The sequence below is a fragment of the Pteropus medius genome, unplaced genomic scaffold (genome assembly GCF_902729225.1).
Source record: "Pteropus medius unplaced genomic scaffold, Ma_sr-lr_union100, whole genome shotgun sequence".
Taxonomy (NCBI): Eukaryota; Metazoa; Chordata; class Mammalia; order Chiroptera; family Pteropodidae; genus Pteropus; species Pteropus medius.
The window spans coordinates 17,519,279-17,663,457 of NW_024352786.1; the positions used below are offsets into that span (position 1 = coordinate 17,519,279).

Sequence of the window (144,179 nt, forward strand, 5' to 3'; positions counted from 1 at the left end):
GCTCTGAAGCTGAAACAAAGACACAGTCAGGTCTGTTTCTTCTAAATACACTCCTCAGCCTCCCTGTGATGACGTTTCTGATACTCTAAGACCACCTGAAATGTTGCCTTCAACCAGGTCTCATTTGGTTTGGGTAGAGAGAGCCCAGTGTCCTTTTGCTCAAGATCAGGGACTTCAGCCCAGAACCATCTCAGCAACAGCTCCACCTGCAGACCACTGGGGAGACAGACTCTGGCGGTTTAGAATAATGACTTTATTAGTGACAGCTGCTGTATGTAACAAAGCACCGCAAACTTGGAGGCTTAACCAATAGAAATTTGTTTTCTTACAGTTCTGGAGGCTGGAAGTCCAAGTGAAGGTGTCAGCAAGGATGGTTCCTTCCGAGGACAGTGAGGGAGAATCTGCTCCATGCCTCTCTCCTGGCTCCTGAGGTTGCTGGCAATCTCTGCCTTCTAGATGCATCAATCACTCCATCTCTGCCTTCATCATCATGAGGCATTCTCCCCATGTTCGTGTCTCTGTGTCCAAATTTCTCCTTTTTATAGACACTAGTCCTCTTGGATTATGGCCCACCCTAATGACCTCGTTCTAATTGATTACATCAGCAATGAACCCTTTCAAAATAAGGTCACATTGTGAGGTACTAAGGCGTTAGGATTTCAACATATGAATTTGAGTGTGGGGGAGGGGGACACAATTCAACCCATAACAGCGATGTAGGAATTTCAAGTCTCCTAATTTTACAGCTCTCTGGGAAATGGGCCCAAATAACCGTGCCCATGAAGTATTCACCCATCTCAGTGTTTTCATAAAATGCATGATCCCTCGTGCCTCAGCTCACGTCAGAATGCAGTTTCAGATGCGCGTGCCCCTTCCCTATTCTCATGGCCCCTTGAGGCAGGTTTTATTAATCTCATTTTATAGTCGAGACTAAAAGAGATTGAGAGACCCGCCCAGAGCCACATCACTGACGAGGGAAGAGGAGGAAGTTCCACTTGGGACACATGTATCCACTGTATTCAGGAGGGGGACATGTGAGCAAGGCTCAGGAATAAGACCAATCAAGGGATGTCCCTGCAGGAAACCGAGCAGGTGCCTGAGTCTGTACTCTCAGGCAATTTCTCTTAGGTGCAAGAAGTGCTACCAGCCAGGGAACAATTCGCCGTGGACTGGGACATGGGAAGCGGGAGCGCATCAGGAAGCCAGCTTCCAGCGACAAAAGGGCCTACATCTGTCCTTAGAGAAGGAAAACATGGTCTCAGGTCACGGTCACATGGACACAAGGGCTTGGCATTTGCCATTCGAAGCTCCCAGATATCATTCCATCCTGCCCTTTGAAAGTGTAGGTCCTTATGACTAGATAAATAGGGCAACTTCCCCAACCCAAAGCAGGGATTTCCTAGTAAAAAAATAAAAGGAAGAGAAACAGTATTCTCACACGTGAGTTTGCAGGAGCGCAAGGGAAGGGTTTAACACAAATTCAGGTTCCTGGGCCTCATCCCTGGGGTCTGGCATGGGGCTCAGCAATGTGCATGATTAACAAATTCCCCAGGTGGCATGTATAAAGGTGGTTTATGGGGTGCACTTTCAGAATCTCTGTTCTGGAACTTTCCGCTCTTCAAAAGGTTTGACTCCGTGTTTCCCAAGAAAAGGATTTATGGGGTAACAGATCTCACCACAGCCTCCTGCCTGTGAGCCACTGGCGGGGATGGGGTGACTGAGACACAGGCTAGGAGCAAAGTGGTCCAGGACAGGGGAAAGAATGTTCCATAGATGTTATGGAACAGAGGAAGGAATCGTGGATTGCGGGCAAGAGCTACACCAGCTAACTCAGCACGGCGTAGGTAACGGAGAGCATTCCCGTGGGAACAGGCAGAAAGGGGGCATGGCGAAGGGCGGCAAGACTACCAGGGTTCTGGATCCTTCCCCTTGCTAGCTGCCAGCCCCTGAGCAAGTTAGCAATCTCTCTGTGCCTCAGTACTCCTGTCTATAAAATGAGAAGTGTCCACCTCTGAAGAAATTGCAGAGAACAAAGGAAGTCATCTTTTTAAAAAACACTTACCATATCAAAGACTCTCAAAGGCGTTAGCTAAAATTATACACCAACGAGTCTCAGTAGGAATTGTTACTTTTGCAGCTGGCAAGCCCATAAAGAGGAAAGCAGCAGCACACACTAGATGCTCAATGAACAGTTGTTAAATGCAATTACGCATGCGCCCACCACCACATGCCCCTTGGCGGGGAGGGCCGGGGACAGCGTCCGGTTGCTTTGTGTTTGTAAACCTGGCTGGAGTGCTGCTTCTGTCTCCGCCCTTAGATCTGAAGCAGGGGGAGGGCAGGCCTAGTGCCCTTTGATCTTCTCCAGGGTCCTCGGCTGGGGGTTTGCCCAAATAGCCATGACACTGACTAGCCCCAGCTCACTTGGACAAAAGCCCAGAGGGAAACGGATCCTATGGGATAGTTATATTATTTCCCTAACTCTTCCCCTCATATTTTAAAAGAAGACTCAACGGGGGCTTTATTGACCATAAAACTAGAAAGTCAGTGTCGCTAATTCTTCGTCCTCAGTCTCCTTCGGTACCCTAATGACGTACAAATAAACACATGTGACACTCACCCTTCTTTGTCACTAAACCCCAAGTGCGACAAGAGTGGATCCAGACAGCACGGGCACTGCTGACCTTGGAGAGGGAAGGTGGGTTGGGGGGGAGCCTCACCCCTGCAGGTACGGGGCAGGACAGGTTTCCCTGGGTGTTTTTTTCTCAGTGTGAACCTAGTCCTGCTGACTCGGTAGGGTCCGGGCCAGCAGCAGGAACGCTGCTCCCGCCTTGCAGGTGGAAACAAGCACCACCAGAGGAAGAAAAACGCTGCTGTCCCTCAGCCCTTGACGTCCCCTTTCCTTTTGTTTACCTAAGTGGGTGCCGAGCTGCCAGCAGATTGTGAGATCAAAGCCGAAGGTGAGAGGCTCTGCGCATGTGCGCTGCAGAGCAAACAGGAAAATGTGTTTAGGTCCGGCGTTGTCAGCTCTGATCTGTCGATTTCTTATTTTTAGCTCGGCAATAACAAAATGCACTTAACTATGGCAATAACTGTTAATATCGAATTTCCTTTGGGAAAGATAATCTCATTAAGGTGAGTCTGAAACTCTAGCTCCTGGCCCCCTTCCCCCTTGTTTTTACAAGGAGAATTTTGAGAAATTCGGGTATACTAGACAATGGCTGTTTTTGTTTTTGTTTTTTTTTACTGGGGGGTGTTGGCCCCCCAGTATCTGAATCGAGAATATAAAGGTCCAAAGAAGGAAGTGGAATATGATCAATTTTGGACCAAAGTAGACTAATGGACCTTGAGCCCTGGAATTTTGGGCGAGGGATGGAAAGTCCTCTGTAGAAATAAATTAGGAGGTATGAGAGGGTAACATGGCCTAAAGCCCCTCATCCTCATATGAGAGTCAATGTCCAAATTCTGTGAGGACCTAATAAAACTGAAAGGGATTCGTGCAATTCGAGCCACCTTGTGAGGTTGGTAAATGTGGCCTTCAATCCCCAGGCTGCCTGTGGAAGAGTAAATTATTGTTTAGCTAATATTCTTTCTCTTGACATCACCACCTCCTCTATGGGAGGCATATACTTCCCTTTCTTATAGATATTGGGATTAACTGTGTGACTTGCTTTAGCCAAAAGGATTTGGGGGGTGAGTATAGGGGAGACGTGAAAGGGAATAAGTGTGAGCCTATATTGAAGCAGTGTTGAGTGCGTCCACAGTTTACAGCTGGTCCAAGAAGGATGAGAGGCACATGGAGCAGATTAGGACCTTATCTGCTCCTTAGAACCAAGACCAGCAGAGCCTAGCATAGACCAGCTGAACCCAAGTTGACCAATATACACTTGAGCAGGAAATAAATGCTTAATATATGTCACTGAGTTTTGGATGACTCGTTACGCAGCATTACTGTAGCATAGCTGACTGATGCACTGCCCTCTCCTTGTTTTCTATTACCCCTCTCTCTGTATCTCCCATCCTTTACTCTCTGCCTTCTCCCTATCAAAACCTTTCAACCTACAAGGTCTGAGGTCAACCTCTTACCTCTTAGACTGAATTTTAATTATAGACTTTCCCCTCCCAAATACACATGCTATTTTCAAGTCATTTGTCTCTTTGCAGAAAGACAAACTTTGCTATTAGGATTTCTGGAATCAGCCAATGAGTGAAAAAGGCATTTACATACTGGGGACATCTTTCTTGGGTCCCCTGATTTCATATTCCTAGCAGCCTAGGGTGAGGCAGACCCCAATATATAGGTGATTTTTCAGGAAGAGGGCTCAGCAAAAGCCATGCATCTGTTTTATTCTATCATTTGCTCTAAGAAAGTTGAAGAATGGTTTGGCAATCCTAGCTGGGTGTATAAGGACCTCCCCTCCTCCCCACCTTCTCTTAAAGTTTGGCCAGATCCTCAGCCCATATCGCAGCATGTGTTCAGGAAGATGATTAATGTTAGCAGAAGGCTCCAAAGAATCTCTCAGGGCCCTTTTGTTTGTTAAATGTAAAAACTCATGTTTAAACATAATGTCAAACGTATGACACAGACCAACACGATCCGAGACAGATTGTTGGCTCTAACCTTCAATAACTAGATGTTCTTCAAGTTTCGACTTCTGGGCTTAAAGCCTCTACAGATTTTCCGGGAAGACTCGACCTACTCAAGGAAGAGGTCAGTGGAGGGCATCAGAGCCCATCTATTTCTTTCCATCATCTGTTCTTAATGGCAGAGGCTCAGGCTTTCGTGTTGGGGTATAGTCTTTATCAGGTCAGAATCATAGTCTATAGAAGGCAGCCGTTCCTGACCGCCTGGCCTGGGCTAGAGAACACAACTACATTCTCCTGTAGAACCGTAGAACCCAGCCTTCTGGTTTATTCATTCGTTCCTTTAATAAAGGGTTATTGAGAACCTGCTGTGTGCCAGGCCCAGCTCCAGGACCTGGGCACACATGAGTACAATGTCCAGGTCTCCTGGTTAGATTCTGGAGGAAGAGAGACAGACAACGTACAAGTAAGCATATGAGTGGTTTGGTAACAAGAACTATAAAGAAAATAAAATGGAGTGCTGTGATACATGTGAATAGATAGGGGTGCATCGCAACTAGATAGGGTGATCAGGAAATAACAAAAGCCGAAGCTTCCATGCTGCTCGTCCTGTGACGGACGCTATTCTAAGTACTTCACGCACGTTAGTTCATTAAATCCTCACAGCAACACCACGGGGCAGGTAGCGTTGCTGCCTTTTCTACACCTGAGAAAATTGAGGCACAGAGAAGGAAAGGAACTTGTCCTGTATCACACAGGTAGAGGAGCTGGAAGGCAGGACCGGGTATTGGCACCACAGTCCACACTCTTATCTAACACGCGACATTGCCTCATGGCGCAGGTCACATTGGAGCTGACTCCTGAGTAATAGGACGGGGCCAGCCACGTAAAGGTCTGAGTAAGAGTGTCCCAGACAAGGGGACAAGAAGATCATTGCAGTCCTCTAGGCAAGAGATAAGGGAGGTGTGGACCAGAGTGTCAGCAATGGACGCAATGAGAAGTGGCGGCTTTGGGAATCTTTTCACTCCGTGGTGTTATTTCTTTTTTATATGTCACCTTTCCTGCTAAACCCTAAGTTCCATGAGGGCCAATATCTCATCTGTTTATCTCACTGTATGTCCCAGTGCCTCATGCAGGGCTTAATTCATAGACATATTTAATCATTCTTTTTGGATTAATGAATCAGTGAACTGATTAATTAACATACATTGAACCAGTCTGATGTTGGTTTGAATCCCAAATCCTTCACTTGTTAATTGTTTAACCTCCTCGGGCAAGTTACTTAACCTCTCTGATCCTCACTCATTTTCTGTACAATGGGAATTATATGCCAATCACAGACTTGGGTGTTGAATGAGTTAAATTCTTTTTGTAAAGAGTAAGGGCACGATAGGTCCTACAGAAATGTTGATGCCCAAATTCCTTTCCCCACTACTGACAAACCAGAGTTGTTCCAGTGACAGGAAACACTGTAGAATCTAAAGGGATTCTGAGCACTTGTTATGGGAAGTGTGGTCCCAGGACAAGCCCATCAGTGTCCCAAGGGAGCTTGTTAGAAGTAAAGAAACTCAGACCCCACTCCACTGAATCGAAATTTCTGTAGGAGGGCCCTGGTTGTTTCATCAGCATGCCCTCCCATCCCAGCTGATTCGTATCATCAAGGAGAAAATTAGGAAAGGTTGTACGTGCTCGAGTCCAGGGTCCCTTCTCCTTTATACTGTTCCAGACGTATGAACCCCAGACCTCAACCTCTGGTGCTTGCTATCTGGGCCTCCAAACATCACTGCTAACCTGTTTCCTGGGGTCCATGCCTTGGACACCTGCCACTCCTAGCTGAGCCCCCAGTGAATTGACAGCTACCCCACTCGATGTCCATGCTGGACCAATCATCTGAGCTTGGGCGGGTCCAGTAGCATCACACACAACAGGAGCCTGAGCCTGGCTTGGCTGGCCAACCCGTGCCACAGCTCCCTGTGAGAGGTGACTTCTCTCCTAGGCAATCCTCCTGCCTCATGTCCTGACCTGAGGAAATCTAAAGGAACAGAACTCTGATTGTGGAAGGCGGCCTCATTTCTGAATCACCTACCACATAAACCAACAAGTTAGAGGTCCAGGAGGGGGCAAATTCTTACTAGCCTAACATTTTCCAGGTCTGCCTAAGCTCATGGCTCATTATTCAATGTTGAGCCCAGGGTGTCATAACGATTTATTTTTCATTACTAAGATATGATCAAACCTCCCGGAAACTGAACTTTTTCCCTCTTGGTTGCTGCAAACTCACTTTACTGAGATGTGGAACCTGCTTTTCACTCACCGGAGGTTGCTGGGCAAGCTGAAATAGAAATGAGTCGTAGCTCCCTGTAACACCTTTGCTTTGCACCTCCATACACTTGCTTTTAAATATGACTTAGACACCAACCAAAGGAACTGCTAAAACATAACTTCCTAAGGGTAGAGACCCTGCCAGCCACGACCGGCCGCCTGGCACAAAGTAGGCATTCTATTTATATTTCTTTAAAAATGCCACAAAGCATAGAGAGATGAATGGATTTTACAAAGATGCTCATCAAGGTGAGGACTTCATGCTTTGGTCCAGAGCTGTTTGCCTTTAAGCTTTTGCTGTATTAAGGCTGATTTTCATGATCTGTCATTGAACTATTTCCCTAACCAAGTTCAAACTTGCTGCCATCTACTGGCCAAAACTTAACATTGTCTTTACTTCCGAATATTTAAATTTTAACCAAGCCCACGTGAAACTTAAAACATTTGCAGAAAATTACAGAAACATAATCTGTAATAAAGACTAGGCAGTAATATTCTATTTTCAAAAAATAAATATAAACTGTTCAAATTAAGTGTTTTAAAAGCTTAGATTATGAAGGAGAACTCAATAAAATTTCCAATCAATAAATTTTGTTATACCCTCATTTGATAAATGTGCTATTTCTGCTAAATTGTATGTCTGCTCCTTTATAGTCTATGGGTTTGGAAAAAAGAAAAGTGGATCTGAAAGTTGGAAAATGTCTCCCGAATACACTCAGGCCCGAAGCGTAAAGATTCAGGAAAGTCTGGTAGGTGCAGCTGCCCACTCCGTAGGATGTACCAGGACGTCCATCTTCCCCGCTCCCCACCCAGTGTGTGTGTGTGTGTGTGTGTGTGTGTGTGTGTGTGTGTGTGTGTGTGCTATACTTTTTTTTTATATCTGAACCCTAATGGAGGGGGGCTAGCAGAGAAGACTAGACCTTTCACACTAATCCTAGTGTGACACACTCTAAGCCTGGCTGCTGACTCTTCACTAATCGGAGCTGCCACCGCCTCACGGAAACACAGAAGCCCACTCTGGCTGGGGGCAGGTAGGCAGAACATGCTGCAGTCCAGGAAATGTTCCCCTGCCTCGCAGATTCTCAGAGTTAGCATCTCTGAGAATTAGTGTTCGTCCTGGAGAAAGGGTATGTGTGTACATATGTGTGCATGTGTTCACATGCATGTGTGTGTGTGTGTGGCGCGCGCGCACGTGCACACGTTTGATTTCAGAATTGCCTCTTAGACAATTTCTCACTGGCAGGATTACCAAAGTCCCCACCTGCCCAGTGACCTGCCGGACACCCCTCACAGAGCTCATTCATTCTACTTCGGATCTGATAAATATTCGTGGAACCTCTACAGACACTGTCCGAGGCTCTGGGGATACAGGCCTGAACAAGACAGACACTATTTACCTTCTGGTGAGAGAAAAAGGCAATATACAGGTACACAAATGCAAGAGCAGTAAGTGCTACACAGAAGAAACAGGGAAGAAGATAGGGGGCCACTGGAGATTCAGGTCGCCTTGAGAGACGCTATTCGAGCAGACACCTGCATGAAGTGAGGGAGATAGCCAAGCAAATACCTGGGAAGAGCAACCGGGCAGAAGGAACAGCGGGTGCAAAAGCCCAGACCGGGCAACTTCTTGGCATGTTCAAGGAGCCAAAGGAATGCACGTCACATACATAACCTCGAGAAGTAAGCGCTATTATTTCCACCCGTTTTACAGATGAAGAAACTGAGGCTCAGAGAGGTTAAGTAACTTGCCCAGAGTCATCCAGCTGGCAAATGGTGGAACCAGACAAAGAATCCGGGCAGTCTGGCTGTGGAGTCCAGACTCTTAAAGAATTCGAACGAATATGAGAAGAAATAAGTGCCCTGTATTACCTGGAAGAGTTGGTTGGGGGTGGGGAGGGTAAGAAAGGATGGAAGGTGGATCCCAGGACCAAACTAGTCTTCGTGGATAAAGGGCGGCTCTTCCGTCCTTCCTATTGTAGAGACTTATAGAAGAGAATCTTCTAGAAGAGGGCAGGCCAGCTGACATGAAAGAAAACCAAGGACCCAGAGTGTGTCTATATGGGTCCCCAGTGAAGTGTGTGCATGTTTTCTTGTATGACTATGGGGACACTTAGCTTAGCATTTTAAATTCCTGTCATCTACCCATGTGTCCTGTGTAGAGCCTGAGGGCGCTGTGCGGCCCTATGGGGCATTGTCACAGGGAAGTGGAATCCGCCCCCCCTCCCCAATCCTTGTCTCCCCTGAGCAGGCGAGAACGTAGCAGCATAGATCCAGAGAAGCGTGGTTCTGGGGTTCGAGAGAGTGAACAGACAGAGCCCCCATGGCTTTCTTTCCCAAATGCCCCGAGAGAGTAGCCCTTCCGGGGAGGGTGGGGCTGGCAGACAGACGGTGCCGGATTTCTTACTATCTGTCTCACCCTAGAGCTCAAGGTTCCTGAGAACAGTGGCATGGTCTGTCCTAGCACCCAGCGGCATGGTCTGTCCCAGCACCCAGCACAGGTCCTGATGGGGAGCAGGCACACAATAAATGGGTGCTACGTCGATATGTTATATGTCTATTAGGATCTTCTGCTGCAAGAAGAAAATTTCTGGTTTAAACCAGAAGAAAATTTCTTGACCTGGTAACGAAAGAGCTGGGAACTAGATCTGGCTTTTCACCCAATGGCCACGAGACTCCCACGGTGAACCCCAAACTCCTGTGTTCTTCATGTCTGAGCTCAGGCTTTCACTGTATTTGTTTCAGTCTCAGGTAAGAGGGTTGCGGCAATCCACGCCCCACCCAACCTTTCAAGTTCACACAGATTTGGGAGGAAAAAGGCGACTGGGCTGTTGCAGGTTCCTGGGAACCACTGTGGTTGGACCAGCTTACCTCGCATTACACGCCCTGAGCCAATCCCTGTAGGCGGAACAATGCAGTGTTTTGATTGGCTTAGATCTGGGTCATGTGCTCCACCCCAGATGGCTGAAATGCTTTCCCACACTGACCGCAAGGATGAGGAGAGAGGGAGGGGAAGACCGCCTAGAAAAATCTGCTATGCTATGGAAAAGAAGTGGGAAAGGATATTGGGGAGGAAATACAAATGGTCAAACATAACAAAGATGTGTGGAGGGCTAACTTCTACTAGGTACCATTCTAAGCACTTAACAAGTATTAATGCAAACCCGGTGACAATCCTATGGCTCGCTGGTGGTGCTCTTAGTCCCCACTTCACAGATGAAGAAGCACAGAGGGGCTAAATAACTCACCCAAGTTTACACAGCCAAAAAATGGCAGAACTTGGGATCAGACCCAGGCATCCAGCTGTAAAGTCCATGCTTTTAATTACAGCATATGTAAAAACTGCTGAGAAAGCCCAGAAAGGTGACAAATTCGGGGGCAGCATTGCAGCCAAGCAGAGCCCTGACACATAGTAGGTGTTCCCTGTCAAATGACTAAATGGTGCACTGGTTTCACTCACATGCATTTAATATCCTCAGAATGCAAGTGACTTAATTCCTGGGAAAATATACTACTTCTAGATCCTCCCGGAATGGAGGCTCAAAGTGGATACTGACATTTTTATTTTTAGGGGAAAATGAATAAGTGATCATAATTGAAAGAAAAATCCTCTCTTCCCCACCTCAGAGAGGATTCTCATTCTTTAACCCATCTTAAAGTTTTACCCTGGGCAGCAATTCTGGAAAACTACTTTTCTGGGTGTTCTTGATAACATTTCCCATCTCTGCTCTTCTAGGAAAGCTTTCTTCAAAGACCGTATCTATGCCTCTTGCCAAACAGTGGACAGAAGCTCTCAGGTCCCACATGCTGTAGACACTGGGATCTAAGCAGCCACCTACCCAGCAGAGTACAGGTGAGGGGTGTGGGCAGAGGGAAAGCCACTGGTCCAGAGCCAGTGTCCCCCACCCCACCCTGCCTCCACCGGCCAGGGCATTTCCGAAGCTTAGAATTAGCATCTCTGCTGGGTGGTGTTTCTCCTCTAAGTAAGCTTTGTCTTGGGTCTGGGCTGGACCTCCAGGACTGAGAGTAACACACACAACGTTCATTCATTCATTCATTCATTTGTTCATTCATTTTCTTTCTTTTTCTTTCTTTCTCTCTCCTTCCTTCCTTCCTCCTCCCTCCCTCCCTCCTCCCACTCCTTCCTTCCTTCCTTCCTTCCTTCCTTCCTTCCTTCCTTCCTCTCACTCATTCCCTTAACCATCATTTCACTAACACTTATTTGAGCACTTACCAAGCGCTAGTCACTCTTTCAAGTGCCTGGGGTTTGAAAAGCGGACAGAGATTTTCCGCCTTGCTTACCCTTCTTCCATAAGACACCTGCTCATTCTCCTATGAAGCTGAGACTTTCTTGGGGGATCAGGCATTAACCAAATGATCACACACATAGCTGACAGGACAGGAAGCTAAGAGAACATGGAATGAGGGAGCTGGTAAGGGTAGGGCTGGCAGTGGGGGTGGCAGTGACAGCAAATGGCTCCCAGAGGAAGTGATATTCGGGATGAGCTCAGTAGAGTAGGTGGGGTTTCAGCTGAAGTAGATTCAGGGGAAAGGCATTCGGACAGAAGCAAGAGACAGGGCAAAGGTGGTGAAGAGGGATTGACAGGCAGTGTGGGTGGTGCAGAGTTTGGGGGAGGAAGGAGAGAGAAGGCCAGACAGAGAAGCAGGGGCCCGACCCTGCAGGATTTTGTTTGGTTTGTTGGGAATTCTGTCTGTCGCCCTAGGACATTGACAATCTGATAATGGCTGATGGGTTTAAGAGAAAGAGAGGTGATCCAATTTCTATTTTACAAGTTCCTAGTGGGTGTGGTGTGGAAGATCAGAGTGGATAAGAAGAAAACCATTAAGAGGCTACTGGAGAAGTCTACACAAGAGATGATGGAGGTGCAGGCAAGAGTGTTAGCCTGGAAAAGGGTAGCAACAGAGTGAAGAAATGTCTCAGATGCAAAAACAAGACAGCTATGTGACCAGAGCAGATTCAGAAACGTGTTTTCTACTCCCCACTCCTTCCCCGCCCACCCAGGACAATTGCAAGACTTCATAGGCCCTAGGCACTTGTTTTTCTTGGAGGCCACTCTCCCTATTCATATAAAATACCCAAATCCCACATCAAACATGGCTTTGCGGTTATAAAAAAAAAAAAAAAAAACCTAAAGATTTTTATAATTTTGCCTTTCAAATTATTTAGCTACTACGTGTATATTTAATACACTTAATTTGCAAATGGTCACAGTTCTTGGCCGTCATCAGGAATATCGAAAATCTTGGCCAAGCGAGAAAGTCTACCCCACGACGTGTTTCTAAGCATGGCTCGCGGCTGCGACCCTCCGCTCTCTGCCTCCCCTCACCCCGCTCACGGCCTTTCCCTCTTCTCTTACAAGGACGCTTGTCAGTGGACTTGGGGGCCCACTTAGATAATCCGAGATGATCTCCACTCGAGATCCTTAACTTAATCACATCTACAAAGACCGTTTTTCCAAGAAAGGTCACTCTCAAAAGTTTTGAGGGTTAGCACATGAACAAAATTGGGCAGGGGCCACCGTTCAACTCATTACATATGGATAGACCACAGTTCGTTTATTCTTCAACCAGTCAACGGATATCCAAGTTGTTTTCAGTTTAGGGAAATCATTAATACAGCTGCTCTAAACACCCCTAGGACTTTGCACAGACCTATGCTTCCATTTCTCTTGAGTGTGAGATTAGGGCCATTCCTTCACTTTGTAACATACCAGGTGCTTCAAAAAATGGAAGCGGCCTGTCCCCTTCTGTCCACCTCTGAGTGGCTGGGCCCTGGCACCTCTGCCCCCAGCTCTCATCATGTCTGTTCTGCCCTGGCTTCAGGCAAGTTCAGGTCCTATCCTTCTGCCTTGTGGCTCATGCCCTCTTCCCCACACCCCTGCACTTGGAAGTCAAAGACATTTATGTAAATGGGCTTTTAGAGAGGAAGCACCTGGGCAGGGAATGGGGACTGAATCTCATTTCCCAGGGCCCACTTCCTTGTGTGCCAGGCTCCAGGCTCAGACAGGGCAGTTACTCTGTCACGGGCCCCAGCTCAGGAGGCCACAGTGGCCTCAGGAAGCCACAGATAGATGGGTCTGCTGTAGTACGCGCCTTTGCCAGCCCACTCTAGGATAACCCATGGGCGGGCCCAGACAGGCTGATGGGAGACCCGCTGAGATGCAATTTTATAATCAACCTGTAATTTGGTTATCTCCAAAAATAAACGAACAATCAATACTGCTACTCTCCCATGGACTCCCCCACCGAGATGGGAACTCAAGCTGAGCCTGATTTGTGTTTGGCTATCCATGTTCTGTTGGTTTAAAGGAGTCCTCTGTTTAATGTCAACATTTGCTTTTGAATACTTCTTGTTTTTCTTTGTCTTTATTTGTTTCTGCTTGTCCTTGCCTGGTGAGAACACCCGGATACCGGGGCCCTTATATTCGAGCTGTTCCGCATCTGTGAGATCCTGCACACCTGTGTGACCCTCAAACACCAGCTTATCTCACTCTAGTGAGGACACCTTCAAATTCCCAGAGATCAAAGAGCCAATGAAGTCGTTTAGAACAATGGCTGGCTGGTGACCTCACCTGTTCCCCAGGGAAGGCTGCCTTCCACTCTGCAGGTGAGATGGCTCTCACTGGGTCCAAAGAACCTGGGTTCAGTCTCCACCTCCTGGTCCCACGATTGACTCAGGATTGACTCAGAGGCTCTTTGAATTCACTGCCCTTGACCTTCTGGCTATATTGCCAGCACTAACTCAGCCTGTCACAACTGTGCAGAGTATAGTAGAAGCTCATTTCCCCTCCAGGATTCATTTCCTCCATTAAAAAGCCCCTCTCTAGCCATCTGTGGGTTGAAATGCCTCTGTATTTTGCAGAAATTCAAAATCCTAGCAGAGGGTCTGCTTCTATGGCAGAGATGGAGAAGTCTGCCTAACGTCCTCCAAGCTCAACTTTTATAATCTCTGCTATTCCAGGGGCATCCTCAATTTTTGCAGTTTAATTCACAATGACAAACGTGGTGTCTGGGAGCTTGGGAACAGGGAGCATTCACTCTTCTTACTACAGAATTCAGGTGGCTGTTCATACACAGGTGAGATGCCTCTCACCTCCTCTGCCAGGTGATAATTGTCAGTGCCATGAAAATCCAGTTGGCTTCAAACATAACACAGGTCTGCCCTTTCTCCTCCAAGCAGCTGCCTTCTCCCTAAAAGTGTAGGTGAGTTTCCACATGACCCGACTCAAACGTAGCCTTACATGAATGCCTACTGTACGCCAACCACTTTACCTAGTCAACTGCATTTTTATCTTTACCTCACGAGGCAGATATCATTACCCTCATATTACAGATGAGGAATATTATTTAAACATTGACCAATAATTTAAATGGAAATTATATTTGGAGGAAAGGAAGAGAGGGATGGGAATAAGGGTACAGGCGAGGAAAATTCTCATTAACCACAGCAAGAGGCTGGCAGATAATGTATAAATTAACAAGTCAAGAAACACAGTATGTACATATTATTTAGAAACACGAAGATAAACGCCAGAAGCGATAACCGAGTTTTACATAGTTAGATCTGGGGAAGTGGAAAGGGATCAAGAAAGGCAGTGTAATTTTCATTCATGCTTTTCAGTACTGTGATTTTCTTTAACATTATGTTTGTATTACTTGGCTATATTTTTTTAAAAAAACTTTTAAAGTTGGAGAGAAGCATGGATTTAACTAAGATGTTCTTAAGCCAAAGAAATAAATTCTTAATCACCAGCGCAGAGGTTCCTGAACTTTATTCACTCGTGGCATCTTTAGCATCTCGTTAATTTTTTCCATAGCTTCCCTAGGGCAAAAGAAATACCTGACAGTTCTGTTTATTAAGTAATTACTTGAAAACAACTTAATAGTAGTAGTTGACATGGTGTTTGACAAATGTCACCATGTGTCCCACAGATTTAAAGCTTCTTGTGGTGGCTGTTGGGAAGACTTTCAACTCGTGGCTTTCCTATTTATTGTCCGGGCACTAAGCCCATTTCTCATCTGAAAAGCAGGAGTAATAGTATCTTTCTCTTTGTGTTGTGGTGAAGATTCCAGATGATTATAAACATTTAGCTGGTACAAACAGTACCATTAGGTATACAAGAAAATTCTGAATTCTGTCACACAAAATGAATCTGTATGATCATCTTCTCTGAAAATATTTACAAATTCCATTCCCCCTATTAATTAGAGATTACTAATTATCCTAACAAATTATCCCCAAGTTAGTAGGAAGACCCACCCACTTCCTTTTACCTAATAACAGAAATCTTCGTTTAAAAAAACCCACCAAATTGTTTTTTCTATAATCCCATATTCTTGGCTGCCAGGAACCCCTTCACTCTCAATGTTTATATTCTTGTCTCTGCATTGTCTCACTAGTCTCGAGTGGTTCGTCACTTCCAGATACTTCTATCACTGCAGTGTTCCATTCTTTATCAAGCTTCTGAATTCAAGCAGGGATCTGGGTTGTCAAGGTAGATTGGACACACCACCCAACACTGTGACTAAGAAACACTTAGTCATCCCTTCGGTAATATTTATTGAGTACCTACTATGTGCCAGGGTCTGCACTTGTGATTAATTGTTTCTTTGGTTTAAGAATTTCTTAGTTAAATCCAAGCCTGCCCCCACTTTAAAAAGTTTCTTTTTATGTTTAGCAAAGTCATGCAACCATAATGTTAAAATGAACAAAACGAAGTCCCCGGGCTCAAAGAGCTTTCATTCTGGTTGGAGGAGACAGAAATAAACAAGTGGACAAGTAAACGCACGAAATGTCAGGTGGTGGTAAGTGCTATGGAGAAGCACAAAGCAGGTCAAGGGGACAGAGAGTGATGGGAGTAGAAACACAATGTTGCACAAAGGCGTTGAGAGCCAGCAACCTACAGGAAGTGAGCGCAGCATGGATCTTGGGGACATCCGAGGAAGAGTGTTCCAGACATAGCGAACTGCCAACGCAAAGGCCCTGTGCGTGGTGGTGAAATCAAGGAAAGACAAAGAAGCCAGTGTGTCTGGAACACCGTGAACCCAGGAGAGGGGCGGGGAGGAGGACTGAGTGGTGGCAAGGCACGTGGGTGCATGACGAGCACTCTGGAGTTTTACCCCAAGCAAGATGGGTTCGGCGGAAGGCTTTCGGCAGCAGACACACATGTCAAAGACTTGCTCTAGGTGCTGTGGATCACGGCTCTAAGACGGTAAGGGAAGAAGCTGGAGGAGTTAGCAAGTGGCCGTCATAACCCACACGACGGCTGATGGCTGCATGGCTCACGGGGGCTGCGGTGGATGTGGTGTGAACGCATTTCGAAGAGGCATTGACTGGCTTCACTGATGGACTAGATGTGGGTGGGATGTGAGAGCAAGAAATGAATCAAGGTTGTTTTTGAGGATTTTCCCGAAGCAACTGTAAGAATGGAGGCACCATTTACGGGAGGGGAAGACTGGCTAGGTGAGGGAGAGGAGGGGGCAGGGAGGAAATCGTTAGTTTTAGATCTAAGTTTGTGAGGCCTAGTCCTAGCTCTGAATCTGGAGTTCAAGTGAGAAGTCAGGGCAGGAAATGTGAACTGGGGAGTCAACCCTATAGAGACATGAGATGGGGAGAGGTCGCCGTGGGAGGAGTGTGGTTGGGGAAGAGGCGGGGCGTGACTTTGCTCTGGGGCTGTCCAAGTTTTATAAGTTGGGGAGGTGAGAAGGAACCAGCTTTCTGACTGAGAAAGCAAGTTTGGTGTCCTGGAAACCAATTGAAAAGTTTCAAAAATGGGGGCGTAATCAGCCATGTCAAGTAAATGAGTAAAAGGGATGCAGTATTTTGAAGCAACACTATAAAAAAGCACTTGGCATCTAGCTATCAAAATACGGGTTTGCCAGTATTTTAACAGCTCAGAAAACAAATATTTCATGACTTAATATGCTGCTTTCAATCTTTCAAAATATTTCCACATTCATTACAAAGGTTAAGACGGAAAAATATGACAGCAAAGCTTCCTGTTGCCTTGGGCGCCAGCACCTATGTATAAAGCCTTGCTCTCTGCTCATCCTGATGACCCAAATTCCAGTCAATGTGCTCAGAGCTTTGGTCTTTACACACATTTGGCTAGTGTTCAAATCACATGACAGATTTTAAACATCACGTTCCAAAGAGGGATTCCTTGGTTTTGTTAAAATATTTTCAGAGCAGGAGTGTGGTAGTGCGTTGGCATGTGTGTGTGTCTTTGGACCTGGGTCATTCTCAGGCTCTCTCCATTTGCCTCTCTGCTCACCTTGCATCTACAATCCCACTCACTAACTTGTGTATTGTTTCATTTAGATCTAAAATCCCAGTGAGAAGAAAATATGGCCTTCCTAGAGCCAGGCTAAGCCAGGCCACTTTGAGTGAAGTCTGGCTTTTACACAGCTCCGAGGGCTGTGTCTGTGAAATCTCAATAGTACGGATGCCACTCATTTAGGTTGTGATAATATAGTCTCTCTGAATTTGCGGAATTGTTCTCATGAGTAAGGGAACCCCCCAAAAAACGTTCCCCGCCACCCGCCCGCCAAAACCTAAGCGTTTTAAAACTTGGAAGTTATTCAATATTCCTCTAACTTCTGGGTACAGAAATTTTGTCTTGGATGCCAAAAGCCTCTGGAGTTTGACACATTGTTACACAACGCAGGCCTCTGTGCATCATGACTATAATTACGCACTGACGTTTGTTTTCAGACAGGCCACATTATCAGTCTGTAACGGGAATCTGACTAGTCCATTGAGATTTGGTATATAAAGCCTTCTCAAGTGTAACGAGAAATTTTTACCCTGGGCTTAAAAATTAGTGAGACTGATTCTAAAATCATCCAATGATGTTTACTTAAAAATAATCACTTTTATGGAGTGAAGACGCATTCTTTTTGTCAATTCTGTCTGGGGATGCATGAGGCTCTCACTACTCAAAGTGGGTTCTCTAGACCCACAGTATTAAAATAAGTTTCTAAATCCGTGGCCATCAGTGTCACCTGGGAAGCTTGTTAGAAATGCAAGACATCGAGACCCACACTTGCAGACCTACAGTTAGACTCAAATTTTAACACCCTCGCCTGGGAGGAGTGCTGTTTTAAGCAGGGACTGCCCAGGGCTGACTTGGACCTCTTTTCTACCTTTTTGCCTCCCTCCATGATCTCATCAGGCTTACGGCTTTTAACCAGATGCCAGCACTGTGCCTTTAAGAGACAGAGCGCTCTTTGTGCCATATGAGTACACAGCCAGGTGGCCATCTGCAATCCATCCAGAGTCCTCATCAGAACCTGACCGTGCTGGCACCCTGACTTTAGACTTCCAGCTTTCAGAACTGTGAGAAAATCAATTCCTGTTGTTTAAGCCTGTCTATTGTATTTTCTTATGGTAGCCCAAGCTGACCAAGACAAGCCTAGTTGAAATTCTCAGGAAATGGCCACACCGATGGAGCTGAGGGCCTCAAATGTTACTGGCCATTTAAAAACCCATTGTGTTTTAACTAATTCTAACGGAACTCTGGCACTACCCAGAAATAATAGGTGTGGATATTCATGCTTCTAAACAAATAGCTGCACATTCCACTCTCCTGTTGAAGTTCTTCCCGAAGATCACACCGTTTGCACACTCAGTATCTTACCAGCTGCTGGGAAATCCAGCAGACAACTTAGAGCCTCTCTCTCTAGGACCATAGGTGACTAAAATCACAATTATTGTCTTTAAAGTCATCATTGGTTCCCCTGCCCCAACTTTTCACTGTACATCCAAATACCTAAATGCCATTTTAAGAACTTAGCTGTGAAGGTTTAAGCAGCAGAAAACCAGAATCACTGGCTTTGTGTTGTGTTGGGGGCAAGTGCAGCTGTCAGAGAACTAGAGAAGCCCCTTGTGGAAATGACCTAGTCAACGCTCTACTCCTTTATTATGAAGAAGGTCGGGGGTGTTTGTAGATAGTTTGGGGTTTAAATAAGTACTAGTGACCCTACTTGTCTAGCACCTGTAGACATTATCAAACAAGTAAAGGTGCCAGCAATGACTGACCTACATGTTCAACTGCACTGGCCGAGGGGAGTGGGACATAAGGAGCTGAAGGGCTGGGACTACAACCATTATGCCAGTGAGAACTTTATACACATCTCATCTTCATATTTACCTTCAAATTTCTGCATAGAATACATTTAAAGTGCCACCTCTCCAAAGCCAAACATCCTGTAAGTTCCAAATTGTAAAATAACCTATTCGTGTTTCGTATAAATGTTTCTTGTAGTTAAAACCTGTCCCTTTTCTGTATTACAGCACATTTGCCTGCCTTTTCTATAAACCAGGATGTCATGATTTCTATACATGTGCATAACATTTTTAACTAAACTATGTGTTGAATACCTATGTGCCAAGCATACGAAGGACCCACCCCTAACACAAAGAACCAAGTGTGTAACTGTCCAGTCTTACAGATCCTGATGGCCTGTGGCACACAGGTCTATCTCTTGGCCTTAAACTTATTAAGTCAAGATGAATCACCTCATTTATACTTTGTGCATCAACTTAACCTGTTTCCATCAGTGTTTTCTAGCACTAAACTTTTTTAGGGTTTCTACTTAATGTTATCTTTCTAGATTGTTTTTGTAGAGGACGAGACTGCTTTCTGTGATCACTCACCACTAGACCCTTGTGTAGCCTATCCTCTCCATCTTTATCACCGACAATGATCTAGGGGTTTGAAGAGAGAGACACACACACACTCTCTCTCCCTCACTCACAGAGTTAATGGATCTTTCATAAGACTGCTCTCTCTCAGATTAGGACCCCCCCACCACCAAATAGCACAAACCATTATATGTTCTTTTGTATACCAGACCAAATGACCACCTTATATGGGAAAAGCAAGCTGTCACCTAGTAATATTCTCCATTTTCGTCAAGATTAGCTTGAAATGTTCCTGAATTGGGAAATTTTGCCCCTTAAGTGACAAAGCCCATTTTTCCATTCATAAGGCAGGTAAAAAAAAAAACCCCTCCCATTAAAGCACTACTTAGTTAAAACACATTGAAAAGAGAGATCACAGCTTCACTTTGATGTGAGGTAGACAGCAAGGTAATGCTATAAATACACAAACTGTAATATGAAACTGAATTTCATTTTTATGAAGTATTCTGAAATCAAAGATGATACACCTGTATCGGGCACATCCAACAGAAGACTTTGCAATGGTTTGCATTTCCTTTTTATTTATTCCTTGAAACTGCCCCTACTGCAGGTTTCTCACGGATGAAATATGGAACTGAGCAGATTCATTTTTTTCTACAAAATATGGTATAAACTTGCTCAATTTTCTATCTTATTGCTAACAAACCTTACAGGCGCACAGTCTGTAAAATAAACCCCTTAAGGACTGAATGTGTAGAGCATGCTGCAAGGTACAAGAAATAAGCTAAAAATGAGCATATTAACCTACATCTGGACCAACACATTACTGAATGTTGGCAAACATTTATCACAACACAGGGAAAAATTAACAAAAGGAGATACAGTTCAGTCCTGAAAGGGTTAAATAGAAACCCTAATATATTATCGTTTCTAACCATCCATCCCACATTACAGTGCTTGAAAACAAAGTCAAAAGTCTGGCACAGAAAATTACACACATTTGTTCAGTACTCATCAGAAACAGCTGCTTTTGAAATCAAAAGTAAGTAACTTGGTTAATAATTGAATAGCATTTTGTTTCAAAACGGAACTCCACCCCCACCCCAAGGATTATCTGGTTAAACAGGACTACTTAATTTAGTTCTCAAAAACTGCATTGGAAAATTTGTGAGGGCACAGATGGTACCAGTTTCCCTAGAAAAACAGAAAGAAAAAAAAAAAAAAAACCAAAAAACTAACCACTTATGATTGTAAATAAGTCTGTGCAGTAAGAGTGACAAACATTTCACTAATCAATATATATATATGAGGATGCCTTTAAGTTGCCACAGTTTAAGAAAAGTCAGCAGCAGGTTAAATATTATACTAGTGTTCAATTCTGAAGCCATTCAAAGTAAAAAGGGCATTTTACATTTAAAGCCTTTAGCTTGCCTTTCCAATCTATGTGACCAATTCAATGCATTCAATGCAACTAAAAATCATCACAGACTCAGCTTCTATGCATATTTTTAGAAATTGCATAGAATCTTTAGAGCATAAGATATATTTCTAAAACAGAACTTAAAAAAAGAAAAAACACCTTAAATGCACTATACTTGAACTGAAATAGTTATCATTCTAAGAGAGTTTAGGAGGGAAAATGACCAGCATCTCTAAAAACTCTCCCACTGGGGGAGGGCTGTCCTCTACTATAACCGGAGGACAAGGCTCCTATAAATTATAGGCTGAAGATGACTTATAGATTCATGAAAAAGATTTTTTTTTAAAGCAGCTGACAAAACTGATAAAACAATAAGTGACAACAGACAGCATTTCAGTCTTTAGTTTGTGGTACGCAGATGGCAAAAAATAGCTGGAGAAAATGCCTATATAAGTACATTCTTGGACTTTTAAGAAAAACAAACAGGAAAAGAGTTTATAGTCTAATATCTCAATTACTAAAAGAAATAAAGAGCCCAAATACGATATATTTAAACAGTAAAAAAGCAAAAGTTCATTTTAACAAAGCCATAAACTTGAAAAATTATTTTGTGCTGCAAAACTGGGTGAAGAATAGTTTGTTCCTCGAAAGCATCTCATCTGTTATCAATTAATTTAATATAATTTTGTAACTAAATACCAAGCCTCGGAAGTGGAGGAAACTTGTGGCCCATTAAAAATACAGCAGCACTGAAAACATTTCCACACTGAACAAAAAGCACTGTGTAAAGGCTGCTTGCACGACTCAACAGAGAGGAGAATAAATACTACTCAGAAATAAGCAAGTTTGTAAGAAAAAGCCAGTAAACAGTTGAAACAAAGAAAAGATAAGGCCACAATGAATTCTGCCCTAGATCACTGAAACAGGTTAAGTGTGAGGCAGGATTAGCTTACCAGAGAAGCTAGTGACTGGAGCAGATTTGGAGAGAGAAGGCTCTGTATAGTATAGTGCAGCCTGCGAGTAATTAAAAAGGCTTGCAGTAAGAGAAAACCACAATAACTTCAATTTAACCACAAACGTGTTAGTTTTACAAATGACTTTCCCCTTGGAAACTGAGGAAAAAGTGATTTAAAGATGTTAGGAAGTGTATTTACAATGGTATAGTCTGAGCAAAAAAATGAGTGATGAGATAGCAAAGCTGAAAAAAAAATGCTACCAAGGATGATGTTTAAAAGTCCACCAATGGAAACTTTCAAAATAGCACGGGACACAAGACAGACAATGTTCTGTATGGAAACACCGCAGGACGGGAAACTTTTGCATTCGTAAGGTACTTGTGGCTCCTGTTTTATGGGACAGTAAAAGCTTACCACGATCTAGAGGTAGTTTTTACTCTGAGAAGGACAACTGTTACTCCACTGTGTCCTGTAACATTACACATGTGGTTCTTGTACTAAATGCAGCTCAAGGAATCTGCTGTAATTTCTAAGAAACTGAACAAAGAAAGGCATAACCAAAGTGCAGGAATGGAGGCGACGTAAAACTCGTGAGCTTAGCATGCAAGACCCACACACAACCCTGAATGCAACCAAATCTAACTGAATGAAAACAAATGTTTTCTGAGTAGCAGACATTTATGGAGACACTCAATAATGGGGAAGAGAAGACAAAAAAAGGGGGACAGGGAAATGAAAAGATAAGTTAGTTACATTTGCATTTTTATAATCTCACAACTATCTGTTTCTAAAGTACTGTCTTCCAGCTATTTTAGTTGACCATCTAATAAGAGCATCTTGTTTTAAAGTTATAATGATGTCTTGGCCTAGGCTACCAAAAAAAAAAGTAAACAAAAACATGCTTTTGCTGAGATTTTCCTCATTATACAATAAGGGCACCATCTACCAATTGGTAGCAAATACTTCTATGATCTTATTGTCATATGCCAACAAGGCAGAAAACACCCTACTGAATGAAATCACTGGGAACATTACAAGTTAAAAATAAAAATGTTTAACTTACACATAATACAAGTTATGTACAAGATTAGGAGGGGGAAAAAAACCTGAACAAATCCTGGAACATGTAGATACACTTAAGCACGGGGAAAGGGAGCAAACACTTCAAACAACAATATGTTCTGTGCCATTAACTCATTAATGACTAAATGGCCACATTTAATTCCATGTAAATGTTAGAACTGATTGGATCGCCACTATAAAATACATAAAAAAAAAAAAAAAAGAAGAAGAAGAAGAAAAAAGAACTGCCAAGTGTCTGAGAACAGAGACTAAGTTAACATACATACTGCATGTATTGCAGGCAAGGCAGAGGCATTTTTTAAAGCTTTTGCACAGACTTCATATAATCTTAAAAAAAATATGCAGGCCTTTACAAGATTTGACTTGCTGAAATCAAAAAAATTTCAACTCATGAAAAGTCCTAAGACTTCAGCTTAAAAAAAAAAAAATAAAAACAGTTCCAGCCTTAGACCAAAAGAACCTGGAAGAGTATGGTATTTAGATTAAACAAGCATGGTCTGGCTTGGAGCCTGAAAGTATTTAAGAGCAGAAGCTCGAAGAGAGGCAGGGAGAAAACAACCTATTTGATAACAAAGGTGTACTATATACGGTGATACAAAAAAGGTCTGGTGAAAATGTACCTTTTACTAAAGCTTATACAAGTTTCTTGGTCCATAAAAACTATGTTAGATTTGTGTCTTCTAGTTTGATTAACTTTTATTCCAGCCACATCTCTATTTCTTGCCCATTTAAACAAAACCAAACAAAAACCAACCAACCGAAAATAACAGCTGAAAAAAATCAATTTCCAATAGTTTGTACATTTTGATGTTTGTTTGTTTGTTTGTTTTGTTTTACTGTGGCTTCTGTACTTCAAATCAGCACTTGCAGGTAATGGGGTTTTTGAATAATATCACCTGGTATGAAAAGTTTTCCCAAGAAACCACAAAAGATTGTTCACTTTTTCTTTTTTTGTCAACATTTTGCTGCATTCAAGTCAGTTTAAGTCCTAGCAGTGAGACGGTAGTTAGGACACCACTGTTGCTGTAGATGTGACATTGGTTGAATTTGTGCTGACATTTGTGTAGCTCCCCTCGCTGTTTGTGTTTGATTCATTGGGGGGCACTTGGCTTGAGTTGGCTCGAAGGATTGCTCCTGCTGCACTGCAGTGTGGCCGTGGCCCCGGTTCTGGTGTGTAGGTAAAGGTAAGGCTGGTGGAATAAATGATTCCATCATTTCGGACCAAAGTTACTGGAACCTGAACTGGCTGCCGGACCCATCTCCAACCTTCTCGGAATGCAGAAATGTCTGGGACAACACAGAGCATACTCTCTCCACATCTGAGGAGGAAATATATATCACTTAAAAGCGAGGCAAATTTTAGAAGTGAAACTTAGAAACTAGGTTGTTTAATATATTACAATTGGAATCAGGAAAGAATCTCATTTACCCACCCCCGCCACAAACTGTGGATAATGTAAAGTTTTGTCAAATACCTGTACATAGTTTCCGCTTCTACATCCCCAAACCACACTCGTAAATTTGGAGTGAAATTCTGTCCTGTAAGTTCAAGCATTGCTACGTCCCCACCGCCATTCAACTGCAATTCACAAAAAATCAAAACAATTTCATTACTCATTACAGCGCGCAGATTAGTTTTTCATTCAATTATCATTTGCAAAAAATGAATAATTAAAATGCTTCTTTTAAATGACATATATAAAGACAGAGTGAGCTAAAAACATCAAGAGAATATACAAGTTGGTTTTAAGTTTATTATTTCCATTTTTTTAAAACAAATGATGTAACTAAATCCCCAAATCACAGGATTTAGAGAAATATCAAAATTATTCTGAAATAAAATTTGCCAAGTCATAGCTAAGAGAAATTGCAAATAAATAAAAGGCAACTTGTGAGTAAGTGGTCTCACCTGAAGACTTTCTACGACAGGCACAGGTGTGACAGGGGCAAGGACAGGGCCCATCCCCTCGTAAAAGGTATACTCTGCCTTATCCGTACTAATGATTGTCCAGGAAGCTCCATCATTTATCATCTCTTTATTTGGTTCTTTTGGGCATGGAGTGGCCTTATGAAGAAAGAATGTTTAGAAACTGAGTTTTACATGCATTATAGTATAAGACAATTTTAACAAGTAACACTCACAGACTAGAGTTAACATGGCGAGAATTTAGTACAAATTTATAAACTTCCCAAGCATGGTCCTTTGCCAATTCTTAAATAAACATAAATAGAATATTAACAAGAAAACCTTACATGGAGTAGTTATTATAATATGAAATATTTCAGTGACATATTAACTTATAATACCTTTCAGAATAACCATTTAAGAGTGCACCAGCACCTGTATAATTTCTTAAATAAAAGATCAGTATCTGTGATGTGAATAGCTGCTTAAAACTCTTTAGGGATCCCTAAGAAAGAGAGAGAATAGGTGCCTCTACTGCTCAGAAAACAGCTAGAAACTTATGCATTTTCTAAAGGAGTGACCCAGACATGAACTAAAAATCCCCAACTGCTACCTTAAGACACGTAGACCAGTCCATCAGTGCTGGGCTGAAACGGCTGTGTGGCCGTCTCCCTGGAACAGATCTCCAGATGTTTACAAAGAAGTTTCACATCAAAGTATAACTCTCCTATTAAATCATTTGCCCATGTCGTAAATGTCCTGATGAAAGCCTTCTGAGTAAATGTAGTTAAAAATAGCTTTTGAAATATGTCATCATTGCTATCTTGGAAGACCTCAATATAAATGTGATGAGAATTCTGAATCCTCTCCCAAAATATGCATGCATCTACACACAATGTGTGCACAGAGCTCTCGTGGACTCTCTGAACACCCAACACCGATTTTTGAATAATCTGAAGGGCTTTCCCCCAAAACTAGATGCTAATTGTTTCTGAGAATGTTTTTGCATTGAGTTCTTCCCTGAGGTAGGATGCCTGCCATGTCTGAGGGCCGTGTGGGTTAAGGATCCTGGAACTTGAGATAAATATCCAAACACAGTTTCATGTATCTGGATACAATTAATACTGAACAAGAGGTTCATGTTTCTGTGTAGTCTACACATTTTAGATTTCACAAGTAATTTAAAAACATACCTGAAACTGAATTATTCTTTCTTGTGAAAGGCACAAGTACATTCTTTCTGTATCCTTAAGGTAAAATGCACATTTATGGAGTTGTGACACAGGATCATCTGCATCCAGTAATGCGGTCTGCTTATCAACTTTCCTAATTATCTATATTTCAACAATTAAAAAAAAAAGTCATCATATATGGAGAATTCTTGTTATATATAATGTCAAGAGTACACAAGAAGCTATATAATACATCTGTTATTTGTCATATACCTACATATACAAAAACATTTACAAACAATAAGACTAAGTTAAAAATACTTTTAGATTGCAAGCATGTTAGAATGTGGAAATAGTTAATTTGTTCCATGAACATCTGAAAGATAGGGCAAGTAAACACTTGTTTTCTAGATCAGTCCATTTCAAACTTTAATGTGCTTATAAATCATCTAGGGTTCTTGTTAAAAATACATCTGTTCTGACCCTACAGATCTTGTGTGTGGCCTCCCAATCTGTATTTTCAACAAATATCCAGCAGTTAATCCTGTTGGTCTATATGAGTAGCAAGTTCAGATGACTTTTCCAATAAAATACAATGGCAAATAATCCAACATCAAAGGAAAAACCATCTCTAAAGGCTAACGTGGGTGTAGCAGTCAGTGCAGTCCATTATCCAACATCCACTAGCTATCATTTTGCAGATTAGAAATGGGCTCAGAGAGGTCAGTTAAGTTCCTCGAAATCACCTAGTTGGTAGCTGAGGGACTGAGTCCAGAGCTGGCTGCCTGCCCAGCCTGAACTCTTTCCATCACATTACAAGCTTATAATCCAAATATTCCACAAAACATACATGGATATCTGAAAGATAATCCTACCAAACCTTAGATGTCACTTGTCACATAGAATGTAATCACTAAGTGTTTGATGATTATGAAGATCACTCCCAACAGCATACAAACATGTTATAACTATCTAAAATCAAAAGAAAACCCTTCCTTGTCTACTGTCTCTGTGCCTCCCCCTTACCACCCCATTTACCTTTCTCCCTTTATAGAAAACTCCTCTTCCTTACCATCCAATCTCCTCAACTCTCCAGCCTTTTGTCTCAAAGCATCCATATCATTGCTTGTCAAGGCCACCAAGACTTCCAGACAGATGAATCCCATGGGCATTTCTCTGTCCCCATCTTAGCAGCTTTCTCAGATGCATCTGACACAATCTCCTTTCAAGGAGACCCTCGCTCTAAACGGCCTTTACAGGCCCTAGAGCCAAGTCCTCAAACGTCTTCTGCTCTCTCCATACCCCATACTTTCCAGACTAGAGGCTGCCAACTCCCAAATTTAAATCTGCAGCCCTACCTACTCTCCTGCACTCAACTTGGATATTTAACTACTTAGTCAATAGTTCCACTTAAGATGTTCGCTTTCTCAATCTTAATCAAAAACAGAATTTATTTCCTCCTAAATGTGAACATTCCCCAACTCCCAGCTCAATCAATGGCACCATCGTTCACTCAATTCAAAAATCTTGCTGCCATCCTTGACTCCTTGCTTTCTCTTATACCCCATCATCCAATCTTTCGACAAATTCTGATGGGCCTACTTTCATATCAGTCAGTCACTTCTCATGCCCTTACTACTATAATGCCAGTCTAAGATAATATATATCATCAACTCTTGCCTGAATTGTGGCAAAAGCCCAACCACCTGTCTCTCTATTTCCACTGATACACCCTCATGTTCCCTTCTCCACAGAGCAACCAGAATTATCCTTCTAAATAAATATCAGACATTTCCTGTTTAAAACCCTCTAGTGGCCTCCTATCATACACAGGTAATATAAAGTCTTTACTCTAGATTAGCGGTCTCCAACCTTTTTGGCACCAGGGACCGGTGCTCCTATGAGAATCTAATGCCTGATGATCTGAGGTGGAGCTGAGGCGGTGATGCTAGTGCTGGGGAGTGGCTGCAAATACAGATGAAGCTTCACTCACTCACCCGTCGCTAACCTCCTGCTGTGCGGCCTGGTTCCTAACAGGCCATGGGACCGGTACCAATCCACGGCTCAGACGTCTGCTCTAGACACAGAGGAACTTTACAAGATAACTTCTCTGATTACTCCAAAACACTTTCCAAATTCTCTATCCATCCTTTTCTAACCTGCCTTTTTGATCATTTGTATTAACCTTTTAATATATTATATGGGTATTTCTTTAGCTGATTTTTGATTATCTCCCTATCAAAATGTAAGCTCCATGAGGACAGGAAGTCTGTCTTGCTCACCTGGCACACCGAAGGTTCATGACAATTTGCATAATCCATGTGTGCATGTAGGACTGTAATACTTTGCTCAGAGTTCTGTGAGGATTGATTAATATATATGTAAAAGTACTTAGAACAGTGCTGTTAATATTATGCACTACTGCTGACTTTTATCACTTGATTCACATCTCACTTATGTCCAAAGGTTTTTCTTCAGCTAAGCCACAGCTATAAAAAGTCTCAATCTTTAAGTTAACATTCTTCATATTTACACATTTTTAGCTCTGTAGTTTAATAGAATTTGTCATTCTACTTATACTGCCATGAATTTTTGAGTTTAAAGGGAGCCAGTACACTTTAGCAATTTTAGCTTCTAAGCTAGTCTATAAGACTAATTAAGCTTGAGCAAAATGTTTCAATTTAATGCTTAAATCTTAAAGCTGTATTTAAATTTAACAAGGATTTTAGAGAAATTATTAATTTTTGAATGGTGTAAGTCTAAAGCTTCCTGTAAGTGCACAAGCACTCACTCGTGCTTCTCCCATCACGTAAGAGGCAAGACTTGTCTACGGCACCACTGCCTGCGTACCCGCTGCTTCCCCACAGCAAGTAATAACAACCATATCAAGGACAGTGGCCACGCTGGGTTCAGTTTTATTCCCCACAATTAATTCTCTGCAGGAAGACACTGCTGAACGTCCTAGCTCTCACCACTAAAACCAAAAATGTCCACTACTATTTGGCATCAAAAACTTGCTTTGATCCTTTCTAACTACTAAGAGGAAAGAAATCTGAGAAACCAGGTAGTATGAATGTCATAACTTAAGCTATGTGTGTAGTAAATTCTACATTCATTAAATATGAAGGGTTACTCCAACCAGCTCTCTCTCCTCTATGCTGACTTTGTAAATTGTTGGTACAGTATTTACCATATTTCTGAGGTAAACTAGATACAGCCCTTAAGGACAATAAACATATCTTATCTGTATTCCTAGCACTGTGCCTGGTAAGTACCCAGTAAATGTTGACTGAGTTTATCTTACTGATTAGCTTATCTAACAGATTTTTAAATGTCCCCACACCTCTGGAGTGTCTGACAGCCTTGTGGATGTGGGGTAGATGACTGACTGGTATTTCTGGTTAGTGGCTAGACCTACATAGAATGCACCTTTTTTGACAGGATTTCTCACTAGAACATTTATCACATTGAAACTTGGTCTTAGAGAGATACTGTTTTCCAAGAAAAAATCTCCAATAAAGCTCACTTTCTAGAAAGCATTTAAAGCACCTTTTAGGTATTAAGGCAGTATTAGACTTCTCAAAAGCATATGAAAGCTACAAACGCCTCCTGTGAAAAATATGCCTTCACTGAAAACTGTAAATGGAGGTGCAGGGGCACGGGAAGTGGTGCAGACTGTCTAAAGCCTATCTATGACTTTGAGGAAACTAATTCCTCACTCACAGAACTTCCAGAAAGACGTATTTACCAGTATGTTAGAAAAGCACTGCAGCTTTTTGTAAGGCAGCCTTTTAAGGGCAACATTTTTATAATTAGAGCCACGCAGTTTTGAGTGCTGAAAATATTCAATTAAAGATGACTTTCAAACAATGCAGACCACTGGTCTTTACATGAAACTGTAAACGAAACACTATTTTTAACATCTGAGTCTAACTCCTACAAGTAGTTCATATATAAGCCATTACTGATCAGAGGCATAAGCCTCTGAATTGTGCTTCTGTGGTACAAGCATTTAATGCCAGAGTAGATAAGCGTTATCCTCAGAACAGAGTGACACATAATGAATAAGAGTAGAACTCAAATAAATGTTGATTTGGTTTGGTTTGTTTGTGTTTTTCCCTTTTTTATACTCTTTTTTCCCTACCTTTACCCTTTTTATTATAATGTCTCAGTTTCAAGGTTTTATAAATTAATATTACTACACATATTTTATATTAAGTTGAAATGAAAAAAAAAATCACCTTGTACAATCATGACATAGAAAAAAAAGAGAAAGAAATGATATTTACTTAGATAATAACAGATCAACCTAGTCCCTGCTGAAATAGTCCCAGAAAACATAAGCCAATGAATATTTCACCAAAGGAATAAATATAAAGCCATATTAAGGAACAGTAATACTAAACGTTCTCCCATTCACCCAACCCTCTCAATCTGACCTTGAATTAAACTTACTCATAAAGTCTCCTCCATCTTTAACATAACTAAATTGTATTAATTTTTAGAAAAAGAGGGGAATTATGGGGGAAGGAATAGAAGGGGCTTTTGCTTTCATTTTGCTAAGAAAAGTAGTTTTTAAAGTTTTGTGATCTTCCTAGTGAAAAAAAGAAGCCCAAAATGCATACTGCCTCTTCCAGAGTAAGAAATATCAATTTAATTTTTAATAAATCTATCTTCTTATGAGAAAGTAAAGTAGTAAAAATTATGCTTTTATTTCTAAAGAAATACAAATGTCAATGCATTTGAAAACTTGGTCCTATGTTGGGATGCAGCAGGTACTACAAAAAATGAATAGAGTGGATCTGCATTAAGAAATCATAATGTAATTTTATAGTGCCCTCTATTGAACATGTTCAGATATACAACCAAAAAAGGAAAAGAGCACCAAAACTTATTAGAAATAACACAACAGGAAGTTGTTAAGAATGCAATCATAAAGACTGGCTAATTGTCTTGAAGTATTTTTTTAAATAAGGCGGGGAACCACTGTCAATTATAAATAGCAGTGATCACTGATACCACTTTTTAAATTAAAAAGCATGAAACTGAGGTATATTTTTACATTTGAATGTTGTGGTTTTTCTGTTTTCTTAATTTTTACTACACATATTACTAAAGCAAAAGTAGGACCCATACCAGTCTCGGGAGTGCCATGCCAGTAACCGAACATACAAGTTTGACCGTTTGTCCATAATGGATATAGCCATCACGAACCGTGAATTCTTCTCCTTCTGATTCATCATCATCCACTGCAGTGGAGCAGAAAGAAAGATCAAATTATTGTCTTTTAGAATTCATTAATCTGCTAAGGAGAACAACAAAACAATAAATCCCTATGTCTTATTATCAAAAGGAATTTAACAATTTCACACTAAAAACATTAAATGCACATTTTTATACTCACAGAGATGAATGTAAAATGCTCCCCACTGCTGAGAACTGGCATGGAAATTACCTCCTTCGACATGTAAGTACCTGGTGCTAACTGTCTGGGATCGAAGTCGATTAAACAGAGCCACCTTTGTTCCAGAGGCAATGCATACTGCGGAGGAAAAAACAGCTCTTGTTTACATGAAAATATGAGACAGAGGAACATTTAATAGGAAAAATGACCCAGTTTCTTCAAAGAATAAATGATAAGGAAAAAAGGCTGGATGGATGGGGAGAGAAGAAACTATTACAGATTAAAATGTATAAATGTTGTTTGGATCCAGTTTTGAATAAGTCAAATGTTAAAATAACCACAAAAACACAACTATAAAATGATATTTCTGAGACAATGAGATAAATATGCACATGGATTGGCTTTTAGATGGCATCAAAGAGCTGTCAAAGTTGTTACATATAATGATGTTTAAAAAGAAAGTTATCTGTTAGAGAACTACTATTGAAAAATGGTGGTTGAAAGAAAGGATAGGATGTCTGAAATTTACATTAAAATATCTCGGCAGGTGGAAGAGGAAGAGGAGTTAGTGGTTGAGGTGATAATGAAACAGTTGGTAAAAACCTGGTGAGGCCCGGTGGATGGTCACCTTACGTTATTGTCTCCATTTTACAAGTTTGAAAGTTTTCATAATAAAAAATCAAAATTAAAAAAAAAAAAACGGGTGTAGGGGTTGCGATATTTAATTCAAATAAACAGCATCTGTCTTTGGTAATTTAAAAATGTGCTGATGAGGCAGCAGTTTCTGTCAGAGTAATCATTTTAAGAATTTTGTTTACATTCTCAGGACCACCTTCCAAAGCCCAAGTGATACAAGTGTTTCTCAGAGGTGCTTTTAACACTCTTGGTAGATCAATTCTTTGTGGAAAGGGAAGTACCTTCACCCAACCGAGACATTCAATGCTAATATCACTCCCTCCGTCACTTTAACTAACAGCAAGAAGTAAAAGAGCTTCCATTTTTCCAAATGCCTCTGGGGAGCAGTGAAGAACTCTGAAAACGACTTCCTTAGAGCAGAAGGTATTGTCCATTTTTTCTCTATTGCAATAGTACTGAATCTATCTTTACTACTTTTAACTAGTGTCAAGATGTTTCTCTTTAACACCTCCAATTTACAGAAAATACATTATACTACACCAAGGAAATGAACTTAGCAAAATCCGGCATGTGAAAATCTCTTATGTACAACCCCCTTCTCACCCCAAAGACAATAAAGCAGCAATAATAAATGATCTTGACATTTTCAGATAAAGTGAGGGACACAAAAATATTAGTAAAGAATGAATTGGCTATCAAAAAGTAATTTTTAATTAAAAAAAAACCAGTTCAATTTATCTTATTAATTTGCGGTAAAAGTTAGGGACAAAAAAAAGAAACCTGAAGTAAACATACAGTCAGCATTTTTCAACGACTGCTTCTTTTTGGAAGGTTTGGAGATGACTTTTATCCGCTTGCTGAGGAACACACCGATGTCATCACTGTTGCCATAGAACATCTTCACAGACAACATGAAGTGCTTTCTCTTGTCGGAATCAGATATGTACAACGTTTTGGCCGTGCAATAGTTCTGTGAAAGGAAAGTTTTAATAGCACCAAAACCTTGCTGGTTATGTACCTATAACTCAGTATGGCCGTGACTTGGTTTGATCAAACTTAAATGCAATAATTTCAATGAAGAGCTGATAAAACCTACTATAACAATTGCTGAAATTAATCTCTGAAGACAGTACGGTCTCTCTTATCAAGTCTATAAAATACTAACAATGTGATCCATTTTACCCTCTAAAAGACTTTTTAAAAACAATCTTTCCTTGTTTTATATAGTTCTACATCTATATCACAGAATTATCAATACTACAGTGTTAATTTAAACAAAAAGAATTTTACTGTAAAGAAAACATATAAATAATGCTATCGGAATTTAATCGAATTACAGATTAAATGATTAATCGAATTACAGATTAAATGTAGAAAATTTTAGGAGTGGTCCTTCCCAAAACAGTTCACATACTGCGGACACTAGAGTAACCACCTGTATGTCTGAGGAAAACAATGTCAGTGCCAACTGGACACGTATAAAACATCTTATGCTGGAAATGGTTTATATGATTATACTTTAAAGGACTCATTTGCCCAGTGAGATCATTCATACTGTATTACCAAAAGAACTGAATTTAAAGGTACTAGAAAAACTAAACACAGCAAGATATGATGTCAGTTTCCTGGAAAATAAATGCTGATACATATATGATAATTATAAAATATTTCCTATTCCCTTGATCTCTGTGAGTTAGGGAAGGGACTAAATTATTGATCTCTTTTTCTAGATTGGATAAATGATGCTTAAATACAGCTTAAGAATTTAAAATATCTGAATTATATTTTTTAAAAGATCAATACTTTAAAATTGGGCTAAATCAGTCTCTTTCACTTCTTCTGCTGTGTATTTCTTTTAAAAAGCAGGGCAAGTGCCACTCATTTAAGAAATAAGCTAATGTGTTCTAGGTTTTTAATCTTTAAGTTTTACTTACAGGCAATTTTAGTAGAACAAAAATAATGCCATAGTTTATTTCATTTCTCAAAAGCAAAGATATATAAGAAAATTTAGGTGCCATCTTAAATAATTTATACTCAATTTTAAGTTTTTATAAACCCAAAAGTGTGGTAAAAGCCATGAGACTTTGCTCTATAGAAGACAGAATTAAGATAAAACTAATCATAGTACATAGTAATAAGAAAAATAAAAACAACAGCACTTTGCATTCACACAGATCCTTTCACCCAAAGATCTCCAAGCGCTTCAGGGATGCTGTGGTGGGAGCCATGAGTAAATACTTTAAAAAGCACTGAAGGTCAAATTAAGCCTAAACTATGAAATTGTTCTGCAACGTAAGACAAAGCCTAGGAAAATGGGTTATCAATATTCTAAAGCAGACAGTCAGATGAACAAAAATGAAATATGTATCTAAATGAAGGCAATTACATTCTAATGGGAAGATTTTAAAATGTTAAGATCACTAATTTGAGTGTTAACATTAAGGGATATGATCAATATCAGAAAAAATAATGAAACAGCAAAAATAACAAGAAAGATTTGCAAAAAGCAAAGGAAAAAAGAGCAGAGAAGGTTGGATCTGCACACAATGGGCTTTATTTTGTTTGGAAAAAGTGAACACACATATATGTCCTTGGAAAAAAGGGAAATATATGCCTAATTACAAAAAAGATCATACCTGAGATAATTTTATTAGAACTGTCAAAAAAAGAAATACAAGGCCACTGACCACGAACTAATCAATTTTCATAAGAAAAAAGAAGTCGCTGACTCAAAAAGAAGTATTGTGGTTTTAATAAAGTAAATAAAAACTAAAGTTACACTGGGCTAAATTAGCTAACAAAATCCTAGAAAATGGCATATAAGTCTTTTTATAAATAATGAAAAACAACTCAAACATTTGCCTTGAAATGAAAAATACCAGATCTAATACTGCAAAAGTACTGTAGAAATATTTAAATAGTAAAATCTGAATTATAGAAACAAAATAAAGCTAGCAAGAGAGGTATAAGGGATGTAATTTTTTAAAATAAGAAAAGCACAAGTGTTCTAATTAGGTAAATAATTCACACGTTGTACAGCTTACCTAGCTCCAACTATGTAAGATGTAAAATTGAGAAAGTAAATATTTAACAAATTAATAACACCATTAATGAAATCTCAGATCTAAAATATGGTCAAATGTCATAACCTTTATAAAAATAAGGGCTACATATACTAGAGCTCTGCTGTAGTGAATATTAAAATAAAAATACGCAATAATGTAAAATAAATATTCCTTCTTTTTCAGTAATGATGAATTGTACCATTCAGTAACAGACTGTTAAAAGAAAATACGATTGCCTTAAATGAATAGAGGTTCTTTGAGACAGGAGCAAAGTGTTCTTTCTGAAACTAAGCATCCCCACGGCTTGGGCCACCTTTGCCTACCTGGCCCCAACCATAACCATCTTCTTATGCCTTTATGCCCCAAGCACATGATGATGTTGTTCTTACTGCCTGGAACGCCTTCTGTTGACTCTGAACAAATCTTATTTTACACAGACTTCTCTAATAGCATTTTTCATTTCAGCTAAATATTAACATATGATTCTGGCTTATAAGCACTGTACTATCTTATGAGTAGGTTTTTAATATAATATTAATGCTTGAGCTCTCTCTCAAGTATTCCTTTCCTCTTCTGTGAATTTCTAGGGCTTGGGGAAAGGATATAATGGTAAAGTTGAAGCTATACTCAGCTGTGACGCTGGGAAAGGCAAGTGGGGATGCTGTTTGGTATTACTCCCCTTAAAACTGTTGAGAGCTAGAATTGGTTAAAGAGAGCAATGAAGTTCAATTAACATAGTTAAATACATTGGTTGCTAGAATCCCTGGCTTCTAATTACATCTAATAATTATTCATAATACCAAATGTCGAGATGTAAGCTTGGAGATACATAACTCTGAGACTTTCTACATAAGAGGAAAATAGATGAGATATAGCTAAGGCCTACTGGATCAACTCACCACTTAAATATATCCTTTGGCCCAAAGGTCATAATTTAGAAATACTTTTTACTGCTTTTTTAAGATGAAACAACTTTTATTGTAATGTTTTATCACAAACCTAATTTGAAATGCATAGTTGACAAGCCTTACTGTTAAAAATTATAAAGATACAAATGACATAAAATATTCAAATTTGGAGAAGGTTGATATTAAGGCTTCTAAGTGCTCATTATCTGTAAAATGACTAAACTCAAATCTGAGAGTACAAATCCCCAGCTCACTACCCTCAGCGTTACCCTCCAACCCCCTTTTCCCAGTGCTAACTACTAACACAGCAAACACTAAAATAGTCAATAAAGACTTACTGAATAAGGAAATAGTTTTTAATGCACTGTTTCAAAAGGCATTCATGTGGTCATCAAGACCAGTACTAACCATTTTCCAAATTTTAACAACAAGGGAAAACAAAATAGTTAAATGCTAAGTCAATAAAGAACTATTTTTGAATACTATAAAGGTACGGATTGAAATGATTGTTTCTAAATTTGTAAGTTATAATTAACAAAACTAATTCATAAATTTCATTCCCTAGCAAATTAAAGAAAATCCCTAAAAGTTTGAGTCAAGCCAATTTTGCAGCTGTTCTTGTCTATAGTGTAGCTCTACTCCACAGGTTAGGTAAAACATGTGTGTATGATCTTTATAATCCAGGTAAATGCTTCTAAAATATTTCAAATCTGTATCACTTTGCTTCCAATATAAGATTAAGATTAAGAGAGTCGAGTAAAATATTACTGAATTACGTATTTTCATTGTTATTTGAGCATAATGCTCCTATCAGATTGATGAGCGATTGGCCTCCTAAACTTATTAATGCCAACAGAAAGCTTATTCACAGCCTGCTAAAACTGCCAGCAAGTTGAGGAAGCTTACTGTGTGCTACCATTAGGTGTCAACAGCTCAAGCTCTATGCATCATCATTAGACCACAGCTATTCAAGAAGTTTGTTTCTGGTTCTGATCTATATATTTTAAAAACTGCTACCAACAGCCATGGGTGGGGGTGGAGGTGTGGGTGTGCAGATCACACCAAAAACAAGGAAGAAAACTACATTCTGGTACCATGGTGCCCTTTATGGGGAACCAATACAACCTTATCTCACCTTTCCTTCCAAGTTCAGCTGCTGCATTTCTTGGTCACTATTTCCTATTCCAATAAATGCACATGGTTGAGACTCTTGTTCGGAACAACCATCACGCTCCATTTGTTCTTTTTTTTTCTTCCATCCACTGCCCATAAGATACACACAAGGAGGAGGGCAAAAAAACCTGAAGCAAAACAAAAACAAAAACATGCAATTAGATTCAAGAAAGCTCTTCCTTGTCTTGAATATAAGAATATAAAATCATATCGAATTGCACAAAGTTCCTAAAGGAACTGCTCCTAAGGAAACATTTTGAGTGAAGCCTTTTATAATGCAAACCAAGAAATCAAGACTTCCATAAAGACTACATTTGTTCAGGTTAAGGTTCATCTGTATTGGAGTTATGCTTTTGGTTAGACTAGATACTTTTTAGGAACTTCTCTTTAAATTTCCAATAACTCAGAGTTCTGAACTTTTAGAATTCAGCAAATCCGATATACTCTAACATGTTACAAAACATGATATACCACTACAGAATGTGCAATTACTGAATAAAGTCTACTCAAAATGATGTATTATTAATTGACATTATTGGTATAGATATTACTAACTTTATTTGGTAATTAATCTAGAAAATAGGATTAGAGCAATGCCCAAAATAGAAACTTTCAAAATAGTAATAAAACTAAACAGAATTAAAAGCAAAATGGATTAATGAATTACTATGCTTTATATATCTTACACCCTGAACACCTGATACATGTGGATAACTGAAAGAATAACTGTATCCTTTCAACTCATAGACTATGCAGATTTGTTTCGTTAATTTCCAAAAAAAAAAAAAAAACCTCCCCTCACAAATTCTTCCCACCTAGATAGAATGACATCCTTATAATCTCTTTAGCAATTAAAAAATATCTATTTCAAAGCCTAGTACAAGCCCCATATTTTACATATAGGTTAGACCATTAATCCAGTCCTTACGTAGGGTGTAATTTGTTTTGCTCAGTTACACACGCTGATTTGTACTTACTTTAAAACATTTACGCCAAGTCACATAAAGGGAACTGAAAGCTCAAATACCTACTCAAATGGTAGCCAAGTAAAATCATATAGTAGCCAGGTAAGCAATATAAATGGGTGAACCACATGTACAATACATACATGGGAATATCTTTTAATTATCCAAAGAAGTAAGTTCCCTCCCTTCCTTCAAAACACACAGCCCTCATGGTAAATACAACTTCTGTATAGTTATGAGTATGGGAAATTTTTTCTTAATTCTTTTAAGCCCACTGTAAGATAAACAAGAGCTTCAAGAGCTTAAATGCAATGATAATTGGCCACTGGTGTGTGACTCTGATGGTAAGCAAACAACAGGAGATGGCCAGCCCAAGGGTACACACCCACTCATTCCCACTGCTGAACTACGAGCATGTGGGCCGGGTGTTCATCACATCCTCCAACTGGTCAATAGATGCCTGAAGTCAAATTTTATACGTAGTTCCTAATTTTAAAATACGGTCACTAATTTATGCTTTTTAACACTTTGTAAACCAAAAATGTGCAGACTTAAAAAAAAAAAAAAGCACTGCATGTGTGCATAAATGTATATGTGCGCGCACAGACACCCTGGGCTGGAATGGGCGCTCAGGCCTTCCTAAATGTAGTAATACCTACTTTTTATTTGCTTCCCACTCAGCGCCTACTACAATATTGATTGAATTGAATCAAACTACATGATACCACCTGCTTTTTGTTCAACTTTTAAAGTCTACTTTAGAGGCAATTTACATATAATTTACAAGAAGTGGGCTGGGTTTATTTAATATTCATTAATTCACTAAATAATTTATTACATTCCTAGTCTGTACCAGGCGCTAGAAATATAGTTTAAAAAAGACAAAAATTCCTGTCCTGATGCAAGTTACACTCTAATAGGTTTAAAAAAAAGATAAATGAGTAAAATGATGCATATATCCTCTTAGCTGGTGATAAATTCTGAAGGGAAAAAAATAAAGGAAAGAAGGGAGTACTAAAATGTTGAAGAACCCTGGCCAGGGAAAGCTTCCTTAGAAAGGTGATCTTGAATCATAACCTAAAGCCATGGGTGTCTGGAAGGAAGAGCATTGCAGCAGAGGGAAGAGCAAGTGCAAAAGCTCTAAAGTAAGCAGGACTACCATGAAGAGGGGGAAAACAAACAGACCAGGGTGGCCAGTGGAGAGGAGGAGAGAACAGATGAAGCCAGAGATAACGGGAAAGTGAGCCAAGGAGGCCCTTGGGGGTCAAGCTGAGTGAGGAGGGAAGCCTCTGGGGTCTTCTCATATTTATCCAAACCATCGGAGCAGCTTTCATGCTTACACACTCTCACTGTGGCCACGGACACAGAGGTCACAGCCAAGGCAGTAGGCTCTGTTCCAGGTCACTCCAAGTTTGGAGGGATGCCTGAATTAGCTGGGCTAGTTCTGGAGCAGGCTCAATTCAGGTTACACCAAGGATCTTTCTGGCTGGCCTCTAATGCTGGGAGCTATCCAAGGTTTGCCATGGCACAGACTCAAATACCTAGCTGACATATTCTCAGGAGATTGAGATGACATCAATTTGGGGAGCTTGTTTCCTATTAGTATTTTACTGAACACTGATATTAAGACTCCTTAGTAAGTTAGTATACCAGCTATAAAATTCAAAGAGCTATGCTTTAGCATAATGTACCAAATAGAGCAGTCAAATCTCCACACACTGTCGTAAAAGGATACTTTTATTTCACATCTGAAAAATATAAGGACAGTGAAAACTGTAAAAGACAGGGTAGTGCTGATTCTCTCAAAAGTACTATGATAAAATGACATGAAAAGGCTGGCAAAAAATTCTTTATCACTAAACACTGACTATCAACTTTCTATACTGAAAGTGCTTTTCCAATCATGTAGTAAATAATAAAAATGAAGACTCTTCAACTGCTTCTGAGCTAGCCTTGTTTTTTTAATCAATTCTAACACTATTCTAAAGTCATGATGCGAGAAAGCAGCAAGTCCAATATAATCTAAACACCGAGATTATTTCCATAATGTGATGAAGTCATATTTTTAAAATCCCAATATTGCTATCCCCCGAAAAACATCTAAAGAATCAAATTTTTATTTCCATAGACTTCGGTAGTAATATAACAAAAAAGAAGATAAGCACACGTACAAAAAAAGAGGAAGAACACAGGCAAAATAAATTAAAGGGAGTGGAGATAAGAAAAAACCCACCTAATTAATAAAAGAAAAATTAAAATATACCTTTACAATGAGGTGTGAAATAGATTTTTTGGACAGTTGGTTGGTTAATATGTACCAAGCACTTAGTGAATGAAAAGTCTGCCCATCAAGTGGCCAGCTTACAGAGTTTAACAGCTGCTATAAAAGGATATCCTTTCAAACAATGTGCCTTTATTTTCTAATCTTTCCCAGTAGCTATAGCTAGGCAACTATAACAAACAATGCCTTTTTCTGCCACTTGGTGGCAATATGCACACATTTATGATTTTATTCGTTTCCTAGTTCAATCAGTCTTTATTTTCAGAGAATGATTCAACAACTTTTTCCTCAAATCCTGAGGTCAAATCTTGAAAATACCTTATAGATTCAAAGAAGCCTTTTTATTCAGTCCAATATATAAAACAAGATAGGTTAGATGAAACTCAAACACAACATTTACATTATCTATCTTTGCAGACTCATTACCCTTTAATGATTAGTCAATTCAAAAGCAAAAAAATAGGAACTGCTTGTACACACACCAGTTAACACACATTCTCAGTACTTCGGAACCATAGTTCAATTGTCCAAATGGTGTTACTGTTGTCTCAACAGTGTCACCCTCACTTTCACTACTGCTTAATTACTTCCCTTGAAAAAGTGTCAAATAGCATTTCCATTTCTTTAATGGAAATTTTCCTCTAGACAAAATCTTTTTAGATGTTTATTTTTCAACCTTGAAAGATCTTTAATGAAAAAGCAAAACTAATTAAGCATTAATATAAATGAGATGGCAGATGTGCCAAGCAAATATTTGTTATTAGGCATAAAAGTTAGTATAAAGAATTAGTTTATTGTTTCTACCTAGCAGTACATGTCCGCTTTAGAAACTTTAATAACTCAAACATGTAAAAATGTAGGCAAGTAGTTACTCTATTTTTCAATCATTTTTTCTTCATTCTTTGGGTTAGAAGCTTAGATTCTCCCAGCTTTCTTTTGACTGATGTTTTAGACTGGCCAGGCCATACCCAAATAATATAAAGATACTGAAAATACAGGCAACCACAATAAAAGATAACCCTTAAAACACCTATTTTAACTTGATAAGCTACTATAGCTTCTTACTCATGTATTTTTAACAGGGAGTAAGAAATAGGAACCTTATCTGTACTTAGATGTAATTTTTTGAGTAGCTCTTCCTTCTGTTATCTCCACTGGGCCTGTTATCTGCCAATACTAGTCGATGACATAATGACTTCTAAAATTCCCAGTAAAAATCCTTTTGCATATATCTGGCACCTAACTGGTCACCAGAAATAAAGAATAAATGAGTTAATGAATGAATCCAACTGTACTAAAGGCATCTTTAAAAATCCAGAGAAGAAAAGCAGCCCAAGTTGGCAGCAATACAATAAATACACATGTAATCGTATTTCCATTAGATCCATCCCAGTCACACTCACCTAGGGGATAATCCTAGGCAAAGTTTAAAAAGTTTGTGTTCTTTTGGCATCTTAACATCCTCATCCTCAAGCCCTGATTTAAATAACCAACACTCAGACATAAAAAATGGAAGGCTATGAAAATTTAGGACAATCAAAAGAATGTGAAATTTGGAATTATAGACCCAGGAGTTCTAATCCTGGATACAATGATTCCTAACTAAGGTGAATCTGGGCATGTGTAAAATCTCTGTCTCTAGTGTCCCCACTCACAGAATGGGGATTATAACATGCCTATTTTCAAGATTATTCTGAAGATTAAAATTTAAAAACGTGTGTAAAAGCATTTCCAGAACAATGCCTCACTCTTGACTGAGAAACTGTTCCTTATTCAAATTAACTGTGAGGTGCAAGGGTGGCCTAATTTGAGAGTGTCTCAAGTAATGACTCTCAACAATAACAACAACAAACAGATGATTTGCTATGCACACACAGTCAACTTCATTATTAAAAACACAAACACACACACGCGAGTATTTCCAGAATCATCTTTGGAAAAAAGAGGCCACCATCTCAATTTGGTTTCTATGTCCCAAACTGCAGATACCAACTTCTTCCAATATTTAACTACAAATCAGATGATTAATTTCTATTAGAGAAGTTAGATAAAATAATCGGAAATTTAGTAAACTTGAATGATGATAAAAAACAACACCTGGCAGTATGAGTCCTAACTGATGTTTTCACTCGTTCACCTTCTTTGAAGATAAAATTATCAATTAAATATCTTCACCTTCTTTTCGGCTGAGATTTAGAGAACTTTTAATTAATTATATACTTAACATTTCCCTTCTCTTATACATATGCTAAAGATAAAGGTTTCCTTTATCTCACAAACTCTAAGATTCCACTCATTCCTTTCAACCCAACACCCAAACACGAGTTTTCATTCCTTTTCTCACTTTAGTTTGGTACCTTTCTTCTAGCCAATCCAAAAAAATCTTTCATCTTTCCCCACAAACAAGCCTTTGTCCATGAAATGCTCAACAGAAAAATGCTGTCTGCAAGACAAAGACTAGAAAAATTATTAACGAGGAAATTCTAGGAATTAAGTGAAAAAAACAAACAAGATAAGTCTACAACCATACAACAAAAATGCTGACATTTATAAGATACTGTGACAAATTCTAAACATGAAGATTACTTTGTTATATTTTTGGCTTATCTGATTTGTAAGTCTTTTGTGTAGTACCCACATTCATGCAGTATGAGAGTTCCAAATCAGTTTTGCCTTTTTTCCCTTAATCTGAATAGGCACAGGGTCAAGGTTGGAAGAGGGCTGGGAGCCCTTTTCTTTACAATCACTCCATAGTTCAATTCAGGCATTTGTTTAGTCTTTTCCTTTTTGATATGGTACTTTTGGGGTCACATTTGTTTATAAAACTACATTTTCCACCAAAAAGAAAGCTACTTTTGAATGAGCTAATGTATTATAGAAATACTTACAGAACATCATGTAGCCCAAAAGAAAAATTATGATTACATTTTGTGATAGGGACTCAGATAGATGATCTTTACTAAATCTGCCATAATTTGCTTTCTTTCTCCTCTTCAACAGAGACAAACCCCCTATTTTTCATTTTGGACTTGCAAATAACCCAACAGAAACCATCCTCTTCCTTGCATATTAACATATCATTTGCAAATTCACGTGATAGCTACAATGAACAATCCACAAGAAAAACAATAATCTTACCTTTTTTCATTTCCATATGACTTCTGAGCAACTTTTGCATGAAGAATAAGTACTGTTTGATCCCCTCGCTCTTTTAAATAATTCCGCATAGCTTCCCTAAAATAAAATATAAACATTACTATTACAGAGGTGAGATTTAGAATATTTCTCATGCTTATAGTAATATTTAGAATATTACTATAAGCATGAGAAAAATGCTTATAAGTATTTTTTTATACAAGCAAACCTAAAAATGAAAGCAACACAAACCGATGAACTAAATTTAAGGAATATTATACAATGAGGCAATAAATAATGTTCATATGCAACTCTAAACTTTGTTCCTTAAAAAAAGAAACTGTCCCTCATTCTTGGGATTTATGCTGTAACTGAATTAAACCACAATTACAACTTCTAGAATCACTATATGCACTGCTAATCTGGCTTTAAACTGTTTACAAAATTAATGACATGCAATACTTTATATTTAAAAATCTAATCCCACCACCACTAACCCCTCTTCTCCAGCTATTAGAATGAGTGTTTTTCATTGAATACAAACCCATAACAAATCATTAGGTCATACGAATATATTATTACATGTTCTTAAAATAACAACCCTACATAATGACTGAGAAAGAACTATTATGTATATACAAACACATAATTATTCATAAGGGTGTTACTAAATATATAACAAAATTTAAGAAAGCCTAATTGGAATTAGTGAAAAACTGAATTAAATTTTGGAAAAAATTACAATGTTAATTCTTTCAAGTAAAAGTACTCCGACTACCTATTACTGTGTATACATTATATGAAAAGTTCAAAGTGTTGAATATATTTATTCACCCAATATTTTGCTAACCAATACTACAAAGAACACAAGGTCTACGCAGATCAAACTTAAATAACTGAATCGGCAGACTCTCAATTCTGAAGGTTTCTCTTTTTTTTCGCATTGCAAAATTAAAGCAAAGATGTTTCAAAGACGATCAAGAAACACTTTTAATAAGTTAAATGCTGTTTTATTTATATCATAAATAAATGACACAGGTATAAGAGGACAGCTACACAGCAGATGTGGAGAATTCTAAACTTGTAGTACTTAGAGAAACTAAGTAGCCTGGGGCAAATCATTCAACCTCAGTTTCTTTTCTGATAATAGGTAATAATGCTGACCTAACACAGTGGTTGTGGGGATCAAATAAGATAATCTAGATGACAGCACTTATGTTTATTGACTGAAAACCTGTTAGCTGCAATGAGGACAGGTAACACTGGGATCCAACAGATTAAATAAATCCCTATCCAAGTACTGTGAAGACAACAGTTAGTAAAACAAATTGTAATGCAATAACATCATCCAAATAGAAGTATGAGCAGAAGTACCAATAAGGGGATATCTATGTATGGGGGTGGGGGGAGGGCAATAAAGGGCTAAATGCCAGGAAAAATTTCTTAGAAGAAGTGTTCTAAAGGAAAAGGAGCAGACAGGAGTGAGAGGAATGAATAAGGCATTCTGGGATATGCACGTAGTATGGACAAAGTCATGAATGACCCTGCACCTTTGGGTATGTGAGATGTTGGGACTGAGGAGTAAGGCAGCTACAACAACAAAACAGCAGCAGCTAATATTTCTTGAGTATTTACTGTGTGCCAGGTCTCAAACTAAGCATTTTAAATGCATCATTTCATTTAATCCTCAGAATCCAGATAGGTAAGTATTGTTAATATCATTTTTAATGTCTTGCCCAATATCTTGCAATTAATAAGTGGCAGTCAGAAACTGAAACAAATTCTCTTAAGATTTTAAAGTAAGCCACGGCAGTGAATAAAGCTCATAGCTGGGTAGAGTGGAAGTGTAAAGGCCTGCCAAATTGACAACCTGACATTTGTAAACTTAAATGTTAAGTATGAAAGTTTAAGCTAATTCATGTATTATCACTCCGATAGATGATAAAAATGGCAGCAACTAATAAAAATTTTAAGAAATCTAGAGAAAAACTTAAAGTGTTTTAAAAAATCTATCTTTGAAGATTGAGAAAAGATTTAATTTTTTCTTAACCCATTATAGAAAATCACCATGCTGTGGAACCTGGATTTTCAATCTACACAAAAGGCAGTAACAGATCTTGAGGTTTTTAAAACATAAATTAATTTTCCTTTTTAGTTAATTCTAGTGGTGGAATAGAGAAAGGATTAGAAAGCAGAGAGACAAGACAGACTTGGAAAAAGGCTGATAAATTAAGAAAGAGGCAAGAGAAGATACTAGAGGAAATGAAAAAGACTTAAGAATGACTCATATCTTTTGTTTTGGGAGAAGTGGGTATACACATTAATAGGCTCTGTTTGACAAATGTCAACACCCTGGATTGACTACTCCATGCTGGAAGTATTCAATAAGTTGTTGGAAATACCCATCTGTAGTTCCAGACAGGGGTCTGGGCTGCAAAAGTGGAGTTCGCTGGCATACAGTTGGCAAACGAAGCCATGTAAGTGAATGAAATCTCTGAAAGGAAATGCAGTGACAGGAGAGTCAAGAAGAAAATGTATAAACTGGTAAGGAGTAGAACTAGGAATACTTATTAGATGCTATGGAAGGAGACAACCTCGAAAAAAAGAGGGGAACAATCAAAAAATGAGATGCTACAGAGGTCGAAGTCACTTTAATTTTAGTAAGAAGTCTAACAAATGCCAGCAAACAGAAAACCTTACAAGTTATTTCAAAAATGAGAGAGGTCATTATAATGTCCATTTGGAAACACCCTCTAGGTAATGAAAGAAGCTGACTATGGACAAGTAAAACAACTAAAGATCAGTTATCAAAGGACCAACTAATGCTGGGATCCATAAATGATGGTGCCAATTCCCACTAACATCCCAAAGTGGGAACAGAGAGAGCGTATTCTCAAACCTGCTGGGTACTAGACAAGAAGTGCAGCCGAGGAAGGATAAAGATGATGAGGGATTTGAGGTGTTCCTAAGTCAGTGACTGACCTAAGAGTTCAGGGTGAATAAGAAAACAAAAGAAAACCCAAGACAAGGCCGTTACTTTGACAAAAATGGCACAGATGTCTAGTCTCTGGCATAAAACCTGAAAAGCTGTGATACATTTGAAAAGAAAAATTTTAAGTGGCAAGTGTATTTTCTCCACACTAAATTCTATCTTCATTTATAGTCTGTTATATCATTTAGCAATTACTTGCCATGTTTGTCAGATTTCATGTCTTTTTTTCTTGTCTTCCCAGACTATAAAGTCTTTTAAGATGTACTATTAGGCACATTTTAGAAATGGGAGAGAGATTAAATAACTTTCTCAAGGTGATACTGAAGACCCAGGATTCAAACTGAGGCAGTCTGGCTCTCAAGGACAAAATTATACTATCAGATATTTTGCAATGGTTAGGGGTACAGTTTTGGTGTGAAGCAAACAGGGGTCTGAATCTTTTAACTCCTGTCACTTACTAAACCTGAGTTTTCTCAACCTGTAAAAAAAATAGTAATACCTCATATAGTGAGAAAAAAAATTAAAGTAAGTTAGCCTTACTGACAAATACCAAGTGTCAGTAAACTCTACCTATTATTATTATTTTCTTAGAAAGGGTGCAGAAGAAACAGGTGACTGCAATTGAAGTTTAAGAGCAGAGATGAAAAGGACCTGGAGGTGAAGTATCAGACTTGTTTGTAAGGCACCCGTTTTGCAAGCACATCAAGTAAGCTGGACATTTACCCAATTTCCCATTAAAGATTTACCAAAAGCCTATTACGTCCCAGGCACTGGTATCATGCTAGTTGCCTGTATTGGAAGTAACTCTCCACAATTATGATCGTGACAAATGATTTCAGATCTCAAGGTGTTTGATGAATGCAAGATGACAATTGCAGTTTTTCTGTCTTTCCCTTCATATTTACAATACAAATTCCTGGGAAAAAAACTAGAACCTTAAGGTAATCACTAACAATAGCTGCCTCGTATTATAACTTGCCATATAACTTCATTAGAAAAAAAAAACAACTTTGCTTTCTTAATAGCAATTCTCTAGCAATTAAAGGTTGATAATTTATTTCTGGGAACTTAAGGAGCCATAAAAAAAAAAAAGTAAACTCTAAAGAAATACAATTAAACAGTAAAGCCCATGGAATGATAGCCCATGTGCTTTTCATCCACATAGAATAAGGTTTCATCGACTGAAGAGGTTTCAATTTCACCACTGTTGGCATCTTGGGCAAAATAATTCTTTGTTGTGAGGGGAATGGCCTGTGCACTGCAGAATATTTAGCAGTATCTCTAGCTTCTCCCCATTAGAAAGCTAATAGTGCCCTTCCTCAAACTGTGACAATCGAAAATGACTCCAGATATTGCTAAATGTCAAGGGGTAGAGAAGGAGGTCACCTGAGTTGAAAACCACTGGACTAAAGAAAACCAATAACATTCCAACAAAATGTCAAAGTCATCCATTGTTTTAAGAAAGAAGGAAGGAAATTTTATCACTAGAAAACATAAGGTAGGTGCTGTAAGATTACTAGTAGAGTTACTACTTTGTATTACTGAATTGTTAAAAACAACAAAGTTAAAACTCATAATTTGTTGGAAGTTACTATTCTAATAAGTTTTTAAGTGTATTCTGTTAATTTCAATTAATAAATCCCTATAATAAAAATATTCATTCTGAATAAAAAACAATTAAAAATTATTTGAAGAACACCATGGAGCAACTACTTTTGAAAAAAGTAACATGGAAGCTTAACTATTTAGAAAAGCAAAAACTTTTACTTTTATCAATATTTTTAAACATAAAATCATGGTAAATGCCATTCTAATCTGACATGTTTAAACCATCTATCATTATTTCTTGTCAATTTTTTTGGCTGTGTTTTCCTTAATAAAATTCAAACTTTTTAATCAGCAAACAAAATTCACAAAAAGAATATCTTTATGGTGCTAACCCCCATTCTGAAAACAGACCCCTTACTTCCTCACCACATTCATATAAACCTCCATGATTGGGGCAAGGGGTAAATAAGTGATTTAAACTAGACCTCTGCATGTGTATGGGGGTCGGTGGAGTGAGTTGGGAGGTAACCAGAGCCAACACCAACTAAAGGTTGGATGTCCAGACAGTCATCCTTACCAAGAGGCTGAGTCCCTATACTTCTCAAACCGGATTTTTGTCACTTGTGAAATCCAAATTTAACATTCCAACATAAACTGTCATCTAGTAAAGAAACCTATTAGTAATTACACACACAAACACCCCCTCCAACCTGCAAACATTTTAGAGAGCTGCAGAGTACACTTTTAGGTAGAGTACTATAGACCAGTGGTCAGCAAACCTAGCAGTCCGTTTTTTTACTCTCTAGAAGCTAAGAATGCCATCTATTTTTTTTTTTTTAAGGGTTGTTAAAAAAGAAAGGAAGTCTATGCAATGGAGATAGTATATGGACCTAGACGCCTAAAATGTGTAGTACTAGCTCCTTACAGAAAACATTTGCTTGAAAAGGACAAACAGAGACTCAGGGACATGAACACTGGACTAGTTAGTGGTTACCAGAGGTAGGGGTGGGGGGAGGAGAGAAGAGGTAGACAGGGTAAAGGGTCAAATAACGGGGATAGGGAGGGTGAAGTGGGTAAAGGGGATCAAATATATGGTAGCTGAAGGAAACTGGACTCTGGGTGGTAATCACACAATAGAATATATAGATGTCAAATTATAATGTACATCCGAAAATTATATAATTGTATTAACCAATGTTACCCCAATAAACTTAAAAAAAAAAAATTGCTGACCTCTGCAGAGGCAATAAAAAAATAAAAGGATTGTAAAAGAAAAAGTTGCAAAACAGAATGAATAATGACATGCTACATTTTTTGACCAATTAAGTTTATTCCTGGTTGACATTTAACAAAGGTTTTCTTTTTAAAAACTCTTCCTCAAATTTGAACTCTTCTCACTTTTATTTCGGAATGTTCCCCCCACCCTCGCAATAAAAAAAACCATGGAGCTGCCCCATTTCTGTCAGATTCCAGCAGTTACAAGTCTTTCACACCATCTCAGACAACACTTTTCAAAGTGAGTTCCACAACAGTTATGATGTGCAACGAAGAGGACCCAACTCAAAGAAGTTTAAGAGAAACTAGATCAAATACAGTGAAACCAATTCTTTTACCACAGGACTGAAAACGATAATCTGGAGACATTGCCAACAAACTCTCTCCTAACACTAATGAAACATTAAGGCAGCTACACTAGGTTTCTACAACGATGGTACAGGTCACGTCCCTAGGAGAACGCCAGCAAATCTCATTTCATTTCCTCCTTATAATAAAAGTAAAAGTAAACTCGCATAAATCTGTGGAAGTAAATATATAGACAAACTGCTTCAAATCCTGTCACACAGCCAAGAGATAAATCCTTTCAAGTTCTGATAAACTCTTCATGGTTTTTATTCCCCCTCCCAAATAGACAGGTGGTTACACTGTAAGGATTGGGTCACCAGCACTTCTGTGTTTTATTATTTTAAAAGTTTACTTGGGACATAAACCGTTTTACAACTTACTTAAGGCTTTATAGTCTGTAGAGAAAAATCTGAGACTTGAGGATTTTGAGAACATGTAACAGTAGCGGTACTAACATTCAAAGAGAGGTCATCATCTTGGTTAAGATTTTTTGCCTAGTTTATCCGAACTTGGCTCCGTGAATCTCAGGGACCACGCAGACACTTTCGATTCTATCCCGTTATCTTCTTCCCCCAAATTGCCCTACAAACATATGACTGGCCTAAGAAAAGTTGACTATTAGTTGTAATCACTTTTATATAAATTATTTACTGTACATGAACTAATTACTAGACTAATACTATATAAAGCAAAAGTCACACATTACTATTAATGTAGATTAACATTATGGTTTTATTTTACTATAAATCTAAATTCATTTCATGTCTACTTAGTATACATGGTGTTTGTTACTTCATGGTTGTCTCATGATAAAGTAAAAGGAGAATCCATGACTAGGTTAAAGTGACTACTAGAAAAGGGCCAAAACAGACATTAATCTGACCTAAGTCAATAATATAAAAAGTGAATGGTTCGATTCTCTTGTCACAAACGAAGGGGCTAAATCATAAACAGGCATAGTAAACAGTAACGTTAGCTTTATAATCCAGGGTAGACAAGGAGAATACATTGTTTTAAGAGTCTCATTAGGCACTGGTAAAATATTTCAAAATTGCATGCTATGGAAGAAAAAGAGATTCAAAAAGAAAAAAATGGGGGCTTGCTTAAAGTCAATGGAATCCCAAAATTAATATACAGTACTTATAAAATAAATATAACCAAAAGTGATGTGAACAGATACGGAGGCTATTTCTTAACTATCACCTTAGGATGTTATTACTTACTCCAGGGTAACCTTCAAATGAAGCCAATAAGGAACTTCAGAAACTGAGTTTTTTCATAGTCTGACCAAAGCAGTAATGGAGGTATGTACAAGTACAGTGAGAACAAAGAGGGGTGGCAGTGAAACCGACAGGGGTGGGGCTTCCAAAAAAAGTGTTAGTTCAAGTGACCGATAAAAGGTTTTTCAGCAGAGAAAACAAAATAGTTCAAAGGATTACAGAGAATCTTAAAGAAATTTACCTGATAAAGGAAATCCTGATACTAAATGAATTCAAGCAAAAGCATGAGATACTAATTTGCAGTGTTGTAGAGGGGAAGAAAGTTAAGACTATATGCCTGTGAAGGCTGCTTATAACACAAGAGTCTTCAAGATTCCAGTTCTAACCCTTTGGTTATTGACAACAGGGCAAAGTCGCTTAGTAAATACATGGGGTATTAAGCTGAATAACATCTATGTATTTCTAAAGAATGTAGTACAGTCCTGCTGTAGTCATGACTTCAGAACTCAGAACTACTCTTATACAGGGACAGGCACACTCATTGTGATCCCTTCAGCATTCTGGAAATTGCCTAACTGCACTGCAACTAATGTTTTCATTGATGATAACAGGCTCAAAATTACAAAAGAAGAAGTCCCCACAATAAAAGAACAATTATTTTCATACGTTAGTATAAGATCTGGTTATTCTCTTTTGTTTTTGAATCCAGTCAGTTATACCTGTGAGCCAAATTAAAGGGACTATTTCAAGACAGTGGAACATCCTTAAGAGTTAACACTCAATTTCTATCATAAATATTTCTGAAAGAATACAGTATTTTTTTTAAAAAAGTGAATCCATAGTAATGCTGAATAGTATATAATGTTAATTATTCTTAATCAAAAATTTAAACTCTGTGTATGTATAATTGTGCTTAGAACACTATCCCCAAAATATCAATCTCTAAATAACAAGATATTTTTTCAATATTGGTTAATTTGGAAGATGGAGGTAAAAACAGAATAGGGTAGGTTTAAAAGATTTTTTTTTTTACAGGGAAAGAAACCCTCTCTGAATTAAACTCTCCACCCCTGCCCATACACATACCACAATGCAAAGAGACAAAATTCCTTTGAAAATATTTTTGATCAAATAAAAGACACTAAAATTTTCCTAATAGGAAAAACTCTTTAAAGGAGAAATAAAAAAACATGGTTAAAAAGAGCCAGAAGGGACTTAAATGTGCTATACTATCACAAGGGAAAATATCCTGATTTTTAACTTTGCATTCAAAATTAAATTATCACAGAATTGGTCACTGATTTTACATTAAAATTTTGTTTTATACAAACTGTTTTTGCTAAATTTGGTTTATTCTAGCATTGATAATAAAGAATAAAAATTTGTAAGTTTGCCCTCCTGAAGAAACTTTAAAAGAAAGTTCACCCAAACTCTCCCCAGAAGATACACTAATTTTTTTAAAGGTATTTTTAAAGAATAAAAGCTACTAAAATTTTTTACAGCTTTACTGAGATTTAATTGAAATAAAACACATTTATTTTCAAGTGTACAATCTGGTAGGTTTTGGCATATGTATACATTATCACCAAAATCCACGTAAAGATAGTCATCATTCTCAAATTTCTCTTCTGCCTCTTTATAATCCTTCCTCCTGTCTCTCCCCACTCCCATAAAACCACTGATCTGGTTTTGTCATTATTGATTACTCTGCGTTGTCCAGAATTTTACAGAAGTGGAACCATACAGCATGTACTCTTCTTTTACTATTTTTTTAGAATATTAAGCATAATCATCATAAGATTCACCTGTGTTGTGTGTATCAATAGTTTATTCCTCTTTATTGAATAGAAATGCATGTAGGATAGACTGAAAATTGTTGATCCACTTATGTGTTGGCAGGTATTTGGGTTATGCCTGTATGGCTACTACAACTAACACTACCACTAACAACTGTATTCAAATCTTTGTATACACGTTTTTATTTTTCTTGACTAAATATGTAAGAATAAAATAAATGGCTGGGCCATATGGCGGGGGTCTTTAACTTAAGAAAGTGCCAAATTATTTTCCAAAGTTATACTATTTTGTATACTCACTCCAGTGTAGGAGAGTATGTTGTTCCTAATAGGTATATAGTGGTATCTCACTGTGATCTTAATTTACATTTCTCTAATGGTTATTTGCCATATGTATATATTGCTTAGAGAAGTACCTATTAAATCATTTTCCTATTTAATAAATGAGTAATTTCCTTATTATTGACTTTGAGAGTTCCTTTCATAATCTGAATGAATGCCTTATTCCTAATTTTGATGAGGTAAATCAAAGTCTTCCATAGATAATGCTTTTGATGTTATATCTAAGAAATCTTTGATTAACCCAAGGTCACAAAGATTTTCTCCTTTAATGCTGTATAATTTAAAGTTTTAGTTTTAGGTTTATTTCCAGCTAATTTTTATGTATGGTTTTAGGTATGAATCATAGTTATTTTGTGTATATAAATAGCAAGAGCATATGGATATCCAATTGCTCCAGAATTCTTTGTTAAAAACCCTTTAACTATAAATTGCCTTTCCACACCTTGATTGAAAAATATGTATCTCAAGGATAATTTCCATTCACTGCTCTATTACAGTGATCTACTTGGCTATCTTTACACCAATAATCTTGATTACTGTAGCTTTATATCAAGTTTTGCAATCAGGTAGTATTAGTTCTTGCTGCTTTTTTTCAAGTTTGTTTTGACTATTCTAGGTCATCTGCATTTCCACTTAAATTTTAGAAACAGCTTTCAACTGCTACAAAAAGCCTAATGGGATTTTCACTGAAATTATACTGAATCCACAGATGATTTTGGAAAGAAGTGACCTTTAAACAATGTTGAGTCTTCTGCTCAAAGAATATTTATTTAGGATTTCGAGTTCTCTTCAGGAATGTTTGGTAGTTTTCAGTGTATAGTTTTAGTACAGTAGAGTTTTAGAAAATCTGTTAGATTTTTCTCCGAAAAATTACATATTTTTGATGCTACTGTAAATAGAATTATTTTTTCAATTTTAATTTCCCACTATTCATGACTAGTATGGAAAATAGTATATTTTATATATTGATCATGTATATCCTACAACCTTGTTAAACTCACTTATTAGTTCTAGTAGTTTTGAAGACTCTGTAGAAGTTCCTATATAGATAATCTTGACGTCTGCAAATAAAAAGTTTTACTTCTTTCTTTCCAATCTGGTCGCCTTCCATTTCTTTTTCTGGCCTTATTGTACTATACAGAAACTTTACTATAATGCTACGAAAGTGCTGAGAGTGGACACCCTTGCATTGTTCCTGATCTTGAGAGAAAACATTCAGTCTTTCACAATTAAGTATGCTGCTAAATATATTCTTTTTCATGTGTATCTTTTATCAAAATAAGGAAATTCCATTCTATTCCTAGTTGGATGAAATCCCTTGAGATGACTATATGATTTTCCTTTTTTGTTCTGTTAATATATTGAATAACACTGACTGATTTCTATTTCTGAGATAAATCTCATTAGGTCATAATGTATTATCCCTTCCACATATTGTTATTTATTTTGAAAATTTGTTAAGACTTTTTACTCTATGTTCACAAGGAATATTGGTCTATAGTTTTATTTTCTTGTATGTCTTTGCTTTTAATAACACGGCAATGCTGTCCTCACAGAATGAATTGGGAAGTATGTCCTGCTCTTCGATTTTCGGGAAGAGTATATATAGATGACATGATTTATTTCTTAAATGTATGGTAGAGTTCAACAGTAAAATCATCTGAGCCTGTAGTTTTCTTTATGGGAAGACATATAATTACAAATTCAATTTCTTTAGCTATAAGGGCTGTTTCTTATTGAGTAAGCTTGGGCAGTTTGCTAGTTTCAAGAAATTTGTACATTTCTTCAAAAGTTGTAAAATTTATTAGCAGAAAGTTATTTATAATATTTGCTTGTTATTCTTTAAATATCTGTAAAATCTGTAGTGATGTCACCTTCCTCATTTTTGACAGTAATCTGTACAGAATCAGATTTCCATTGGATATGACTGTCCTGCTTTGAAGGAGTTCTTTAACATTTATTGTAGCTCATGCCTGTTTGTGATTATTTTTTAGTTTTTTATGTCTAAAAAGGTCTTAATTTTGCCTCCACTGAGAATAAAATTTTAGGTTGCTATATTTCTCTCCTTGGGTACTTTAAAGCTCTTGCTCTACTGTCTTCTACCTAGCAAGGTTTCAGATGAAAAACCTCCTGTCATCCTTATTTTTGCTCCTCTGTATATAATTTATCTTTCTTCTCTTTTGCTTTTAACATTTTCTCTTTATCACTGACTTTAAGCAATTTGATTATCATGTGCTTCAGTGTAGGTTTTGCACTTGGGGTTCACTGAGTTTCTTGGAACAGTTTTCATCAAATTTAAAAAATGTTCAGCTGTTATTTCTTCACATATTCTTTTAGTTATAACCTCTCCTCCTTTAATGACTCCAATTACATGTATCTTAATCCTCTTGAATAAAAAACACAGCTCACTAAGCATATTTTTTTTCAGACTTTTCTCTATGGGATTCATTTTGGATAGTTTCTATTGCCATGTCTTCAAGTTCACTAATCTTTCATTAGTGGTGTATTTCTGCAATTAATCCCATCGAGTGTATTTTTCTCATCTTAAGTACTGTATGTTTTTCATCTCTAGAAATATGATCTGTATCTTCCCTTTTTTTTATCTTCCATGTTCTCTCTTTAACTTGTTTAATCTCTCCTCTAGCTCAGGGATATGCAATTAAAGCCTGAAGACCAAATCCAAACTATCACTTATTTTAGAAATAAAGTTGTATTCTAGTATACAGACTCATCCATTGGTTTACATATTGTCTACATTTGGTTTTAGGCTACAACGGAGTAGTTCCAACAGAGGGTGTATGGACTACAAAAAACTAAACTTCACCACCTGACCCTTTAAAGAAAATTTCTGTAAACTCCTGATCTTAGCATCTTGAACATATATAAGATAAATATAACTGTTTTAATGCCTTTGTCTATCACCTGTGTCATTTCTGGGTTAGCTTTAATTGACTGGTTTTTCTCCTCATATGAATTCATATTTTCCTGCTTCTTAGTATGACTAGGATATTTTGATTGAATATTAAGACACAATGAATTTTACCTTTTTGAGTGCTGGATATTTGTCTATTCCTATAAATATTTTTAGCTTTGCTCCGGTACAGTTATTTGGGAAGAGTTTGATCCTTTCAATCTTGCTTTTAAGTTGTTAGATGAAACCAGAGCAACATTTAATCTAGGCCTAATTTTGTACCACTACTGAAGCAAAACTCTTCTGAATACTGAATACTCTAGTCCATGTGCTGTGAATTATGAGATTTTTCCACACTGGCTATTGAGAACAGGTACAATTTGTAGTCCTGAGTGAACTTTAGAAATTCTTGCCTCTAATTCTTTGGGTTGGTTCTCCTCCACGTCCCCAATCTTGGGTAGTTTCCTCACACACATGTGCTGATCAATACTCAGCTGAAGACTGAGGGAACCTCTGTAGATCTCTGGAACTCTGTGTAGCACTTTCCTCTCTACTTCTCTGCCCTGGAAACTCTAGCCACCTTGGCCTCTCTCGATTCCCAACTCCATCACGTCAAGGTGCTTACTAGGCTCCACCTGGATTTCCCTCCTTATATCACATCCTGGAAACTCTCTCCAGACACTAAGCTGGAGCAATCGCAGGGCTCACCTCATTTGTCTCCTGTCTCTCAAGGATCACTGTCCTTTCTTGCCTGCCGTCCAATATCTTGAAAACCGCTGTTTCATATATTTTTGTCCAGGTTTTTAGTTGTTTCAGGCCGAAGAGTAATTCCAGTCCCTGTTACTCCATCTTGGCCAGAAGCAGGCAGTCCTAAAAGCTACTAAAATTTTCCAAACAGGGATAACTGCTTAAAGGGTAAATGGAAAATCATAATAAAGTAGATGGGGCCTAACTATATTATTGTATATATTTATGGAAAGGAATTTTTCCTCATATTTATTATCATTGTCTTGATTGCTATTTTTATAGAGGTATCCATTAAAGTAACTAATTTATTCATCAAAATATATTTTAATGTTAGGAGTCACTCCAACATACTGCTGTTGGTAATGAAATAAAAATATTTATCTATTAAATTTTAAATTTCAAAATGTCTATATATGTGAATTAAGCAATTCCACTAGAATTCTTTCAAGACATATAAAAATAAGTAATTAAAAATATTATTTACACGGACTTGTAAGACAAGTTATATTTTCTAAGCCCACTTGATCTGGAATATTTATGTAATATCTTTTTTAAAAAGTTTTTAAAAAAAATATTGAAGCTAATTTCAAACTTAAGGAAAAGTTGCAAAAGTAATATAAAGAATTCCTAGTCCCTTTCCCCAGACTCTTCAAATTTGTTAACGTTACCATATTTGTATACTACATTTTAAAACTATTTAATAGCACACTATAGACATAAAGCCCCTTTACTCAAAATACTTCAGTGTTTATTTCTTAAAACAAAGACACTCTCTTATATAATCACAATGCGATTACCACTGATACAGTATTTGTATCCGCAGGTTTTACTCAACATGTTGCTATTTCCCACTAATGTTCTTTATTGGGAAGAGGGGAAGGAGCAGTGTTGAGAAACTACCACCATCAAGCCAAATCAGGATAGCCATCAGTTTTTCAAAATTCAGTTGAGCTGCAAAAGATGTGCAGATGTTCATTTATATGTTTTCTATGGCTGATTTGGGGATAAACGAAGAGTTGAAAAGTCACAAAAGACTCAGTATAACTCAAAAAGCCCAACGTTTCTTAACTGGCCCATTACAGAAAATGTTTTCCAACTCCAGCTTTAGAGCAAAAGAAACTTTTCTCCTGGTCTAGGATTTAGTTGAACTTAGTTGTCATGTCTTGTTGGTCTCCTTTAATCTGGAATTCCTATCTTTGTTTTTCATGATCTTGAAAATTCTAAAGAGTAAATGCCATTAATTTTATAGAATGTCCCTCATTTATGCCTGTTGGATGTTTACGCATTGTAGCAACAACCCTATAAAAGTGATATGTGTCCCTCTCAGGATGCACATAATATTTATTTGTCCATTACTGGTGGCGTTAATTTTGATCACTTAGTTAAGGTGGTATCTGCTAGGTTTCTCCACTGTCATGTTATTATTTTTTGCTTTATAATTAATACATGCTTTGTGAGGGCACACTTAGAGACTATGTAAATATTTTGTTTCTCATTAGATTTTAAACCAATAGTTTAAGCACTCATTAATGATTTTTTGCCTGAAACAATTAACATTGTAGTGGTTACCAAAGTATGATTTTCTGGTTCCATCATTCCTTCTACATTAGGTAGATTTCTTCTGTACGGAAAAGCTATCTCCTCTCTTCTATTTACTGAATCATTTTTTAACTTGCTGTAGACTTCTAAATTGTCATTATATGGGTTTGAATCCATTACTATCATTATTAATTTTGATGATCAAAGTGCCTATGATTTGGCTACAGGGAGCCTCTTCAAGCTGGCTCCCTTTGAGTCCTTCTGGCATGTTCCCATCATTCTCTGAGTACGACAGCCTTTTAAAAGTGGAAATAACCCAAATGGCTATCAATATGAAATGTAAAATAAAAGCAGTGTGAAGACAATGTAGAGAACGAGGCAAAAGATATACAATTAAGAGGTATTAAAAGATATAGAACAATGGTCAAGTATGATGTCAGACTTTAAAAAGAAAAAAAAAATGACAGGCGTGTTTTATATGTATACAATTTTCTTAAAAGATACTAACAATTCAGTGCTAGCATTAACTAAAACTGTGAAACTGAGTGTCTTACTTTTTATTTTACAACCACTGACTGTCAGAACTTTTTAAAATCATTTTCAATACTTTTAAATTTAATATTTCTAACTAAAATATTTATAGACTCATTAAAAATGGGTAAAATCTTTGGTTTCCTATAGAATTCTTTTCTAAAAGCAATTATTAAGTGTCTTCAAGCGCCACTTAAAAATCAACAAATTGTGATAAGCTAAATGCCGCTAAATATAGCAAGCTATCTTTACATAGCAGCCTGTGTTATACTAACTACATAATATCCAAGATTAATTGTTCAAAGGTTTCAATTTCCCCTTTGAACTCCATCCTCTTATCCTGTTTTCTTGTTTTGTTTTGTTTTTTGGTGAGGGGGGAATGTGGGATAGGGAAGATGGTAATAAGCTTATAATGTAGATACCAATATTTCATAAACTTATTTTCAAGAGGACCTAATACAGTTTCTAAAATGGTAGGATCTAATACTTTTATGAAATGTTTGGGTGAAAGGCTAATATAATGCTTACCTAGTGAGCCGTTTAGGTGGAGGTCGCTCACCAAATTTTCTGGAAAAAATAAGAAAAAAAAATTAAATAGGCTGTATGTAATCCTCCTCAGCCAGCGTTTTAGGAACCATGAAATCTCCCCTAAAATGTATACTTCACCCCTACTGAACACCAGTGTGAAGAGAAATCCTCTAGTAAACATCTATACCCAGAAATAACAAAATACTTTAAAATGGTTCCTAACCAAACACAACACACCCTAAGTAGACCTTACACATCCACTATGAGTATGCAGCACACTGATTAGATGTGTGCTAGGTACCTTTCAGACATCCTGCAAAAAAAACCACTAACCAAAGACTTTCATCTCACACAATCTGCAGCACCCAGGAAAATCCTCACAGCTCAAGAGGTAGTGCAGAGTTCACAAGGGTTTATCAGGTGCTGGCACTATGCTATACATTTTTTATACATTATACTCTTTAATCATTATAAACTAATTCCATAAGGAACATACTGGCCCATTTCTAAAGATGTAGAAAGTGACATGCACAATGTCACAAAGCAAATTAAATGGCAGGCAGAGTCAAAATTTAAACCTAGATGTCGACTACTTCACTAGCTTATGATTCAGCACCCTTCAAAAAGAAATTGGCTAAATGAACTAACAGAACTGGTTGGGAAAGGGGCAAAGAGAAATGCACGCGCAGAGACAAGAAAGCATAATTTAGGCTGGAATTAGAATGCAGCATTGATGTTAAAAGAAAGGCTCTAGAGTAAGATTGGCTGAGTTCAAATCCATGATTTGGTATTTACTTGCTGTGTAACCCTAAAGTTACCCGACTTTCTAGACCTCAGATTCCTCATCTGTAAAAAGGGAACTAGGGTTATACTTACATGAAGAGTTGCTAAAAGGATTTAATGTGTTAATATACAGAAAACACACAGAATAGTGCTTGAAATGCAGTAAGTGCTCAATAAATGTTAGTGATTACAGTTGACCCTTGGACAACATGGGTTTGAACTGCACATGTCCACTTATACATCGGTTTTGTTTTGTTTTTTTTCCCAATAAATAACGTAAATGTATTTTCTTATGATTTTCTTAACAACATTTTCTTTTCCCTAGCTTACTTTATTCTAAGAATACAGTAAATAATACACAGAACATACAAACATGTGTTAATCGAATGTTTGTTATTGGTAAGGGATCTGGTCAACAGCTGGCTATTAGTAAAGAGTTTAGAATATCAAAAGTTATACTCAGATTTTTGACTGTGCAGGGGAAATGGCACCCCTAACCCCCATGTTGTTAAAGGGTGAACTGTATTACTCCTTTTTAGTTACAAATAGTTAAGCTAAAATAACAAAAGAAGTCAACTGTGATGTTAAGAAAGACAGGTTTAAGAAGAAATTAATTCTTAAGTGATGACCTATTTCCTTCAAAATAGGAAGTGAGGTCTTCTGAAACAGATGATGGAGGTATAGCACTTGAAGAAACAAAACCAAGAGAATTTTTTTAATTTTCTTTTTAAATCAAGGTTGTGGTTATTAAACAGGTTAAGTAGCTTGTCCATAATCAGTTATAGGCTGTAGACCCTAATTTGACTTAAGATTTCTCTATATTTGTGATGTTCCATAAAATTATTAACTTTGATGATAAAAGTCTTAGAATCCCATGCAGTTCATTTCATAGAGTAATTTAATGCTATGTGACATTGTTTACGATCTCATAATTTTCAAGCAACGGGTGTCTGTGACTTTGAATACTTTGGTGTTTTCATTAACTCTGAAATATTGAAAAGTGGCTTTAACTGAAGCAACACCAAAAAATGAGTAAATAACCCACATTTTTGTCAAAATTATTTATTATTAATTTTCTTTGATTCCATCCTATAAGATATTCCAATTGTGAAAAATCAAAAAACAAAACGCAATGTTTTACTAGTAACATTAGCAAGGCTGCTGAAGACTATAGGTTTAATAACACTAAACTGTTGGCTAATCCATGAATTACAATTATGGAATCAAAGGTAAAAATCTACTCTTGAATCTTTTTTTACAGGAGTTTTCTGACCCTTTGAAACTGATTAAATGTAGCATTATAGTATATGATTAAAATAAAACTGTCTTGCTAGATTAGATATAAAACAAACATGTTTAAACCAGTTCACCAAAAAAACCAAGTTTAAAACACTTCTTTGCATAAATATTTTAAAAGCAGAATAATATTTTATAAAGAGAAACAAAGTGGGGTGTGGCCAGAATCTACCTAAGGGCTTAAAATGGTGGAAATTTCAGAGAGAGACAGTCAACAAATGAGATTAAAACTTCTACTAACACCCCAACCATCAAGCACGCTCTGGGATCTAACACTGGATTAACACAGTGTTATTACGTGTCTAGTAGGAGACCCACTGCACTCAAAATTCAAGTGTCAACTGTTTTTTAGTGCTTTCAAAATTAGATTCACAACTTAATGTTAACTGTGGTCTTCTTTGGACATACCTAGTAGATAAAGTCAACAATTAAATTACATAGCATGCTTGTACAACTTCCCTCCTGCTCCCTTAGGAAACATGAGCAAGAGAACTCAACAGTTTGCCTGCTGAGCATTTCAAAATGATACATCATTCCATTTAGGTGTCATCCTCAGGCTAGGAATCTTTTAAATCTTAATAAGATCAAGTTGCTTCTTCAGTACATAATGAAGCAGCTAATAATTTTTGTGTGCAACTCAATCCTCTCTTTAATGCATATGCCATCATATGTCTATTTATCTCATTAAAACTAAACGGTTACTGCATCTATTGGAATGGGAAAATAGGTTTTCTGAGAAAATTCATGAAAGCCTTTAGTAGGTTTACAATGAATAATTCTTAGGGTCACAATTGAACTAAATTCTAATTATTTAATAAAATTCATAGGTCTACACATTAACAATTTGGTACTATATGCATCCTGCATATATCAAGATGTATTTTCCACTATGCATCTTATGTGCAACCAACAAATAAACTTCAAGAATTATCTACTATAAAAAGAACGTCCATCTTTAATCACAAACGACATAAGAAAATTCATAATTTAGTATTTATATTAGACAATTAAAATAACCTATTTTTCAGCAGAAACGAAAACAGCTATCAATCACTCAGAGACTGATTATCATTTAAAGATTAAGTTCTGTCTCCCTCTTGCAACAGGCAATAGTGAAATAGGCAGGTACAAATTTTTATCTTTATTTGAATTATACTTTAAAAACAAGTGTCTATCAACATGATCTGGGTTGACAACTGAACCAGAAATAAGCTGGACCAAGTTTAGACCACTTCTATGTAAGATTCTTTTCATAATAGGTCTATGGTATATGTAACATTGCAAAAAAAATCTAAATCCTTAAGTACCATAAAAACACTCAATATTATGAAATACTGAGTTAATTCCTCACACTAAGAGTCACTGCTATCCAATTTATCTTTTTATATTATAGGCTGTCCAATCTCATTTGCATGAGGTTTCTCAAATTTTATGCATACTAATAAAACATAGTTCTGATTAAATGTAATGATCAAAACAGTTATATATTTAAAGGAAAAAAGTTAGGAATCTGGTCTGTTTTTTTAAGTAACAAGCAAAAGTTAACAATATAAAGTTGATTATATTCCAACCCATGTCCATTCCTTCTTTTTCTGTTCTATAAACTTTTCCCTCAGATTGGGCCAGGCAAACAAAACACGAAAATCTATATGTCATCATTACCTAGTAATGATCATATAATACTATGGTTCAAGAAAATTTACATTATCCAAAATATCTATCGTAAGTATAATTTGAAGCTAGCAAATTCATTTTACTTTATCTTCACTAGCTTTCCTTTTCTAAAATAACAATGATCTTTTATTCAAAATAAGAGCTGGGGAAATATTAATTATTGTAGTTAAATCTATTTTCATATACCTGGAAGTATGAAAAATTTTTAAAAAGTTGTCATTAATCATTAAACATAGTAATTCCTACCTGTAAACATTATTGAAATTCCCACTTATCCTCTAACCATTAAAATTTTCAAATAAGTTAAAAACTTGTATACACATTACACTTATATTCACACTTCCTTTTTGCTCACCATGGAGATGTAATATTGTTTTCTCCCATAACAGATACATTTCCATCTACACTTACCAATCTGTTAAGGAAGTATATGACCACAAACATATTGAAAACAAACATGATAAAACTTATCAAAACTTCACCATCTTAACACCTTTTTTCTCTCCACATTAGAAAATCAAGTCAAAAATCAAAAGGGGGGGAAACAAGAAAAAACTTTTTTGAATATACAACAATTTAGCAATTGTACTCCTACAAAACAGAAATCTGATATTATCTAGAATATTGTCTAGTAACATTAGAACTTCGATTTTAAAAACAGCTCCCTGGAAAAGGCAGCTCAAGTTATGCAGGAAACTCTTCTGCCCTTGCATTGTGGAACTAAAAGTAATTTCTGTATTTTACAAGTTTCCCGCTTAATGCAGAAATGAGATTAAAATAAGATTAAAATAAATTAAGGTAATAAACTGGTGCAGTATTTGCAGGAAAAAAGTAGAAAAGAAAGCATAAACAATCTACACTCATAATTAAACCAAATTTTACACCAAATCTACTATAAACAGAACATAAATTTTATACAGTTTGAAAGTACTGGGATTTTTGAACCATGATTTAAGAAAGTGAAACAAAACAGCACTTAATTGGGGAAAATTTAGAAAACTGGTTCATAATCTCAAGGATGTATACATGATCATTCCACGAGTAGAAGGAAACAAATAGGTGATTTACATTATTACTATACTCTGTGAAAACATTTAACATGAAAAGCAAAACAATGGTATTAGGAAGCTGTTTAGTAATTTGCTCACAAAAAAAATACAAGAGGCCAATTAGAAAAGAATTGTCTCCAGATTCATTCAATCACCTAGTAGGGACCAAGTATAGGTACTTGGCATTCATCAGTGAACAAGAGACACAAAACCATGCCCTAATGGAACTTATATGCTATTAAGAAAAGTGGGACATTGACATATGTTCAAGATGTTCATCTACATGATTTATAAAAGTAAACAACCTAAATAATCTACCTACAGAATATGACTGAAGAAGTTAATATCTGATTGATTGAAAAAATATTTTTAAAGTAAATATGTAATTTATCTTTACTTTAAAAAGCTTATTCATTCTCTATCCATGGCATAAAACAGCCCATTAAGCTGCACAACTTTGAGCAAGGCATGTTGACTTTTCTCCTACTTCAATTACTACTTTTAAACCTGCTCTAACCTTAAGAACCAGGTGTAATGGTCCTTGGCTACTGTAACAAAGATGATCAAGGCATGATGTGTTCTCCTAGACTCTCATATTTATGTAATGTGTTTCTAATAGAACAAATATCCTATGGGGTAGATTTCAAAGACAAGCCATGCTTACAACTGGCCCTATCAGGCAGAGCAACATGTTCCCTTTCTTATTACAGATACTGTGTAGAACATTTGAAAAGCACTGTTGCCTTAATTTTTAAAGTCCCTTTCTTCTTTTTTTTATATTTAGCACTGATATATTTATTAACATTTTTTATTTTATCCTTTTTTTCTAGTATTTGAAGGAAAACAGGTAATAGTTAAATAAGTGTGAACATGAACTCACGTATTCCTTATCTTTATTCATGTATATTACCCTTTATAAATGATTAGCCAATCATTTTCTTATTTATTTTTTAAATTTAAGAAATGATTTTCCCCGTCCCTCGTGCTGTCTACCTCCCCCCTCCCCAGGTAATCATTAGTCTATTGTCCATGTCCATGAGTCTGTTTGTCCTGTTCATTTGTTATAAAATCCCTTTATTCTACCTTTTCTTTTTCATTTAAAAAAACTTTATAACAGTCTACAAGCAGTTTGTGTAAAGAAGCAGGAAGAGTGGAAAGCTATAAACGCAGGGTGTCTAAGACTACCATCTCCAGCTATTCTTAGCATCTAGTTTTTTAGGTATCTCCAATATTATTACCAGATTAAAAGTGCCTTTCCAAAAATCCATACCTGGGAAAAGATTTTCCCATGTTAAGTCAGCAATAAACCTCATTTCCAGATAGCACAGCTCAGATGTGATAACGCTAACATCCATTAATATCACATATAAAGATCTTGTGTGAAAATTATGCATCTTAAAATCTGTGGCCTCAACAAGAAGAGGCAGACGATGGGCAAACTACTCCAATTTCACGTATCAAGAGACTAAACTGGAATAAACTGACATCAAATGCCTCCCAATATGATGTGAATACAGTCAGTAATATTGTAATAACTAGGTATGGTGTCTCCAATGGGTCCTAGAGTTATCGAGGCAATCACTTTGCAAGTTATATAAATGTGTAATCGCTATGCTGTACACCTTAAACTAATATAATATTGTATGTCAATCAACTATAACTGAAAAACAAGAAAATTATTTAAAAAAACAAATGCCTCCTAATATGATGCATTAAAAAGAGCACAACACCACTTCTGTGATATTATACTGCCAAAAACAGCAGAGCCTGAATCTAAACATGAGGAAACATAAACCTAAACTGTGGAATAGTCAACAAAATAAATTATACTTTTAAAAGCAATCAAAGTTATGAAAGACAAACGAAAAACCAAGGAACTGGCCCAGATTAAAAGAAACTGAAGACACATGATAACTGACTACAACATACTATCCAGAATTTACTTCTGCTATAAAAAACACTATTTAGACAACTGACAAAATCTGAATAAACCCAGATGATTAGAGAACAGAATTATATCAATTTTAATTTTCTGATTTTGATAACTATACAGGGGTTATGTAAGAGAATGTCCTTATTTTTAGAAACACTAGCTTTAGTATTTAGGGCACAATGTCTACTTCTTACCTTCAAACGGTCCAATTAAAATAAGGGGTGGCGTGGAGGGGGGATGGGGTAGAGTGTGTGTGTGTGTGTGTGTGTGTGTGCGTATGAGGGGATGTTAACACTTGTGGTATCTGGCATGAACGCTTCTTTGTATTATTCTTGCAATTTTTCTGCAAAGTGACTTATATCAGAATAAAAAGGTTTAATTGATCTCAGAAGCTGCTGTAAGGCAGAGCCTGGTTAGTACTTGAATGGGAGACCACCTAGGAAGACCAGGTGCTGTAGGCATTAAAAAAAAGAAAAGTTGCCCTAAGAAAGGCACTAATCTGATTAAGTTGCTGGCCACAGAAACTGGTGATGGTGACAAACCTATCAAAAAACATTAATGAGAGGTGACACGTAGAGACTCTATGGCTAGCTTTTATGTTCTTAAAAATATTTAAGAATTACTTGCTGTACATTTAAAGTCCGATAATACCCAGTGTTGGTTTACAGTGGAGAAACCAGGAACTCTCAAGTACTACTGAGAATTTAAATTTGTACAATCTTTTTGGAAAGCATTTTGACAATATTTATTATAATTCAAGATACACATTCCTTAGAATCCCTAACCACTGTAATTCTAGAAATTTATTATATAGGTAGACAATTTGTGACTGTGCAAAACTATGCATACAAAGATATTCAATAAAGCATTATCTGTATTAACAATTAAAAATTCATGTGTGCAGCACCTCCCAAAAAAGCTAGCCAATTAATAGCATTAATTTTAAATGAGGAAATAAGATGTACATTTTCACCCCCTTCTCCAAAGTGCATATAAAAAACACATGCATACACCCTACACACAATTATCAGTGATAATGGCAGGCAACAGAAAAAATTCTATTTTGTTCTAAAATGCATTATATGGCAGATGTTTTATTCTTTACTAATTAAGTTTGGCTTAGGTAAATAGCAAAATGAAACTGCACTCCCTAGACATCAACTGAAGGCCACGCACACACAAATCTAGAATACAGGTAAGCTTAAAATAAAAATGGAAAAGACATATTAAGATTTTACCCTTAAAACTGACTTGAAATTGTTACTGCTAAGGTTCGAAACTATTAAAAATTGCAATATCAACAAATATGTACAAATGGTTACCAAAAGGCATGAAAAAGAATGTCCACAGCATCATCAGGCTTCATAACTCAAAACTAGAAACAACCCAAATGACCATTGTCAAAGGATTAGATAAATTACCAAATAATCATACAAAAGAGGGCTATTCAGCAATAACAGTGAAAAAACTACTGCTACATTTGTAATGACGATCATTACTAGCAAAAGCCAATGCAAAAAGGTACAGAACTGTATGAGTCTATGTATGTGAAATGCAAAAACAGGCAAAACTAATCTATAGTGTTTAACAGAATATGGGTTACCTTTGATAAGGAGGTACAGAGACTAGGATGGACTAACAAGAACAGTTTCTGGGGAGCTGGTAATATTTTTTTTCTTCATTTGTATAATGATCACAACTGTCTGTTCACTTTGTGAAAACATCACTTTACTGTACATTTATGATTTCTGTGCTCTGCTTTTCTTTAGGTATATTATTTTAATTTAGAAATATATTTATATTTATTTATATATAAGTTTTTGGAATGAATGGCAGGTTTTGAAAAAAAGCTCTTTCCTGGACTTTATTCCTACTATCTTCGAATTCTACTTTAACACCAAAATTTTAGAAGGCAGTGATTTCCAGTCCTTGCCTGCACCATTCTAGGATATATGTATTTCACATTTTAAAAAATTAAATATTAAGTCAATGAGGCTGTAAGTCCTGACAAAACTGGTTCTCTTTACTCTCCATCCAATCCAAATTGCAGATCAGCTATTCCAATAATCTTCTCTCCTACTTAATAGGCAAAAAATTAGGATCGCTATGGTCCTCTGTGACAAATCATCTATTAAAAAAAAATCACTAATTATGAAGTGTCATGGTAAAATACTGAGTATGTACTAGGATTAGAATGTTATTGTTAATTTTAAAAGTGGCTTTCCTTTGTCTATCTCAACTAAAACTGAGATGAATAAGGAGAAAATGGTATAATTGTTTTCCTAGACTCTCGTTGCTTTTTCTTTCATTAACCATCTAAACGCACATTTAAGTGCCTATTGTGTGTCAGACACTGTACTAGACACTTGGAACACATAGCAGCAAATAAGAAACATGGTCCCTATCCGTACTGAACACACTGTAGTGGCACTACTGGAGGGCTGGCATCAGGCTACATACTGTGCATGCATATCAACTTCATATATATATCAATCTTATAAGGTAGATACTATTATCCTCATTATACAGATCAGAAAATCAGCTTAGAAACTATCTTGCTCAAGCTCACATTAAGCTCACATAATGGTGAATTTAGTTCAAAATATAACTGGAGTATAATGTTCATGGTTCCCCATATACTCTGCATTGAGATAGAATTTAATTGCAGTCCACTTCTGGATACTAACATGTGAAGAGGGTACCTAGGGTATAAATTTTTATGACAGAATTGTAAAGTGCCCTAATTGATCCTAAAACTTTCTATGATGTTCCATAGATTTGGTTTGCTTCAGTGAGGGGTCAACAAAAAACCTGAAAGGAAACCTTTTGTTACCTTCCCAATATTTCAGCTACTGACTAAATTTTATGAGTAAAGGGTAAATTTTTCTTTGATTACTAGAAAGTGAGAAAAATGTTTTCTAAAGCTATAAATACATAAAATTCAGGAAATCTAAAGACATCTGCTGCTTTGGGAGCCACACCTTTGCTACTGCATACAAATAAATATAGACACATGTGTGGGCACATATGTGTATGTCATAAATTTGACAATTACTCTTGCATTTTTCCCTGCACAAGGGGAATATGCTACAATTGCAGTGGGAACTATGAAAGTCTAATGACTTCAGTGTTTACACTATCAATCATTTTCTACAAAGTACATTTTTTTCTGAGTTGAAAAGGACCAAGAAACTACACAGACATCTTCAGTTTAACAAAGAGGTTTTGCATTCTTTTTTTCTGTTGGTAGAAATTACAGACATAGTACCAGCTAACTACCATCAAACCATGTTTGGCCAATCTCCTTGACAGCCAAACCTCTAACACATAGCTTGGTACTCCTCCAGTATTTGAATTTGGCAGTGCATTTGCCTTTTATTTTCCCTTTAAATAATGCAGACCAAAACATTTATGGATGGGAGTAATGCACGAAGGCAAGGCTACGATTCAGGTTGGTAAAGAGTTAAGCTATTTTAAAGAAGCCTGTCCCTAAAGGAAAAAAAATTAAAAATGACAATTACCATTTTAAAACATGTAAAATAGGACACTGAGTTAAAAGGGAAAATATTCAATAAACAAAAATAATGATCAAAATTCATATGTTTGGAATAGAGAAGAGCTTTCCAAAATATTTCTAATAATACCATTTCTGCTTGTGTTAATACTCAAAACAATAAATTTCTTTTGAATTGTAATTTAGCTTTGTTATTACATATTATAATAATCAAACCTACATTTGTGGTAAAGCCAAAAACCACTCTGAAGAAGTGGTCTGAACCACAATTCAAAGCTTAAAGAATGGCTTTCTGCCAAAGTATCTGAGCCATTAACCTGCCACGCTGCCTTCATGCACTGATAGGACCCAGAAAGCAGGCCCAGCAGGCTAGTAGGCACAGGGGCTCTGAAAGAAGAATACACACACCAGGCACAGGGGTTGATGATACAAAATCTGACAGCAAACTGCTTTGCTTTGGGTGGTGCTACAGACAGCATAATACTTCAACTAACATCTGAGGAGGCTCTGCTCAGTACAGGCAAAGGAAAAGTTCTGAATTCAGAATCACCATGAAGTGATTAAAGCATAGATAATGACTAACATGGTGGTGAAACACTAGTACAGGAAAAAAGGCCTTGGGAGCTTGAGGGTAGCAAACAAAATAAAGGTAAAAAGCCTCTAGTAGGTACAGACTTAACTTTCAGTTTGGGTCATTCACACAATGTATTTGATATTTTCCTGTGCTATGAATTTACAATATGCAAACTGCAAAGCTGTTGTGTTACATAGTTAATTTACTAGCTAACTGTCTGGTAGTCAACTGCCCTACATCAAATGTTTAACTAGAAAATAGAATACTTATTCTTTAAAGATGAGCTTAGTTGTAGCAACTTATTTCTTAATGTTCCCTTTTCAACAACTTCTATACATACATATTCCTTTAAGACATGTGGTCTCTCTTCTCTACAGTATCTTGGACTTCCCTCATTCTTGCTTTCCATCACAAGCAATTCATTGACAGATGCCAACTGTATTCCCAAATTATCTCCTATATTTCCATTCCCTGATTCCATAAAGTTAGATGAAGCTCTCATTGCTACTTATAGCCAGTTTCCTAAACTGGCCTCATATACAGGCATACCTTGTTTTATTTTGTGCTACTTTACGGGGCTCCACAAATGTGGCACTTTTTACAAATTGAAAACAAGACCCTCCAGCAGCAAGAAGATTACAACTCACTTTACTGCGGTGGTCGGGAACCAAACCTGCTCTATCTCCCAGGTATGCCTGTAGCAAATGACAAGGAGAGAATTCTGAGATGTCCTAAATTAAATTACAACAGGCCAGAGGGTGGAAGGAAGAGAAAATGGGGTTAATCGGTTACCAATTGCAGTGCAAAACCAACAAAAGACTGTTCACATTCCTTAGTGTATGTTGGAACTGTTAAAGGTGGCTACTTTCTGAGGTTATCTAAAAAAAGACAACAGCCAAGAGCCATGGAACCCCAGAACCCTAGGAGCCTCCACTTCTTGTTTACATATGAGCTTTGCAGACTCCAATGCCCCATCCCCTTGCCCCACTTCACCTTCTCCCATCCTCTGTGTGCACGGTTAATGTAAATTCTTTCAGACCCACTTATATCTTTCTCTCCCCTACTTGATGTATAAAAAGCCTTGAAAAACTTCAGATGAGGGACATGTTTTTCCACCTAGCCATGCTGCTAACAGAGTTAAGACCCACATGCTCAGGCGGACTTTTCTTCCCCCCCCCCCAGCTGGCAATGGCCTAATAAACTCTTTCTTTTAATAAAAAGCCTTTCATCTGTGGAAGTTAAAATTTCCGTTTAACACCAAATAGGCAGATTGCAAAAACAGACTATATCTCCTTATATATGCTCCCATTAATTCTCATTATCTCTAAGAGGTAGGCATCATTTACAACTTAGAAGGGAAAACTGAAGCTCAGAATATCGTAAGGAAGAACTTTCCCCTACTGACCATACTAAGGTTGAAGATAACAAGACCCACATATAAATATACAAGAAAGCCATACTCTGGTCCTTAAGCCACTCTGCCTTCCAAAATAATGACTTTTTTTCTAATTCACTTATAAATCAATGACAATATACCTTTCGCACTAAAACAAACCACCTATCACATGAAAAAATATTTAATGTTTCAGAAAAATCACTTCTTAACCTGTAAACTATTTCTTGGCAAACCAAAACTGTTTAATCCCAAGGAGAAAATGCTGCAGTTATCTAACTAGAGAATATGAAAAATGCCACAAGGTTAAATAAACAGGAAAATCTGAATCTGTTAACAGTTATAGGAAATAATCAAATTCAGCTTTAAAAACTATAAGAATCCCAGAAACGAAGAATATGCCACTGTTTCCGCAATAAACTAGAGATGCACAGTGGAGTTTTTGGATATAATTTGTATGCTGAGCAATCTTTTTTTTAATGACAGAAGTGTACATTAGAGAAATATGGCCAAGGCTCTAAGCTTGTATTATTCACATTAAAGTTGCCTTGGGTGAGTCCAATACTAACATCAAGTTTTCAAACGCAACTCTGTACACAGTATGGACTCACTAAATGAGTGAATCATAATACCATCTATTTAAAAACAAAAAAGTAACAAAAAATCATGGAATTATAGTTCTTAAACTATATTATTTAGATCAACTATTGTGAATTAAACAATGATCATGAGCAAGGTGATCTAAAATGCATAGTAAGTTATTTTCTACAATACAGAAAAAAATTATATATAGCTCCCTAGATGAGTTGATACGAACTTTACAAATTTTACAATGAGGAGAAAAAGGAACTATTTTACCAAGTCCAAAGAGCTAAAATGATGATTAATTTCTTCATCTTAATGAAAGAATCTACTTCCCCCCATGGAGAATGTCCTTCAAAGATACAATGCTATAGGTTACTGCTGTTACTTGCTCAACAGTATTAGTGTTCTTTAATAAGGCATGTTAACACTTCAAAAAGGTGACACTCCAGTATCTGACAAATTCTATGAGAAGTGGTATCAAAATCTAAGTGGGGTTACAAACAATACACCTGAAAAGAGGTTCTTAGAAGTTTACGTTCCTTCATGTAGTTTTGTTGAGTCTAATATGAAAAAAAATTGAGATGTTCTAAATTAACTTACAGTGGCTGGAGAGTAAAAGAGACAGAATTGTACAAAAGACTCACATTCCTGTTTTGCCTGCTGAAATTTCAGATTAACTTCCAGGTAACTATTTCTGCAAATCCTCCACTTGTTTACACATTCACTTTCTGAACTGCTACTCCCACATTTCTTAGGAGAGGTTATTTCTTTATATGGACTTTGCTGGGCCCCTACATTTTTTCCTACCCCTTTGCCTACAGCGCATGCAAATTCAGACTACCTTCTTTCTTCCCCCTTCTCCCTCCTTGATATATAAAAAGGCTTATAAAACTCTGGGACTGCTAATATGCTGTCTTTTCTACCTAGCCATGCTGCTGACAGTTTAGATCCGTCTCTTGGCTACTAGCATTTTCGGCTCAATAAAACCTTACTTACAAAAAGACTTTCTGCCACGGAAGTTAAAATTTTTTAGTTTAAAATTTTGGCAACCAAATGAGCAGCCAAGCTTTGAAGCAGCAGAAAAGGGCACTGCTCTCTCAGTCTGACGTGTGATATCCACAGAACCCCAAAAGACTCATAAGACCCCAGATGCTCCTCTTTTTTTCTGCCCCTAGGAAGCCCTAGATTGTGGGAACACACATCTTGTGGTAGGAGCACATGGTTTTACTGGGGGAGGTATTCTTTCATGACAGCATTCCACCATCGCCTCAGTGTCCGTACTTGGGTAGGTACCACGTTTGCACAACAAATGTAAGGAGAACTCCTAGTTCTTAATTTGACTCATGAGTTTGAGGCGACACCCTCAATGGTCTTTGTAGTTCATCTTTGACATAATTGAGAGGTCACAGTGGCATCTTGTGGCTATATCATGTAATTATTGCTTTTTGTTTGTTTCTTGGGGGTTTTTTTTTTTTTTTTTTGGTCCCAACTGACCAAGGCTATTAGCTTAACATTGTAAAATGAGAATGGGCTTTTCCACTACAGAGATAAGAGTAGTCACCAACCCACTGTGATGGGACACTCATGAAGCAGCATTCTACCAACAGGAAAACAACTCCCTAGCCTGGATCCAATGAATACAATTTAAATTATGGAAAGTCAAAACTCCAAAACTTCTGCCACTACTCCAACACACCTGCTGTGCTTAAATAAAAAGATAAATGGGATTAATTCGTGAACTGAAAAAACTCTAAATAGGTTAACCTTACTAAAAATGACAAATTAGAATTGAGAATCTTTTTTTCCCTTCTAAATTTGGATTAGCAGGAAAAAATATTTGTGAAGCAAGACTCTTGTGCTTAATGTATGAATACGTTTTGAGAAAATTAAGTTGTTAGTTTTAAGCTGGTTATTCCTGAATGAAAGGAGACACTCTAAACTAGACAAAAGTTATAGAAAGTTTATTAAAATAAATCTTTTAAAAAAGGAAATTTTATATATGGTTAAGCTGAGTAAGATTAGAATGCACTTAAATAAGTGAATTTAAATGTCCGAAGTAAGCTGATACAAAAAGAGAGTTCGGTTCTTTTTCACTCTATTAAAAAAGAGAGTATTTCCTCTATTTATTTTGTTCCAGATAAAATATTATTAAAAAGATTTCTAGCTAGAAAGCAAAGATTCTGTTTTATTAAAATAGTTTTACATTTTATAACTGAAGGTTTTACCAACAATAGTTAACCTGTATTTTTGTTTGATATCTTTTGTCACTCTAGGTAAATGAATAATTTAATATTTCATAATACATGATCTTTCAGTCAAGTATGTTTGACAAAACTCCCAGGGTTCAAGTTTTAAAAGGAGACTTTAACCTGGAAATGGCTCTGGGCTATTCCACTGGGCCTCCAGAATGCCATTTGTTCTCTCCTTATAAAAGAGAAAATTTAAACCAATTAGGCCTATTTGATACACTAAAATTATAGAGGAAGCTTTGTCAAATAAATAATAATTATGTTGTATTTTATACACAGATAATATTTTCATTTGTAATTCTAAACTGTTATCTCAAAATGCCAGAAAAAAGCAAATTTCTTTGTCAACTGCATTATAATCAGATCTACAACCATGTCGTTTTAATGTTTTTGTTGTTGTTGTTGTTGTCATTTACAGTCATTGTTTTACTCTGATGCTTTTGCAAATGTTTTCTCTTCAGAAAGATCCATGGAGAAGATTGACTTATTCTAAAATACAGGTTTCTGAGAATAAATTTTCAAACCGTATCTTTAAACTAGATGAAGATTTACAGGACTCTAAAGACTGACTGGAATCATGAAATACTGGCAAATGGCCAAGATAAACAAGAATTAATTATGGGACTGAATGACTGAGGATAATTACTTTTATGCCTTTTTTTGAAATACTGCTGATTTTTAAAAACTTTTGTTATTTATGACTTAGAGCAATTTGGTAAATTATACCTTTGTGAGCAGTACTGACATATATATTTTTTTCTCCCTACCTGATCCCTCAAGAATTTGTAAACTCTTAATAAGTATTACTTTCATAGAAATATGGTTATTTACAAAAATTCAGTAAGAATCTATTCTCTTTACAAAAGGAAGCAATTAGAAACTGGTTTTATTACTAACCAAGGCTATGACTGGAATGTCATGTTTGAGCAGGTTTAGAAGAGCCTATGTGATCAACTGCTATTCTTATTGTGTTTATATAAATAATCAGGCCAAATTTATTGAAACTAGACTTATGCAATAAATAAACAAGTCTTAATTTGGCAATATTTGATTAAATGATGGTGATTTCAGAGAGAAAAATTGTGTTTCAACAGAAACTATAATCATACTTATGGATATTAGATTCTAGTTAATTGTCTTTAAAGTTTTATTTTTCAACTATAAACTGGACTGCATTCTGAATTCTTCTAGTTTTCTTAAATATTGGGCTACAAATCTCCAAATTAATGTTTCATTTTTCTACCATCCTTTGACTTGTGATCACTAAGAACACTAAAACATTTTTTTCTGAGCCTTACAATTAAATTACAGCTAGACGACTTGATACAGACTTCAGAGAAATCTCCACAACAGCTCAAGCTTAAACAACCTCAGTGAGGTGCTGCTACATAAGCCACACAGGGAGTTTACCTGGTCACCTGATGACATCACTGCATTCCAGGAGAATCTATCAGACTGTCACTCACTGCCTGCCTTTCTTTACTTCAGCAACAGAAGCTTTGAGCCTTATAGCTGGACATCTCGACTGATAATCTTACAGACTCAGAAACTACATTTATAATTTACTTTAATCATTAAAACTTTTTTTTTGTTTCAATAGAAAATATCTCTGATTTAGAAGCCTCATTGCTTACAGTAACCTTTTAGTTGGTTGCCAACAGGGATAATTCATTACTTAGAACGCTATTACAAGTTGGTTCAATACTATGCCTTTCTGATCAGTATAATTTTAAAATGCTGTATCTGTTGCTTCTCTCAATTATGTAGATCCATAAATCATGTCCCATCTAACATTATGCTTGCTTGACAGACTGAACTAGCCACCTACACCTTTTCCAGAAGTTACTCTTCAAAGAAATCGAAATCCTCATCACTGGTTAACTGATAACACTCTCACCCTCTTGTTGCCCATAAATGGACTCAGACATCTCATCACCTAACATAATCCTTGGATTTTCCTCCTCCATAAGACATGACCCACCACCCAAGAATAAGCCTTCCTAGCAATGTGGGACAATGGCCTGAACATAAAAGGGACACTTAAGTATAATGAAAATCATGCAGACATTCTATAGTGATGCTTTCTTCAAAAGATCTGGATGAAAAGAGGGAAATGATAAGAAAAAAATTATTGAGATGTTCTAAATTAGATTACAGTGGTGAAAGAGACAGAACTTAACAAAAGACTTTTTGCATTCCTGTTTTGCTTGTTGGAATTTCGGATTAATTTCCCGGTGGCTATTTTCCCCATTCCCCAGATCTTCCACTTGTTTACGCTTGGGCTTTCTGGACTGCTAAGCTAACCCCAGCCACTCTAGAGGAGTGGCCATTTCTTTGTCTGAACTGCATTCTGCTAGCCATGCCTCACCTTTTCCCACCTTTTTGCCTATAGTTCCTGTAAATTCTTTCAGGTTATCTCTCTTTTCTCTCTTTCCCCCTTCCCCTGGGTAGTTTAGACTCCATGTACCAAAACCAGTCTTTTGGCTAGCATTTTTAGCTCAATAAAACCCAAGATTTTTAACTTTAAAATAGGAAAATTTGCACATACTATGCTGCACATTCCAGCATTTTCAACTAGGGAATTTTTTTTTATTATAATAACAATAATCAAATGCTAATATAAGACCCCTTATGTGTACGCTAATGATGCAGTTAACTTCTAAACTTTTAAAATGGTAGCAGCTCCTAGGTATGAAGGAAAGTTTAAGATTGAAATTAAATTCTCAATGCTAAGTATAAATTTTAACTTTGGAATGAAAATCAAAGTCATTTCAATTGATTTTTTTTTCCTGGTTATCTAGCAATGCCTTGGTTTGATTCTATTCCTCAAGAATTAACCCTAGTGGTCTGGCCATTATACCAACAAGCTGTTTACTCTGGAAGAGGAATACTACTTGTCCTGGGTCAGCCTTCTTTGACTTCGTAGGACCACACTTGATGCTATTTTCATAGCATCCTCACTTGGCCTGACTGGTTCTCAGACTCAAAAGCACTGTTCATATACTATTCTAAACAGGAAGAATGTAGAGCAAATGTTCTTGTTTGTTCAGGTTGTATGTAAATATGGAGAGAGGACTGAGGGGTGGTAAGGGGGAAAAGGAGAAAAGAACATTAGAGTATAAGAGCAATAAAAAAGTATAGAAGAGAAAAAACGATTGTTTGAGGAAGTGTAGAAGAAGAGAGATTAAAGTAGAAGAAAAATAAAGGAGCACAATGGAGTGTCTAGAGACCATAAAAGGGTAACTGTCCACTTCCTAACAAACCAGATGTGGTCAATCCCAAATATGGAAATGTTTCAGTTCAAATATAGAGCTTGTTCTTATGTGGGATATGAGCACAGATCACAATCATTCTTGTCCTATAAAAAATCTTATACTTGGATATTGGTTATCTACCATTGTAAGAAAAAAATCTGTCGAATTCATATATTACCAAATTTTGTTGCCCAAAAGTCCAGAGCTTTCTAACAACAACAACAACAAAAAACCACTCCAACTCTTCCATAGTTATTCTAGAGCTTCAGTCTACACATCTGGAAAATAGGAATATTAATTCTAACAAACTGGAGAGCTGTGTGAAGATTGAGTTAATACAGGTAAAAAAACACTTGGAGAAGCATTTTCTAAATACAATGTTCATTAAATGTTAGCTATTATGAACTCAGATTTTCTCGGCCTTTATTTAGACTTACAAACCCCAACTCATGAAAGGGCTCAGTAATGACAAAACTGTAAAAATTAAGATCGAGATCATTTCAAAATAAGATTACTTCCTTAAATATCAGCTCATTCTCTCCATACATAAATTAAGAGGTAGGTAAGGAAGATATAGCCTGATCTACCGAGATAGAACAGACAGATGTCTCAAAAACCCAGTATCGAAAGTTTATTCATTTGACAAATATTTATTTTCTGAGTATCAGCTATGACTAGTCGCTGTTCCAGGGGTAGGTATACAGAAGTCAACAAAATTTGCATAACTGAGGGGAAAGGACTGGGGGCAGGGGGGAGTTGGAAATTTGCCTCTCTCCATAACAGGCAGGACCGTGGAGTCTACCTGCTCCAAGTCATCCTTGTTTTTATACAGACTTATGTTACTTGCTTCTGCCCCGAGCTAGACTTGCTCATAGGTTGGTTTTCCCACAGGAATTTCAACAATAAAAGATAATTTAAATAAAGATAAATTTCATGCACACTTGATTAATCTAACTGCTTTGCTGCTAGCATCAGTATTTCTAGTACATTTTTAAACACCTTCATTTACCCATTGATGTGAAACATAAAAGTAGCACATTTTCGGTCTATGTGTTGACATGATAGTTAAAAAGAATACCTGAGGACTTGTGGAAATCAACTAAGCTGCCGTTACTTTATTTGTACTTCCCTCTTCATCAGCTAACAATGTCTCACAGAGCTCACTCATAGAAATGTGTAAGAATCTGGCTGCATCATTGATAAGGGATCCAAAAGGAAAGCTGTATTCATTTAAGCAACAAGTTTGGCATTCTGAAGAAAGAATGCATGCACATTTTCCTGCTCATTTACGTACTCTCCTAATTCCCTGAAGGTACAACAGTACAAAATAAACTGACTTCACTGTATTTTTCAAAAAGAAGAGAGACCTTGATTTTCATGACAATTACTGACACAGTATATTCCACTTTCCAGGTAGGTTCATACTTGAGACAGGGTTTTTAAAGTACTCTTTTAATAGATACCCCAGATACCACAGACCTGCAAAACAGTATTGTTTTAAATATAAATTAGCGTGAGAAAGTGCCTAATGCTAACAATTTATAGATTTTTAAAATTTCGTTATCTTTAGAATCTAAAACATCTTTTTCAAATAGTGTAAAGCAGATAATCTTCTTTCTTGAATGGTGCTTTTGAGTTGTTTTTAATAACCAAAAGTATACTGGAAACATATCTAATTATTAACTTAAATTATGCTAGCATCTTTCTTCTAACCCTAGATGTGTGGTTGGGGTCTGCCTCTGGCCACTGATCTCAATTCTGGGCCAATAAACTAGAATGTGTTTAAGTTTCCTTCTAAATCACACCTTGGGAGAAAAAAAAAATCTACCAAAGAACACAAGTTGCTCTCTTGCATGATGATAATCAAGAAAAGAGGTAGTTTTGAAGAAACAAATAAGTGCAACACAGGAAACCTTGCACTCTCAACAGGATAAATAGCATTAGGTAGAAAATGATGAAGTTGGGAGGAAATATGACTGAAATAATGATGAAAAGCCAAGTGATGCTACTGATACGAATAGAAGAATTGGACAGTCTAAAAGTAGATGAAGTCGAGTGAGGACAGTGGGGGTGGGGGGTGTAGGGTAACAAACAGAAAAAAGGAATTCAATTTTCCCACTCTCTGAATCCACAGGCTCTTATTCTCTGCCTCCACCACCAGCAACATATGCCTGTACACAATGGTCCAAAGACAAGCAACCATTATCAGGGCAGTTAATCTACTGGTTAAGGAGTTATTACTTTATCTTCTGTAATTTCAAAATATGATATCTACTTAGCATAATATCCTCTAGGTCCATCTCTAAAGAACAAAATAAATGAACAAACAAATCAGAATCAGACTCATAGACAGAGAACATTTTGATGATTGCCACCGGGGTTGGAGGGTGGGAGCTGGGTATAAAAGGTGAAGGGATTAAGAAGTACAAATTGGTAGTTACAAAACAGTCGCAAGGATGTAAAGTACAGCATGGAGAATACAGTCAATAACACTGTAATAACTACATATAGTGTCAGGTGGGTACTTGACTAATCAGGGGATCACTTTGTAAATTATGTAAATGTCTAATCACCTGAAACTAATATAAAAAATGCCCAATGTCAACTCTAACTGAAAAATAAAATAATGTGATTTCTATGTTTAGTATATCATACACAGTTCAGAGCAGGAACTATGTATATTTGATTCAATTTCAAGAACTTGTAGAGAAAGATGAATTGTGCTTATTATCTTTGGCCTATTTTGGCAAAGTTATTCCATTTTCAACTCACAAGTGTAGAAAACTAATGTACAAATTCCATTGTTATGAAACAATTTACCAGAAATCTTCATTCTCTTACTGTTTTCTAGAGAAGAAGAAATTATATTTTAGACACAATCTTAAAACATACATATCGCTCTACTTGATAAAACAGCTTTGGTTAATGTCACTCAAAAGCTGCTGCTATTATGTCTTAGTCTACTCCACTCCTTAGAAAATCTCCTGTAATAAGCTTCATTTCAAATGAAAAGGACAGTAGGGGGATCCCTAAAAGGTCACTTCTCAGCTAGGCAAAAGAATATAAAACTACCACTTCTGAGGAACATCTGTGACTATAGAAGGCATATACTTAGGGGAACTAAGATGATCCACTCAACATATACATAAATGTGGACATATTTTATTTCAGCATTTTTAAAAATTGAAACAAGTTTTTTTTTAATACTGTTTTCTACATTTGGTATGCTCTGATATTATTTTCTATTCTAATACATGTCTTGCTGCTGATTGTAACTCACTAAATCGATTTCTTGATCCATTTGACTTAGGATAAGAGGATCACAAATAAACTACAAGTCTATAGTGAGCATCTTCTTTCACTGATGAGAAAAAGCTCAAAGAATTGAAAACATCAGTCAAATAGTGATTGTTTATTTAATTCTAGAAAGATCACAAGAGAAAGTGTAAGACTCAGGATAAGAAAAAAAGGTAGTAGTACTGTACTCCCCCCCAGAGGTTCCTATTCTGGCATTTAACAATCACCACCACTTTTACTCTAACACTAGCTTCCTACACACTCAACCCTAAATGGATTTTTTTTTATTATTATTATTTGTTTCACACACACAAATTGATTGTACTCATGTTATATTTTTAATATATAAATTTATATATATTTTCCAGATCTTTCTTACAACCTGTCAAAATAACAGCCTAAGTATTAGATCTGAAACACAGATCTTGGCCCAAGTCTAAGCTAACAACTAAGTTATAAACTCTTCCAAAGAAGAACAGGAGTTCCCAACTCTAGCTTTAAGAATCCTCTATGGCAGCAGTCCCCAACCTTTTGGCACCAGAGACCAATGCTCCTATGAGAATCTAATGCCTGATGACCTGAGGTGGAGCTGAGGCAGTGATACTAGCGCCACTCAAACACTGCTGCTATTATGTCCTAGTCTACTCCACTCCTTAGAAAATCTCCTGTAATAAGCTTCAGTTATTACAGATGAAGAAAATACAGATGAAGCTTCTCTTCGCCAGCAGCTCACCTCCTGATGTGCGGTTTGCTTCCTAACAAGCCATGGACTGGTATTAGTCGGTGGCCTGGAGATGCAGGACCCCTGCTCTATGGAGTTAAAACTGAACAAGCAGATACCCAAGTGCTGTCTCAAAGAGATTTTTGAAGCTGAATTAGCAAATATTATACAGAAATATATTTTGTAAACAATGTATAAAATATCATACATTATGTCAGAAAAGACCTTTGTGGACAGTAGGTACTATTATTGTATGTCATCAGACATAAAACACCTAGTTCAAATGAATGAATACTTTTGTTAATAAATGGCTGACTTTACTGTGTAACTTGATTATATCACTGTCATTATAGACTACAATCTAATATAAAGCAGTTTTACCTTAGGTTTAATAACTAAATTCCATTAAGAATTTAACTGCTGACATGACAAAAGGCTCTTAACATACGATAGCCTAACGGATAAAGATTACGGACTGCACTAGTGTGTTTCTATTAATTATCTATTCATGACTTAAACCATCCCAACACATTTTTTCTTCATTATCTAAAAGATAAATAATTCCGAATCCTGAATCTGATGAACCACTAATGAACTCAACACTCTCCCTGAGTTGATTCACTTATACCACCCTTAAGAAATCATCTAGTAGCAAGCACACAGTACAAAATTAGGCTTCCAAGGATTTAAATAATTAAGTAGTTTTGCCTACATCACTCAAATAAAATGTTATGAACATAAAAATCTAAAAGATTTTTGATGGTTAAGTAGGCAATGCAAAGTCCAGAATTACCACTACTAGCAACTACAACTTAACAGTAGGACTATACACCACAAACACAAGAATGATTAATTACATACATTAGATCACACTATTAATAAAGAATTATTCATTCTCCTCTCAGTAAAGATTTTTTGTAAAAGACAAAAACAAGCATAAACTATATATAGTCCGAGTCAGAATTATTTTGTTTGGGCACATTAATACCCCAAGTGAAGAATTTATCCAACTACTTCCTGTTCAGGCTACCACGAAATGACCGCACTTCAGAAAAACTAGTCTATAATATAAACCAGAAAGATAATTACAGATTAACACATGAATAATCCCTAAACTATTTGGTGAAAGAAATTATAGCTCGTTACCATTAAAATCTAGGGAAAATATCTACAGCAGTGTCTTCTCTAACCAGAAAATTCACCCATCAAGCTTGTGATATATGGTTTTTTCCTAACAAAAAATAATAGTCATAAATCCGTAACCACATCTACAATCTAAATATTAAAATATTTTAAGATATAAGAAAATTAAATACAGAATCATGAATGTTCATTCTATCCATTACTTTGGGGTCACTGGGAGATTCTAAAGCATACCTTTTAATCCACGCCATGGTACTTCAAGAACATGTTAAGGTAAGTCACAGCTTGGAACACTTCGATGCACCTCAAAACACCTCAGCCAGTATCTGTATCATTCTCCTTTCCTGTTGAGATCATAATGGTTCCGAAGAACTATAATGCTTCCATTTGAATGATAGTCTCATAATTTCAATGACTTAAAAACAAAAACAAAAAATAAGGACTTAAATGTTGGTATATTAAGCCACTAGTGCACTGTGTTAAATGCTGCCATGATTAAGAAAATCAAAGAAGATGCCACTACCATTATGTAACACTGTCATTTTTTTTTTTTTTAATGTAAACCCTCATATGCATGAAGAGTACATGCTTGGTGGTCAGAGTGACAGCCCTTGCTTTGCTAAGATATATTAGAACCCCACAAATCTCTGACCCAACTGATTCTTCAGTTTTCTTCTCAAGAAATGAAAACCTGTAAGATAGGTCTAAACGTCTGGTAGGTGCCAGGTCCACCTTTGATTGACCAACTATTCTATTCTCTGTTGAATGAGAGCTGGAAATCACCCATACATCTATATAAAAGGGAATTCGTTAATAGACAAAGCAGGGCTTCCTCCAAACAATGACCTTCCTGGTGTTAATATTATTGAATCCTTTCAATTTGATAACGTTATTAAATTGAAAAGCGCTCCTGTTTCTAAAGCTTACTTCTATGAAGAGCATACATATAAATGAACAGATAGATAGCAAACTACCAAGTTTTACTGCTGCTCTGTGATTGCCTTGGCAGGTTCTCTGTTCCTCTTTCTTTCTCATGCCACCCACCTTGCTTATATAAAAGCATCAAAAACATGTCATTAAAATAAGAAATCTATGTGTCACCTTTTAAATCTAAGAATCTCTCAACTTTTGCTTCAAGTTTGGCACTCTACAGTTACAAGAAATAAGACTTGAGCCACACAGAGAAAATAAAACTGATAAATTATCAATACACATATATATTCATGTCATAAAGCAATTAAAATTACTTTAGTATGACTGATCAGGAAATTTTTAATGAAAGAAAATTATAAAAAAGGACTTCCAAGGAAAGAGAGAAAGTTTAGAAAGGTTCTGTTACACTCTGGGTTTGTGGAACAGCTCGTATAAAGATTAATAGACAAGGACTGCAGGATGACAAAGTCCCAGCTAGAGCTAAAAAGTATGTAAAGAGAAAGTGAAACTATTTCTTGTTTGAAAGGGTAGATTCAGATGATGAAAACCTTTCAAGTTCACTGTCAGAAAATTACATATTTCTGAGATTTAGATCTATTGTAGGTTATGGAGAATGCAGGTTACAAATTGTAGGTCACTCTTCAGAGAGCTGATAATGGTGGCAGAATTGCATATAAGAAAGAACTCTACCAGATTAGGTGGGAAGAAACTAATGAAAAACGGAAACAAGGGCCATAGTCCAGTAAAATTATGACAGCCACAACCATCTTTTTTAAACTGATCATTTTACCACATTAGTGCAACCCCTTGACTGTTCCCACTAGAGCTTTAAACTACTTAATGGCTCTGTTTATGTATACAACTTCCTGGAAGGCCATCTACATTGTTTCCTATGACTCTGTGCCTCCAGATAAATGCATCCGCCACACAACTATCAGTTAATGTTTCTGAAGTACAGCTCCTCCCCTGCACACAAAGAATAATGTTAACCACTGGGAAATAAGGCAGGATGTAAATACGTTAGATAATAAAGAATAAAGGCCTAGGTCTGACACATTTACTCATTATCTCATTTAATTTTCAGAACCCCAGTTTATAGGAGAAAACTGAGGTTCTGTGGTCAAGTGACTGACCCAAGGAAACATGCAATAAAAGAACTAGGACTTAAATCTAGATCTTCTAGCTGTAATTTCAGCACTCTTCTACTACAATATCGCTGTACAGGACTGGTGGCGGGAGGGAGTGGTACTGAGACTAAACTAACATTTGTTGACAACATGCCAAGTACCATACTAAGCACTTGATATTTTATTTGATCCTGATGTATCACTCATAAGACTGACTAGCTGCCTCCTCTTCACAGGTAAGGAGACTGGGGCTCATTCGGAGAGATTTAAGTAACCTACTCAAAACATCACGCACCAGAGACTGAAAGTGGTGGGACAGATCGTCGTCAGTTTCACATTTCCAACTCTAAAACCCCACTCAGGTTGCTATGCCAACCTATCTTCCAGAAGCAATCAGAAAAAAAAGTCCAACACGAGTTTATTTTTCAACCTGGCTAATTTAGCAATAATCTAACTTTATAAACGCTTCTCACATAAAACTCAGTCAATGTATATAAACATATTTTTAGCCATGGTTTAGCAGGAGACTATATGAACATTTGCTAAAGCCACTAAGAAGGATCAGAATTCTACATATTATGCAAATCAGAAACTTCATTTGATTCCTAAAAATGAAATATATTTTTATAAGTAAGCACTTGCAGATCTTTCAGTTAACTTGAAAAGCATAGTACTGTATTTATCAATATAAATTTTAGTTGAGAAAAGAAAAATGAGCATGAAAAAGTATTTTCCTTAAGAGGATATCTGCCAAATTTCCCAAATTGGCCCTGTCCCATAGACTGCTACAAGTCTCAGCCTCATGGGAAGAGAAATCGTTCATTAGCTAAGGGAGGTGAGGCCATTTGGTCAAGTTATCAGTAATAAAAAGACAAAAAAGCAGATGGACAGCTCTCTACAATGCTTCAAATATGATTAAACTAAAAATAACCAAAAGCCCTGAAAAAATCCCCAAATTAAGGACAAGAAACTCCTAAGCAACTTATGAAAACCGTACACTTACATTGCATTCCAAAACTAACTGAAGAAGCTGATGAACAGAACTACTATGCCAATGTATGACAACTAATATTAGGTGAATCAACAAAACCATTTTTAAATTTCTGAAACAAAATATTGCAGAATTACATTTGAGGGTTCAAATCTGTCACAGTAAGAAACTTAAATGGTCATTTAAAAAATATTTTCATGACTAACTGCATAACTCTTCTGTATAACTCATTTTACTAGAGCATTATTGTTCAAAATAGACAATAAAAAAGTGATATGGAAAACTTCCAGCTTTTAAAATATACCTAGGCAAATTTGCTCCTAAAGAAATTAAGTTCTGACAAGGGAAAAGCACAAAATTAAGGAGGAGGAATGAAGAATGTAAGTTGCTGGGTTTGGCTGACCTGGACAGTTACATTCTCACAGGGTCTTTCCTGATCCAGCTTCTGGTCTCCTCCTACCCATACAGATACAAGGTATGTTCCAGCCATACTAGATTTTTGTACATTTCTCAGAATACACCACGGTGTTTCAGATCTCTGGACCTTTGTACATGCTGTTTCGCCTCATCCTCTCACACCCCCGAATTGCAGGAGCAGTGGTAGGGAAAACAGATAATATTTAAAAGGATAATATAATAAAATATAATATAAAAAGGATAGAGGAGAAAAAATTAAATAGGTGAGACTAAGAGTAAAAACCAAAAATCCATAATATATTTCCAGTATCTACAATGTATTACATACTACATACTGAGCCAAGTTGTTTTTACATAAATTCTCAGAGGCTTATTAAATATACTTAATTTTTACAAAGAAAAATACTGAAATTGACGAAGCAGTCTTTAAATTAGATACTATAATTTAGGGGATGAGTTCTACAGACACAAATTTTAAACAAGTTTTGTCAACTAACTACTTGGAAAGTCTTGTTATATAATGACAGAAAATTAACTGTTGCTATATCAAAAGTATGAAAATCATATACTCTAGGAATTTCAATACTAAACTAGTTTTTGCCAATACTAATATATTTTTCAAATCTAAAGCTGAACCTGGTTTTGAGTAATTTTCAAAGAATTTTTCTAAGAATCATTAACTACTTTGATTCCCATCTTAATAATAAAACTGCAATTTCTCTGCAATTAAACACTGGGGCAAGGGAACGTCAAGCAGCTATAGCTGAGACTGAACTCAGTCAAGATCAGTGAGGCTGAGCACCTGAAAGACACTTGTGATCTAGCAATTCTGAAAGATGAAATATTTAACTAATTTTACTTTACAACTGGGAAAGCTCTTTTCTTAAAATGTATATTGTAACACTGATAAAAACTTCTATCAAAGTGCCTGATGAGACCACTACTCAAAGTTGCAAAAACCTAGGGTTCAACTGGAATATGCCTGCATTTTTTTTTGCTGGAATTCTAGACAGCAGAGTATGGACAGGTATAATTTAAACATAAATACACACATGCATGCATACATACACATACACAGCTATCCTCTTCCAAATGGATTAGTGTACCTGCTGTGAGGCCAAAGATAGGAGGGTGGGGATAGCGGAGAAGGAGATGGAAGAACAGTAGTTCAAAAATGCTGAGAAAAGGATGTTAGGGAAGGAAAAGTAGAAATCAAGTAAATCAGCTCATCAACACTATTATGTATTTACTGAAAACAAACAAATCAACAGAAGCTTCTTTCCTTTCTAGGATTTGAGAGGAAACCAAGTAAGAAATGCTAAAGATATAGAGCCTGAATCAAATTTTCCTCTACTTTCATAAAAATGTTTATAGGTAAATTGAGTTTCTCCCTATCATTTTCGTTCTCCTTCAGCTTAGTTGTTTAGGTCTCTTTTTGTTTAAAATAAAATTTAAACCTGGGTGGCTTAAAAGATTGTGGTCCTAAGTGATAAACAACGTTCTGTTCAAGTTCTGAACTTGGAGTCAGGAGTCACAGGTTAGAAATTTACTTGATATGTACTGACTAGTCACAACTTCTCTGCAGATAATACCAGCACAAAATTGCAGTAATGCTTAAATGTGAAAACACCTAAGACACTGCTCACCAGAACAGGCATAAACACTGACTTTGATGGCAAAATCTGGTAATCAGTGACTGCTAATGCCACAACTCTAAAATAAAAATAAAACATTTTCCTAGGAATGTTTTAATTTAATGATCAAAAAATACTTATGCTTTAAGTTAGAATTTTTTTCACACTTATATTAATTCTAATTATATGGGTGATGTGATGATCAAATCTGTGGCTCTAATTCATGCCTTCAAACAGTCTCTCCTCTCTCTTAAGAAATTCATAGTTCAACAAATATTTGAACATCTATAATGTGTCAGCCCTTTTTTAAAGTAGATACCTCAGTGTATAAATTAGACCAAAATCCAGCATAATCTACATTGTAACTAGAATGTCAGATGGTGGTAAATTCTATGGAGAAAGAAAGAAGGATAGGAAAGGCTGAATGAGGTGCAATAAATAAGCCCTTACTGAGTAATATTTGAGCAAAGAACTGAAGGAGAAAGGAGGGTTCCACACAAGAGAAATTAACAGCAGATCCAAGAGCCCTGAAGCAGGAGTGTTTCAGCAAAGAGACCAGTGTGGCTAGAACACAGAAATCACAGGAGAAGGTATTAGGAGATGAAGAGGCTGAGTTGTGAGTAGAGGTGAGGATGTGCACATGCATGTTCTCAGGGACATCACAGATCATGATGAAGGTCTTGAGCTTTATACTCCAAATTCTGAGTCGAGGAGAATCAAGATCTAAGCAGACAAAGATCAGCATGAATCCGGCTGAGGAGCGGAGAAAGAAGGCAGGCATGAGAAGAAGCAGTAGAGGTCAGGAAGCTATTGTGACTAACTAGGTTAACTAGGTTAAAGATGACAGTGTGTCTTACACCAGGGCGGAAGCAATGGAAGTGTCACAGGTGATGAAACTACGGGCATATTTTAAAGACAAAACTAATGACATCTGCTAACTCACTGAATTGTGGAGCTGAAGGAAAAAAAAGGAAGAGAGCAATAGTGATTCCAAGGTAACTTAAGCAACCGAAAGCATGGAGTCACTTATTGAGATGGGGAAGACTTCAGGAGACTTAAAAAAGAGGGGTTTCAGTAGTTCAGTTTGTACATAATAAAGTAGATATGCTTAAGCTAATAGAATTTGTTACAGTTTATCAGAACTTTCTGCAAAGGGTAGGGAGATATGACATTTAGTCTATTTCTTGCTTATAGTTAGATTTTTTTAAAGAGCTAATGAGGAAAAATATGTATTAATCAAATAATCTTAGTATTTTAATTATGCATCCTCTGCCATATTCACTTGTCAGTGTTAAATAAAAGATAATGTGGTAAGAATATAAAGAAAATTTCTAATTACAGAGACTAAGTTAGGGGATATAGTCCATTTTTAAATGCTGCAGAGGTAAAACAATAAAGGCAATTTCAGCTAAGAAGAGTAACCTATTATCTCGTTCTCTCCAGTCACCAAAATGCCTCTCAGTCTCAAACTCATAGATGAGAAATAATAAATTTAGCAGACATTTATGATGTGCTTTCCACATGCTAAGCATCTCATTTAAATACCAACTACTTTCTATTAGCTTATCTTTTACAATGAGGTTGAAAGAAATTAATTAAGCTAAAGAGCTATCCTTTAACATTAGCCATCCTAGAAAAACCTAGTTGAAGTCTCCAGGGACTTCTTTTGATCTGTTTAATTTTCCATTACCATTCTTCATCTATATTGTGTATTCTCTTTATGCTTTCCAATTTTCCAATGCCAACTGTTATGAAAGTTTGGTATGCAGCAATTTGTGTGAGTGTATGTTTTAACAGAAAAGGAACATCAAGAAAAATTGTATGTCAATGAGTTCCAAAACATAACACATTTTCTTGAGATGGAATTGTGTCGAAATGTATTAACAGAAGTCACAATTTCGGGCTGTGGGCCTACAATTACAACTCTGCTAAATAGAAATGAACTGCAGAGAACTTGGAAAGTGAATATGTATTTTCTAGGTAGTAATGAATAAAAAGAAAAAAACTGCCCTGATACACTTGTTCTGACCTCACTGTTCTCATTTTAACTTAAATTATAAAATTACTGCCACAAAGTAATCAAGATTTTGGAGACAGTTTCACAATTAACAGGTAACACCTACTTGTTGGCAGCTCAATCATCCCTATTTTATGATACCCATATCACTTATTTCATCAGATACAGCGGCTGTTTTATTTCATCTAGCTGACATTCAAATTCTTTCAAAACAATTCTTCAATCAGACCAGAACATGAATTACAACTCCTCTGTTTGGGGCACTTCAAAGTGTACGTAATTTTGTACGTATTACTTAACCCTCACAATAATCCAATGATTATATTAGAAACTCCAGGTCTTCTAAAAGCCAGTTAACTTTATACCATATCTTTGACCATTATGGTAATACTACAATAATACTTTGCTAATCCTACCAGTAATAGAATAAGCATTTTAGGTCATTTTCCCAAAAACAATCATATATTTCACTTGTACAAAGTAAGATCTTCTGTAATCATCCTTGTGGCAACAAACACTATTTTCTAACAGTGAATCTATACAAGAGTGCAGTGTTTTGTACTGTTTTGCAAACTTTATTGTATTCAATCTCTAATAACTAAAAAAAAAGGTAAAACAAGAACCTCCTCCACTCCCCCCACAAAAAACCCCAAACAAAAGCAACCCAAGTGTCCATCAGCAGATGGATACATTTAAAAAAATGTGATAAATGCATTCCCTGCCTTAAAAGGGAAATTCTGAAACATGCTATTAACATGAATGACGCTTGAAGACAGTCACAAAAGGGCAAATATCGTATGACTCCACTTATGTGCGGTACCTAGAGCAGTCAAATTTGGAGAAAGTAGAATATGATGGTTACCACAGGTTCAGAGTAAGGTGGAATGGAGAGTTATAGTTTACTGGGTTCAGTTTCAGTTTAGGAAGATGGAAGAAGTTCTGGCAATGGGTGGTGTGACAGTTGTAAAACCATATGAAAGTACTTAATATCACTGAACTATACAGTTAAAAATGGTTAAAATGGTAAATTTTATGTGACCCCAAAAATCTAAACACATCAGCATATGGATGGTAAATTATATTTCTCCTTATACTTTAAGAAATTTTCGCTTGTTTTACCCCAAACCTATTGCTAATTCCATTTTTATCTTTGTGAAAGGTGCCACCTAACCATTCTAATAGCCACAACATTCAACTTTTTCTCTTCTCATCCTAAGCCACCAAAAGTCTCACAGATTTTAACTCTGCATCACTACTTAGATCTGATTCTTTCTTTCACTTCTAATGCCTTGGCCTTTGTAATACCACGTGATCATTGTAACAGCCTCGGCCAATTTCTCATCCTCAAAAACCTAGCCTTTAAAGTCATTGCTCTTGAAAATAAAGCTCACGTAGAAAACCTTTCAAAACACCTCCACTGTCTGTACAAGTTTAAAGTTCCAAGAAACACAATAAAAAATACTTTGTTATCGGATCCAACCTATCTTTCGGTACCCAGCCTGCACAAGCCACTCTTGCTTTCTACACACCAAATTCTTTACTCCCTTTCCTCACCATATCAACTAGGCTCTCCTGTCTTCATGTTTTTCCTACTGAAATCTGTTCATCAACTCTCATACTGCTATATATGGATATAAGCTTTTGAAGAACATTTGGCAACATCTATCAAAACTATAAATGTACATTTTCTTGCAACCGGCAATTCCACTTCTAAGTATATGCCCTACAAAAATACTCATGGATATGTGGTACCCAAAGATATTACTACAGTGTTGTTCCTAAAAGAGAACTATATCTAGTTGTACGCCAAATTCGAATTAGCTAAATAAGTTCTGTAATAACCATATTATGGATATACTACACAGATATAAAAAACAGAAAAGTAATCCTAAATGTATCCTAAATTTTAAAAGTGAACATAATACATAATATGCAAATTCAATCTACCCTGAAGAAAACTTAAATTACATTTATGTACTTTTATATGTATTTAAATACACAGAAAATTGTCTGGAAGAATGTGTCTTAAATTTTTAACAGTGGTTACCTCTGAGGAAGGGAGTAGAACTGGGGATTTCTAAACTAATGATACAGAAATATACTCCTGTATTAATTGTATAACATTTCAAATATGTTACAAATATGCAGGAAACGCCTACGGATAAACAAGACTGTCTCACTCCTGACCTATTTGGCCTGATCTACTTCCTATTCTGTTTAGCCGATGATATAGAACTTAACTGAATGGCGGTAGCTACACAGAGCAGAAGCACACGCAGCCTATCTTGGCAGATTTACCTTGGCTCAAGCTCCCTATAGAGCTGCCAGTACCACCTTCCTGAGGTCCAGCTCTAGCAGAACTGAAAAAGCCACATTCTTACTCGGACACTACTCAGGACTACCTTTCCACTCACCTTCTGTTTTCTTCCATTTAAAGGAATGTTTACAAACACTAGGTACTGTTGGTTTTTGAATAAACTCATCTGTCTCCAACAAGAACCACATCCTGACTGGGAAGGGCAGAGGACGGAGTGAGTACCACCCAGGTGTTCCTGATAAAATGCCCTGCCTCCAGATTTCCAGAACTCATCTTCCTCTAGCATAATTTAAAAGTGTAAAAATAAGAAGAGGAAGAAGAAATCTTTCACAGGGACTTCACTGAAACCCCGTCTGAAGTCATCATTCCTTCTTCCTTACCTCACATTCCTTGAGAAAGGTCTCTATTATAGGAGCTTTTGTGTTCTTCCTTATATTATAGTTATGAAAATAGCTAGATTCCCCACTAAGAAACAAACTACTAAAGAGCAACCTGTTTTACTTATCTTTTATACAACTTAATGTGTTCAAAGTTCTTGGCTGTAACAGGTTTTCAAGAAATGACTCCTGAATAGCATTACTAAAAACAGTTCAGTGCATGATACTAGACAGTTCACAGACAGTATGTGTTTAACTTCCCAATAAAAATGTCAACAGGTAGTATCCAATCAAATAAGAAGGATCAATAACAAGTTTTAAATGGAGTTCTATTTCAACTTATTTTGTTAAATGAAAGCTTTGAGTTGGAAGAGAATATAAATCTCAAAAACCACTACATGTCACAGGCAAAAGTAGAAAAATATAAAACTTTTAATGGCACTTAAATAGAAAGAAGTGCATCTCTATCATAACTTAAGGGAAAAAACCTCTTTATATCTCCTTTACAACACAAGAGGTTAAACGCAATTACAGCTTCTGATAATTTGATCAGTTTCTTGTGTAAATCTTTGCCAAAAACTGAAAATATAAATCTCGTTTACCACATTTTGTATATATAATATATAATCCTTGTGACCTATATTTGATGTTAACAAAATCTTGCCTTCTTGTAAATATTTTATATTAAGTAAATGTTAAACTTGCTAGAAAATGTTCCTTGTCAGTGGTATATGTTATGTCATGCTCTGAAGAATACTGTGGATTATAAATGACAACTGCAAATAAGAACTAACATTTACTAGTAAATTCAATGTGTAAAAAAGATTGGCTAGTATTATCTCATTTATTTACTACCAATTTTATGAGTAGGTATGGTAATTAACATTCCACTTTGCAGATACAGAAACTAACACTTAAAAAATTCAAATAACTTGCAGAAAGTGACATTTAAGTGGCAGAGCCAGAATTCAAAGCCTAGTCTTTCTGATTCCAAAACTAATACTCACCTGCCACTGGTCTTACTTATCAAATCAAAATAAAACAAAAATAATGTCTATTCTGCTACAATGTTATGTTTCTTTGCTGTGAATTACTTCTTAGGCAACTAGAAATGAAATGATGCTGGTGTAAAAATAGGTCATGTTGCCTCATACACGGTTCTTCCTAGCATTTTGTTTTAAGTCAATTGGGAACAAATTTTTTCACAAGGATAAAACTGAGCAACAGATGAATTTTTTAAGGGGGGAAACCCCTGAAAAATCTACAAAAGAACTTTTTTTTTTTTTTAAGGAGTGACTGAATTTAGTGGCTTCAGGAATTATTACTTCTTCAGCTGGGTTAATCTATTTGACAAAGCTGCCTGTGCAGATGAAGCTGCAAAAAAATTCCCCCTGAATTAAAAACTGAATTATGAAAAAGACTACACACTGAATCAGATTTTTAATTTTAATGAAAATAGTTTCTTAGAAGCAGTCAAAGCCCTTCCAGGATCTACAACTAGGAAGAGGATCCTGGAGCACAGGGTTTAAGACTCCAAAGACTGATTATAATACAAGATACAAATGCTAGTCTTTTGTTTACTAGAATCGCTGTTGTTTTTAGTTAGTATTCAGATCAAAGTTCCATGGATTTTTAGTAGTCTGTCTCGACACTTTTTTCCCCATAAGCTTTATTACTTTCACTGCAGTTTTGCAGAACTCAAGGTTTATCAAGATATATATGGCACTATGGCAGAGAATCTTGTATGCATTAGACAAAACAATCTCTATGAACCTTCAGTACATATGGACTTACTAAAATGCCACGATAGTTTATTTCATTTTGTTTTTGTTTTTTAAAGATATGAGGTAAACTCCAACTCTACATAGAAAATAATTTGTGTTAAAACTGCTACCATTAGGACAAAAATTTACAAGTAGAGATTAATGCTACTTTGAATTTAAAACAGTTCACATGATTTTTTTGTTGATACTTAAAGATCAATGTCAATGCATTGTGACCCCAGGCAAAGTAGACAGGAGAGAACACACGAACACACGAACACACACACACACACACACACACACAGAGCACATCCCTTAATATAACAACTAGAAAAGATGATATACTATAGAGAGTGACCCTCCTGAGTAATCTATTGTGTAAACCAAGGCAATGGGGCCTATCTAGCATGCACATATTTCCAAATATACAAACACTATCAAAACAGAAAGCTCCTATAGAAAGATAAACATAGTTGGTATAGAAAACAGGCCATATAAGCAGATATTGATATATTTGCCCTGAATTAACTGTTCATAACATAAAAGATTATCAGAAAAATTCTCTCAAGTGATGCCTGGAGACCTAAATATGTGGTCAAATGTGTTCTGGTACCAAGTCCAATGTGGGAAGGGGGTCTCCCACACAAAGAAGCAATTCTCTGTACAGTAGTAGAGTATCCTACAATTCAACTAAATTCTGACACTATCCAAAGATAGTCAGATCCTACAGATTAAGGGTTCAGTCCTGCAAGACTGCCCACCACCTTCAGATGTGAGTCACAAGCCCAGGTTATTTATTACCTGGGCTTTTGACTGACCAGCTAAAGATCAGAGGTTCCCATGACATTCTCCCTGGGTTCAATTAATTTGATAGAGCGGCTCACAGAACTCACGTAAAAATTTGCTTACTAGATTACTGGTTTAGTATAAAAGGATATAACTCAGGAACAGCCAAATGGAAGAGATGCAAAGTATGTGGAAAGAACACAGAGCTTCCACACCCTCCCACCACTCTCCTATCACGTCCTCGTGTTCACCAACCGGGAAGCTCTCTGAACTCTGTCATTTAGGTTTTTATGAAGGCTTCATTATTCATAATTGATTAAATCACTGGTCACTGGTGATTGATCCAAAATACAGCCCTACTCTCAGGTCCCTGGAGGTTAGGGGGTGGGACTTAAAGTTCCAACCTTCTAATCACATGGCTAGCTCCACTGGCAACCAGCCCTCACCCTCAGGCACTTTCCAAAAGTCACCTCATTAACATAACAAAAGACATCTTTATTGCTCTTGTGACTTAGGAAATTCCAAGTGTTCTAGGAGCTGTGAGCCAGGAACTGTGGACAAAGACCAAATACGTATGAGAGAAATATATTTTGGTCACCTGAATGTTCAAATATATACTTCTTATAAATCACAACATCACAGTGGTCAAACATTTTTGCCTTCTTCCCATTAATCTAAATACTGGAACTTCATGCCTCTCAATTCCCGTTTGCTTCTAAACAATCTCAGTACTTACGTTCTTCATGCGTCAAAGATTACATATTAATCTGCGTAGTATTGTCACATTTATTGTTTAAATCAACAGGGCTGGGAGCAGTTATGCGTTTTAAAATAAAGCAAAAATTTTTCAAATAATTATTAAGGTAATCCAAAATTAATATATAAAATACTTTTGTTTACTCCGGGAAAAGTTCTCTTCCTTTATAATTATGTTTGGCCTAGGGAAATAAATTAGTTCACCTTCCCTAAGTATCATCAACTTAGAGTATGTCCAAAATCATGTTTCTAACCAAGAGATGGACTGCCTGACATTTTTAAATCTGTGACCATGAAAAATCCAGAAGCAATACAAACAAATTACTGCTCCGCATACATCTTCATCTCCCAACCCCACACCCAAAACCAGTTTTTCCCATATCAAATGATAGCAACCCTGTAATTACACTGTTCAGGCCAAAACCCATGGAGACATCCTGACTCCTATCTTTACTTCATAAGCCATATCAACTCTAGGCACATTCTGCTTCAGGGTCTTTACATGGCTGTTCCTTCTTGCTGGAATGCTCTTCCCCCACATACATACATGCCTCATATTCTCACCTTATCCTTAAAGTGCTTTGCTCATATGTCAGCATCTCAGTGAGATCTTCCATGAGTACTTTATCTTGCTGCAACCTCTTCCTGACACTCCCTATCCTAATCCCAACTTTCTTTTTCTTCCAAAGCCCTTATCTCAACAGATATTTTACTTATTTGTCTCTCTCAATAAAATGTAATCTCTATTATTTGGAGAAATTTTGTGTCTGTTTTGTCCACTTGCATATCCTAAAGCCTGAAACATAGCTGGTGCTCGCTTATCTTAGAATACATCATTAAGGCTCAGTCCACCTATGTCAGATGATCCCAACCTGCAGAGCAGGTGTTCCACAGTGTAAAAGGGTTGTCAATGGTGCTCTCATTGACTGATTTGTTTCAGCATACCGCAAATTACCTAGTTTAGTGACTTGAGCCCTCAGAAAACAGCTGAAGGTCTTAAGATGATTTCTGCAACCAAACAGGTGTTGGAGAACATGCTAACAATTCAAGCTCACTAAATAAATGGCAGAAGGGTACCTCTTCCTCTAGTATTCCCTCTTCACCAAGTAAAAATGATTAACTAATCAGAAATGGACCTAACAAGATAGTCAAAAAGACAAAACCAAGATAACCTTTTAAAATATAGATTTACATCTACTAGCAACAGTAACCTCACCCTCCATATAAACTTTGCTCTTAAGATCAGCAAACGACAGTATAAAGCAATCGCATTAGTAAGACGCTTAAAAAATTAAGTACCTAAAACACATTTCACATCACTATAGGTTTTGAGTTTCTTCCCTCTGGAGAAGTTTAAAGTCATGATTTTCAATTCAGTACTTCATAAAACTTCACTGAATTTAACTATATATGTTTACATGCCTCTTTAGTAGTTTCTTATAAAATATTTTAAGATAAGAAGCCACATACCTTGAGGAAAGATTTGTTCTTCCAGTCATGGTAGAAAGAATTGAAATATGACTTGGGGAATAACAGGGACATAACCAAAATGCATTTTTCTATCAGTAAATTTCTGTATAAATATGTACAGAAAACAGTGTCGAAGAAAATGGCGTGGGTGGAAGAACTACTATTAGGAAAAATTAAACAGTGTGGGGAAATTTGCGATAATACTGGTGAGTAGTATAATACACCTCAGTTGATAGTACTTGCTGGTTTGTTAATGAAATACAAATATCTTAAGAAAATAGCTACAGGAAAACATTGTCAGCTGTAAATTCATTCTACAGCTTAACATTTACTGAGTGCCTTCTATATGACAGGCACTCTGCTAGAAGCAAAATATAAGGTTATCTTTAAGAGGAAGCTCCTTTGACTTCTTTAATAAAAGTATCTGATGGAAAACCTGTGACAATATTATCCGCTTTAACCAAAATAAAAACAAGATCTCTGTAAAAAATGTATTACTGAGATCCATCACACAAGAAACTCATTCATTTCACCTTTCATTAACAAGGAAAGTGACCACAGAATGGCACGAAGTATACTACCAGATGTCATGGATATGGTTAGTTTTATAAAACAATATATCTTCAAAAGATAGGGAGTAACCCACAAAAATCTCTTGTACCATACAGACGTTTGGCCCTTAACCTCGTGGCAAGCATTTAAAAGGGTTATGAAACCTGATGAGTTACTCATTTTTCATATACAAAAACGTTCCCAAATTGATTACTTTAACTGCAAAGACAAGCAGCTTCTTGGAGTATGCTACCTAGCAGTTATTTTTGTAAAATTAAAAACACAGTAAGCATGGTATTTAAACAATGGCTTTCCAGCTAAGAAAATCACTTGATTTGTATAGAAATAAAAGGAACTTAGAACTAGCCCTTTGACTGATGCCATCATAAAGTCTTAACCAACATTTAAAAACTAATGAAGTATATTGTTACTTTATCACAATTAAGAAAACTCGGTGATATTTAATACACACTGTTCCCACTAAAAAATACTTGTGAAGATAGTTTCTAGTATTCTCTTAAAATTGTCTTCGAATTTTTATTTACCTCATTTTTATCACAGTATTTTTAAACATTTCCAATTTCTGTACATATTTCGATGTATATATTAGTAAAATACAACACTTCACTATAATTTATCACCTATACTGAGGTACATATTAACTTTCTACAGACATGGGTGAGCAATCACAAGTCTAGAGACTATGATAAAGTACAAAAACAAAGCAAAACTGCTGCATGTGCTACAGAGCCCTTGCAATGTATGAATAAAGAATAAATACCCCAAGTACAGGCAACCTTCTTTGGCTTCACAGGAATTAACTAAATTCACCATCTCAGTTAATTACTGGAGACACCAAACAAAATTTTTGAAAGAATCAACATCACCTCTCCAGAAGAAAAACAATACAGAATATCTTCTCTCATTAAAATAAGATAATCAATGTGAAGACTCTGAAAAGTTAATCAAACTTATGCATGTCCTCGTAGTCACAGTATTATTGAATGTGTTCCCCTCTCCAACAAAACCCCTTTTCATTTATACATGAGAAGCTGCACAATGTTACAGATAAAGCAACAACAGGAGTTTCCATTTAAGTTTCATTCCCTTCCCTCTTTAATTTGTTCCTTTCCAATTAGCATCTAAACAAATCAAGTCTATTCTATCTTACAATGCAGTACTATTGCTCTACTCCCACCAAGTTCAGAGCCATTACTCTTGAAAGTTGTCTCTACTTCCTCAACCCATAACAAACCACATTACAGCTCCCACCAGTTCACTGAAATTGTTCTTGCCAATGTCTTTGAAGTATTAAATCTGGCGAACATTTGGATTTACCTCATTTGTCCTTTGTAGAAATCTGATGCAACTGACCAGTTTCCTTCCTAGAAAATATTCTATTCATTTTCATGACACTACACTGTATAGGTTTTTGTCGCACCCTTTTTGTTATTAGTTTTCTTTTATTGGTTTCTACACCTCTACTCATTCCTTATATGGTGATACTCACCAGCAGTTTGTCTCTGCTTAACTCCAACTCTCCCCCGGAGATTTTGCCCACTCATAAGGTTTTAATTACCATCTAACAGTCTTCAAGTATGTAATTCTAACCTTGACTTCTCCACCTTCCTAAGCTCCAGGAATCACAGATATAGAGCTCCAGAAATACACATACATGGCTGGCCACTGGGTATCTTCATCTAGCTCTCTCACAGGACCTCAAACTCAACATGATCGAAAACAAAAACTCCCCCTAACACTTACTTGACTCTTCTACTATGCCATTTACCTCAGTGCCATCTCATCTCCACAAATGGCACCACTGTCCCCCCAAACATGTGTGAAGCAACAGAATTTTTCCTTGATAATTTTTAATAGCTCTAAAGTCAAAATATATCCACCATGGCTCTATTCACTCTTACAACTTGCCTCAGTTATAGTATTAAAGAAATAAAGCCCCATGCTATCTTTCCAAAAGGCAATCTGTTTTCACCTATGTCCAAAATGTCACTGAGTTCCTTTCATACGTCATTAAGAAATGTCTTCAAAAAACATTTCTTGCTATAGAATAAATATAGCTTGCAAAGTTGTGTTTTTGAAATTTCAGGAGCATAACTACACATGTGGATCCCAAAATGTATGTGTACATTTTTATATTTTCAACAGGAAAAGGAAAATAGACATTAAAAAGGTGAAAGATAATCCTATGAATAGAAAGTAAAATCTCCACATTAAAGCTGAAAAAAGATGTGATTTTGTCAACTATAAGATCCTCCATACTGTAGTATCTGCAAATCGTCCTCATACACAAGATACCTATCCTTAATCCTAACACACACCCACCAATGCCTCAAAGCACTGGATGGGCGGGCCATCTGACTAAAGCAGAAAAGAAAATAGCACATTGATGTCAGAGCTAATTAAAGTCAGAAAGTGGAAGAGGTAGCTAAAGAATCTTGAGAGGAGGGACAGCTGAGGCATTAGCATCCACTACGAGGTGATTCTTCTCACAAGAACAGACTATCTTCCTCAAGAGCACGGGAACTATATATTACAATTCCGACTTTTGGAAGTTCTCAAGTTCACTAAGCCATTTTAATATCTACATCATATTCTATTTCCAGGTATGATCTTTCAAAAGTATACCAAATCAGAGTGATCAGAAAATCATCCAACATAAATATGAACTACTAGGGACCTGTGCTAAGAAAGCCTCTGTTTGATGGAAATAATATTTCTACTTCCCTAGTGATTATAGCTATCAGTGACAACGGTGAAATCCCAAGAGAAGAAATTTTAACTGCTTCAAACTTTAATTATTCATATAAACTAGCCAAGAAATTAAATGTTACACAAAGGGCTCTCTAACCTTTTAATATTTTTTTTTGGCTAATTATTCCTTTGGTAGTCTACATCTGCTCTGCTAAAATTTGTTCATGAACCAAAAGTAACTCGCTGGGAATGCTTTAATATCTAAAAGTGACTGTGGATAATAACTAAATCACGAAAAACTGTTATTTTTAATGTGCATAAAACCTTCCTGAAAACATGTCCCACACAACAAAAGGACAAATGTTACTGTCCAAGTTAATTTGAACATCATATTTAACCTGTACTTTTCAAATATCTTCAATGCTCAACATTTATGATTGGAAAGTATGTTAAGCACTGCCTTTACAAATAATGTGAATCTATTATGATTTAAATAATAAACAGTTCAGAGATTTGTAAATATATATTTTAAGACTTTCAGAAATAACTGACCCTAATCCCACATACACAGTGATGGGTAGTTTTGGTCAGAAATCTTCATGTTTCAACTACTAATCTTCCACCCTTTTTCTTTTCTTGTTTTGAAATAAACATTTTCTAGAATTCTTTAGAGAAATTTATCTTCTAGATTTTTTGATAGAAAATACCACAGCTCCCTTATTTCTTGTAGCTCATCTCCAGGTGTGGTCTTCAATATCTCAAGGTAAAACTACTTTTAATAATTTACAGTTAAGTACTTGGATCTGTTCAATAATATATTAAAACCATAGACTTCCAAAATAAAAATGGATATATGCATTGTGCCTAAAACTGTTTATATGTATGGGCTAATCATACCAAACAGAAACTATTTCGTTCCAAACAACCCAGTATTTATGGCTTTAAACAGAATACATAGGTAAAGCATCATCCACAAGTGCTATTACACATAGTAGTAGTTGCTGAGAGCAAAAATATCTGATGACAGAAAGCATGTCCATAAATATCTTAAAATTACAATTTACCTTTATGTATATCAGAATAACATTTAGAGAATCATCAAAAAAGTAAAGCAAAATGTTCCAAATTCCTTCAAATTCATAAGAAAGAAAGCAGTAACAAATGACTGCTCCAAAGATTACCAGAATAGAAATACTCTGTACTATCCTAATTCACCCCCCTCCAAATATATTCACCCTTAGGGATTCACAACAAACACAGAATTCACTGCAACTGTGGCTACCGATTGTAAGCAGCCTTTCATTGCTCCAAAAAGGCTCATCATTGTAGATGCTCATCAGTTTTTAAGCCACATCCACAGCTGCTGTCTTAGTTACAAAAACAACAAAATTTGACAGCAGAAACTTTAAAATGACATTTATAGAATAATTTTACATGTAACAAAATTAAAAGTACTACAGTAACATAGAATGAATGTATCTAGAATACCAAAAACTCTTAAACCATTCTTAATAGTATTATCTTTCATTTATATTGTGTGAAAATTGAGCTCTCTGACACATACAGTATCACATTTAACTTAAAACCTATATCAAAGAAGTATCCTTCACGTTGGAAAAAAAGATGAAGCAGAGCTGTCAGCAAATTAGTGGTGAACAGAATCTGTTTCATGATCACCAGCCTGTATTCTTTCTACAACCTTTCTTCCAAAGTTGTGTAATGAAATGCAGAGACAAAATCCAAAATAAAACTGTTCTAAAAAACAGATTTTGAAAAAAAGTCCCATATAAACCAATTTCCTGTTCGACTTTATCCTCTTCCCTCAGATCTATACTCTACCTGGATTAAGGGAAGGGGCTCCTTCTGGTTAGTGAGTACAGCCAGTCATGTGCCAATGGCTGACTAGGGTTGACAACACAACTGGGGAGACAGATCGGGGAAGATCAGGAAAGCCTAGTAGTATTATCACATACTAGATCACACAATTACTAGAAGATATTCATGGCAAGGAAATTGGAATCCAGAGACATGAGTTTGAATTCCAACTCTTCCATCAACTTGCAAGTGAACTTGGTTAAACTTCTGTGAAACAGAGTAACACTGCCTTCCTCACCAGACTAATGGCAAAGGTTAAATCAACAACAGACCTCAAGGCTATTGAACACCATATTCAGTTAACAGATTACATTTAAAACACATTAGATGCATCTGTATTAATACCAGGGGACCACGAAACTTTGTAAATATAACATATACCAGTAAAAGTAGGATTTCAAATCAGTGAGAAAAGCACAGAGCTTTCAGAAAGTGACATTAAGACATATTTCCTCAGAATAATGGATCGTTATACACAATTCACAAGAATACAAATGGCCAATAAACAGATGGAAAAAAAGTGATTCCACTTAAGAGTATCCAGGTTTTAGATATCTTAATCTGTGCACAGATGTGTTCAAGTCAATAATGTAAAGAATGAGAAGTAAACTACCTCTAAGCAGCCATAAAGAAACAATGGGAGTCACACCTACTGACACCCAGAACCACACAAGAAATACTGTGCCTGACATTTACTCTATGAGCTTTTTTAACAATATATTTATATATTGCTTTTGGGGGATGGCCAGAGAATTAATTTCGAGCTTGGAAGGATACTGTAAATAAACAGTGCCTATCTCTAGAGGTTGGAACTTAGGTGCATAGAGGAACTACCTTATTCGTTTTATACTGATTTCCTTTACAATTAACGTGTATATAGCTAATGATTTTTTTTAAATTCAAACAGGATTTTAGGATGATTATCAGCAGCAGTTTTTCAATCTCTCCCACATGAAAGAGCAACTAGAAAGCAAAATCAAAATCTTTGGACACCGGCCTTTTGGCTCTGAGTGGCACCATGGTGGCTGGCAAGAGCAAGCACCTTACAAAAGGCGGCAAAAAGGGAGTCAAGAAGAAAGTGGTTGACCGATTTTCTAAGAAAGACTGGTATGATGTAAAAGTACCAGCTATGTTCAACTAAGAAATATTGGGAAAACACTAGTCATGAGAACTCAAGGAATCAAAATCACACCTGACAGTCTCAAGGGTTCAAGGGTCGTGTTTTTGAAGTGAGCCTAGCTGATCTGCAGAATGGTCAAGTTGCATTTAGAAAATTCAAGCTAAGTACTGAGGATGTCAAAACATGGCAGACAATGACTGAAGCTGATTTTGATGTCAAGACTACCAAATGACTATTTGCTTCATCTGTTCTGTGTTGGTTTTACTAAAAAACACAACAGATTCAAAGACCTCTTATGCTCAGCATCAACATGTCTGCCAAATCTGGAAGTTGATGGAAATTATAACCTGAGAGATGCAGACAAATGACTTGAAAGAAGTAGTCAATATAGACTGATTCCAGATAGCACTGGAGAAACATAGAAAAGCCTTGCCAATCTATTTATCCTCTCCATGCAGTCTTTGTTAGAAAAGTCAAAATGCTGAAGAAGCCCAACTTTGAACTGGCAAAACTCATGGAGCTTCACTGTGGAGTTAGCAGTTCTGTAAAAGCTACTGGGGATGAGACAGGTGCTAAAGTTGAACGGGCTGATAGATATGGGCCCCTAGTCCAAGAATCTGTTTAAAATTCAGACTTTTCATGGTGACAAAAAAAAAACTTACTTGTGATGTTTAAAAAATTTTATGGACACTGTTTACAACAAAATTAAGTTACCAAGTAGCCTCCACAAATCTGCAAATATCAACAGGTGTATACTAACAAACCACTAACAGCCACAGATTAAAGAAGGACACAACTGGTGAGAGGAGGGGAGAAGCCGACGAGGCTATGACAAGAGTCCAACCATGAGATGAAGCAGGCCTGGAGAATAAAACAATGTCAGTGAGCAAGAAGAGCTCAGAATATCTGAAACAAAAAAACCTGGAAGAAGAAAGGGGAAGATTTAGTCATCTACAAAAACAAGAAAATATAAGAGTAGAAGTGAAGAAAATACTTAAGTTCATTTTTACCTGTGGCAGCTAGATGGACAACAGCACTAATAACAGATATCAAGCCTATTTTATAAGATGATATAAACAGGTCTAAGTGGTGGAAAGAACAAGTTATTTTAGAAAAACTAAGTTTTGTGTTCCTGAGAACCAGCAGGAGTTTCAGAAAGATGGATCTAAACATCTGATCTGAAGATACAGGTATAAAGTCAAAAATAAGGAGAGAAAGACAAAGATTGCAAACCACAATATTTATGACTGAAGGAGTAAGTAACAAAGAAAATATGGAATGTTTAAGAGATAAAGATAGTGACTGTCTTGTTAATTAAGAATAAAGACATCGTGGTCAACAAAAACAAAGGATACAGAAAAATTAAACTGGCTGATGGCCAAAGTGATGTTTGGAGATCCAGTTGAAAGGTTATTTACTGATAGCCTAAGGTGACAACCACATTTTAACACTTAACATAAATGAGAATATAAAGATAAGTGGTAAAGAAAAAATATGGCAGTGGTTTGAATCAGAGCAAAGAATGGAAACTGCCATTAAGCAATTCTTACAGAGCAGACCTAGTCTGGCAGTCCCTTTACATACACACATTTGATCCTCACAAGAATTCTGAGATACCCTCTCCATTTTACAAATGTGGAAACTTAAGTTATAATGCATTTATGTAACCTGCCCAAGGTCATAGTGTGTGTATATAAAATAATTTAAAACCTGAAAATTGGTTTTTAGGCAGAAAAGAAATAGGATGACAGAAAAAAATGAAAATACAAATTGAAGAAGGATTAACTGACAGAACATTGCAAGAGTGCACTAAATAGAAAATTTTACTTAAAGATAAATGATGGTTTTTCAAAGAAAGTTTTAAGTTCAAAAACTAGTCAAAATTAATTTTGAAAGCATTTCTAGAACACCGATTTATTTTTAAAGTAATCTCATAGAGATGAATATAGTCTCCTTTTCCTTAAAGCCTTGTATTAGACTTATATCAGAGACTGTCCTGCCACTTGGTAGAGAGCCTGGAAACTTTCAGGAGATTACCTCAAGTATAGAGCTAAACAAAAGCTCTATCAGTACATACAGGGCAGTGCAAATGGCAAAGGCAGAAGCAAAGCTGTATAAATGAGTTAAATTACTAAACCTCTGACTCTCAGACTTATCTATAAAATGGAGATACCATCTCCCTCACTTTGTAGTTGAGAATTCAGTGGATATTCAATGAAATGTCGGTTCTCCAATCCCCTTAATATTATGTTTACTAATTTATTTGCATTTTTAATATAAAATAGAATGTCAGCATTCCCATTAGGGAAAAAAAACACGTTGAAAGAATATATTCCCAACTGTTATAAGCAGTAGTTAATTTTTCTGGTGGAAGACTATACAGTGGCTCACTTTACATGATATATTTAAATAACTTTTGAGTTTCTTATAACATTTTTCCAATCAAAAAAATAATCAAGATGAGTGATTACAGATGATATTAACCCTTAAGAAAAATTTCTACATTGAGACAGTCACTTCCCTGTATAGAAACAAACAAAAAATGAAATGAATAAACAAATCAACAGCACACTTATGCTACCATATGAATTTATATTCTAATGTAATATAAAAGATAGTTAATTTACCAACTGACAACTTCCAGGAGTTATAGCTAAGAAACTAGGTTTAAGTGAATCAAATGCCACTAAATCCTGTATGTAAAATGTACACATCACGCTGAACATCATGGAGGAAGGCTGGGATGAAGAATGGCTTGTTTACCAATAATTATAAAATAACCGTTGAAAGCTACAACTATCCAGGTTTTTTTTTTTTAACATTATAACAGTGAAGCAGCAACTCCCACTAATTCAGTACTATTCATTTAATCAAATAATGACACTCATTATAAACTGTAAGTAAATTACCAAAACTATCACTACTATCCTCAAAATGCTGAAATAGACTTAATTCACTTGCTTTTGGACAAACTCAGATGACATATAAAACAGATTTAATAATTCCATAGTCAAAAAAGTAATACTGTCTTGACACAAAAACTAAAAAAAAAATCACTACGAAAATCATCAGGTTCATCATAAACAAACCCATCTTTCAGTATAAAATTTCAAGTTCTGGCCTCCTTCCCCATATGACGGTCTTTTTTTTCCTCAATCTTTTCCATTCTTCCATTTTCTCTTCCAGAGGCTTTAGAAACTCAAGACAGCTGGAATTTAATGCAGGTAGCAGAACTAGAATGAGCCAAGGGTAACTGAACCTAGGCAGTTCTTGAGTAGGGAGGGGCCACTAAAGCAGAGAGGGTGAGGAGGTGTGCAGTGAGAACAAATGTGTTCTCAAAGAGGCCACCCTAGTCAGTCAGAAATACAAGATAAAGAACACAGTCAGCATCAAGAACAGGAAAACAGAAAAGGAGGAAAGAATAGGCAGGCTGACGGTTTATTAAGCAATACGGGTAACAGCACTCTACCAACCAGGCTTGGGCCTGAGACTGAGATTATATTCTTGGCCTAAATCCCCACAAACAGAAAAAAAATTTTTTTAAACCAAGTGCATGTAACTTAAAAGGCAGCTGAAAGAGTGTAAGAGCAACATAAATCTCTCCCCAAAATCAAAACAGGAACTAGCCCCATCTCAGTCACTGAATGTCTCAGCCATTAGCTAACTGTAAATTATCTTGTGCCAAAATTTAAATGACTGGCTACTTTATAACATAGGATTAGCAAAGTCTTTCCCAGCTCTTAAATTTACTGAATCTAATGAATTCTGTAACATTTGTTATAGGATATAGTTACATTTTATGGTATGTTACTCCACAACAAGGAAAGTACAATATACCTGGAATATAAACAAGAGAACATAAGAATCATAGCCCAGTAGCCCTATCATTAAAGCCAGTAAGAAACAAATTCCCAGTCTCCTCTGTTAAAGCAATCCACAGTGTTAACAAAAACCATGGCCTAAAATCTAGCCATCAGGCTTCATTTTAAATACAGAGATGGGGAATTTGGTCACTTGTGAATTTCACTGAGCCTCCCTTCAGCTTCTTTCTACAGGGCATAAGCTTTTCTGTTTTTTAACACTAAGTAAATTTTCTATTTGCTATATGTTTCATATTCCATCTCAAAAAGTACAGTCCAGAAATGGCAGAAAGCTGCATAATAATCCAGGGATCAGTTTCTCCAGAGGTTCTACATAGAAAAAAACCAACCTATGCTTGAATAGCAGCCTTATCATTTTAACTCAGCGCCACCTAGTGGCAAGTGTTATATATTATTAAATCCATACAAGTCATAGTCATCCAGCAGGTAACATTCTGGCCCATAGCAGTTGTTCCATAATTATGCAAGATAAGTAAAATACTAATCCTGTCCTTATGGAACGCACTTGACAGATTAGACAGGAAGGCACACAGACAGACAAATAATCAATAGGTACATTTATGTAATTGCAGAAATATTTTAAATGCTACAGCAGATGTACACAAACTTAAGTATTCGGCATTTATTTAAAAGCAAAAAGGAACAAAAACACTTAGATAGGTTCTCTTATACTTGTTCACCTCAGACTTTCCCATTTCTAATTACTTCATCACTCAGGTTTCAATTGTTCAGTTGTTTTTCTCCCACATTCCTTATCCACACTTGCCCCAACCCATCTTATCCTTTGCATTCTACTCCAGAAAGGGGGAGGAAATGGACCTATTTACTGAGCATCTACAGCTTCCAGAACTGACCAAGGCATTTTATTTCCCCTATCTCATTTAATCCTCACATCAATACCATGAAGTATATTATATTCTCTCGTTTTTTTAGACAAGGGCAAGACTTAGACACGGATCTATTTTGGAAATAGTGCACTGATTCCAAAGCTCCCTGTGCCACCCTGCTTCAGAGAGAGCTCCTTTGTTTTCCTATTCCCGGGCCTACCACTGAGATAAGACTTTAATTACATTTTTCTTGTGGTCTCTGTCAACTTCCATTTATTTTGCCCTATTTATATCCAGATTCACCTCTTCGAAAACAGTCAGTGACACTGCCCCCCATATCCGATTGATATTCGAATCCTTTGCTTAACACTCAAGATCCTCTAAGAGGTTCCGGCCACTTTTCCAGTTTAATTTTCTACCACTCCCTACCAACTCTCACGTTTTCTATAACTCTCCTCCAATTAAGATAATCATTCACACTTCTGTGTTCCACCATCATTATACAAACACGCACTCAGAACCTCTCATAATTATCCATGTACTTTCCACTATATCATGAGCTTCACCAGACCATTTCTTAGCCATCTTTCTAAGACCAATATATAGCAGCATCTTACACCTATAAAGTGCTCAACAACTTTTTTTAATATGTTATTAAAACAATTACTAAGGAGAACCACTAAAAAGCATAGTTATACTTTTCATTTCCTTAACCCTTCCTTTGTGTCTGAGGACCTCAATGTTTTTGCTTCCTCCAGTTGGTGTGTGGATAAGGAGCTTTGTATAGAACTACGTAATTTTTTGAATGAAAAATTTTCTCACACTCAAACCAAGATAAATGATTTTTTAAAATGTGCTGAGAACTATGGAGACAAAAAGTTCAGTGACTGACACGGGTTAGAGAGGAAGGAGGAATAAAAAGGTGGAGCATAGAGAATTTTTAGGGCAGTGAAACTACTCTGTATGATACTACAATGGCAGATACACTATACATCTGTCTAAACCTAAAGCACCCACACCAAGAGTGAACCCTAATGTTAATACAGACTTGGGGAGATAATAATGTATCAGGGTAAATTTATCAATTTTAACAAATGTACCACTGTGCTGGGGGATATTGATAATGGAGAAGGCTATTTATATGTAGGGGATGGGAGTACATGGAAATCTCTGTACCTTCCCCTCAATTTATTGCTCCAAAAAAAATGAAATCCATTAAAAAAAAAAGCATGCTAGCAAAATAAAGCAAGATTTTAGTGGGTCTGCAGTTTTCCAAAAAAGGAACAAACACACTTGTTCCAATTATGCAAACCAGTTTAAAGCTAGTATATTCTGTCTGGAGCAAGACTAGCTCCAAAATAAGATGTTTATAATAATAATTTTTAAAAATCCACAACACTGTTTCTATACTTTATAAGCCAATTAATATTGTAGTTATAGAACACAATCTTTACCACATTAATAAGATTTTATAAAGTGATAAACATTTTTCCTAGTTATATAAACTTTTATGAAAAGCTATTCTTATTCATTTACAATTCTATCACCTAACAATGCGCGCGCGCGCGCACACACACACACACACACACAAACATTAGCTCTAATACCAAATTAAAAGTTCTAAATATATAAAAGGTAGCATGGGAAAAGAATTAAAAGGGTCAACTTGATTTTTTAGTGTATTCTATCTCACATCCAACAGCTGCAGCATTTTCAATGCAAGGCTTTTGCAACTTAGGGTACCTAAGCAGTGGTTTCTATCTTCTCCTTTCTGTAAACTTAAAATAATGTAAATATTCCCAAGACTGCCATAAACATGACCAACTGACTGAAAAGCTGTTATGCTTATCATCATGAAATGTCTCAACACAACAAATATACACAAATATTTATATAGATTACTACCAATTATACAAACCAAGCCAGAGTGCCTTAGATCAGGGGTTCCCAATCCCTGGGCTGCAGACCGGTACCAGCCAATGGCCTGTATGGAACCGAAACGCACAGCAGGAGGTGAGCAGTGGCAGGCAAGCAAGCAAAGGTTCATCTCTATTCACAGCAGCTCCCCAGTGCTAGCTAGCAGCATCACCGTCTCAGCTCCATCTCAGATCATCAGGCATTAGATTCTCACAGGAGCACCAGTCCCTGGTGCCAAAAAAGTTAGGAACCGCTGCCTCAGATGCTTGCTTTTCCCCATAGTAAGTTATGTTTAGGAAATACATTACCCTTTTCACACCATTAGGATACCGTTTCGCATTCCCTGGGGCAGAAGCAGACCTAATGAGGCATAAGTGACACCATGGTGTTATGCCAGGCCTAAGGGTGTCTGAGAGATGGTAGCAGTTAGGCATTCAACATTCCTACATTATTACAGCTGTCCAAGCAGAGAAGAAAGCAGTAAGAAGTAGACCCCAAAAAGTTGGGGGTGACTCAATGACAACATCTGTGGTCAAACAGTAATTTACCAAGTATGTCTGCTCAAAATGCCAAAGCACATATTTCAAGGGCTGCGGTCCTCTGCACTAAATACACTGCTGCCTTCCTAAAACATGACCCACAAACCACAGGTTGCAATATAAAAAGTCCATCCTGAACCCTGCCTGTGAAAGGTTACTAGGAGAAACCAATTGTTATAATTAAAATATTGTATAGAATGCTTTACTATTTACAAATGACTTATAAATTGTTGTATTTGACTTTTATAATTTCATACATTTTACCTTGATAGTCACAATGTGTCTGGCAGATAAATACATAACATTATCATTCCCTATTTTATAGAGGTAGAACCTGAAGCTTGGAGAAATCATCTATAAGTAATCTGTCCACAAGACCTGAGTCTCTCAAGATTATCAACTTATTTGGTTCAATGGCATGGATCACCCAAAAAAGCAGTCTAATGTATCTTATGATTTAATGTATATCCTTATGCATCTAAATACTTAAAACACTTTAAAATAATGAAACCATCTGAGCAACACTTGTCAACCATTAAAAAAATGTGCAATTTAAGCTTGTCAGTTTTGTAAAAACAATACAGTATTTTCTAATAATCCAAAAGGAACTTTTGCCCTAGAGTTTTGCTATAATGTTCTTAGGGGTTAAGAGATTACCTGTAGCTGAAAATATGAACTCCTTTGAGTACTTCAGCAATTAAATTCCCTACAGAATCAAAACATTCCCTGAATATATCAAATTCTGCCTACATGAACCATATTACATCAAGGTTTCAAAGCACTTAAATCCTTTGCTCAAAAAACTTTTTTACTGAGTCCCCCTATCATATGCAAAATACTCTTTTGATTAAAAGAATATAAAAATGATTAAGGAAATGATATCTACCACCAAGTAACTAATAGCCTTTGGATGTGACAATTACAATTTAGTATGACACTTCCAAGAGACTTATATCAAGTCCTATAAGAACACGCGGGAGAAGCACCAAAACCAGCTGGATCTGGTTAGAATATCCTGACCTAAGTCTTAAATAATAACCCACCAATACCAGCACTTTTCCAGCACAGGAGAAATTAAACTGCTGAGCCCATGCAGGGAACTCCAAGTTCTTAAATATGGTTGGAGGACTGAATATGAAGGGAGAGAAGGGCAAACAGTTCCGCTGGAGAAAAAGTAAATAAAATAGATACAGAGGACTTACATGCCATGCTAGCTAACATTTTTTTGAGCACTTGCTATGTGTCAGCCAGGCAGGCATCCTACTAAACATTTTCTTGCATTTAATCTTCACAACAACCCACAGAGCTAAGAATAATTATCTTGCAATTGATGGAAGAGGCAAGGAGAGGATAGATCTGTCAATGTTACAGAGAGTTTAAGTGGCAGAGACAGAAATGGAACCCATTTCAAATTAAATCCTCAATGTGAGTTCATAAACTATCCACTCTCTGCTGCCTCTCTTAATGAAGGCTGCTAGGGGGAGCCATTGAAAGGTTTTGTAACTAAGGAGTGAAGTGATCAGATTTGTTCTTTAGAAAGACTGTGTGGAAAATGGATAAAGAGAGCGAGCCCAGAAGCAGAAAGAAGCTGCCCACGTCTGCAGTAACCCAGGTGAGAGGTAATGAGAACATAAAGTGTGGCAATGAGGATGAAGGAAACAGATTCAAGAGATTTTTCAGGAGAGAAAATTATCAGTTCTTAGTGATTAAATATAAATGGTTAGTTTGTGAGAATTCTGGCTTGAGGAACTAGTTGGGATGTGATATCACCTACCAGGAATAGATATGCAACAGGTGTTGTTTGTTCAATAAATATCTACAGTGTCTCCCAAATGCAAATCTGAAATTACAGTACCAGATGTTAGAAAATATTCTTGAGAACAAATGATAAAGCATTCAAAATAGAAGGTATATTGAAAATTAATCATTACTATTAACAGAACAGAGTCTAGTGAAAACATTTTGTGGTATTTTTTTAAATACTACTACATGCAGAAAACAAGTCAGTAGAAAAGCATCCCACGATTTTACAATGTTATTACATTTGAGTTTGACAGACCTTCAACTCTTATACGACACACATACACCACCCTGTAATTTGTTTTACTTATTCCTCTCCCTCTAAATTTGTGGGGGAAGATATGTCTGTTTTATTACCCAAATTATAATACATATTTGGGGTTTTTTTTCATCCCACTATCACCACTGTGACTTGCCAAGAACTTAGTTCATAACCTCCTACTTGACTTCCTATAAAATATGACCTACTTCACATTAGCTTAATTCAGTAACAATTCCTAGACTTTAACCACACACCTTTCATCCAAGGATGCCCTCTGCAAATCTTAAAGCACAGCAATCCTGTGCAGATGTGGCAAGTTGTTACAATTCCCGTTTTACTACATAGTTAGGAAGTTGGCCCAGGGGAAGTAGAGTAACTTGGAAATAATCACAAAACCTGATGCCAAAAATAACAACTTTTAGCCAATCCATGAGAAAATACTGCCCCTAGTTGAAATAACATGAAAATCGGTATTAGGAGAAAGCAAAATACAAAATAATGTTTTAAAGCCAAGTCCTAGGTTCTTAAAATTTATTTTTAAAAAACAACCAAATACTAGAATTAAGATGTGCAAGAACTTTCAAACACACCATTTTTCCCTCTAATACTTTATCCATCTACAGTGCCAAAAAATGACTTAATGAATTACAGCTGGCAAAAATGACTCCCCCCAAACCATTTTTTTCTTAGCTACTTAAATGATATTGATAGAAATCTGTTAGTATAGGACAAGAGGTAACTTTTAAATGAACCTATCTGCTTAAAATCTAATACCTAGAAAAATATATTAGATGTAAAAATACTGCAAGTGAGCCTCATATTTTTTCCTGAAAATATACTCTCTGCAGACCCCCCATATGCATGAACAATAAACTTACAGCTTTACTCATCAATAATAATAAGACTCCCAACCACAGCTCATGCTGTATGTTTCTAAATATACTATTGTTTGATATAACTTAGTAAAGGCACTCTTTCACTTAGTCACAAAATAAAGGCTTTACACAATTTAGAAACAAAAAAACGATTTGTAAAAGTTGCTTTCATGGTGTTTGTGCCATCATTCTTACATGCCCAAGTCAGAGCAAAGTACCTTCCATTATTAAAGTATTTACACTCTGCTTATAGTGAGAAACAATACTATGCTCAAGATTTTACCTTCAAAAGAATTATACACTAAGAACATGTAAGGGATATGAAAGATTAATTGGTAAAATTAATTTTGTGCAAATTTTCACAAAAGCCAGACATATCAATCATAAAACATGATTTTCTGTTAATTAAAATGCAAATCACAATGTTCTAATTACTAATACTAATCACAGCCTTCGGGAAAAAAAATGCTTTCTGCTACGCCAACGTTCCTCACACTAAATCTTGTATATCTTCTACCAATAGCACTTTACATGGACCTTTAGTTTATAAATGAAATAATATTCTATTTGATTTTAAGGGTAATATATCTTCTAAAAGTAATGATCAACTAGTCTGGGGCAGGCAGGACCTCCTGAACTATATATTCAGTCTAGAAATCCTGGTAGCACCAGAATATTCAGGTCATTCAAATACAGACCATCTTCCCCCTACTCACACCAACCCCAACTCCAAGCTTTTAACACCACCATGACAAAAGCACTCTGAACAATTTAAAACTCCTTTAACATCAGAAGTGCCTTTACCTTAAGACTATTACTTAACTGTCTTTTCATTTTATTTCATTAATGCATTCCACAAAGAGTCTAGAAGTAGTATTCATCAACTAGAAACTGCAGAATTAAGTGCTTTCAACTCCAAAGACGGGGCAGAAGGGTTCTCATAAACCTACAGAGCGAAAGCGCATAACTGTAAACTATCTAATGATTATAAAAAGTAAAACGTTTACATTAAATTCACAAGCAGGACCCCTTCTTTTTCTTACAAAGCAGGAGTCACTGATAAAATAACTAGAGTCTAGAAAACGCTGAAATTATCCGCCCCAACGTTCACAAGTTTGTAACATCAAAATTCACTAACTGCTGTTCAAATGAATATCCAATGTGGATATCTGAAACTATTCTCACACACTAACAGGAAAAAAAATAATAACCTTGCGCCCCTTCTAACCGTCCTACAAAACCCTCAGGTAACCCAAAAGCAAAGCTACGACAGCTGCCCTTGGCCTAGGCCGTCAGAAACCAAGGGCCCGGGGGGCAATAATCAAGAGACCCGATCTTTTTCCAGGGTTACTGTTTCCAAGCATAACAACCATGGGCCCAAAGAGACGCGAAGAAAACTGAAGACCTTGTAATCCCTTGGGGAAGGGGGGTGCGCGCGTAATCCCGAGAGAAAAAGGGTGCGGAGGGGAGGAGTGCCAGAGAAGGAAAAGTAAGTGTCCCCAAGCATCTTTCAGATCCACAAAAACAACTAACAGTAGGGTCTGTCTGCTCGTACAAGCACCATATGGAGTCCCCTGGGCTGAGACAGTTCAGCCGACATATCCAGTGGGTAGAGGATAAATCAACCGATGATGGGAGGGGAATAGTGGTGCCAAGAGAATAAGCCACTGGATGGGGAAGACAAAGCCTCTAAGGGTGATCAAGAACCAAAGAGGAAGGTGAGAGGGTAACACATGAGAAAAATAACAGGAGAAAAATTAAAAGAAAGAAATCTGGTGTCGGGGCTGTGGCAGGTCACTGAGCTACCAAACAGAATGGGGCACAACAAAGGGGCACGGGAGGAAGGACAGCTGAGGGGAGGCGATGGAGAAGGGATGCGGGGCGCGATGGGTCGGACAAAGCGCCCAAGGCGGCGAAACAAAGGGCCGGGGGTAGAGAGTCGCGGGGGGCAACGGGGGAAGACAAAGCGCCCGGGGCCAGAGGCACCGGCCGGGCGAGGAGGGGACGACGGCCCCAAGGAACAAAGCTGCGCGGAGTTAGGAGGCTGAGCCCGCGGGAGGTGCGCGGCGGGCACGGCGCCTGCGGGCCCCGCGCTCCCGGCCGCACTCTCGCCCGCACCCGCCAGCCTCGCCGCCGCCCGACCTCACGCGCCGGAGCCCAAGCCACGGCGACGCGGAGGGGGCAGCGCACGGCCACACGCCACCGCGCTCGGCGCACGCGACGCAGCCCCCGCTATCCCCGGACGCCAGGCGCGCCGCGGCTCCCGAACCCGCTGCCGGTCGCGGGCTGGGAGACGCCCGCAACTTTCCCGGTTTCCAGCGCTCCAATTCCCCCAGACTTACCCTGTCACAACAGGCGCCATCTTCCACAAACTCTCGCCAAAACTCCAACCCTCGCGAGATTCCCCCCGACGCCTTCCCTAGTCCCTCTCCCCCGCCCCTTCCCTTTTTCCTCACTCCTCGATTCCCCCCAGTCCCCGCGCTCCTTCTGCCCTCGCAGCCGCCGCGAAGAGCCAGACGCCTCGCGCCGCGCGCGAAGTAGGGGATCCTGCTCTCTGCCTTCCCTGGAAACCTACCCAAGCGATGGAGCATGCGCAGGCGGCTCCTCCGCGGGCGAGCCCTCCGTGTGGTCCATGGGGAGCACTCCGGTTATCCGGGTTTTCAGACGCGCCCTGAGGGACGTACGTGGAGACTGAGGAAAACCGGAGGGGATTACAACGGGGACGGGGAATGGAGGGGTCAGGAGGCGGGGCCGAGGGGAAGGGAGGAGGGGTCCTGGGAAAATCTGCCGCGTTTCACAGGCCTAGATGAAACACCTCCTCAAATGGGTGTTTTCCAAGTGGCTTCCCGCTCACTCTGGTTCCCAGCCCTTTTCATTCATTCAAACGTTCATTGGACGTCTCCTTTATGCTAATGTCAGTGTTAGGTGCTAGAGCTACTGATGCCTGGATTTCAGGCGAGTGAGCAAACCAGGAACTATCTTCGTTCATTCGACCCCATGCTAGCGGAGAGATGGACACGAGTACAATGTGGTTCGACCCTCCAGAACTATGTAAAGGGAAAACTTTTGCAGTTGAGCTCTATCTCCTTAGCTTTTTTCTTGGGCGTGAAATGAGGTCAGGCCAAGGCCTCTGGCAAAGACGTTCCTAATGTCCACCTCGCGTACACACGCCAGAGTGCCGCGTAGTTTTTCTCCTGAGGTGAAAAATGCGTCGGACTTGAGAGCCTCCAATCCCCAGCCAGAGGTCCCCCTTGGGCAGAGCTGCCTACTGTGTGAGCCTCTCTAGAACCTCACTGCGGCCCCCAGCCGTGTGTGAACATAGGTTGTACATAGGAACGGACTCTGCCCAGGCCATCCCATGGGGCTGGCACAATTAAGAACGCTGATCGCTGCCGAAAATTTACTTTAGGTGACCTAAGCCTTGAAGCCCCCGAGCAAACTTGGCCCAACTGGGCATTTAACAAGAAGATGCATAGCCCGAACCCCGCCCCCCTACCTGCGGCACCCCTTTCTCCCGCCCCCCCACCCCCATCCTTTCAATTCCTAGAGATTCCCAGAACCAGCACTGCCTCCCGCAGGGAGCCCCAAAACCCGGAGAACTGGAATCCGCTGCCTGAAACCTACTGAACGCGCTGCAGGACTGGCGCGGCACGCGCGAACAATACTGCGCATGTGCTCAATGCGGGCAGCCCAGTCTCACGCTACACCTCCTTCCCACCGCCTTCCAGTACTCGACTCAGACACAACACGGGCCGTGGGAAATTTTGTAAACCTCGCGAGAACGCGCCCACTGTTGTCTATGCTTTTGCCCCAAATCTCGCGGAGTCCAGGCGGGACAGGTGTTTGTCTAGTGCAGCTCCGGGCGCTGTTCGTGCCGCGCGTGCCCGGGCGGCGGGCGGCGTGCGCGGGCGGGGTGGGAAGGGAGCGGCTCCGCGTGGAGGCGGGGCGGGTGGGCGCGTGGCTGAGAGTGCCGAGAGGAGGGAGGCCCGGACTGGGCTCGAGGGCCTGCACACACAAAGCGTTAAGCTTTGTGAAAGAAAACTAGGTCCAGAGCGGGAGGGTCTAAAGGAAGAAGGGGAAGCCAGGAGATTAGAAACTCCTCCTGATGTGGATAGTAAGAGGTCAAACTCTAGGGTAGGAGGAGCCCCAGGCCTCTCCCCTGGGGAGGTTTCCTGTCGCCCTACACGAGCCTGGTACTTTCCTAAAATGTGTTAGACGCCGCGTCTCGGCCTCCGGGCGCTGACAACCCCCAGTGTCGGCTTTGAGTCATGCCTCTGAGTCACGTAGTCTGGCCATCACTTCGCTTTTAAACAAGTCCGGATTCTCGTAGCTACTCTCTTCTAGCAACTGGGTTTTTTCTATCTGATCTACCCGCTGGCCTCGCAAGTTAGGTATAGGAAAACCTGCTCCCTGCGCTCTTGCGCTGTTACTTTTATACAGATTCCGCCTCCCATTCAAGGACACATTTTTTAAAATTTCTTCCCCGCTATTCTCTTTCTAGCTTTTTAAAGTGATCCCTATATAAGTTTCTGTTCTTGTTTTTTTTTTTTCCTGCCCTCCCACTAATACGATTTAAAATACTGGTTTTGCTTTTTTTAACCTTTCTATTTGTTGAAATATTCATTCCATTTTAAGTATTATTTCGTCAGATCCTTTAGTGACAACTGTTTTAAGTGCATCCCTTCTTTTTGGATTATTTGTCCAGTAAATTCCAGGTTACGTTTTCTCCAGTCAGGCCCATTTCACATTGCTCTGGTGTAGTTTCTGTAGCTTAGCTTAGCATCGCCTAGGAACTGGTGTCTTAGTGACATCATAGACCCACAAATGCAGAATAGAATTCGGTTTTGATTTTTGGAAGACAGTGAATCCTCTGGGGCTCCTGTTCTGGTTATATAATGAACAAAAAAATGAAGTTGTTCAGTTGTTGTCAAGGTTGTGTGCGTGCATGTGTGCATTTACCTATCCCTTTAAGTATTTCACACAGTAAAAGAGAAGATATAAGGACTTTTAATACAGTATCTCAGTATAAGTCTGATTTGGAATAGGATTGCTCAGAAGGAGGACAATATCCATGGGCAGACAGACATTCCTTTAAGCCTTCATCCCAAGAAGGCATTTCAATCATTTTCTAGTCTAGGCCATTAATCTAATTTGGAACCATGGCCATCTGAGGACCCCAGCCATGGAAAGCCAAAGCAAGCACAAGTCAAATCACAACTCATCTTGGTCCTAAAACATGCTCCGCTTGCATTCTTTCCCCATCTGAGTAAATGACAACTGTCCTTCCACTAAGTTAAGCCAAGAACCTTGGAGTCATTCTTGCCTTCTTTTCCTTTCACATCCACATCCAATCTAACAAAATCATGCTGGCTCCACTTTCAAAATAAGGCCCACAGTCCAAATAATTCCACACCTCTATGGCTACCAGCCCAGTCTAACCCATCTCATTTCTCACCTGGTTTACAGGAAGTCTCCTAAATGGTTCTCCCTTCTTCCATTCTTGCTTCTCTCACTCTTTCTGTTCTCAATAGAGCATTCAGAGTAACCCTATAGAACTTGCCAATGGTTTTCCCATTTCACCATGAGGACCTATGCAATCTGGCCTGCCACCCAAACCCCTGACCTTCCTAACATCACCTCTTCTTCCTCTTTTCCCTGCTTACTGAGCTCTAAACCAGCAGGCTGCCTTGCTGTTCCTAAAACATAATGACTTCTACCTTTGCTCTTTCCCTTAGATGCTTATGGCTCATCTGTTCTCTGCTTTCAGGTCGTTGCTTAATGTCACCTCAGTAAGGGCTTCTCTGACCACCCTTCACTAAAGTAACTCCTCATACTCCATATTCCTTCCTTTATTTTCCCTACAGAACTTATCATAAACTAACATACCATATATGTTACAGGTGTATTGTTTACTCTCTGCTTCCTGGCATTATAATCTTAATGAGTGCAGGGACTTCTATTTTATTCGTTATTCTTCAAGCCTCAGTCACTAGAACAATGTCTGGGCCTAGTGCATAATAGACGCTCAGTAAGCATTTGTCAAATGAATGGGATGTTTTCTACTTTAGAGCAGAGTAGAACTTATTCTCAAGACTCACTAAGCCTTCTAGGGCTCAAAGCTGTATTGCGGTTAGATCAGTAATGAATACCCCAGTGCCAGCCTGCCTGTAGAGGAGAAAAGAGCCTAAAGAGCGGGCATCTGTGTTGACTTTCTGCCAAAAAAAATTCTTACTCCTGGATTAGACCAGTAGATGAGCCTACACTTACTTGAAAGGTTTCCATTACTATCCATTTTAGAACCTCAGGAAGGAAAAACACTATTGGCAGAATATTAAAAAACGTATCCTCATGTGTTACTAGTAGGAGTGAAAATGGGTGTAATCTTTATGAAAACCATTTTGAAAAAACTTTCTACTATCTGTTAATCCTATCATTTCATTTCTAGAAATCTATCTTACGAATATATTTACACGTGTGAAATTACTTATATTGCAGCATCATTTATGTAAGAGAATACTGGTAACAACCTAAATCAAGTGATGTCTTATTTTTTTTAAAAAAAAAGTCATGATATATGCATAGAGTTGAATAGTATTCATCTGTTTATAAACCAAGGCTGCTTTTCATATACTTATGTGGAAAGATCACAAAGTTTAAAAAAGCAAGTTGCAAAATAGTGATAGATAAATATATAAAATATCTCTGAAAGAACACAGTAGAAACTGTAATAGCTTCCCTCTAAGGGATTCAAGGGTTTGATGACATAGATGAGGCATGGCTTATCTCACAGCTGGCTACCTTGGATCCTTTGAATTTTGTACCAACGGCATGTATTGCCTATTCAAAATGTAAAACGAAAAGAAAAAAGAAAAAAAAAGGAATAAATATGCAAGAAGAAAAAGTGACCAAATAGTTTTCTTTCATCCACTTACTAAAAAACTGTTTTCTAATAGAAGTTATGAACATGATCTACCACCTCAATAGCATTGAGAACTGTGGAACTTCACCCCAGTCATTTGGTCATATTGAATACATGGTCCCTTCAAACAGTGAGTTTAGAGTCTCTGCCACTCCACATCAGGCATGATCTTTGGTAGTTTATAAAGATGGATAAGTCAGAGAACTCTGGGGACTTCCTGGCTAATTCCAGGATAGAGGTATGAGTTTAATGGCATTGGAGTACAATGGAAGAAGCACCTAACTCTTACCTGATAGGCCCAGGGAAACCTTGCAAAGGTAACTTTTGAACTGACTCTTAATGGAGTGGAAGTTTAAAAGACAATAAGAAGAGGACACATAAGCACAGAAAACAGCATGTTCAGGCTATGAGGTGTGAAACAGCATCTTGTATTCAAGAGAACTCCAGGTGGGGGGTTGGTGCATGTAGTTGCTGAGGGTAGGGGAGGCGGAGAGAAGGTAATGGAGGATAGGCATCCTAAGCAGGGTTGCAAGAAGGACCTGGTAGAAAGGAGGTCCTCAAAAATTATGAACATGGTCTGAGGTGGACCTCAGAATTACCTGGGGCCCACTCCCTAAGAATAAATGAGCAAATTTGGGTTAGAGCCCAGGAACAGGTATTTCCAGGAGGCTGGACAGGAATTCTGATACAAATTGTCCATGAACCAAGATTTGAGAAGCTTTCTACAGCCATGCCACCCTGAACAAGCCCGATCCCCTCTGATCTCGGAAGCTAACCAGAGTCGGACCACCTAGGAAAACCAGGTGCTGTAGGCATAACAAATAAAAAATAAGGATTATAAGATGACAAAGTCCTTGCAATCTGTGAAGTCAACCAAGGGTTGCTTTGCCTAAAAAAATTTAAAAAAAAAAAAAGATTTAAGAAGCTTTGTTGTAGGAATTAGGCATGATCTTTCTTCAGGAGTTTCACATTAATGAGAGTAATGGCATACATATTACTTTTTAAAAAACAAATAAATGAAATATTTAAATATTAAACAAGACGAGTTTGTGAACCCCTGAGTAGAGTCAATGGGTATGTGAAACAGTGACACTGAGATAAACACATTCCTAAAAGGGTCACATTTTGCTGTGGTGCTTTGAACGCAGTGACACATTTGAGCAATGCTTTCATTCTAAGATTAAGTTATACCATCTCAGATTAATGAGACACACTAAAACATGGAAAATTTTACTGGGCAGCCTCATGATGGGGACTATGGGCTCTAGTATGTAATGTGTGGTATACCGGCTGTAAGACCTTAACACAAGTTCTTTAATTTAGTGCCTAAGTTTTCCTGCTTGTAAAACAGAGATAACTGCACCTAATTCATAGAGTTGCCATGAGGATTTAACGTGTTTATTATGTCTAAAGCACATAGAATGATACCTGTAACATGGTTTTAGTATTGTTCATTTTTATCATTTTTATTCCATAAATCTGTAAGTTGCATTCATCTAATGGAAAATTCTTGAAAACATGTCAAAATGTCTTTAAAACTTCAAAAATCAATGTTAAATTGGCCAAATGCAGTGATGATTTTATCAAGATTGGTGTTAATTCATTTATTGTGTCCCACTCAGAAATGACAATATCATGATTATTGTAATTTAATTTCTAAGAGGTTCACATGTCCAAATATTTTGTCTTAGATGGCCACTGAGAACTTCTGAAGATGTAAAGCTGGGTTGAATGTGATCAGATCATAAAATGGCTGTGTACCTAAGAAAGCATACTGGTAACTCACATTAGAAATTAGGAACCATTTACTCCTCAGAAGTTTCTTAATTCATGGTCTTCTTTCATTTTTATGTCCCCCCTCCCCACGTTAAATAACAGTATCTCTACTATTTTCTACTATGTGTTAATCAAGGTTAATAAAATATACAGAAGATTGACAGCGTAAAGAAGGATTTCATCAGACTGTGTAATTCTATAAGGAGAAGAAGCTCTAACTTTAGGATTGCAAGACACGAAGAAGAGACTGCAAGCTTTGGGAGAACTCGAGGAACAAAAATATTCACCCTTTTCTTTCCAATTGTGTTTGATTTTCACAGAATTCTTTGGTCCTGGAAATTTTAATTTTTTTTTTCAGCTGAAGTTAAGTTTTGCTTTATTTCCTAACATGTGCAGCAGTTCAAGAAGGTGAAGCAATAAAAAGCATGGGCCATTTACTCTAGTGATGTCGAACGAGAATGGAATCAAATGCACGTTCCGTGAGAAGAATGTGTACACATCTAAGAATTTGTCAGAAGTTTTCATAGCTAATGTAATTGGAAGAAAATGCTTCCATGTGTGACTGATACATCTTGTTCTTTTTATGACATGAACAAGATAAAGCCAATTAACACTATCTGTACAAAAAAATGACAATACCATGTGAATCCTAAAATTCCAGTGATCTATTTATAAAGGAATATATCTAAATTTTGATATCCTAAACATTTCCCTTTTCCTTGTATTACAAATTTCAGTGTTTTGGGGTTCTGTGTTGAGGCAATGTTGAACACCCATAGTTAAAAAAAAACAGCTTAGGTATGAAAGAAAGCATCATTGGACTAGTTCTACCATTGAGTCCTACCTTCACTAGCTGGCGAACTTTGGGCTAGCTTATTTTTCCTCATCTGCAAATGGGAAACATAAGACCTATTGCTTAGGGTCGTTTTGAGAATTAGCTGAGATATTATGTGAAATAACTGGGTACACAGTAGGTACTCGATAAATGTTACTTCTTTAAAAACTTTTCTCACCCATGCCAGTGCTCAATTTTCTATTCAATGGACTACTACCAACTGCCTTAGAGATTTGTTACACAGATCAAATTAGATACTTATGTAGATAATTAAATAGAATTGTCTCCAAATAAGTTCATTGTATTTATTTTTGGTTGGCTCATTTATTTGTAAAAATTTGACAATGGTTATATAGCAAATCATTAGAACACAAAAAAGATCCCTACATTTTCTTTTCTGGCTTATTAACCTTGGACACAGATGACCTTTATCAGTTTTACAAAGAGCCTACCAGAAAGGTTTCACTCTGCATCTGTGTTGCTTTGTGACACAGATAGTACAATGATAAGCATCAACCTTTGTGGCTAGCACCATGGTCCAAAATAGACTCAGGACTAAGATCAACTTTGGAACCATTCTATTCAAGCACTGACAAATAATGAGAGATAAACAATTCCCATCTTGTGAAATATTTAACCCTGTCAAAGACAACTGACTAACTGAGAATCCCCTTGAACATTATAATCAACATTGTACATTGCCAGTTTGAATAATTACCATTATGTCAGTATGTCAATATTTTTCATTTTAATAAACTTTAAATTTTAAATTGTCATGTCAACATGTGGAAATTTAAAAATCTTGTGAAATTACTGCAGAAAAAAGATAATTTTTAACTAAGCTATTACTAAATATTGAGTACAGACTTAGTTTTATGCAGTAGATGTGTCTGAAAAGTTTCATCTCAATCTCATAATGATGTATTTAATTTGTAAAATGCATTAGAGAATTTAAAGGAATGTTTTAAGATTCTTTCTTAGGTATTATAACTGGTATTGTCCTATACATATTTTTTCTACTTAAATGATTATTTAACTATAATCATATTTAGCATCCAATAGAAGGTAAACTAAATTATTTTAAGGTGTTATAAATATCTCACTAATGGAAAAATATTTCTCAAGATCTTAACTACAAATCACCTCCCATTAAGTACTTTGGACAGTTATGGAAATTTATACATGCGTTGTTGTTTTTTTTCTTCCAGTTTTCCAACTACTTGGCTTAAATTCTGTCCTCAGAATTACTTTTGATTTCAATAAGAGTTATAATCATCGTCTGGGAAAAGCATTTGGCTCCTACTTTACAAGTCTAAAGTTCTCCAGAAATGTTCTTGTGAAATGTGAATCTGATTTTCATCACGCAGTTTTACCTACATAGCATCATATTTTCCTTCACCTACAAACACTAAGTATTTTATTTTTAACTAGCACAGCTATATCTGTATTTGCATGGTACTTTCCAAGTTTCCAAAATAGGCAACAAATCACATAATCTAGGTAAAAACAAAGGACTTAAGAACTGAAAGAAAACTTCTGAAAATCAGATTACAATGGAAGTATTTAGTTTTATGCAATAGAGAGTTTTCAAAAATTATACTAATCTAACACGCAGCAGATCAGCTTTCTATTTAAAGTGATACTGTGATATGTAATTTGTGAAGTGACAATAAATATGATAGAGTCTACACTATCCTAAACCTTTCTAAAAACATTTCAGTCAGCACTCAGGACAAAGGTACAGGTAAGTAACTTTATCCCTGTTGTTACAGATGAGGCTCAGAGAGCATGACTTGCACAAGTTACACTTCTTGAAATGTAATTTATGATTGTTAGTGTGGTCTTTATTTTTTGCTATAGAAATTTAAATTATTTTATTATTACAACCTGATAGAAAATATCTTGTGTCAAATGTGCAGAGTATCAGATTATAATTGTGATAAATTAGAAAAATGTAAGTGCTAAGGAATGCAAAAAGACTTTTTAATAGCTGGAGATTATATATATATATATACACACACACGCACATGTATGTATGTATGTATGTATGTATGTATGTATGTATGTATCATAAGAACAAATAACAGTGAGTGGCTAAGGATGGGTGGCCAAGGCAGGAGAAAACCTAATACCCTTGTGGGTATTAGGATTTTTGCCACACTAATTATTTTTTTAAATAATTCACAAAAGATATCATAAGAAAAGAAAACTACAGACCTATAAATATAGACACAAAAATCTTCAACAAAATACTAGCAAATATCAAACAAACTAGGGACAGATTTCCTCAAACTGATAAAGGGCATCTATGAGAAATTCAGAAGCAACATCATATTTAAAGGTAAAAGACTGATACTTTCCAACATCTGGAAAAAGGCAAGGACTTCCATTCTTACCACTTCTATTCAACATTGTATTGGAGGTTCTAACTAGGCAACTCAGCAATAAAATGAAACAAAAGGCATCCAGATTGGAAAAGAGATGTAAAACTATTTTTATTTGCAGATGACATGATCTTATATATAGATAATTCTAAGGACTCTAATAAAAATTATTAGAGCTAATATTCAAGTTCAGCAAGGTTGAAGGTTACGAGGTCAATATACAATTGTATTTCTATTATGCTTGCAATGGACAATTCAGACAAAAAATTAAGAAAACAATACCATTTCAATAACTTAAAAAACAATAAAATACTTAGAAATTTAACAAAAGAAGCACAGTTTTATACTCTGAAAAACTATAGAACATTGTTGGAAGAATTTTTAAAAGAGCTAAAGAAACGGAAAACATCCTATGTCCATGGATTGAAAGATACTATTATTAAGATGGCAACCCTCCCCAAACTGATCTACAGATTCAACACAATCACTATGAAAATTCCAACTCTCCACTTTGCAGAAATTCACAAACCATTTCTCAAATTTATATGGACGTTCAAGGAACCCAGAGTAGCCAAAACAATTATGAAAAAGAACAAAGTCGAAGGTTTTATACTTCCTCTTTTTGAAACTTACTACAAAGCTACAATAATCAAGACTATGCAGTGCTGGCATAAGGTAGATACATAAATCAGTGAGAGTCCAGACACAAAACCTCAGATTTATGGTCAATTGATTTTCAACAAGAATACCAAAACAACTTAAGGCAGAGGGGGAATAGTCTTCAACAAATAGTGCTGGCCCAACCGGATATTCACATGCTAAAGAATGAAGTTGGGCCAGAACTTCACAACACATGAAAATGGCTTTAAACTGGGTCATAGACCTAAATGTAAAAACTAAAACTGTGAAATTCTTAGATAAAAGTATAGGAGTAATTCTTCATGACCTTAGATTAGCGAGTCATATCTAATTTTCTTAGATATGACACCAAAAATAGAAGCAACAAAAGAAAAAATAATAAATTCGACTTCATCAAAACTAAACTTTTGTGATTCAAAGGACACTATCAAGAAAGTGAAAAATATGCCTCATAGAATGGGAGAAAATTTGCAAATCTTATATCTGATAAGGATCTAGTATCTAAAATATATAAATGTATAAATAATAAAGAATTTTTAAAACTAAATAATAAAAAGACAAATAACCCAATTTAAAAATGGGCAAAAGATCTATATAGACATTTTTCCAAAGAAGATATGCAAATGGCTAATAAGTACATGGGAAAATGTTCAACAGCATTAGCCATCAAGGAAATGCAAAGCAACACCACAACGAGATACCATTTCACACCCACTAGGATGGCAATAATCAAAAAGACAGACAATGACAAGTGTTGGCATGGATGGAGAAAATAGAAACCTTCATACATTGCTGGTAGGAATGTAAAATAAAGCCACTTTGAAAAATAGTCTTGCAGTTCCTGAGAAAATTAAAGATAAAAGTTACCATATGATCCAGCAATCCCACTCCTAAATATATATATACCCAAGAGAACCAAAGACAGATGTCCACGCAAAAACTTGTATGTGAACTTTTATGGCAGCATTAATCATAATAACTAAAAAGTAGAAACAACTCAAATGTTCATCAGCTGAAAAATAGATAAATAAAATGTGGTATATCTATAAAATGGAAGATTATTAAGCCGTAAAAAGAAATGAAGTACTGACACATGCTTCAACATAGATGAACTTTGAAAAACACACTAAATGAAAAGCAAGTCACAGAGGTCCCATAGCGTATGATTCTTTATATAGAGTGTCCAGAATAGACAAATCTATAGAGATAGAAAGCAGGTTAATAATTGTCTGGGGCTAGGGAGTTTGGAGGTTGGTGGTGTTGTGAGTGACTGCTAAAGGGTATAGGACTTCTTTAGGAATAATGAAAATGTCTTAAAATTGTTTGTGGGATAGTTGTACCACTCTGTGAATATACTAAAAACCATAGAATGTGCATTTTAAATGGGTGAATTATATGGTATGTGAAGTATATTCCAATAAAGCTGTAAACAACAAAAAAAATGCAGAAAAAAAATTAAAATTTAACTTCATTCAATGAGATGCTTTAAAAATCACTGCAATCATAACCTTTATCTTAGTCACAAACTGATGTAAATGTTCGAGTGCAGGCAAATAAATAATGGACTTCATAAAAAATTAAGGAATAGTCGTAACTATGTCAGTTGATTTACCCTCTAGCTTCAACAGTAAGTTTGAGATTATATTTCTGACAAGGATAAGATTCCTTAACATTTCAGAAGTGGACTGATCTTATTTTAAGATAAAAAGGATAGTTGAAATTATTAAGTACCAACTTAATCCAAGGGACTTTATGTACATGATCTTATTTGATCCTCCCACATCCTTGAACAGGACTCCTACTCACCTTTTAATAGCTCAGGAAACTATAATCTACAGGAATTAAGTAACTCTCCTTACTTAGCTCACACTCACAGTTACGGATAAAGCTAAACGTGAATGCTAGGGCTCCTATAACCTTCCCAATCCCCCTGCCCTATGCTGGCCTGCTGGATCACTTTATCCCTCATTACCACTGGTGAATTAAGAACCCAAAGACTTGGGGACTTGTAAGGGAAATTGCGTAATGGGTATGCTAATGTTACTGTGAGGACCCAAGAATCAGGAGGACACCACCTCCAGGCCACTCTGGAGAGCTGGGGATGGGGGTGGGGATGGGACAAAGTTGGAAATAGAACTTCCTTATTTTCGAATGAGAGGAAAGAATGAAGACGTTGAAAAGAAAACCCCAAAGATTCCTTACAGGTCTAAAGTTTAGTCAATTTAAGGCTCTACTTTAATGGAGCTGAGATATCCTAGAATTCAAATAACTATTTCTTCTGACTTAGTCTTGTCCCAGGATCCATGATTGAGGTATCACTTTTAGGGCTCCAATGACTACAATTCCATCAGGGGGTGTGTTTTCAGACCCCTCCCCCTTAGTCGTATTCTTCTGGCAAAACGCATGCCATCAAAATCATCTCTGCAAATTTAGTCTTTTTATAACTCAGAAAAATTTTCCTTAGGCCTCAAATCAAACTTCCATCTATATCACGGCTACTTTTCGTCCTTCATTAAAATTGCCATTAAATATATGACAGATCACAAAAACTGTTTTATTTTCTTTAAATTTTATTATTTTTAGAATGGGTAATATGTACTTATGGATCAAAATTTAAAATTCAAAGCAAGAAATGTACCTAGGGTTGCCAGAGCTGGCAAATAAAAATAGAGGACACGCAGTTACAGTTAAATTTCAGATAAACAACAAAAAAATTTTTTTGTATAAATTTGTCCCATGCAGAATTTGAAACATATTTATAGTGAAAATTATTTGTTATTTATCCGAAATTCAAATTCAAGTGGGCATCCTGTATTTTAAATGGCAACACTAAATACAGAGAAAAGTAAGACTCCCTCTGGCTGTGGTTTCCCAGGGACCCAGTTGCTCTCTCAAAAGAAAATCCTACTACCAGTTTCTTCACTATCTTTCCAGGAATATTCCATAATCAGCTTTCTTTTACAGCAATCAGTTATCAAGCCCCGGCACAAAATAGAATCTGAGGAAAAAAAAAATCTAAACCGAAGGTAACGATGTCTGCGTTTTTAATTTGGACTCATAACAGTTACTAAAGAAACTTAATGGAAGCCATATGATGCATCAAGTGGGTAACCCTGGGTATGTTCCTTAAATTCTGGAATCATTTAAAAAAGGAGGATGATATTAAGATCTACCTCATATGTTTGTAGTGAATCTTAAGAAACACATGTAACATGCATACAAAATGCCTGGGACAAGGTAGGCATCCAATTGGCAGAGTCCCCTCCCTGTTCGGATGTTTTAGGGTATAAATTTGTTAATTAATTAATTAATTAATTGATTAATTTGCAAATTTCTTAAGTTCATCATGAAGGCTTCTGTCTGAAAGCACAGGCCAGATAAACTGACTCTGTCTCAATGTGACCTAAATGTGCCAGCAGGTGACACAGTGGTCTTATAGCCTCTACTCCACCTAATGCTTATATCATTCATGGCCCTGATGACTCAGTTTATCCCCTTCAACTTTCACCTTACCGAATCTATTCCTGTCATCCACTTACTCAAAAAGATATATTTACTGAACACCAACTAAGAGCCAGGCACTGTTCCAGGCACTGGCAAACAGGTTTGAGCAAATGCGACAAATATCACTGTGCCCAGGGGACTTGCATTCAAGGATGGAGACACAGATAATAAAAAGATAAATAAATAAGACCATTTTAAATAATGATAAAAGATATGCGAAAAATTAAACAGGAGCGAAAAATGCTAGGGGGAGAGGGAACCTGGCTATTTAGGTTCACTGCCCTCTTAATAGTAAATTCCTTTCATCATACTTAAACTGTTCAAAGTACTTTAATTGTGTAGTTCTTGTAAAAAAGGTTATTAAACAATATAAGGAGAGAGCAACAACCTTTATAATTTCTATGTGCTCTTTTTGTTGGGTTTATTTTTCTTCTCATCATGGATAATTGGAATTAAGTATTAGTTTCTCATATCTTCCACAAGTGTCTCCAACAGAATTTTTATGTTCTAGTTTGTGTTAAATAGAAGTGAAATAGTAAGGAAAATATTTTAAGGGAAACTTGGACAGTTTTTTAAAACATCGTTCTTGATCATTTAATTTACTGAAAGGAGATGCTGCTGTATTTCTTGATTTAGCTGCAACCATTCTTTTTGTTGACTTAGAGTTATGGTTTTATTTGTTGTTTTGTTCGATATTGGAAACATTTTCTACGTTACTTTCAGTACAGTTTCTTTGCGTTTGTAGTGATGTGTGTATTGTCTTTCTAGGATGTGTCTCTCGCCATGGAGAAAAGAGCCCTTCTGGTTCTTTTCAGCATGAGTGATGATGTTAGGGGTGAATATGCTGAGGAGGAGCCACTAGGCGTGAAGAAGATTGTAAATGAGGTCCAAATACATAGACTCCAGGTGCTATTTTTCTCAGGCTCACAGAAGCAGTCCTCCACCACTGAACCCTATCCTCTCAGGGGGCTCAGTGAAGGCTAACCGATCTGGTACAGGTGTAGGCAATAGTCCCGTGGACTGACACTCAAAAACAGCCAATGCCAAAACCATGAGATTCCCAATGAGATACACCAAACCCTGAAGAAACTTCTGGCTTGGACTTCCTAGCATCTTGAAAGCGGCTGAAACAGCCTGAATGGGTGGCCAAGCCGTCATACACACCATCAGAGGAGAGAAGATGGAAATAGTGTTGCCTGCCACGTACTTGATGAAGAAGTCCATGGGAGTCTGTTTGAGGGGATCCGAGGCAATGAATGCTCCAGCAGCAAGCATTTCTCCACCAGGATCCAGTCTGTCTCTTACACACTGGTATCAGACACTTGCTTGTCCAAATAACAGACTGGGCACAGTGAGTGTCCCTGGCCAGTGACCTGGTCACTTCAGCCCCTGCTGCCTCCTCCAGGCCTGCTCAGCTCAAGGCCCACCTGAACTCGCTAGCCTCGGTTGGCTACCAAGCTTCCCCCGGCTGTCACGGCAAAGGCTGCCCGCACCAAAGCTAAAGCTCCTTTCTCTACAGCCTCAGCCCCCAAAGCATCCACAACCTTTCCAATTTTAAATTCATTCTTTAGACTAGCGGTATAGATACCAAAGTCCTTCAAAAGCACAGACTTGAGTAGTTCTACATTTCTTTGGTAAAGTCTACATGGGCAAAAAAAAGCTATGAGCAATCACATTATGAGCACCAGTTATAAATGGGCAACGTGCAAACCAGCTGTTCACGTTTATAATCCACTGCCCCCAACAGACACCCAGTACTGGGAGCTGGGTGTTTTTATCTCTACTTTATAGGAGATGGAGGTGAGGCTCCCAAAGTTCAAGTAATTTGCCCACGGACGTGAAGGTCAGAAGCAAGCAAACCAGATTTGAAGCCATCGTGCCTCCAAGTCAAGAATCTTTTTACGTTTGCCACCAGTTAGCCTATAATTTCACACCATTCCTACTACTCCTTCACAAATCTTGCCTCTTCATTAAGAGGTTTTTCATTTTTTAAAAATTACTGTGAATGGAGTTGGGGTATATCATGGAGTTTGGGCATAAATGTTTCAGCATTGCTAAAAAAATTATAACTTCCCACTTCCTATAAGGTCACATATTATCAGAATGAATATTCAGAGATAATTATCTATTAGTGATGGGAGTGAATACTAAATTATTTTATAAGCAGTCTCACCTATCTTTTCTGAGAAGCTGCTGTTGTTTGTCAGGATAATGCAATTCCTGTTTGTATATTATAAAACTAGTACAATGTATATAAAGAAAATCTTTTTCCTTTGTTCCATCTAGTGAAATGATACATTTTCATGATGATTAAAAGCAAAACAGCCTAAAGTGCTAAATTAGTTCCAAAAAAATTCTCAGAATGGTACATTAAAACTGAAACTGAAACATTACGGGGGTGGTAAAATCTACTCACATTTAATTATTTATAGTGAGAAAAATATTAGATACCATCGGTGTCTGCAGATCTATACTACGTGTTAATAATGACATTAAAAATAAGCATGAAATTCAGGGTGAATCCTCTGGATAAGAATGTATTTCTAAACAGGTTTAGAAGAGTGGATGAGTTGAGTAGACACTTAAAATTAACTGAGTTATAAAATGAGAAACACACAAGATATGATAACATCAAACTTTGCTAAGAATCATTTTGAAATGTCACTAGTTTGCAGCTTCTTAGTTGACTCTCCCTCTCCTGCCCTGTCCCTAATACTTTTATAGGTATAAAGTATTCATTTCATTTCTCCCTTCCTTTTTTTGGAGTTCTTTTGTTTGTTTCTTTTTTTTTGAGCAGGAGGCAAATGCGATGTTTCTACAGGGCAAGTTGCATATTTTGAGGCAGCAATACAGGCTTCTCTACCCTATTTTTCCCCTTGGAAGTCGAGATCTCAGAAGCCTCTGAAATAGGTAGTCTTCATTCCATTTAAATTCATTTTACGGATTTACTTCTTAAAAGTGCTTTTTCACAATATTGCTTTGTATTTCAATAACTACACTGGTCTTCCTGCCTCTAAAATCTGTACTTTCCTGACTCGATGATATCATTTTTGGTGTTGTCCTTCGTTGTCCTCTCCACAACTTCCCCCACCCCCACCCCTGAATCACTCTACACTGTTAATAATACCAGACTAATGCGTTAAAGAACAGGCGTGTTAAAAGAATAGGCTTGTCAAGCATATTGCTTTGAACTTGAGTTTTATAGGAATTTCTAAGCCAGGATGTTTCCTCAAATTATGGTTATATTGAACAACTATTAGTTATTAAGAAGATCCTTTTAATACCTCTTCTTCCTCTTTATTCACTATAAAGGGTTTGGTTTCTTTTGGAGGCACACAACTCGTATGGAATTTAGCTTTGTCCATTTCATGCAAATCCCGTAGGGTTTGTCAAATTGCAACCCATAATTCCCTCTTGAAAAAACACACTGATTATTTGTGCTTATGCTAGTTCCAAATATTACAATAGTTTCTGGATTTTTGCCACATTCCTCTCTAGATGGTCATTTGGGAGACTTTGTTTATAATGTGTGTTTTGAATGAAATTTTAAAATTCCAAGACTACAGGATATAAGACTCAATTGTGAGTTAAACTTAATTTTGCATTTTTTCAAAGGCCTTACTTAGTTTACAATAGCAAACATTGAATAGAAAATGAGAGAAGATACGTTTTTTTCCAAGGATTAGTGTTTGAAAGAATATAAGAGAAAGCATGCTATTTCCAAGAATTAGGGAATGTTTTCAAAATGGCCTGTAGCATTCAGTGAGTAAGTTAGGTGGGTGAGTTAATCTGTGTTATGGATATCAGGAAAACCATTTTCTTTTGTTATTGTGCTAACTGTGATTTTAAAATCAGAAACAAAACCTTGAATTTAAAATAGTCCCTTCACTACACCCCAAAAATAGTTACGTTCCTGGGAATAAACAGTATAATAGCAACTTTTTAAAGGAAATATTAAAAATATCAAAGCTCCCTTGAGACTTTTTCTTTCTAAGAAATTCTAGTTTTTTTCCCCCTCATATTCTTTGTTTATTTTAGGATCTGATGCTAATTAAAGAACCCCTTAAGATTTTAGGAACAAATGAAAGACTTAATGATAGACTTAATAAATCAGTGTGTCTGACTTTAGATGTCCCTGCTCTGGCTCTTTCTCCTGGTGTCCCTTGGATATATTCTTTTACTCTCCACTGCTTACAAAACGGAAAGCAGTGAACACAATAGACAACACATGTAAGCGAGGGCCAGTATCCTCTGTCGACATTCTCAGTCACCATGAACTGGTGGATTTTTCCTCAAGATGTTTCAGTTTACATTTTCTCTACAAATCTCTCTCTCTCTCTCTCTCACACTCTCTCTCTCTCTCTCTCACACACACACATACACACACACACACACACACACACACACACGTACCAGTGATTTCTATGACATAACCTTTCTGGAATTCTATAAACACAGGATAGGCAACATGAGTTAACCACTCGTCTAGGAAAGAAAATAAGCAGACAGTTGCCCACAGAACACATCTTACATTTGGGCTCCTACGTATGCCAAGAAAGTGATCGCTTTGAGTCCCTGTCTGAATAATAACAGGACATTGAAAGCACTATTGCTATTTTAAAAGGATGTTGTTTGTTAACAGAATGCACAATGAATTCCGGCCTCTGCATTAAGCTCTTTCTTTGATTGTTGACATTGATCTTCAGAGATGGTATGGTAGGTAGCTAACTGCACATACAAACCTTATATTAGGTACAAAGGAAAATACTGTACTTAGAAAAAAATAAAATGTAACATAATGTCACTGGTTAAAATCATTTGTTATTCATCAAGGGTAAGAATAAGATATTAATAGCTCACATATGGCAGCTTCCTTAAAACTTTCATGAAATAGAGTGAAGAATAAATGAATAAATAAATGCCCTAAGCATTGCCCTTCCTCACTAAGCGACTTGACTAGTATTGAGCCTGATTAATATTGCCCCCACACAGTGACAGCATTCACAGCTTTACGCATAGCAGCTATATTTAACCGTGGAGTTTTAGGCCCCAAACTACTTCTAGTTTCGTTGTGCCAGACACACACACACACACACACACACACACACACACACACACACACACATCATTAGAGGAGGGGTAGGGAGGGATGTGACTGACAGCCTTGTGTCTTTGTAATCATAGCTGGAGATCACTGTGATAAATACTAGCAACTTTTCTATTCTATAGAAACAATGACATCAGGAAGCTACACTACTACTACTGTTGATTACAGAAACTGCTAATTCGAGTCAAATTAGTTCCTGTAAACTCCACTTAAGACAGAGCCAAAGGATGGATGTTCAGTGGAGACAGAGGGAATACTTTCTCTCCATTGCACCCTTATGAACTCATGTGAGCTCATGAATTCAGGTGCTATCTTAGCAGATCTAGCAAATGGAAAGAATCTGTTTTCTCAATTACTGATTCCAAATGAGCATTGCAGGAGTAAATTGATTTACTGTGGTTATACAATTATACAATTCCTCTCATTTCACTCCAGGGGTAACTCTACAGCATCACAATCTGAATGTGAACCCAATTCAGACTGTAGAAGGAGGGGACCCCTTAGGAGGCTCCTTCTTTCCCTTCAAACATCCTTGAATCACATGAGTATTGAACAGACCGGACTCAACTGCTGAAACCCACAACCCTCACCTGTCCTCCGAGCCCCAAGTCAGTTCTGTGACTGATTCTTCCTTGGTGCAGCATGGCCAATGGGGGTCAACAGGACCTCCAGCAGACTTTCTTTTTTCACAGAACCAGAGGGGACTGGGTGAAGTAGGGTAAAGGTGCACATTCTTTTACCTCTTCTACCACTATCGGCCTTTTCCCCTCCCTCCCCTCTCATCGATGCCCTCTGGTCCTGCTCTCCATCACATCGAAGCCCAGCTGTCTGCTTTCTAAGCAGATGAGTACTAACCTGACAAAGCAATTCATACTGTGAATGCGAGAGAAGCGCTCCTCTTCCCCATGCATGTGTGCACGCATGCGTGCATGCACACGCACACACTCACACCACACACACTCACATCCTTTCTTCCTGGACAGCAGCCATACTTATCATCATGAAACAAAGGCATTCTGATGGGGAAGTATAAGCCTGATGGAAGAAGCAAAAATTATCTTGTCAATTTTCTACTTAAATATTTTCAATTATTTACAGCAATTCATTCCAAAGTCCAAAGCTAGTCAGTCCAGAGGAAACGTCTAGAAGAGATCATTTGTAGGAAGAGCAGAGCCTGGTAAACAGGACACCACTCAGGTGTGCAGTGGTTCATTCTTGATTCCTCTCTTTCCGGTGTCAGCCCCCTAATCTATTGGCAAGTCTTGCTGGTTTTATTCTCAAACAATACCCCATGTTTAACAATTTTTACTGTCTCCCCACTACATCCTAATCCATTACCATCACCTCCTTTCAAGTACCTGCATTACCTTCCCATTTTCTCTCTACTTCTACTCTACCTTTATCCCTCACAATCTATTCTCTACAGGATATCCCAGAGTGGTCTCTTAAAAATGTAAATCAGATTATGTAACTCTTAAATTGAAACTTCCCATATACATTGTCTCTTGCCTATTTCTGTAATTCCTTAAGCATTTTGCTACAATACTTAGCACTGAAAATTCTTTAACAAAAAGGCTTTGTGCTGTCTTGTAGTAACAAAGAAGCTGGGAGCTTGAGGGCACCATCTTTCAGATGCAAGAGAAAAAGGTGGGTGGTGACAGCTACCAAAGGGAGGAAAGGTAGCAGAGTCCTGGAGGCCTACAGTCAAGGAGAAAGGAAGATGCTGTGAGCTGACTGGGACCTGAGGAGGGGCCTGAGCAGAGCAGTAGAAGGATCCCTAACTGGCCCATAAGGCCCTACAGCATGTGGCTTCTGCTCACTCTCACTCCTCTTCCTGAGTCCAGTGCTCTAGCCATATTCAAATGTCTTTCATTCCTGAATACAGAAATATCAGCTTGCCTTGCCATTTGTTTTCTCTGCTTAGAAGGGCCTTCATCAGCTTTTCTTCCTAGTAGATATTTATTCAGTTCATACAATTTCCCAGAATAGATTTCACCGACCACAAGTTAATTTCTTAATTTCTTTCCCTTGCTCTAAAGTTTGTACGACTGTTAAGCCTATTCTTTTACTCTAAACGACAACTTTGTAATAATGTGTTTCAGCAGTTTTCCAACTTTTGAAATTTTCTATATGCCAAGAAAAGTAATATTTAGAATTCTATTTGATGTAAAAAAATATTATACTGAACAATGTCCTTGCAAATCGGAAAGGCAACTAGATGTCACTAGTGTGGAAGAGAATAAATCTACTAGTCATTCTGACAAATAGTTTCTCCACTCTGATGGCCTCCTTTTCTGGACTCTGGATTGTTACACACACACTAACACTCACATCTCTCTACTTTTAACATGCAAATTAGTTATGTCTTCTGCAATACTTCTCAACCGGATATTATAGAAATATCTATAAGTAATAAATTTATAAGTGAATACCTGTTTGCTCAGGGCACATAAACAATAACCAAGGAGAAGGATTTAATTTTTTTAAATGAAAGATTATTTACTTTATTATCTATCTACTTCCTTGGAGGAAGACCTACTGGTTTAAAAAAGAAATAAGTGCTATTAAGTGGTATGCATTTTATTTATAATTCTATTTTGGAAAGAGGATTCCCATTAATAAATAGAAACATTAATAAGTACTGTAATATCTAAATAAAAGTACACTAAGTCATCTACTTTTGGGGGACTATTTTGGGTGTATTTTTCAGCTAACTAGAGAGATCTTGATAGAACTAGAATACTTGGAAGAAGGCACATCATTACTGGAGGCTAGACTTGAGTTCTTTTATGGCAGGACTGGACAGCTGCTTGCACCTGCCTTAACTTTTTTTCAGGCTAAAGTTATCTATTCCAGGATCCTATGTCATGCAGTGTAAAGCTTTGATTTCAATCAGTCACTAACACAGGAATTTGGCTATATTTGAAATTCCTTGCAGAGGAAAAAAATGGCCCAGGCTTATGACGGTATTACAGTATTGCTTCTCACACCCTGGCCAAAGTGGACTGGCTCTCCATTACAGCAAGAATGCATATTGCATTCTCACTCTTAAAGTCAGAGAGTCATTGCATTTTGGCCCCAAAAGCGACTTTAGAGTTCATGTTTTCCAACTTATTTATTTTACTTTTTTCTATAACATCATAGTAACATTTCTTGTTCCCTTATAGCAAATATCCGAGGCCCCTAATTTAATTAACAATATAGAACATTTGTACTACAGGTGTCCATTAGAGGATATCAAGTCAAAGAAATGAGATTTAGCAACTCATTCAAGGACTCCAACTTATGACTCCTGACATTTAAGAGAGATGTCCAGCGGACAGATTAACCATCCATTCGTGTATATTCTCCAATTTCCATCCTTAATTTTGTAAAGGCATGAGAGAACAACATGCCTGGGCCACATTTTCCTTAGCCTCTTGCTCAAATATATTCACCAAGTCGAGAGTGAGATGTGTCCTCTCTTTATAATCAGGGTTGGTATGTCATTCACATAAGCATGATTCAAGATATTGACCACGCTGTCAAGTGGTATTATCTCTACGCAGATCCATGTGATAAATTCCTTCTTGAATTTAGTTTCAGGGAATGATAACACTTATGTTTGCTCTTGTCACAAAGTGAAACCCCTGTAGCCTATCATCTTTCTCTTTTTACCTTCACTGCCAGAAAAACATGAACCAAATTTATTGCCAAATGTTGTAATCTGATCAACTCTGGTGTCTAGAAGTATTTACTTCTTGTTTTCTTCTTAAATATTTTATTTCTAAATTGCCTCCACCAATTTTAGAAGTATGTAGATTGACAATAGAAATTTAAGTTAATAAAATGGGAAAAATCATTGGTCAGACTTGCCAACGACATTTGTCTGTGCAGAGGCCTCTCTGCCAACATTTCCATTTATAGAGTAGTGAAGAGATCTTGTGTTTTGTGTCAGGAAACCTGGGCTTAACTCTCAGCTACACAGCTTACTTGCTGAATAACCTCAGAAAAGTCACCTAGCTTCCATTTTCTCATTTCTAAATAGGGGCATTAATGCTGTTGATCTACTAGGTTGTTGTGACAACCAAATAAGAAAATGTGGGAGATGCTTTCTAAACAGCGAGTCATTCTAGAAATGTTCGTTGTTGTAACTTCCACATTCTGTCTTACAGTTCTGATCCTCTCTATTTTAAACAATATATCTTTGTGGGGGTTTTAAAATAAGTTGACAAATTCACAATGAATTCACAAATTCTTTGATACTCCTCCTTTTAAGAGAGGCAGCCTAATTTCTCTTCCCTAGAGTGTGGGATATATTCAGTAAACTTGTTTCTAGCAAATGGAATGGGGCAGAAGTGACAGTGTGTGACTTGTGAGACTGGGTCATGAAAAGCATTGTGGCTTCTTCCTTGCTTTTGCCCTTAGTCAGTCTTTGTAGGTGAAGCCAACTGCCATGTTGTGAGGACACTCCAGCAGCCCTACAGGGAGGTCCGCGTGATGAGCAACTGGAACCTCTTGTCAACAGTCATGTGAATGTGCCATCTTGGGAGCGGGCTCTTTGTCCCCAGGCAAATCTTAGAAGACTGCACCCTCAGCCAACTTTTTGGCAAGCGAATCCTGAGACACTTCAAGCCAGAACCATCAGCTAAGAGGCTCCTGAATTCCTGACCCTCAGAAACTCTACAAGAGAATGAATGTGTATTCTTGTTTAAAGAGCCTAAATTTGGGGGTAATTTGTTAGACATCAATAGATAACTAATAAAGTGTCCATAGTTACCTGTCCGTCCTGTTGGAGAAGACAACCGAGGACAAATAGCAGAACTTACTCTTGCCAGATGTTCTAATTAAAAGAATTCAAGTGCCCAAATATGTTAGAATCATTGCGTTGGATATCACCTTGGAGTCATGTGGTGACAATTTTCTCCTTTTACAGATGGGAAAACTCAGAAGTACAGAGATTAAATGAGATTCTCAAAAACTTAAATAAATGACAAAATTTGAGAGACCCTTCCTTGATCTTCTATTTGATGTCATCTTTCCTTTCTTTCTTCTTCTTTTAATGATTCAAAAAAATCTTTTATTTTTGAGCACAGATCCAAAAACAACAGAACAGTTCAAAATTAGTACTCACTTTCTTTCTACTATGCTGTGCTATCTGTTTCCTTTTTTTTTTTTACCAGAAAATGTGCCAACCAATACTTTTCAGTTTTTGATATCATTTTACAAAAGAAAGGGTGTCCTTCAGATAAGGAAATTGCACAAAATGAATAAATGTTGATGTGAACACCTGCTATTTGTAAGATAATGCACAGGATCAAGGAAAATTAGTTAAGTCCAAATTCCAGCCCTTAAGGTTCTCACAATATGGTAGAGACAGGATGTTCTAAGTGCAGTCAGAACAATGAATTACGAGATATTGGAGGACAGAGAGATTACGTGTGGGAAAGAAAAATATGTTTGGCCAAGAGCCCACAGTATACGTCCTATAATCACTCTCCCATGGTAATGTCTAAAGCCAGTCTTCAAAATTAATATGCTAGGATGAAAAAAATATTTTAAAGATTTTTAGACAAAACTCTTCAATGTAGTCTTAGTGGCTAATTTTATTCATGTATACAAACTACTCTTGAGCACCAGGTGCTGTACTAGACTCTGGGCAAACACATAACAATTTACATTCAGACAGAGATAGCTCAAGAATTTCTACGTAAGGTAAAACTAAGGAGGTAGCAACCTGGTTGGAAGATGGAACTGAGCATTTGTCTGGAATGTGCATTAGGCAAGGTGACATTTTTACACAGGGGTTTTATGAGGATTTTCTGAGTTGATGGCATCATGGCCCTTGGAGCCACTACTATATATGTATTGAATATGGGAACAGTTCTCGCCTTTGACACCAAATCATACCCTTCTCCCTTTTCTTGCATTCTCTCTTTTCAAACCGCAGAAAGAACCAGGCTGTAATATTTATTTGCTAAAATTTCAAGACAGAGAGATCTCAGAACAGATGCTCTGAAATGACAGTGAGGGTTTCACCAGTGCCGATGTAGATATAGCCGTTACTATACTGGAGAAGGGCGGAAGGCAGTGGGGCAGGGATAATAAATGCTTATTATTTAAATGGCTAAGTTTGGTGGGGAATTTGTTATGCAGCAATAGAAAACTGAAAACAGGTGGCAGATGCTCTTTGTTCCAGGTCACCTGGGCTTGGGCACTATCGTGGTGGTGGTAGGACTGTGGGAGCTTAGAATACTTGTCTAGGGATGGGGCTCCCACACAGAAATGACAAAATGCCTCTCCAGAGTCTGGACACTGAGATATATGTTTGAAGGGACATTTAGGCTAAACTTTTTCTGAGGATAGAGGCCATACAATAAGCCTTCTCATCCCACACAAAAGAGGAAAGGAGAGTTGATATGGACCAGATAAGATGCTTTGAGCTATGCTCAACTTGGTAATGTCATTTTCTAACCACATAATTGTTAGCTGCAAAACCAAAATTTATTTCCACTAAGTACGAAGTCCGGGGCTAAAGAATCTTAATTACAGTAAGGGGTTAGTTAGTAAGTGGAAGACAACCGTTACAAATTCAACAATACAACTTTTCAGGAAATACATTATAGCTTGCTCTGATGAATGAGGGTGAGGTTAGTAATCTCGTATTTTGTAGTCTTTTTTTCTCTTCGTCTTTTCTCTTTTGGATTTTGTAGGTAACATAACATATAATAATAGAATAAATACTATTAAAAAGAACTTCCCAGTTTGAGAGGTGGTCTCAATAATCATTACCATAGTTAATCCTGTAATTTGGCTATATTGATTAATTTGAATATTATGAGAAAATGGAGACTAGGGGGTTAGGTGACCTGCCCAGTGACATTTACCTCTAAGTTAATCTTCTGAATGCCTCACCAAACCGCAAAAATCACTGTATTGAAAAGTTCATTCAAATGTATTCAGTAGGAAAGAAGAGAAAATCAGTAGCTTCTGACCTTTTTTGATTTAGAATATTCTAAAAGCTATCTTTAATTTAAAAATAAGAGTAATTTAAAAACAAAGAGACACTATTTTCTTGGTCTCAACTAAGTATTTCCTTTTATTATGATGTTAAACTATTATGAAATATATCAAGCTCATTTGATGTCATAATTTGAATTTCTTAAATGTTTATTAGAATATGAAACGTATCATTAAACTCTCTTTCTTGCACCAGTTTATTTTTTTTCTTCAGATAATTTTTTCTAAGTTCTTACATTTAATACTAAACTAGAAATTAAAATTCAAGGGCAGTCTCATAGTAGGGTGGGGATTTTAACATAGTTTTGGCAGTTTATCCCAGAAGAAATAAATGCACCAGACACAAACATGTTCCTTTATTTCTCTTGGTGACCTGATCCTACTGTTCATAGAAAAATTCCCTTTTAGATGAGTCATAGGCAAAATTTACATTAGGAAAAAAAAAGGATTAAGAATGAAGGCAATTATTTACATCTTGCAGAATCCCTTGAGAATTTGATAAAACTATGATTATCTCCCTAAATAAACACATACACAGGAAGACTGCATGAAAATGGCGGGGGGGTAGGTTCCCCCCATCTAGATAATTTGGAAAGGATGAATCATTTTCTCTGAAAGAGCTATATCACTCAGCTAGAAAAGGAAGATTAAATTAGAACAAAGGGGTTTAAAAAAATAACTTCATAAGATCAAGACTAAGAACTGTTAAATTAACATAACTCTTGAAAGAAATTAGAACTCCAGTGTACATGATTATTTACATGTAGCCAGATGAAGACAGGGAATAGACTTATTGAATAATTTTATCTTTTTGATTCACTTACTCTGAAGATAAATATACATTTTGCTTCTATTATTTTTTCATTGGCTGCTAAAAGTAACCCACAGAATATAAATCTTTACAAACACTAAATATTTTTAAATTATAATAAACAAGTCAGAGAGAATTTTAAGATGATGTAGTAGAGTGGTTTCAAACTATTTTTTCTAAGCAATGGGACTCTTAACAGTATCATAAAATATAACAGATTAAAATGGCATTTTTAGCAAAAATTATCTTTATATGTTAAAATTAAAACATCTCCTTATTAAAATATCATTCCAAGTGGCTGTTTTGTTTAACAAAACATTTAGAAATAGACCTGATGGAAAAGAGTGACAGCCTCATCACCCAACGGGTTTTTGTATTTAGTTTTGGTTACTCAGTAACTATCAAGAAAATTCTGATTTTTATATAAATTTAGTTGTAAACAGTAACAATTTTTAAATGATCACCTTTTGGTCTCAAGGTAGTCTTTAAATAAATAAAGATGGGAGGAAATGCTTTATTCAAAGTCTACATAAAAACTGAATAGCACATGAGAAATCTCCAATTTATAAAAATTAATATATAGCTCATTTGAGTTATATATGCTTAAATTTATTTATTGTAATAAAATGTATATAACATAAAATTTACCATTTTAATCATTAAGTATACGTTCACGATGCTGTGCAACCACTATCCACTTCCAGAATTTTTTCATGATCCTGAACCATTTACTTTTTCTAAAATGTTTTTCAGTACACTTTTTAAACTTCCTTTATGAAGATTCACATTAGACAGTTAATTATCAGCCGCCTAATCCATGTCATTAATGAGAAATTACTGTTTGCAGCATATTAGAAATATTAAGACCAGGAACTCATTACATAGGTTTTTCGCCCCGCCCTGCTCACCTCATCCATATGTGACAGCTCATCCAGAGCCGGACTCCCCAGAAATTCTACCCGCTCTGTGCATTCTTCTAACCAGAGAGAGGATGAAGCAGCGAGTGGGGCCTCTGAAAAATGCCTCGTTTGGCATTAATCAAATCATTTGTTTTTAATAACCAATTTTTAAACAGTAAAAAATGAAATTTGAATCAAATGTCTGCAAAGCTCCTGAAGCACTTCGTAGAACAATTAAAAAATTTGGAATGCATCTATTTGACAGACCTGGAGCAGTTCCTGTCTGCTGCTAAGGTTCCTGTGCAGATGCAAGACAAAAGGATCCTCACGCTTTCTTCCTGTCTGTGGCAGTCAAAATTGAATGGGGGGAGTACAGTGGAGGAATGTGGAGTTTGCACAACTCAGAAATCACACCTTTTAAACAGCTGAAGAGCGTGTTTTACTC

General features: G+C 37.0%; 1 protein-coding gene, 1 non-coding gene and 1 pseudogene across 8 annotated transcripts; 1 reads left to right on the plus strand and 2 right to left on the minus strand.

The window, feature by feature from the left end:
- Nucleotides 1–23,630: 23,630 nt before the first annotated feature.
- RBPJ (recombination signal binding protein for immunoglobulin kappa J region) lies at nt 23,631–116,528 on the minus strand. Of its 7 annotated transcripts, XM_039848772.1 has the most exons (13): nt 116,204–116,323; nt 83,148–83,328; nt 59,449–59,487; nt 56,812–56,983; nt 43,675–43,770; nt 37,253–37,418; nt 32,940–33,114; nt 31,509–31,646; nt 31,241–31,353; nt 26,126–26,266; nt 24,936–25,091; nt 24,502–24,605; nt 24,033–24,345 (listed from the first exon to the last, which is right to left on the minus strand). In XM_039848772.1, exons 4-13 carry the CDS (start codon nt 56,814–56,816, stop codon nt 24,033–24,035), a joined length of 1,407 nt encoding a protein of 468 aa, XP_039704706.1. In that variant the 5' UTR covers nt 56,817–56,983; nt 59,449–59,487; nt 83,148–83,328; nt 116,204–116,323. The 7 variants fall into 7 exon arrangements, with proteins under 7 accessions (XP_039704702.1, XP_039704704.1, XP_039704703.1 ...); XM_039848770.1 differs by lacking the exons at nt 56,812–56,983; nt 116,204–116,323 and adding an exon at nt 116,437–116,456 and having other exon boundaries at nt 23,935–24,345; XM_039848769.1 differs by lacking the exon at nt 56,812–56,983 and having other exon boundaries at nt 23,935–24,345.
- A 14,093-nt stretch (nt 116,529–130,621) lies between these two features.
- Nucleotides 130,622–135,948, minus strand: LOC120591179 (ER membrane protein complex subunit 4-like; annotated as a pseudogene).
- An 8,034-nt stretch (nt 135,949–143,982) lies between these two features.
- Nucleotides 143,983–144,112, plus strand: LOC120591379 (small nucleolar RNA SNORA31). The gene has a single exon (XR_005649883.1). It is a non-coding gene; the product is annotated as a small nucleolar RNA SNORA31 (small nucleolar RNA).
- The last annotated feature ends 67 nt before the right edge of the window (nt 144,113–144,179 follow it).

What these genes read in the sequence shown, in the direction of transcription:
- RBPJ (XM_039848767.1), bottom strand. Translation starts at nt 116,495, where the DNA reads ATGGACCACACGGAGGGCTCGCCCGCGGAGGAGCCGCCTGCGCATGCT. An exon ending in TCATATGGAAATGAAAAAAG is followed by an intron (nt 37,419 to 43,674) that starts GTAAGATTATTG and finishes GTTTTGCTTCAG; the next exon opens with GTTTTTTTGCCCTCCTCCTT. An exon ending in AGCTGAACTTGGAAGGAAAG is followed by an intron (nt 33,115 to 37,252) that starts GTGAGATAAGGT and finishes TTCCTTTCACAG; the next exon opens with AACTATTGCACGGCCAAAAC.